This window comes from Lotus japonicus, chromosome 3, assembly GCF_012489685.1.
Source record: "Lotus japonicus ecotype B-129 chromosome 3, LjGifu_v1.2".
Lineage (NCBI taxonomy): Eukaryota > Viridiplantae > Streptophyta > Magnoliopsida > Fabales > Fabaceae > Lotus > Lotus japonicus.
The window spans coordinates 65,539,197-65,679,471 of NC_080043.1; the positions used below are offsets into that span (position 1 = coordinate 65,539,197).

General features: G+C 38.0%; 5 protein-coding genes, 4 long non-coding RNA genes and 1 pseudogene across 26 annotated transcripts; 8 read left to right on the top strand and 2 right to left on the bottom strand.

Annotated features, from left to right (window-relative positions):
* Positions 1 to 19,855: 19,855 nt before the first annotated feature.
* On the top strand, positions 19,856 to 22,362 carry LOC130744532 (uncharacterized). The gene is made up of 4 exons (XM_057596707.1): positions 19,856 to 20,011; positions 20,105 to 20,585; positions 21,104 to 21,218; positions 21,489 to 22,362. Exons 1-4 carry the CDS (start codon positions 19,856 to 19,858, stop codon positions 22,360 to 22,362), a joined length of 1,626 nt encoding a protein of 541 aa, XP_057452690.1.
* Positions 22,363 to 39,604: 17,242 nt separating this feature from the next.
* Positions 39,605 to 49,871, top strand: LOC130744533 (protein ZINC INDUCED FACILITATOR-LIKE 1-like; annotated as a pseudogene).
* Positions 49,872 to 52,757: 2,886 nt separating this feature from the next.
* LOC130745311 (uncharacterized) lies at positions 52,758 to 60,542 on the top strand. The gene is made up of 4 exons (XM_057597495.1): positions 52,758 to 53,120; positions 57,686 to 57,807; positions 57,935 to 58,006; positions 58,121 to 60,542. Exons 1-4 carry the CDS (start codon positions 53,100 to 53,102, stop codon positions 58,134 to 58,136), a joined length of 231 nt encoding a protein of 76 aa, XP_057453478.1. The 5' UTR covers positions 52,758 to 53,099; the 3' UTR covers positions 58,137 to 60,542.
* On the top strand, positions 53,722 to 57,557 carry LOC130745312 (uncharacterized). Its single transcript, XR_009021669.1, has 2 exons — positions 53,722 to 55,272; positions 56,717 to 57,557. It is a non-coding gene; the product is annotated as an uncharacterized LOC130745312 (long non-coding RNA).
* Positions 60,543 to 71,403: 10,861 nt separating the features above from the next.
* On the top strand, positions 71,404 to 81,011 carry LOC130745313 (protein ZINC INDUCED FACILITATOR-LIKE 1-like). Of its 3 annotated transcripts, XM_057597496.1 has the most exons (19): positions 71,404 to 71,482; positions 71,580 to 71,778; positions 72,252 to 72,292; positions 72,783 to 72,843; positions 72,940 to 73,042; positions 73,134 to 73,236; positions 73,403 to 73,456; positions 73,540 to 73,602; positions 73,920 to 73,969; positions 74,102 to 74,177; positions 74,377 to 74,565; positions 76,094 to 76,171; positions 78,288 to 78,375; positions 79,133 to 79,218; positions 79,312 to 79,419; positions 79,570 to 79,614; positions 79,702 to 79,790; positions 80,387 to 80,430; positions 80,508 to 81,011. In XM_057597496.1, the coding sequence occupies exons 2-19, from the start codon at positions 71,628 to 71,630 to the stop codon at positions 80,618 to 80,620; spliced, it is 1,542 nt and encodes a 513-aa protein (XP_057453479.1). In that variant the 5' UTR covers positions 71,404 to 71,482; positions 71,580 to 71,627; the 3' UTR covers positions 80,621 to 81,011. The 3 variants fall into 3 exon arrangements, with proteins under 3 accessions (XP_057453479.1, XP_057453480.1, XP_057453481.1); XM_057597498.1 differs by lacking the exons at positions 71,404 to 71,482; positions 71,580 to 71,778 and adding an exon at positions 71,801 to 72,159 and having other exon boundaries at positions 80,508 to 81,010; XM_057597497.1 differs by lacking the exon at positions 76,094 to 76,171 and having other exon boundaries at positions 71,469 to 71,778; positions 80,508 to 81,008.
* Positions 81,012 to 91,937: 10,926 nt separating this feature from the next.
* Positions 91,938 to 93,904, bottom strand: LOC130745314 (uncharacterized). 4 transcript variants are annotated; one of them, XR_009021672.1, is made up of 4 exons: positions 93,492 to 93,904; positions 93,145 to 93,260; positions 92,616 to 92,843; positions 91,938 to 92,293 (listed from the first exon to the last, which is right to left on the bottom strand). It is a non-coding gene; the product is annotated as an uncharacterized LOC130745314 (long non-coding RNA). The 4 variants fall into 4 exon arrangements; XR_009021671.1 differs by having other exon boundaries at positions 91,938 to 92,184; positions 93,492 to 93,902; XR_009021673.1 differs by having other exon boundaries at positions 91,938 to 92,835.
* A 7,253-nt stretch (positions 93,905 to 101,157) lies between these two features.
* On the top strand, positions 101,158 to 106,417 carry LOC130745315 (protein ZINC INDUCED FACILITATOR-LIKE 1-like). 2 transcript variants are annotated; one of them, XM_057597499.1, is made up of 18 exons: positions 101,158 to 101,276; positions 101,400 to 101,599; positions 102,057 to 102,097; positions 102,392 to 102,452; positions 102,546 to 102,648; positions 102,743 to 102,845; positions 102,988 to 103,041; positions 103,127 to 103,189; positions 103,530 to 103,579; positions 103,722 to 103,797; positions 104,000 to 104,188; positions 104,326 to 104,413; positions 104,532 to 104,617; positions 104,711 to 104,818; positions 105,071 to 105,115; positions 105,219 to 105,307; positions 105,740 to 105,783; positions 105,861 to 106,417. In XM_057597499.1, exons 2-18 carry the CDS (start codon positions 101,452 to 101,454, stop codon positions 105,971 to 105,973), a joined length of 1,461 nt encoding a protein of 486 aa, XP_057453482.1. In that variant the 5' UTR covers positions 101,158 to 101,276; positions 101,400 to 101,451; the 3' UTR covers positions 105,974 to 106,417. The 2 variants fall into 2 exon arrangements, with proteins under 2 accessions (XP_057453482.1, XP_057453483.1); XM_057597500.1 differs by having other exon boundaries at positions 101,166 to 101,276; positions 101,406 to 101,599.
* A 2,655-nt stretch (positions 106,418 to 109,072) lies between these two features.
* LOC130745316 (uncharacterized) lies at positions 109,073 to 112,665 on the top strand. 4 transcript variants are annotated; one of them, XR_009021675.1, is made up of 7 exons: positions 109,073 to 109,644; positions 109,813 to 109,874; positions 110,565 to 110,646; positions 111,118 to 111,228; positions 111,510 to 111,588; positions 111,682 to 111,778; positions 112,527 to 112,665. It is a non-coding gene; the product is annotated as an uncharacterized LOC130745316 (long non-coding RNA). The 4 variants fall into 4 exon arrangements; XR_009021677.1 differs by having other exon boundaries at positions 109,073 to 109,488; XR_009021676.1 differs by having other exon boundaries at positions 109,073 to 109,466.
* A 4,288-nt stretch (positions 112,666 to 116,953) lies between these two features.
* On the top strand, positions 116,954 to 121,545 carry LOC130745318 (uncharacterized). 9 transcript variants are annotated; one of them, XR_009021686.1, is made up of 6 exons: positions 116,954 to 117,401; positions 117,948 to 119,527; positions 119,649 to 119,748; positions 119,966 to 120,186; positions 120,925 to 121,045; positions 121,247 to 121,545. It is a non-coding gene; the product is annotated as an uncharacterized LOC130745318 (long non-coding RNA). The 9 variants fall into 9 exon arrangements; XR_009021685.1 differs by having other exon boundaries at positions 117,948 to 118,708; XR_009021680.1 differs by having other exon boundaries at positions 117,948 to 119,748.
* Positions 121,546 to 126,025: 4,480 nt separating this feature from the next.
* On the bottom strand, positions 126,026 to 128,772 carry LOC130745319 (probable helicase MAGATAMA 3). The gene is made up of 5 exons (XM_057597502.1): positions 127,495 to 128,772; positions 127,069 to 127,393; positions 126,717 to 126,975; positions 126,417 to 126,635; positions 126,026 to 126,205 (listed from the first exon to the last, which is right to left on the bottom strand). The coding sequence occupies exons 1-5, from the start codon at positions 127,915 to 127,917 to the stop codon at positions 126,184 to 126,186; spliced, it is 1,248 nt and encodes a 415-aa protein (XP_057453485.1). The 5' UTR covers positions 127,918 to 128,772; the 3' UTR covers positions 126,026 to 126,183.
* Between the last annotated feature and the right edge of the window lie 11,503 nt (positions 128,773 to 140,275).

The following is a 140,275-nucleotide window of genomic DNA, read 5'->3' on the forward strand; positions in this document are numbered from 1 at the left end:
CTCCATCCAACAAGTCAGAAGCCACTAGGCAATTCTTTCAAATTGCTAGAGAAATGCTCTCTGAAATCCCTGAGCATTTCATCAATGTTCCTAGTCTTCGCCGCTACCCTGGACCTAGGCCAGAACCTCTGGTTCCTCCTGATTTCCCCATCCAGGAAATTCCTATTGCCTCCATGCCTCCTCCTCCTCCTCCTCATCCTCCTTCTCCTCTTCAAGAGAATGCTGAGTCAGTATCCAACCATTCACCAGATAACACACAGAATCCTGAGACTGAAACTCTTCAACCAAACCCTGAGACCAATAACTCTGTACATCAGACTTTGCAGATTGGTTCTCCCTCTGAAGTTGCCAGCAGCATCCACTCCTCATCCCCTGAACCAAACCTCTCCCTTATTCCCTACACTTACTCTGGACCAACCACCCTTCTTGACTGCATCAATGCATTTAATCATGAAGCATCATTAAGGATCAGCAATGTGCATGGTCGCACTGACCTAAGTGCTAGTCCAGACCTGGTTTTTGAAGAATGGGAACGTCTGTGTTCTTGGATGGTTGACCAAGTTCCTCTGATGATAGGGTTTCTCAACTCTGAGAAGGCAAAATGTGTTGAAGCTGCTACTCAACGTCTCAGACGAAGAGAACTTCTGGCTGAACAACAGATAAGGGAACAACTCTACTCTGCTATTGAAGAAGCACGAAAGAAGAAGAAGCTGCAAGGATTGAAGAAGCGCATCGTGAAGCTGCAGGGTTGCAAACTCTGGACCAAGCTGCTCAGCTTCAAGCTGAAGCTGAGGCTCTCAGAAATCAAGCCTTTAGCATTATTCCAGTTGCTTCTGCATCAGGTCAAGCTTCTCACTCTGATCAAGCTACAACATCTGTTCCACCTCAGTCAGATCCTAGGATTGATCTCATTGAACAACGCCTTGACTCCCATGATGCCATTCTTCAAGAGCTAAAGCAGATGTGCACAGAGCTTCTACGGAGAACACTCAATCCTTAGATTTTAGGAACTCTCTCTTCTTATATGTTTTTATTTTAATTTTCTTTCTTTTTAAACTATGTTTTCTTCTCTCTGCTTTTTATGTTATGCTTTTCCATTACATTTCCCATTATGTGCTGCATATTAGTTGTTCATCATAAAATGTTTTAAAATTAACCAACAAACAACCGCTTTTTATTCATGGCAATATCATACATTTTCATTGTTACAATTAGAAAGGAGGATTTCTCCTCAAGTTCCTACATTCTCTATGCATCGCTGCTTTCTCTAGCTCCAGACGATGCTGCTCATATTCCAGACGATTCAAGGTCAGACGAAGCTCCTGCTTCTCCGGACCCTCTGCCATGGACACCAGTGCGTCCCCCACTTCATGTATCCTCACCTTGTTATTCAGCTCCCGCTGGAAGAGGCCCTGTAGCTTCTCTACAAAGGCAAGGAAGCCTCTGAGGATTGTGTTCATTTCTGGACTCAGATCCATTCCCAATAGCCGGTTGGTCAAATCATATACGGTTGGCTCTTCCGGATGGCGCACGTTAAAGAACAAACTCTCATCACATGCCTTCCTCCTCAGCTCTTCGATGCAATCTATGAAGGAAGCCATTGCTCGTTGTGTTCTTCTGTATCTGGGATGTGAAGACTATTATGCTTTAACCGCTATTTATAAGCTCAATTCAGTCTCCAGACGTTAATGCTGAAGCAGTTTCTCGAGGATAAGTTATTGGTAACTGAAGCTTACCTTTACTCCCTTGGCCGGTAGTCAACGCTCTGCATATGCATTAACTCATTTCATTAATTCGCTATTTTTTTTTATTTCCTTCTCCATCTTTTTGAAACTTAGACCTTCTCTAAGGGGGAGTACCTTGTACTTCAAGCTAAGTTTTTCAAATCCCAAGCTTTTTGCTTATGACAAAAAGGGGGAGTATAACCCAGTTTTTGGTGTGTAAGCTGTGTTAGTGTGATTTCTTTTTCTTTTGGAGAATGTAAGAGTTCCACCTTTATGACCATAGATGTGTCACTGGGCAAATACAAGGAATACATTTTCACTTCTTCTGAAGTGATATTGGTTGACTCTAATACCTTACTCTGCTCATGACTCTGAATACTTATGCGCTCTGATTATTTCAATTCATCTATGTCATGCGTTTTCACTCTGAATCTAGAATCTAGATATCACTAATATTTTCATTAAGTCTGAGATTCAGGGGGAGCTAAGCTCAGAATCAAGCTGTGACTTGGATTCAGAATAAGCAAAATAAACCATTCACATCAGGATAAGTCTATTTCTATTCTCTAAACTCTGAGTGAATTCAGTTTATTGTTTAAGAATTGTTCATCAAAATACTTGGTTTTGTCATCATCAAAAAGGGGGAGATTGTAAGATCAAGTTTTGATCAGGTAGTACAACTCTATGTTTTGATGATTACAAGTTAACGTTTTAGTATGAACAATTATGGTACTCTAACGTGTTTTCTGAGTGTGTTCATGACAGGCTCTGACCTTGATATAATCTCACACAAATCAGAAGCACTTTGCTTAAAGAGTAACCCTAGCAACACTTTCGCAATCTCTATGTTCAAATTGAACAGTAGAAAAGCTTCAGAAGATCTGAAGATAGTCAAGCTCTGATGTGGACTCAGCTCACTTGAAGTTCTGAAGATCTAGACGTTCTGATAACCCAGACACTCTGAAGGATCAGAAGCTCTGATGGTTTAGAAGACTCTGAAGATCCAGAAGCTGAAAAGTGAAGTCTCTGAAGTCCAGAAGCAAACTGGCTCTGAAGACCAAGTACTTCTCCTCTGAGTTCAGAATCAGAAGCTACAACAGTCAGAGGATCCATGCTTCCCTCTGACTCTGATCAACAAGCTTCACAAGTTCCAACACGAAGCATTCCTCTGATCAGAAGTCAACAAGGTTAAAGGTCACGTCACTATCCAAAGTACAAAAGCAGTGTACTATCCTGACGACCTAACCTAACATTCTCAGCCACAGCAGAAGCTGGAAATCCCATATCTGCCCTCCAACGGTAGCATTCCCATGCAATGTTCAAACCCTAATCCTTGGAGTATATATAGAGGCTGAAGACTGAAAGATGCCGTTGAAGAAACTTATACGCGCAAGCAATATTCAAATCTTCTTAGAAATCTTTCTTCATCGAATTCATTGTGTTTACTACAAGCTTTTCAGAAGCAATCTCATTGTAAACAATACTTTTTAAACAGTTGTTTATTTTTACCTTTAGGAGATCAAGGTTGATCGGATCTTAGAGAAGACTAAGAGAGTGAATGTTGGTGTGAGCTAAGTCAGTGTATTGTTAGTCACTTGTAGGTCTCAAGTGCAGCTGTAACAAATCTCTGATTAGTGAATTGCCTTCATTCAAAGAAGGAAGAAATCACCTTCACAGGTGGACTGGATTAGCTTGAGTGACTCATCAAGTGAACCAGGATAAAATCCTTGTGTGCTTTTCTCATCTCTTATCCTAAGCACTTTACTTGTGTTTCGAAAGATTTGCTAAAATCTTAAGTAGTAAGTTTTATTCTGAAAACGCTATCCAAACCCCCTTTTCTATCGTTTTTCATACCTTCAAATTCGACACCAGAATGCTGGGGGGCAGCAAAATGTTGCTGCAGTTGTCGAACAATTGTTAAACCAACATGGTTTCAATGTGGGTTTTGCAAACAAACCCCATTTTGTTTCAGCCTTCACTGAAGAGGTTCTCGAAGCAGAGCTTCCTCGAGGCTGGAAAGTCCCTAAATTCACCAAGTTCTCTGGAGATTTTGGAGAATCCACTGTTGAACATATAGCCAGGTACCAAATCGAGGTTGGGGATTTAGCCATCAACGAGAATTTGAAAATGAAGTATTTCCCCAGTTCTCTAACTAAGAACGCATTCACATGGTTCTGGACCCTTGCTCCAAGGTCAGTCCACACTTGGGCTCAATTGGAAAGGATTTTCCAGGAGCAATTCTTTAGGGGAGAGTGCAAGGTGAACCTGAAGGATCTGGCTAGCGTCAAGAGGAAGACTGCTGAGTCTATTGACGACTATCTGAATAGGTTCAGAATGCTGAAATCTCGATGTTTCGCTCACGTCCCAGAACATGAGTTGGTCATCTTGGCCGCAGGTGGTCTGGAATATTCGATCAGGAAGAAACTCGACATGCAGTATATTCGAGATACGTTACAGCTGGCAGATAGGGTGAGACACGTCGAATTACTGAAAGCGGAGAAGACTGACAAGAAGGCCAGGACTGCCCACAAATGGCCTAAGAAAGAAAAAGTAGCGTATATAGATACTGAAACAGTTTATCACAACCCGTGTGTGTTGTAAGATCAAGATTTAATCAGTGGTTGCATCTCTATATTTTGATGATTACAATTAAGGTTTGTGATGATGAACAATTGTGGTACCCTAACGTTTGTCTTTTTTAGTTGTGACAAACAGGTTCTGAATCTGATCCAAGCTTATTTATTCAGAAGAAGAAGAACCAAGGGATACTAAAAAGAGAGCTCTGAAGTGTACCATGTTCGTTCAGAACAGTGGCAAATCCTTCAGAAGTTCTGAAGATACAAGCTCTCAAGAGGTTCTGAAGAACCAGAGTCAGAAGTTCTGAAGACCAGATGTTCCAGTGGAACGGTCCAGAAGTAGAAGACTCAAGTTCTGAAGACCTGCAAGAAGTTGGTTCTGAAGACCCAAGCTATTCTATCTCTGACATTCAGAAGTTCTGAGGAACTTGTTCAGAAGCAGAAGTTGCAAGGTCAGAAGAATCCAAGCTTTAATCTGACGAGGATCAGAAGCTTCACCAACGTTCATCTAAAGCCTTCAGATCTCAAGTCAACTGGTGAAAGGACAGGTCGCTATCATAGTACAACATCGTACAAGTCTCAGTCTGTCCGCCACCTACCTCGTGCAGCCTAGCAGTCTGATTTTATAAGATTGCCACTCCAACGGACAAAACCCTAGCAACGGCTACATCACAAGTCTTGGAGTATATAAAGGCTGAAGAAAGAAGAAAGATGCTAAGAAACTTTGCTGAAATCATTCAACATTTATGAACCAATCTCTTAGCGTTATTTCTTCACTGTTCTTAAAGATCTGAGTTTACCATTAGCTTTTTAGAAGCACTTATTGTAAACCCGAAACCTTTTACATTACATTGTAAAGTTCCTTAAGAGACCAAGGTTGGTCGAATCTTGAGAGGACTGAATCAAGGTTGATTCAGTGTTTAGCTAGTCTTAAGAGGATCGGTAGATCAGCTTCTTAAGAGGATACTAGTGAGAAAATCAGTGTATTGTTAGTCACTTAGCAGGTAGCAAAGTGCAGTTGTAACACTCATTGATTTTAGTGAATTGCCTTCATCAGAAGAAGGAAGAAATCACCTTCACAGGTGGACTGGATTAGCTTGAGCTATTATCTCAAGTGAACCAGGATAAAATACTTGCGTGCTTTACTTCTTATCCTTCAGCACCTAGTTCTTATCTTTGAGTTTTCGAAAAGATCTAAAAGTATACCCTTTATTCAAAAACTCTATTCAACCCCCCCCCCCCCCTTCTAGTGTTTTTCACACCTTCATGTGCATCATGAGGTCTCCCCTGATGTCGACATCAATGAATATCAATTTGGCTGAACTTCAGCCAGGAGACCCTTATGTTTGCAAACCATTGAAACCTTATGAAAATAAGGTGGGAGAGGAATCCTCTAAGGATAGCCTTCCTACTGTTAAAACTTATACGTTTGATGTGACCAAATTTGATGCAATTTATGATATACTTGTATCTGATGGTTTAATTGTGGTCCCTAAAGACCAAAAATTGCCTTCTCCTGAACAGAAAAAGGGAAAAAATATTGTAAATATCATAACTTTTTTGGTCATTGGACCTCACAGTGTGTTCGTTTCAGGGACCTTGTTCAAGGAGCGCTCGATTCAGGAAGACTCAAGTATGGCGAGAAGGCCAAAGGTCAAATGAAAATCGACTCAGACCTGCCACAGAAAGCTGAGGCCAATTACATGGAACCACTCCAAATCTGCATGGTAGACATTGTTGAAGAACTCGACTTGGGTTTGACTCTTGGGGAACCGGAAGCCAAGGATATGGCAGTCGAGGAACCAACTGAAAAAGATGTAAGCCTAGAGGAAGTCTACCCTCAAGCCGGAGAAACTCTCGTCGAATTCCTGTCTCGAAGCAAAGATGGGTAGAAAGAAGTCATGTTGTGCCTTAGATGCAGCGCCATGTTCGATAAGTCAGCAGCGCCGTGTTCGATAAGTCAGCAGCGAAGGCTTATCAGGACTCTAAAATGAAGAAGCACTATCGACAGAAAGTGCCCGTGGCCAGGAGGCTCAAATATCCTCACGAAGAGCTGGCTGAAACTACCCAGGAACACCATGGCCAAAGAGGCCAAGATCCAAAGGGGAAAGGAAAATCCTACCTCCCTCATGCTGATGTGCCCAAGAACCAGTGGTTTAGGCAAGCACCTCCTAAGCCAAAGCCACGATAGAAGTGGTAGAGGATCGACCTAGGTCAAGGGTCTTCCTATGTAAACAATTCTCAGGTGTCGAGGAACTATTCTTATGGCTCGAGGAACTACTATGGGCCAGAACAGATGACGAGGACCCAATTTCGACGCTTCCTTAAAAAGAGGAAAGCTGAGAGAGAAAAAGGTGGCAAGTTTCAATCATTGTGGGTTATAAAGCCGGCGGATGCTCCAAAAGACAAGCCAAGTGTGGCGACGATTATCAATCAGCTGGATCATGCCATCAAACAGGGAATGACCTTGCCAAGTCCCGCCAAGGAGAAAGCAAAATTGGCAACTGAGGATGAAGATGTGGATATGTTAGAGGACTTCGACGATAGTGATGGAGAAGACCTCAACATATTATGTGTAGTATCAATTCTGCCTGCTGATTTCGATAAGATCTTAGAGGGAACTGAGGGCGACGAGGACTTTTATGTCGAGGAAGAAGCTTATGACAATCCCTTGTGTTACTATGTGATGCAGAAAGGGGCAGTCGAGGATGACAGAGCGATTTTCCAAAGACCCTCGGATCACATGAAGAGCCACTTGAAGCTCCTATTTGTGTGGGCCAAAGTAGAAGATAAATGAGTCAACAAGGTTCTAGTCGACGGTGGAGCCGCCATCAACCTAATGCCCAAGTTTATGTTGAAAAAATTGGGCAAAACAGAGGCGGATTTGGTTCCTCATGATATGGCCCTTTCAGATTATAAAGGTAAGACAAGCACGTCTATGGGTGCAATCATGTTGAATATAACTGTAGGTACGGTAAGCAGGTCCACCCTTTTTATTGTTGTGCCTTCAAAGGCCAACTATAACTTGTTGCAGGGTAGAGAATGGATCCATGGAGTAGGGGCAGTGCCTTATACCTTACATCAAAGGATCTCCATTTGGAAAGCGGATAGGGTAGTCGAGAATGTACAGGTAGATCAGAGCTATTACCTTGCAGAAGCAGGCTACGTCGATAAGAAGAACTTCGAGAAGAATTTGGCTACAATTGCTCCTCTGGATACAGTGGCCAACCAGTACTTCAATCCTTACCCATAGTAGTCTGTAACCTTGGACCCCATTCGAGGTTTGCACCTCAATGAGTTATGCACGGCAGACGCCGTGAATGGATGGAAGAGTGAAGAAGATGAAGATGCCACTAAAGATGTGGCAGAACCACATAATAATGATGATTAATTCGAGCCTAGCTCGAATTTCGGCTTACGCAGCCGAAAACAAGGTGAAAAGGACCCTAGAGGCCGACAGAATGGCTGAAAGACGCAGTCATCAAAGGAGAAATTGATGCTTCAGGTTTTCCTGTCGAAATGTTGACTCAAGATGTGATGGATGAATTGTTCTTAGAAAACAAGCCAGACGATGAAGGCATATAAGATCTGGCAATCTAAGGCTAGATTGCATCTACGATGATGGCCCCCTAGGATTCGAGAAACCTTTAGTAGATGTCTTCAGGAAGATGAAAGCTCAGGATCCTTTGGAAGAAATAAACCTGGGTGATGGGTCAAAGAAAAGGCCAACCAATATAAGTGCTCTGATTGACCCAGAGCTTAGAGAACAGATGGTGGATTTACCAAAAGAGTTCAAAGATTGTTTTGCTTGGGACTATGATGAAACGCACGGACTCAGTCGAGAATTGGTGGAGTTGCAACTACCAATCAAAGAAGACAGTTGTAAGATCAAGTTTTGATCTAGTAGTACAACTCTATGTTTTGATGATTACAAGTTAACCTTTTGATATGAACAATTGTGGTACTCTAACGTGTTTTTCTGAATGTGCTATTTACAGGCTCTGACCTTTATTCAATCTCACACAAATCAGAAGCACTGTGTTTAAGGAGTGCCCCAAGCATCGCTTTCGCATTCACCATGTTCAGTATGAACAGTGGAAAAGCTTCAGAAGTTCTGAAGCTATACAAACTCTGATGTGGACTCAGTCACTAGAAGTTCTGAAGATCCAGAAGTTCTGACAACCAAGCAACACTGAAGGTTCAGATGTTCTGATGGTGTAGAAGACTCTGAAGATCCAGAAGCTGAATAGTGGAAACTCTGATGTCCAGAAGCAAGAAACTCTGAAGACCATGTACTTCCCTCTGAGTTCATAATCAGAAGATACAATGGTCAGAGGTTCTGTGCATTCCCTCTGACTCTGATCAACCGGCTTCACAAGTTCCAACATGAAGCATTCCCCTGATCAGAAGTCTCCTAGGTTTAAAGGTCAAGTCACTATCCAAGTACAAAAGCAACTGTACCTTCCTGACGACCTACCTAACAGTCTCAGACACAGCAGAAGCTGGAATTTCCAGAACTGCCCTCCAACGGTAGCATTTCCATGCAGCGTTCAAACCCTAATCCTTGGAGTATAAATAGTGACTGAAGATTGAAAGAAGCGGTTAGAAGCATTCACATACGCGCAAGAAATATTCAAATCCTTCTAAGCTTTCTTTAATCCTGAATTTCATTGTGTTTACTATAAGCTTTTTAGAAGCACCCTCTTTGTAAACAAGAACTTCATATACAGTTGTATAGTTTTCCTTTAGGAGATCAAGGTTGATCGGATCCTAGAGAAGACTAAGAGAGTGAATCTTAGTGTGAGCTAAGTCAGTGTATTGTTAGTCACTTGTAGGTTTCAAGTGCAGTTGTAACACATACCTGATTAGTGGATTGCCTTCATTCTAAGAAGGAAGAAATCACCTTAACGGGTGGACTGGAGTAGCTTGAGTGATTTATCAAGTGAACCAGGACAAAATCCTTGTGTGCTTTTCTATCTCTCATCTTTAGCACTTAGTTCTCGAAAAGATTTGATAAAATCTTTAAGGTGGAAGCTTTATCTTGAAAACGTTATTCAAACCCCCCCTTTCTATCGTTTTTCATACCTTCAATTGGTATCAGAGCGCAAGTTCTGATTACCACACCTAACAGTGCTCAGTGATCCGGGCCGGTGTGAAAAACAATGGCTACCACCACCAGTGAAACTCAAAGAGATGGTTACAATGCAAAGCCTCCTATGTTCGACGGTCAAAGGTTCGAATATTGGAAAGATAGACTAGAAAGTTTCTTTCTGGGTTTCGATGCAGATCTCTGGGATATTATTGTGGATGGCTACGAGCGTCCAGTTGATGCAGATGGCAAGAAGATCCCAAGGTCAGAGATGACTGCAGATCAAAAGAAGCTGTACTCACAACATCACAAAGCAAGGGCAATTCTTCTAAGTGCTATTTCTTATGAAGAGTACCAGAAGATTACAGATCGTGAGTTTGCAAAAGGCATTTTTGAATCTCTGAAGATGTCTCATGAAGGAAACAAGAAAGTCAAAGAATCAAAGGCATTGTCTTTGATCCAAAAATATGAATCCTTCATCATGGAGCCAAATGAGTCCATTGAAGAAATGTTCTCCAGATTTCAGTTGCTTGTGGCTGGCATAAGACCTCTCAACAAGAGCTATACAACAAAAGATCATGTCATAAGGGTTCTCAGGAGTCTTCCTGAAAGCTGGATGCCTTTAGTGACTTCAATAGAGCTCACGAGAGATGTTGAGAATATGAGTTTAGAAGAACTCATCAGCATTTTGAAATGCCATGAGCTGAAGCGCTCTGAGATGCAAGATCTGAGGAAAAAGTCTATAGCCTTGAAATCCAAATCTGAAAAGGCTAAGGCTAAGAAGTCAAAAGCTCTTCAAGCTGAAGAAGAAGAATCTGAAGAAGCATCAGAAGATTCTGATGAAGATGAGCTGACTCTGATCTCCAAGAGACTCAACCGAATCTGGAAGCACAGGCAGAGCAAGTACAAAGGCTCTGGAAAGGCAAAAGGAAAGTCTGAATCCTCAGGCCAGAAGAAGTCATCAATTAAGGAAGTCACCTGCTTTGAGTGCAAAGAATCAGGGCACTACAAAAGTGACTGTCCAAAGTTGAAGAAGGACAAGAAGCCAAAGAAGCACTTCAAGACGAAGAAGAGTCTGATGGTAACATTTGATGAATCAGAGTCAGAGGATGTTGACTCTGATGGTGAAGTCTAAGGACTCATGGCCATTGTCAAAGACAAAGGAGCAGAGTCAAAGGAAGCTGTTGACTCTGACTCAGAATCAGAAGGAGATCCTAACTCAGACGATGAAAATGAGATATCCTTGATAGCTCCACTGAAACACCAATCATGGTATCTGGACAGTGGATGCTCGCGTCACATGACGGGAGAAAGGTGTATGTTCCAAGAGCTAAAACTTAAGCCTGGAGGAGAAGTTGGCTTTGGAGGAAATGAAAAGGGTAAAATTGTTGGTACTGGTACTATTTGTGTAGATAGTAGTCCATGCATTGATAATGTTTTATTGGTAGACGGCTTAACACATAACTTATTGTCTATAAGTCAATTAGCTGACAAGGGTTATGATGTTATCTTTAATCAAAAGTCCTGCCGGGCTGTAAGTCAGATCGATGGCTCTGTTCTGTTTAACAGCAAGAGGAAGAACAACATTTACAAGATCAGATTATCTGAGTTGGAGGCTCAGAATGTGAAGTGCCTTCTATCTGTTAATGAAGAGCAGTGGGTATGGCATAGACGGTTAGGGCATGCCAGTATGAGAAAGATTTCTCAGCTGAGCAAGCTAAATCTTGTCAGGGGCTTACCCAATTTGAAGTTTGCTTCAGACGCTCTTTGTGAAGCATGTCAGAAAGGCAAATTCACTAAAGTCCCTTTCAAGGCAAAGAATGTTGTCTCAACCTCAAGGCCGTTGGAACTTCTGCATATCGACCTTTTTGGACCAGTGAAAACTGAGTCTATAGGTGGCAAGAGATATGGGATGGTCATCGTTGACGACTATAGCCGCTGGACATGGGTAAAGTTTCTAACCCGCAAGGATGAGTCTCATGCTGTGTTCTCTACCTTCATAGCCCAAGTGCAAAACGAGAAGGCTTGTAGGATTGTGCGTGTCAGAAGTGACCATGGTGGAGAATTTGAGAATGACAAGTTTGAGAGTCTGTTTGATTCCTATGGAATTGCACATGATTTCTCTTGTCCCAGAACTCCTCAACAAAATGGTGTTGTTGAGAGGAAGAACAGAACTCTTCAGGAGATGGCTAGAACCATGCTCCAAGAAACTGGCATGGCTAAGCACTTTTGGGCAGAGGCAGTAAATACAGCATGTTATATTCAGAACAGAATCTCTGTGAGACCAATTCTGAATAAGACTCCCTATGAATTGTGGAAGAACATAAAACCCAACATTTCTTACTTTCATCCTTTTGGTTGTGTTTGTTATGTTCTCAATACTAAGGATAGATTGCATAAATTTGATGCTAAGTCTTCTAAGTGTCTATTACTTGGTTATTCTGAAAGATCTAAAGGTTTTAGATTTTATAATACTGATGCTAAGACTATTGAAGAGTCTATTCATGTTAGATTTGACGATAAGCTTGACTCTGACCAGTCAAAGCTAGTTGAGAAGTTTGCAGATATGAGCATAAATGTTTCTGATAAAGGCAAAGCTCCAGAGGAAGCTGAGCCAGAGGAAGATGAACCAGAAGAAGAAGCTGGTCCCTCTGATTCACAAACTCTGAAGAAGAGCAGAATCACTGCAGCTCACCCTAAGGAATTGATTCTGGGCAACAAAGACGAACCAGTCAGAACCAGATCAGCCTTCAGACCCTCTGAAGAGACCTTGCTTAGTCTGAAAGGATTGGTGTCCTTAATTGAACCCAAGTCCATAGATGAAGCTCTTCAGGACAAGGACTGGATTCTGGCCATGGAAGAAGAATTGAATCAATTCTCCAAGAACGATGTTTGGAGCTTAGTGAAGAAGCCTGAGAGTGTCCATGTAATTGGAACAAAATGGGTGTTCAGAAACAAGTTGAATGAGAAAGGAGAGGTAGTCAGAAACAAGGCAAGGCTAGTTGCTCAAGGCTACAGCCAGCAGGAAGGAATAGACTACACAGAAACTTTTGCTCCAGTAGCTAGACTAGAAGCAATCAGATTGTTATTCTCTTTCTCAATGAATCACAACATAGTTCTTCATCAGATGGATGTAAAGAGTGCCTTCCTAAACGGTTATATATCAGAGGAAGTCTATGTTCATCAACCCCCAGGTTTTGAAGATGAGAAGAATCCAGACCATGTGTTCAAACTGAAGAAATCACTCTATGGTCTGAAGCAAGCTCCCAGAGCATGGTATGAGAGACTCAGCTCATTCCTTCTGGAGAATGAGTTTGTAAGGGGTAAAGTAGATACAACTCTCTTCTGCAAAACTTATAAAGATGATATCTTAATTGTGCAAATCTATGTTGATGATATTATATTTGGTTCTGCTAATCAATCTCTATGCAAAGAATTTTCTGAGATGATGCAGGCTGAATTTGAGATGAGTATGATGGGAGAACTCAAGTACTTTCTGGGTATACAAGTTGATCAAACACCAGAAGGAACATATATCCATCAGAGCAAGTACACTAAAGAACTTCTGAAGAAGTTCAATATGCTGGAATCTACAGTGGCCAAGACTCCAATGCATCCTACATGCATTCTGGAGAAAGAAGATGAAAGTGGTAAAGTTTGTCAGAAGCTCGATCGCGGTATGATAGGTTCACTTCTATACTTAACTGCATCTAGGCCAGATATATTATTTAGTGTTCACTTATGTGCTCGTTTCCAATCAGATCCAAGGGAAACCCACTTAACTGCTGTTAAGAGGATCCTAAGGTATCTGAAAGGTACCACTAACCTTGGCTTGATGTATAAGAAAACATCAGAGTATAAGCTTTCAGGTTATTGTGATGCTGATTATGCTGGAGATAGAACAGAGAGAAAAAGCACTTCTGGAAATTGTCAATTTCTGGGAAGCAACTTAGTCTCATGGGCAAGCAAGAGGCAATCAACCATTGCACTATCAACTGCAGAAGCAGAATATATCTCAGCAGCAATATGCAGCACTCAGATGCTCTGGATGAAACATCAGTTGGAGGACTATCAGATCCTTGAGAGCAATATCCCAATCTATTGTGATAACACTGCTGCAATTTCATTGAGTAAGAATCCTATCTTACATTCAAGGGCAAAGCACATTGAGGTAAAGTATCATTTTATTAGAGATTATGTACAGAAGGGCATACTTCTTCTGAAGTTTGTTGATACTGACCATCAATGGGCAGATATCTACACAAAGCCCTTAGCAGAGGATAGATTTAATTTTATTCTGAAAAATCTGAATATGGACTTTTGTCCAGAGTGAAGATGGATCAGAACCTCTGACTATGATACTTCTTGATCAGAAGATGTCTAGTCCAGAAGGTAACTCAATCAGAGTTTATGTATCCATTGGTGCTGACTCTGAAGCTGAGACAGTAAACGTGTGTCAGTTTCTCTGATGCATAGTTCCTTGTGCCCGTGTGACAGTCTGTCATAATTTGTGTAGATGTGCTTCTCTCCTGCGTGTGATACGTGTATTTACTGTTACTATGATGTCTTTAATTTTTAACCGTTGATTTTAACCTGCTTTTTGATCAACAACGGTTACTTTTCAAAACCCACTATGCACACACGTTCTCCTACACTTAAGGTTTTACATTCTCTCTCCTCAGTTTTTCAAAACCTCTCACCCACGATCTCTCTCTCTCTCTCTCTATATTCATCATCTTCATCTTCTACCCAAAACCTTCAACCGCTCAAAATGGTGAGACAAACCAGAAACGAAGCCGCTGAAGCCACAAGTTTTCCTCACATGGTAGTAGGTCAAGCTACAGGCCAATTGGGTCCTGAAGCTCCTGATCAAGGTCAACCTCAAGAGCAGATGATTCCTATCGCAGAACGGGGCTGTGCCGTTCACTTTGTGTACGCTCCTGAAGAACTTCAAGTACTGGCAGAATGGAGGTTCGACCTCGACAATCTTGCTACTAATGGGTATGATCTTCGTCCTGAAGTCCGTGTTCAAGGCTGGGAGAATTACTTCAACAGGCTTCGAGGACCGGTGTATGACAAATTGGTCAAGGAATTCTGGAAGCACGCCGACTGTGATGATACTCAGGTGGTTTCCTACATTGCTGGAAGAAGGATAATAATTACTGAGAAGTCATTCGTGAATCTGCTGGGTGTAGAAACTGCAAATGGGTATCGATTTCAACTGACCGAATCGAAGCTGAAACCCAACACCAAGAATACAATCAACAAGGCTCTGTACACCACATACAAACCGGGCAAAACTGATTACAAGGTGGTGGATCTTCATCCCAAGCTCAGAATCTGGCACAAGATTCTGCTGCACTGTATCAACCAGAGGCCAAAGGGAAGTTCCCCAGATTACATCAACTTCTGCCAGAAGGCAATGTTATTCTTCATCCAAGACAAGAAGAAGATCTGCCTCCCCTACTTCCTGTTCTCTTACTTGAAGGAGTGTATCAAGAAGTCCAGAACTACTGCCTCCATCAAGTCCGCCATCAAGTATATTCCCTTTGGGAGAATGCTATCAGATCTCTTCATTGAGAGCAACCTTGTGCAAGATATGGTCAATGCCGGATGCATAGAGGATCTGACCACAATCGTCAGTGATGTCTTCACTGCTAACTCTCTGAAGAAGATGGGTTTGGTCCAGACAAAGATTGCCCCAGCTCATGAAGACACATCTTCTGAAATCAGACGAAGAAGGGTGCCTCTGAATGACTATCCTTTGTGGACCCAGGCAGACAATCCAGAAGCTATTAGGTGCTATGTTGAAGACCTAAGGGCACAAGGCTTTGAGATTGATGTAGATGAATTCTTCAGAAGACTGCCGCCAGCTCAAGAGTTTCCCTCTCCTACCAAGAAGAAAGTTCAGAGGAAGATGATCTTAGAAGCATCCTCTGAGGAATCTGATGGCTCTCAGAAGAAGGAGAAGAAGGCTGACCAGCCAAAGAGGAAACATGATGAAACCATCAAGCCTGTTGCCGGTGGTGATGGTAATGTTGGTCCTTCTCCTCCCAAGAAGAAGAAGAAACAAGTAAGACTTGTGGTGAAGCCTACAAGTGTGGAACCTGCTGCTCAAGTGATCAGAAGGATTGAGACTCCTGTCAGAGTGACTCGGTCTTCAGCACGATCATCAAGTAAGTCTGCTATTGCTTCTGATGATGATTTAGATACATTTGATGCACTCCCTATCTCTGCCATGCTCAAACGATCTTCAAATCCACTTACTCCCATTCCTGAGTCCCAACCAGCGGCACAAACCACCTCTCCACCACATTCCCCAAGGTCTTCATTTTTTTCAACCGTCCCCACATGAGGCACCTCTCTGGAATTTGCTCCAGAACCAACCATCTAGGCCAGATGAACCAACCTCACCCATCACCATCCAGTATAACCCATTAACTTGTGAACCCATCATTCCTGAACAACCAGAGCCCAACCAAACAGAACCCGAACCCAGAACTTCTGATCACTCTGTCCCCAGAGCATCAGAACGTCTGGCTGCCAGAACCACTGATACAGATTCTTCCACAGCCTTTACTCCTGTATCATTCCCAATCAATGTTGCTGATTCCTCACCTTCCAACAACTCTGAATCCGTTCGTAAATTTATGGAAGTTAGGAAAGAAAAGGTGTCTACCTTAGAAGAATATTACCTCACTTGTCCAAGCCCTAGGAGATATCCTGGCCCTAGACCAGAACGTCTAGTTGACCCAGATGAACCTATCTTGGCCAATCCCTTACATGAGGCAGATCCTTTGGCTCAACAGGCTCAACCTGACCATGTGCAACAAGAGCCAGTTCAACCAGAACCAGAACAATCTGTGTCTAACCACTCCTCGGTTAGGTCACCACATCCTCTGGTTGAAACCTCTGAACCTCACCTTGGAACCTCTGAACCAAATGCTCAAATGTTTAACATTGGTTCTCCTCAAGGTGTCTTTGAGGCAAATAGCAGCAATCACCCAACCTCTCCAGACCAATACCTCTCCATAGTTCCCTACACTCACCTCAGACCCACCTCTCTCTCCGAGTGCATCAATGTGTTTAATCAAGAAGCTTCTTTGATGCTACGCAACGTGCAAGGTCATACTGATCTGAGTGAGAGTCCTGACTCTGTTGCTGAGGAATGGGATAATCTGAGTACTTGGTTAGTTGCTCAGGTCCCTGCTATGATGAGTCTTCTCATTGCTGAAAGGGATTAGAGGATCCAGGCTGCAAAGCAAAGGTTTACAAGAAGAGTGGCTCTTCATGAACAAGAACAAAGACATAAGCTTCTTGCAGCTATTGAAGAGGCCAGAAGAAAGAAAGAACAAGCAGAAGAAGCTGCACGTCTAGCGGCAGCTCAAGCTGAACAAGCCAGATTAGAAGCAGAGCGACTTGAAGCTGAGGCTGAAGCCCTTAGATGCCAAGCACTTGCACCAGTAGTGTTTACTCCTGCTGCTTCTGCTTCCATTCCAACTCATCAAGCTGCTCAGAATGTTCCTTCCAGTTCAACTCAGTCAAGCTCGTCCAGACTCGACATTGTGGAACAACGTCTTGATACTCATGAGTCTATGCTGATAGACATAAAGCAAATGATGATGGAACTTCTGCGTCGCTCTGATAAACCCTAGTCTTAGGATCTCTTCGTTTTTCTCTTAACTTAGCTTTATTTTAAACTTTTTTTTAAGTTCCTTTAGTTATTTTGCCTTGTTCGTTATTGTTCCATGCATATATATTATATATATATTTGTCACTCTGTGTTTGCAAATTTTTTTATTCATAATCATTATGTGGTTACATCATACATTCCTTTTCTTACTTCCTAACGTCTAGAATGGAGGATCCTTCCTCATTCTTCTGCACTCTTGCCGCTGCTTTGACCTCTCCTTCTCCAGACGATCCAGTGAATACTGGATGTTGTTGAGATTGACGATCTGCTCATTCCTCTCCAGAATCTCTTATGTTGTCTTGAGCTTCCTCTCTATGCCTTCCTTTTCTTCCAGCAGCTTCAATTCAAGCTGGCTGAGTTCGTGAACTTCCTCCACGAAGGCAAGGAATTCTTCTAAGTCACTCTTCAACTCTGGACGCAGGTCCTCTTCTAGTAGTGTCCTTGTCAGCTCTGATATGGTTCTTGTACCCTCTGGATGCCTTATATTACGGAACAAGTCCTCCTCAAAGGCCTTCCTTCTGAGCTCTTCTAGTGCAACCATGTATGAAGCCATTTCTGTTTATGAATTTGATCAAGTTGTGAAGCTTTCCCCATTCTCCATCGCTTTATATAGGCTTCACTTTCTCTCTGAAAGTTAATGCCCCTACAGTTTCTCGAGGTTAAGTTCTTGGTAACTGATCTTGTCTTTACTCCCTTGGCCGGTGGTAACTGTTCTTCTTGTGCATTAACTCTTCTATTTATTTCGCCTAACTCTGATTCATGCATCGTTTTAATTTTCTTCAAACTTAGACCTTCTCTAAGGGGGAGTACCTTGTACTTCAAGCTAAGTTTTTCACACCCCCAGCTTTTTGCTTATGACAAAAAGGGGGAGTACAACCCAGTTTTTGATATGTACAATGTGTTAGTGTGATTTATTTTTCTTTTGGAGAATTTAAGAGTTCCACCTTTATGACCATAGATATGTCATTGGGCAAATACAAGGAATACATTTCACTTCTTCTGAAGTGATTCTAGTTTGACTCTGATACCCAAGACTCTGATACCTTGTCCGTTGACTCTGATTACTTATGCGCTCTGATTATTCCATTTCATCTATGCCATAAGTTTCTAACTCTGAACTCTTATATTATTTAGCTCAGAATCTACACTTTTCTAACGTTTTCATCAAGTATTAGATTCAGGGGGAGCTAAGCTCAGAATCAAGTAGTGACTTGAATTCAGAATGGGCAAGATAAACTATTCACATCAGGATAAGTCTCCTTCTATATCCCTAAACTCTGAGTGAATTCAGTTTATTGTTTAAGAATTGTTCATCAAAAATCTTAGTTTTGTCATCATCAAAAAGGGGGAGATTGTAAGATCAAGTTTTGATCTAGTAGTACAACTCTATGTTTTGATGATTACAAGTTAACCTTTTGATATGAACAATTGTGGTACTCTAACGTGTTTTTCTGAATGTGCTATTTACAGGCTCTGACCTTTATTCAATCTCACACAAATCAGAAGCACTGTGTTTAAGGAGTGCCCCAAGCATCGCTTTCGCATTCACCATGTTCAGTATGAACAGTGGAAAAGCTTCAGAAGTTCTGAAGCTATACAAACTCTGATGTGGACTCAGTCACTAGAAGTTCTGAAGATCCAGAAGTTCTGACAACCAAGCAACACTGAAGGTTCAGATGTTCTGATGGTGTATAAGACTCTGAAGATCCAGAAGCTTAATAGTGGAAACTCTGATGTCCAGAAGCAAGAAACTCTGAAGACCATGTACTTCCCTCTGAGTTCAGAATCAGAAGATACAATGGTCAGAGGTTCTGTGCATTCCCTCTGACTCTGATCAACCGGCTTCACAAGTTCCAACATGAAGCATTCCCCTGATCAGAAGTCTCCTAGGTTTAAAGGTCAAGTCACTATCCAAGTACAAAAGCAATTGTACCTTCCTGACGACCTACCTAACAGTCTCAGACACAGCAGAAGCTGGAATTTCCAGAACTGCCCTCCAACGGTAGCATTTCCATGCAGCGTTCAAACCCTAATCCTTGGAGTATAAATAGTGACTGAAGATTGAAAGAAGCGGTTAGAAGCATTCACATACGCGCAAGAAATATTCAAATCCTTCTAAGCTTTCTTTAATCCTGAATTTCATTGTGTTTACTATAAGCTTTTTAGAAGCACCCTCTTTGTAAACAAGAACTTCATATACAGTTGTATAGTTTTCCTTTAGAAGATCAAGGTTGATCGGATCCTAGAGAAGACTAAGAGAGTGAATCTTAGTGTGAGCTAAGTCAGTGTATTGTTAGTCACTTGTAGGTTTCAAGTGCAGTTGTAACACATACCTGATTAGTGGATTGCCTTCATTCTAAGAAGGAAGAAATCACCTTAACGGGTGGACTGGAGTAGCTTGAGTGATTTATCAAGTGAACCAGGATAAAATCCTTGTGTGCTTTTCTATCTCTCATCTTTAGCACTTAGTTCTCGAAAAGATTTGAGATTTGATAAAATCTTTAAGGTGGAAGCTTTATCTTGAAAACGTTATTCAAACCCCCCCTTTCTACCGTTTTTCATACCTTCAACAGTTGCCTAGGAGGTTTCACCCAGCTGTCCTAGTGAAAATAAAAGAAGAAATCGAAAGACTCTTGAGATGTAAGTTCATCAGGACAACCAGATATGTCGACTGGCTTGCCAATGTAGTTCAGTAATTAAGAAGAATGGCAAGATGAGAGTTTGCATTGACTTTTGAGATCTGAATGCCTCCACACCCAAGGATGAGTATCACATGCCAATTGTAGAAATGATGGTCGATTCAGCAGCGGGTCATGAGTACTTGAGTCTGTTAGATGGCTATTCTGGTTACAACCAAATTTTCATTGCCAAAGAAGACGTGTCGAAGACGGCTTTTCGATGTCCTGGTGCCCTGGGGACATATGAGTGGGTAGTCATGCCATTCGGATTAAAAAACGCTGGCGCGACCTACCAAAGGGTAATGAATACCATTTTCCATGATTTCAATGAAACTTTTATGCAGGTTTATATCGACGACATAGTGGTAAAGTCTCCATCAAGGGATGACCACCTGCTGCACCTAAGGAAATCATTCGAAAGAATGAGGAAACATGGTTTGAAAGTGAACCCTCTCAAATGTGCTTTTGGTGTGATTACAGGAGATTTTTTGGGCTTTGTGGTGCACAAAAAGGGCATCGAGATCAATAAGAACAAAGCCAAGGCGATCCTCGACACAAGTCCCCCAAACAGCAAGAAGAAGTTACAGTCGTTGTTGGGGAAGATCAACTTTCTTAGAAGATTCATCGCCAACCTCAGCGAGAAGACCAAGCCTTTTTCACCGCTTCTTCGACTTAAGAAGGAAGAAACGTTCCGGTGGGAAGCAGAGCACCATAAAGCTTTCGACGAGCTCAAGGAATACTTGTCAAGTCCGCCAGTAATGATTCCACCCATAAGAGGAAAGCCAATGAGGTTGTATATTTCAGCGACAGATGAGACCATTGGAAGTATGTTAGCTCAAGAGGATGAGAATGACATCGAAAGAGCCATATTTTATTTATGTCGTATTTTGAATGATGCAGAAACTCGATATACTTTGGTCGAGAAACTGTGCTTATGTCTATATTTCTCTTGTACTAAGCTGAAATATTATATAAAGCCAATTGATGTAATGGTTTTTTCTCATTTTGACATAATAAAGCACATGTTATCCAAACCTATTTTGCATAGTCGAATTGGTAAATGGGCTTTGCCCTAACCGAATATTCACTTACATATGTCCCGTTGAAAGCGATCAAGGGGCAAGCAGTAGCAGACTTCCTGGCAGACCACACGCTGTCTAAAGAAGTTATAACCTACGTAGGAATTCAGCCTTGGAAGCTATTTTTCGACGGCTCAAGCCATAGAAAGGGATCAGGGATTGGAATGCTTATCGTGTCTCCACAAGGCATCCCTACTAAGTTCATGTTTCGAATTCGAGAAAATTTCTCTAATAATGAATCTGAATATGAGGCCTTAATCTCAGGCCTCGAAATCTTATTGGCTTTAGGAGCTAAGAACGTCATTATAAAAGGCGATTCTGAGCTGGTGATAAAACAACTCACCAAGGAGTACAAATGCGTTAGTGAAGACTTGGCGAGGTATTACGTAAAAGACACATGCTTATTAGCCAATTTCGACCAAGCAGAAATCGGCCACGTATCTAGGATAGACAATCAAGAGGTCAATGAGTTGGCGCAAATCGCTTCCGGGTACATGGTAGATAAAGATAGGTTGAAGGCATTGATTAAAGTCAAGGGAAAATTAAATCCACTGGATCTCGACATCCTGGTTATTAACAATCTGACACCCAATGATTGGAGAAAGCCAATTGTCGATTATTTGCAAAATCCTGTGGGAACTACTGACAGGAAGGTCAAGTACAGGGCTTTAAGTTATACAATCATGGGCAACGAATTGTTCAAGAAAAATGTCGATGAGACTTTGCTAAAGTGTTTAAGTGAGGATGATGCCTTCGTGGCAATCTTGGTTGTGCATGATGGCCTATGTTGCGCTCATCAAGCCAGAGCCAAAATGAAGTGGATCCTATTTCGACAAGGCATGTACTGGCCTACTATCACAAAAGATTGCATCAAATATGCAAAAGGATGCCAGGATTGTCAGAAGCACGCAGGGATCCAGCATGTACCAGCCAGCGAGTTGCATTCCATCATCAAGCCATGGCCATTTAGAGGTTGGGCTTTAGATTTAATTGGTGAAATCAACCCATCTTCATCAAGGAAACACAAATACATAATCGTGGCTATAGACTATTTTACTAAGTGGGTAGAGGCCATTCCATTACAAAATGTTACTCAAGAGACAGTGATCGATTTTATACAAAATCACAATGTATACCGTTTTGGCTTGCCTGAATCACTCACAACAGATCCAAGCACAATGTTTGTAGGTCGAAAAGTAGCAGCGTTCACAGAGTCTTGGGGCATAAAACTCCTAACCTCGACTCCTTACTATGCCCAAGCCAATGGCCAAGTAGAAGCTGCCAACAAAACGTTAATCAGCTTGATCAAAAAGCATGTGGGTCGAAAACCCAAAAGCTGGCATGAGACTCTAGGTCAGATTCTATGGGCTTATCAAAATTTACCCAGGGAGGCCACGGGGGCAACACCTTTTCGACTAGCATATGGTCAAGAGGCAGTGTTGCCAGCGGAAGTCTATTTGCAATCTTGTAGAATCCAAAGGCAAGAGGAAATCCCTAGTGAAGATTGTAAGATCAAGTTTTGATCTAGTAGTACAACTCTATGTTTTGATGATTACAAGTTAACCTTTTGATATGAACAATTGTGGTACTCTAACGTGTTTTTCTGAGTGTGCTATTTGCAGGTTCTGACCTCAACTCAATCTCACACAAATCAGAAGCACTGTGTATAAAGAGTGACCCAAGCAACGCTTTCGCATTCACCATGTTCAGTATGAACAGTGGAAAAGCTTCAGAAGTTCTGAAGCTATACAAACTCTGATGTGGACTCAGTCGCTAGAAGCTCTGAAGATCCAGAAGTTCTGATAACCAAGAAACACTGAAGGTTCAGATGTTCTGATGGTGTAGAAGACTCTGAAGATCCAGAAGCTGAATAGTGGAAACTCTGAAGTCCAGAAGCAAGAAACTCTGAAGGCCATGTTCTTCCCTCTGAGTTCAGAATCAGAAGATACAATGGTCAGAGGATCTGTGCTTTCCCTCTGACTCTGATCAACCGGCTTCACAAGTTCCAATACGAAGCATTCCTCTGATCAGAAGTCTCCTAGGTTTAAAGGTCGCGTCGCTATCCAAGTACAAAAGCAACTGTACCTTCCTGACGACCTACCTAACGTTCTCAACCACAGCAGAAGCTGGATTTTCCAGAACTGCCCTCCAACGGTAGCATTTCCCATGCATCGCTCAACCCTAATCCTTGGAGTATATAAAGAGGCTGAAGACTGAAAGAAACGGTTAGAAGAAAGAAGCATTCACATACGCAAGACATATTCGAAAATATTCTAAGTTTTCTTTCATCTGAAATTCATTGAGTTTACTATTAGCTTTTTAGAAGCAAATCTCTTGTAAACGATTCTTTGATAAACAGTTTGTTTAGTTCCTTTAGGAGATCAAGGTTGATCGGATCCTAGAGAAGACTAAGAGAGTGAATCTTAGTGTGAGCTAAGTCAGTGTAATTGTTAGTCACTTGTAGGTTTCAAGTGCAGTTGTAACTCTTACCTGATTAGTGGATTGCCTTCATTCTAAGAAGGAAGAAATCACCTTAACGGGTGGACTGGAGTAGCTTGAGTGATTTATCAAGTGAACCAGGATAAAATCCTTGTGTGCTTTTCTATCTCTTATCTTTTGCACTTAAGTTCTCGAAAGATTTGTCAAAATCTTTAAGGTGGAAGTTCTATACTGAAAACGTTATTCAAACCCCCCCTTTCTACCGTTTTTCATACCTTCAATTGGTATCAGAGCGCAAGTTCTGATTACCACACCTAACAGTGTTCAGTGATCCGGGCCGGTGTGAAAAACAATGGCTGCCACCACCAGTGAAACTCAAAGAGATGGTTACAATGCAAAGCCTCCTATGTTCGACGGTCAAAGGTTCGAATATTGGAAAGATAGACTGGAAAGTTTCTTTCTGGGTTTCGATGCAGATCTCTGGGATATTATTGTGGATGGCTACGAGCGTCCAGTTGATGCAGATGGCAAGAAGATCCCAAGGTCAGAGATGACTGCAGATCAAAAGAAGCTGTACTCACAACATCACAAAGCAAGAGCAATTCTTCTAAGTGCTATTTCCTATGAAGAGTACCAGAAGATTACAGATCGTGAGTTTGCAAAAGGCATTTTCGAATCTCTGAAGATGTCTCATGAAGGAAACAAGAAAGTCAAAGAATCAAAGGCATTGTCTTTGATCCAAAAGTATGAATCCTTCATCATGGAGCCAAATGAGTCCATTGAAGAAATGTTCTCCAGATTTCAGTTGCTTGTAGCTGGCATACGACCTCTCAACAAGAGCTACACAACAAAAGATCATGTCATAAGGGTCATTAGGTGTCTTCCTGAAAGTTGGATGCCTTTGGTGACTTCAATAGAGCTCACGAGAGACGTTGAGAATATGAGTTTAGAAGAACTCATCAGCATTTTGAAATGCCATGAGCTGAAGCGCTCAGAGATGCAAGATCTGAGGAAAAAGTCCATAGCCTTGAAATCCAAATCTGAAAAGGCTAAGGTTGAGAAGTCAAAGGCTCTTCAAGCTGAAGAAGAGGAATCTGAAGAAGCATCAGAAGATTCTGATGAAGATGAGCTGACTCTGATCTCCAAGAGACTCAACCGCATCTGGAAGCACAGGCAGAGCAAGTTCAAAGGCTCTGGAAAGGCAAAAGGAAAGTATGAGTCCTCAGGCCAGAAGAAGTCTTCAATCAAGGAAGTCACATGTTTTGAGTGCAAAGAATCTGGGCACTACAAAAGTGATTGTCCAAAGTTGAAGAAAGACAAGAAGCCAAAGAAGCACTTCAAGACGAAGAAGAGTCTGATGGTGAAGTCCAAGGACTCATGGCAATTGTCAAAGACAAGGAAGCAGAGTCAAAGGAAGCTGTTGACTCTGACTCAGAATCAGAAGGAGATCCTAACTCAGACGATGAAAACGAGGTATTCGCTTCTTTCTCTACCTCTGAACTGAAACATGCATTGTCTGATATTATGGATAAGTATAACTCCTTATTGTCTAAGCATAAGAAGCTGAAAAAGAACTTATCTGCTGTTTCCAAGACTCCTTCTGAACATGAGAAAATTATTTCTGATCTGAAAAATGATAATCATGCTTTGATCAATTCTAACTCTGTGCTTAAGAACCAGATTGCTAAGTTAGAAGAAATTGTTGCCTGTGATGCCTCTGATTGTAGAAATGAATCTAAGTATGAAAAGTCTTTTCAAAGATTCCTAGCTAAAAGCGTGGATAGAAGCTTAATGGCCTCAATGATCTATGGCGTAAGCAGAAATGGAATGCATGGCATTGGCTATTCTAAACCAATTAGAAATGAGCCCTCTGTGTCTAAAGCTAAATCCTTGTATGAATGCTTTGTTCCCTCTGGTACCATATTGCCTGATCCTTTACCTGCTAAAGTTGCTAAACACCCTCTTAAAAAGGGATCTTTCTCTATGACTAAATATCATGCAAATATTCCTTTAAAATATCATGTTGAGACACCCAAGGTGATCAGAACCTCTGGGGTAACTAACAAGAGAGGACCCAGAAAGTGGGTACCTAAGGACAAGATTATCTATGTTGCAGATATCCTTGATAGCTCCACTGAAACACCAATCATGGTATCTGGACAGTGGATGCTCGCGTCACATGACGGGAGAAAGGCGTATGTTCCGAGAGCTGAAACTTAAGCCTGGAGGCGAAGTTGGCTTTGGAGGAAATGAAAAGGGTAAAATTGTTGGTACTGGTACTATTTGTGTAGATAGTAGTCCATGCATTGATAATGTGTTATTGGTAGACGGCTTAACACATAACTTATTGTCTATAAGTCAATTAGCTGACAAGGGTTATAATGTTATATTCAATCAAAAGTCCTGCCGGGCTGTAAGTCAGATCGATGGCTCTGTTCTGTTTAACAGCAAGAGGAAGAACAACATTTATAAGATCAGATTATCTGAGTTAGAGGCTCAGAATGTGAAGTGCCTTCTGTCTGTTAATGAAGAGCAGTGGGTATGGCATAGACGGTTAGGGCATGCCAGTATGAGAAAGATTTCTCAGCTGAGCAAGCTAAACCTTGTCAGGGGCTTACCCAATCTGAAGTTCGCTTCAGACGCTCTTTGTGAAGCATGTCAGAAAGGCAAATTCACAAAAGTCCCTTTCAAGGCAAAGAATGTTGTCTCAACCTCAAGGCCGTTGGAACTTCTGCATATCGACCTTTTTGGACCAGTGAAAACTGAGTCTATAGGTGGCAAGAGATATGGGATGGTTATCGTTGATGACTATAGCCGTTGGACATGGGTAAAGTTTCTAACCCGCAAGGATGAGTCTCATGCTGTGTTCTCTACCTTTATTGCTCAAGTGCAAAACGAGAAGGCTTGTAGGATTGTGCGTGTCAGAAGTGACCATGGTGGAGAGTTTGAGAATGATAAGTTTGAGAGTCTGTTTGATTCCTGTGGAATTGCTCATGATTTCTCTTGTCCCAGAACTCCTCAACAAAATGGTGTTGTTGAGAGGAAGAACAGAACTCTTCAGGAGATGGCTAGAACCATGCTCCAAGAAACTGGCATGGCTAAGCACTTTTGGGCAGAGGCAGTAAATACAGCATGTTACATTCAGAACAGAATCTCTGTGAGACCAATTCTGAATAAGACTCCTTATGAATTGTGGAAGAACATAAAACCCAACATTTCTTATTTTCATCCTTTTGGCTGTGTTTGTTATGTTCTCAATACGAAGGATAGATTGCATAAATTTGATGCTAAGTCTTCTAAGTGTCTATTACTCGGTTACTCTGAGAGATCTAAAGGTTTTAGATTTTATAATACTGATGCTAAGACTATTGAAGAATCTATTCATGTTAGATTTGACGATAAGCTTGACTCTAACCAGTCAAAGCTAGTTGAAAAGTTTGCAGATTTAAGCATTAATGTTTCTGACAAAGGCAAAGCTCCAGAGGAAGATGAGCCAGAGGAAGATGAACCAGAGGAAGAAGCTGGTCCCTCTAACTCACAAACTCTGAAGAAGAGGAGAATCACTGCAGCTCACCCTAAGGAATTGATTTTGGGCAACAAAGACGAACCAGTCAGAACCAGATCTGCCTTCAGACCTTCTGAAGAGACCTTGCTCAGTCTGAAAGGATTGGTGTCCTTAATTGAACCCAAGTCCATAGATGAAGCTCTTCAGGACAAGGATTGGATTCTGGCCATGGAAGAAGAACTGAATCAATTTTCCAAGAACGATGTTTGGAGCTTAGTGAAGAAGCCTGAGAATGTCCATGTTATTGGAACGAAATGGGTATTCAGAAACAAGCTGAATGAGAAAGGAGATGTAGTCAGAAATAAGGCAAGGCTAGTTGCTCAAGGCTACAGCCAGCAGGAAGGAATAGACTACACTGAAACATTTGCTCCAGTAGCAAGACTGGAGGCAATCAGACTGTTGATCTCTTTCTCAGTAAATCACAACATAGTCCTACATCAGATGGACGTAAAGAGTGCCTTCCTAAATGGTTATATCTCAGAGGAAGTCTATGTTCATCAACCCCCAGGTTTTGAAGATGAGAAGAAACCAGACCATGTGTTCAAATTGAAGAAATCACTCTACGGTCTGAAGCAAGCTCCCAGAGCATGGTATGAGAGACTTAGCTCATTCCTTCTGGAGAATGAGTTTGTAAGGGGTAAAGTAGATACAACTCTTTTTTGCAAGACTTATAAAGATGATATCTTAATTGTGCAAATCTATGTTGATGATATTATATTTGGTTCTGCTAATCAATCTCTATGCAAAGAATTTTCTGAGATGATGCAGGCTGAATTTGAGATGAGTATGATGGGAGAATTAAAGTACTTTCTGGGAATACAAGTTGATCAAACACCAGAAGGAACATATATCCATCAGAGCAAGTACACTAAAGAACTTCTGAAGAAGTTCAATATGCTGGAATCTACAGTGGCCAAGACTCCAATGCATCCTACATGCATTCTGGAGAAAGAAGATAAAAGTGGTAAAGTATGTCAGAAGCTCTATCGTGGCATGATAGGTTCACTTCTATACTTAACTGCATCTAGGCCAGACATATTATTTAGTGTTCACTTATGTGCTCGTTTCCAATCAGATCCAAGGGAAACTCACTTAACTGCTGTTAAGAGGATCCTAAGGTATCTGAAAGGCACCACTAACCTTGGCTTGATGTATAAGAAAACATCAGAGTATAAGCTTTCAGGTTATTGTGATGCTGATTATGCTGGAGATAGAACAGAGAGAAAAAGTACTTCTGGAAATTGTCAATTTCTGGGAAGCAATCTAGTCTCATGGGCAAGCAAGAGGCAATCAACCATTGCACTATCAACTGCAGAAGCAGAATATATCTCAGCAGCAATATGCAGCACTCAGATGCTCTGGATGAAACATCAGCTGGAGGATTATCAGATCCTTGAGAGCAATATCCCAATCTATTGTGATAACACTGCTGCAATCTCATTGAGTAAGAATCCTATCTTGAATTCAAGGGCAAAGCACATTGAGGTAAAGTATCACTTTATTAGAGATTATGTACAGAAGGGCGTACTTCTTCTGAAGTTTGTTGATACTGACCATCAATGGGCAGATATCTTTACAAAGCCCTTAGCAGAGGATAGATTTAATTTTATTCTGAAAAATCTAAACATGGACTTTTGTCCAGAGTGAAGATGGATCAGAACCTCTGACTATGATACTTCTTGATCAGAAGATGTCTAGTCCAGAAGGTAACTCAATCAGAGTGTGTGTGCCCACTGGTACTGACTCTGAAGCTGAGACAACAACGCGTGTGTCAGTTTTTCTGATGCATAGTTCCTTGTGCCCGTGTGACAGTCTGTTATGATTGCGTGTAGATGTGCTTCTCTCCTGTGTGTGATTGTGTATTTTACTGTTACTATCTATCTTTAATTTTCAACCGTTGATCTTAAAGTGCTTTTTGAATCAACAACGGTTATTTGATAAAACCCACTATACACACACGTTCTCTTTCACTTCCGGTTTTTGCTCTCGCTCTCTCTGCTTTTCAAAACCGCTCTTCTCGATTTCTCTCTCGATCTCTCTTCATCTTCCAACCTTCATCTTCTACCTCAAACCTTCAACCTCTTCAAAAATGGTGAGACAAACCAGAAGATCTACTGCAGATGCACCTTAGTTCCCTCACATGGTAGTTGGTCTGGCAACGGGTCAAAGGGGCCCTGAGAATCCAACTCAAGATCAAGTTCAAACTCAAGAACAGAGTGTTCCTATTGCAGAACGGGGCTGTGCCGTTCACTGTGTATATCCTCCTGAGGAACTCCAAGTCCTGGCAGAATGGAGATTCAACCTCGACAACTTGGCTACAAATGGGTATGATCTTCGTCCTGAAGTCCAAGCTCAAGGTTGGGGAAATTACTTCAACAGACTTCGAGGACCGATATATGATAAATTGGTCAAGGAATTCTGGAAGCACGCCGACTGCGATGATACTCAGGTGGTATCTCATATTCTTGGCAGAAAGATCATCATCACGGAGAAGTCCTTCGTGAACTTGCTGGGTGCAGATACTGCTTATGGGTATCGTTTCCAACTGACGGAATCGAAGCTGAAACCCAGCACCAAGGACAAAATCAACCAGGCCCTGTACACCACCTTCAAACCGGGCAAGACGAGTTACAAGGTGATGGATCTTCATCCCAAACTCAGGATCTGGCACAAGATCCTGCTCCACTGCATAAACCAGAGACCGAAGGGCAGTTCTCCAGACTACATCAACTTCAACCAGAAGGTGATGTTGTTCTTCATCCAAGATCAGAAGAAGATCTGCCTTCCCTACTTCCTGTTCTCCTACTTGAAGGAATGCATCCGGAAGTCTCGCACCACCGCCTCCATCAAGTCTGCAATCAAATATATCCCTTTTGGGAGGCTGCTCTCAGACTTCCTCATTGAAAGCAACCTGGTGCAAGATCTGGTTAATGCTGGATGTGTAGAGGATCTGAGCACAATTGTCAGTGATGTCTTCACTGCAAACTCTCTGAAGAAGATGGGTTTGGTCCAGAAGAAGATTGCTCCTGCTCATGAAGACACATCTTCTGAGATCAGAGGTAGAAGGATGCCTCTGAATGACTACCCTCTGTGGACTCAGGCAGACAATCCTGACGCCATCAGATGCTATGTTGAAGACCTCAGGGCTCAAGGATTCGAAATTGACCTTGATGATTTCGTCAGCAGACTACCGCCAGCTCCAGAGTTTCCTTCTCCTCCCAAGAAGAAAGCTCAGAGGAAGATGCTACTGGACGAATCTTCTGAGGAATCCGATGTCCCTCTGGTCAAGAAGACAAAGAGAAAGCCTGATGATGGTGATGATAGTGACAATGAGGATGGTCCTCCAAAGAAGAAGACGAAGAAGGTCAGAATCGTGGTGAAACCTACTCGGGTGGAACCAGCTGCTGAAGTGGTCAGAAGGACTGAACCTCCTGCCAGAGTGACTCGATCATCAGCACATTCAAGTAAGCATGCACTTGCTTCTGATGATGATTTGAATTTATTTGATGCACTCCCTATTTCTGTCTTGCTCCAACACTCCTCAAATCCCCTCACTCCTATTCCTGAATCCCAACCAGCCGCACAAACCACCACTCCACCACATTCCCCAAGATCTTCCTTCTTTCAACCTTCCCCTACTGAAGCACCTCTCTGGAATTTGCTTCAGAATCAACCCTCTAGGTCAGAAGAACCAACCTCTCTCCTCACCATTCCGTACGACCCATTATCTTCTGAACCAATCATCCATGAACAACCAGAGCCAAACCAAACAGAACCACAACCCAGAACGTCTGATCACTCTGTTCCCAGAGCATCAGAACGTCCTGCTGCCAGAACCACGGATACAGACTCTTCCACAGCCTTTACACCTGTATCCTTCCCAACCAATGTTGCTGATTCTTCTCCCTCCAATAACTCTGAATCCATTAGAAAATTCATGGAGGTTAGAAAAGAAAAGGTGTCTACCTTAGAGGAATATTACCTAACTTGTCCAAGCCCTAGGAGATATCCTGGCCCTAGACCTGAACGTCTAGTAGACCCAGATGAACCTATCTTGGCTAATCCTTTACAAGAGGCAGACCCTTTGGCTCAACAAGCTCACCCTGTCCCTGACCAACAAGAGCCTATTCAACCAGAACCTGAACCCGAACATTCAGTGTCTAACCAATCCTCAGTTAGATCACCCCATCCTCTGGTTGAAACTTCAGACCCTCACCTTGGAACCTCTGAACCCAATGCTCAACTGATTAACATTGGTTCTCCACAAGGTGCCTCTGAAGCTCATAGCAGCAATCACCCAGCCTCTCCTGAAACCAACCTCTCCATAATTCCCTATACTCACCTCCAACCCACATCTCTCTCTGAGTGCATCAATATTTTCTATCATGAAGCCTCTTTGAGGCTCCGCAATGTGCACGGTCAGACTGACCTCAGTGAGAATGCTGAATGTGTGGCTGATGAGTGGAACAATCTGGGCACTTGGCTAGTGGCTCAAGTTCCAATTATGATGCAGCTCCTGCATGCAGAGGGAAGTCAGAGCATTGAGGCTGCAAAGCAAAGGTTTGCTCGAAGGGTGGCTCTTCATGAACAAGAACAGAGAAATAAGCTTCTTGAAGCCATTGAAGAAGCCAAGAGAAAGAAGGCTCAAGCAGAAGAAGCTGCACGTCTAGCAGCAGCTCAAGCTGAACAAGCCAGACTTGAGGCAGAGCGACTTGAAGCTGAGGCTGAAGCTCTTAGATGCCAAGCACTTGCACCAGTTGTGTTTACTCCTGCTGCTTCTGCTTCCATTCCAGATCCTCAAGCTGCTCAGAATGTTCCTTCCAGTTCTACTCAGACAAGCTCATCCAGACTCGACATCATGGAACAGCGTCTTGACATTCATGAATCCATGCTGATTGAGATGAAGCAAATGATGATGGAACTTCTGCGACGATCTGACAAACCTTAGTTCTAGGATCTCTTCTTTTTCTTTCTTTTTATCTAACGTTGTTTTATTTAAACTCTGTTTCTTTTTATTTACTTATTCTATTTTATTCGTTTGTGATTCTATATGCATATCTATATATATATTTGTGTCACATATGTTTGCAAAAATCTTTTTTATTCATCAAATTTTCTATGTTTACATCATATTTATTTACATCATAAAATCTAGAATGGAGGATCCCTCCTCATTCTTCTGCACTCCTGGCGCTGCTCTGACCTATCTTTCTCCAGACGCTCCAGTACATGCTGGATGTTGCTGAGCCTGTCCTTTAGCTCATCCCTCTCCAGAATCTCTTCTACAGTATTGAGCTCCTCTTCCAAACTTTCTTTTTCTTCCAGCAGCTTGAGTTCAAGCCGGCTGAGTTCTTGCACCTCCTCCACGAAGGCAAGAAATTCCTTCAGGTCTCTCTCCAACTCTGGACGCAGGTCTTCTTCCAGCAGTGTCCGTGTCAGCTCCGCGATGGTAGTTGCACCCTCTGGATGCCTGATGTTCAGGAACAAGTCCTCTTCAAAGGCCTTCTTCCTCAGCTCTTCTAGTGCTATGATGTATGATGCCATTTTTTTTCTTTACTGAAAATTGTTCGAGGTGTGAAGCTTACCTCTCTCTCCAATGCTTTATATAGGCTTCACTTTATCTCTGAAAGTTAATGCTCCTACAGTTTCTGGAGGTTAAGTTCTTGGTAACTGACCCTTCTCTTTACTCACTTGACCGGTGGTAAACGTTCTTCTCTTGCATTAACTCCTCTATTTATTTCGCCTAACTCTGATTCTGGCATCGTTTTCATTTTTCTTTAAACTTAGACCTTCTCTAAGGGGGAGTACCTTGTACTTCAAGCTAAGTTTTTCACACCCCAAGCTTTTTGCTTATGACAAAAAGGGGGAGTAAACCCAGTTTTTGATGTGTAAGATGTGTTAGTGTGATTTATTTTTCTTTTGGAGATGTTAAGAGTTCCACCTTCATGACCATAGATGTGTCACTGGGCAAATACAAGGAATACATTTCACTTCTTCTGAAGTGATTATAAGTTGACTCTGATACCCAAGACTCTGATACCTTGTCCATGACTCTGATTACTTATGCGCTCTGTTTACTCGATTTTCATCTATGTCATAAGTTTTTCACTCTGAACTCTTATATTATTTAGCTCACAATCTAGACTTTACTAACGTTTTCATCAAGTATTAGATTCAGGGGGAGCTAAGTTCAGAATCAAGCAGTGACTTGAATTCAGAATGAGCAAGATAAACTATTCACATCAGGATAAGTCTTATTCTATATCTCTAAACTCTGAGTGAATTCAGTTTAATGTTTAAGAATTGTTCATCAAAAATTTTAGTTTTGTCATCATCAAAAAGGGGGAGATTGTAAGATCAAGTTTTGATCTAGTAGTACAACTCTATGTTTTGATGATTACAAGTTAACCTTTTGATATGAACAATTGTGGTACTCTAACGTGTTTTTCTGAGTGTGCTATTTGCAGGTTCTGACCTCAACTCAATCTCACACAAATCAGAAGCACTGTGTATAAAGAGTGACCCAAGCAACGCTTTCGCATTCACCATGTTCAGTATGAACAGTGGAAAAGCTTCAGAAGTTCTGAAGCTATACAAACTCTGATGTGGACTCAGTCGCTAGAAGCTCTGAAGATCCAGAAGTTCTGATAACCAAGAAACACTGAAGGTTCAGATGTTCTGATGGTGTAGAAGACTCTGAAGATCCAGAAGCTGAATAGTGGAAACTCTGAAGTCCAGAAGCAAGAAACTCTGAAGGCCATGTTCTTCCCTCTGAGTTCAGAATCAGAAGATACAATGGTCAGAGGATCTGTGCTTTCCCTCTGACTCTGATCAACCGGCTTCACAAGTTCCAATACGAAGCATTCCTCTGATCAGAAGTCTCCTAGGTTTAAAGGTCGCGTCGCTATCCAAGTACAAAAGCAACTGTACCTTCCTGACGACCTACCTAACGTTCTCAGCCACAGCAGAAGCTGGATTTTCCAGAACTGCCCTCCAACGGTAGCATTTCCCATGCATCGCTCAACCCTAATCCTTGGAGTATATAAAGAGGCTGAAGACTGAAAGAAACGGTTAGAAGAAAGAAGCATTCACATACGCAAGACATATTCGAAAATCTTCTAAGTTTTCTTTCATCTGAAATTCATTGAGTTTACTATTAGCTTTTTAGAAGCAAATCTCTTGTAAACGATTCTTTGATAAACAGTTTGTTTAGTTCCTTTAGGAGATCAAGGTTGATCGGATCCTAGAGAAGACTAAGAGAGTGAATCTTAGTGTGAGCTAAGTCAGTGTAATTGTTAGTCACTTGTAGGTTTCAAGTGCAGTTGTAACGCTTACCTGATTAGTGGATTGCCTTCATTCTAAGAAGGAAGAAATCACCTTAACGGGTGGACTGGAGTAGCTTGAGTGATTTATCAAGTGAACCAGGATAAAATCCTTGTGTGCTTTTCTATCTCTTATCTTTTGCACTTAAGTTCTCGAAAGATTTGTCAAAATCTTTAAGGTGGAAGTTCTATACTGAAAACGTTATTCAAACCCCCCCTTTCTACCGTTTTTCATACCTTCAAAGATTATTGGAATATGATGCTCGATGAGTTGGTAAATCTCGACGAAGAAAGACTATTGGCTTTAGACGTTTTAACCAGACAAAAGGATCGCGTCGCAAGAGCGTATGACAAAAAGGTTAGAGTTCGATCTTTTATGGTTGGTGATTACGTGTGGAAAGTTATCTTGCCAGTAGATAAAAAAGATAGAAATTATGGCAAGTGGGCCCCCAGTTGGGATCGTTTAAAGTCGAGAAAGCGCTTTCTAACAATTCTTATTCGATTAAAGAATTAAGTGGTCAATGTCGACGCGTGACAGTAAATGGTAAGTACTTGAAAACGTATAGGCCAATGTTGCACGAGATTAAGATCGAATAAACAAAAAATGAAACGAAGAACGAGTATTGCCAAATCGAAATGTTTTATTAATTACATAAGATATTACAAGCATGGAAAAAGGAAAATCTAAAAAGGAGGGTTTGCCCTATAGGCATCATATCTAACCCTCAGAGGCTCTATGCGCCCCACTACCTCTTCCATCTGACCTTCAAGACGAGATTTCTCCTGTCAAGAATTCAACTCATCAAGAGCAGCGGCACAGATCTTCCCAGTCAAGTCCTTGGTCTCTTCAGGGTCTGCTTGGCCTAAGGCAGCTTGGAGTTGGTAAAACTCCTCCATCTTCTCACTAATTTGGTGTTCTTCAAAGAACACCATCACAGAAAGTTGGTTGTATTCTTCGTACAGGGGTATAGCCTCGTTTAGCAGCCCCAAGAAGTCCAGAAGTGGAATTCTCACGCGAGCAATAATCCCCCTCTGCAGTAATTGGTGGATGAGCATTATTAACTCTTCAACTTTCGAGTGAGATTAGTACATGGCTTGAAAAATGTCCTTTTCAAAAGCCAAGGACCGGATTTGGTTAAGGAGAGCACGACTGGCCATGGCTACAAGAATAGAGTTTGCAGAGGAAGAAACAGGCTTTGGAGGAGTTACTGATTAAAGAAGAGTAAAAAACGGAATCATTTATAACAATTGTAACAAAGTGCAGAATAAATGCATGGTGAGCAGTTATCAGATTTTGCCCTATGGCCAAGAGCCACGTAAGACACCACTGCAAGGATAGGAAGTTGTTCCATCGTTAACAAGAACGTGGCAACAGAATATCATAAATTATCCTATTTCTAAGGAGTCGGCAACGACTTAGGAGACGAACGGTTAGAGTGCTTTGGACGGTGCCAATTCAAACATTGGTGAGATTAAGAGGTAGTGTAAAAAAGCACAACATAAATTATTTGGCAATACAGGATGATTCGAAAATAAAAACATGTATGGAATCACTTGGCAACGCATGTCGAATTCCACAAAATTCCAAATGTAAGGCCATTGTCGAAACAAGCATTCAAAGTCAGCATTACAGAAATTGGCGACAAAGGCCATTCAAAGTCAAAGTTATTACAAACTAGGAAAATAAAAAGAAAGAAGGATGAAAATCCTAAATCTTCGACTTGAAGGCATCAAGTTGGCCACTGGCAGCAGCAATTCTAACCTCCAAACTCTGTTTGGCAAGAGTGTCGACTTCAACTTCCTTAGAAAGCTTGGATGTCGACAACATCACCTTTTTACAATCATCAGCAAGAGCAGTCAAGCGGGTATTCACAGAAGGGCCTTCTTCAACTAAGGTTGCTTGCTCCTTCTCTAACTTAGCCATCTCCCTTCGAAGCTCATCAAGTCGAGTATCAATGCGCAACAAATCAGCTGTTATCAAGGTCTTCCTTGCAGTCAGCTTCAAAATTTCATCTTTCATAGCCAAGATCCGACTCATGCCAGAAGCAACATGTGCCTCCTTAGTCTTGATAATTTGACCCACGCTCTTAGCCTGATCAAAGGCAGCCAGGAGGTCAACCAAGAAAGCTTGAAACTCGACAAGGGCAACAGCCTGAGTTTGATCAAGACGCTGGCCAATGAGGAAAGTGAGCTGCTCCTTGACATCATGGCTAGCCTGAGGATCGGCCTGAATTCGACCCAGGAAACCTTCAGCAAAGATTAGATTTTTAAGCTTGGCCAGGCTCTCTTCAATCTGATCAGCGCTAGCCATCCCAGTGGACGAAGCAGTTTTAGCAATTTCGACTTGGCGTGGCGGAGAATCAAGGTCTAAAGTACCATCGAGAAAACCTTGGATAGCAGTAACAAGGTCTTGAGCAAAAAGAGCATCGAGCTTTTCACTAGAAGCATGAGATAAAGCTGTTGTCCTTGAGGAAGCCGAGCCTCCTTTGGCCTGTGGAGAAAGCATAGCAACTCCAGAATCTTGTTGAGCCTTGGGAGAAGGGCAGGCGTGCGTCGAAGTTTGGGCCTCAGCACCAGCAGCAACAGGAGACTTGGGAGGGGGCATTACACCAACCACTCAATCAGGCTGAGTGACTGGGGGCACTTCATCTCCATCACGCTGAACTTCGACATGAGGCACACTTTGTTCGCGAACAGGTGAGGCAGTGCCTGGAGCATCCTGTAGAGGAAAATTAAAAAAGTTATCTCGACATTCTTTGGTATAATAAGGTTCACAACCAGGATGTTGCCAAGCGATTGGCTTTGAATTGAAATAAAACGTCAACTTGTCCCACACAGGGTCTAGTTCGCTAGAGTCTAAACTCGAACTCGAGGATTCCAAACTGCTCAAGGGACTCGACATAACAACTGGTGGAGGTTTAGGAGGTAACAAATTGGCTCGGGGCACAGCCATTTTAGACATGCCAACCCTCTGAAGAAGGAAAGTGAAAGTCCTTGAGGAGGCATAGATAAAAAAAAACATTAAAATAGACTATGAACAACGAATGGTTACCTTGCTAGCAGACCTCTTGAGAGGACTGGAATCAGCTGAACTCTTGGAGGGCTGGGAAGATCGACTACCAGACTTGCGACCAGATTTTGTTATGGATGTCTTCTTCAAAGTTTTCTCGACCGGCGTCTTCTCGCCATGTTTGCGTTTGGACTGGATAGAATCAGAAACAGGAAGGTCTTCATGAGGCGGGGGACTGGAAGCAGAATGTTCTTGAATCTCGACCTAGGTGAAGAGAAAAGTTTAAGTAAAAATTCAGTAATCAAGACATGCACAAAGGTCATCGATATGAGAAATTCAAACCTTGTCAACGGCCAGGCCATCACCCCCTTCAACCGCCTCAGGATGGCTAGCAGATTTAGCTGGAGAAGGTTTGCTCACAGCTGAGCCACCGGCCCCCTTGGCCCTTTTCTGACTCGCAGAAGTAGCGGAAGTGGCTTCCCTCTTTCGACTCTAAAACAAGGTAAAAGATTAGTACAGCAAACGTGCCCAGAAAGGAAAGAAGATTTCAGCTAAAAAGGTACCTTGGTCACAGCAAGCTTTTCAGCCAGACCAACCCCAACATCATCATCGTCATCATCAATCTCGATGGCAGCTTGCGGAACTTGAGGCACTTGGGGAGAAACCTGGGGAGGTGGTCGAGGAATGGCCTCAGCTGTAACATTAGGAAGAAAAGTTAAAAGACAAATGGCATAATAAAGGCCAAGTCGAAATGTTTACCTTGACCAATACGCGTGTTTAGCGATATGTGGTTGAAGATTTCGACCGGCACGTGTAAAGGAAAATTCCACATGTAGAATTTGGTCCAAGTCACTCGCTTCCGGGGAGGCATTGCCTCATTATATATGTTCTTGATACTGATGTGATCAACCCACTTAGGGAGAACCAGTGGGAAGGCCAGAGCATACTTATAGGTAGGAAAATATGGGAATTTAAAGCCAGTTTTTCGAATAACCACGGAAAGACCATCTTCCTCAGGAGGAATGATCAGTCGAGATTTTTTGGCTTTAGATTCCCACTTCTGCCTGAGAACCTGGGCTGCTTTAGCAACAGTTTCTCGAAGGCGAGGACCTGGAAAATATACTACACCGAAGAATTTATGAAAAGCGTTGATTTCGGCCAGGTGCATACCTCTGGTTTTCTTGGGAGCCGGGTCCTGCACAGGAAAAGCATTTGTCATGCATTGAAGGCTATCCACAAGCGGCACTGAAATTTCAGTCCAATATGCAGACCACCATGTTTTGAATGATTTGGTGACAAAGTACTTCCTAAAATCCGCTTCAAAGTGAGAAGCGTCGTAAGGCGGAGTCAACGTCTCAAGTCGATGGGCATCAATCCTCGTATTGGAAACTACAGGAGGAGTCTTCTTAGCTGGGAGAAAAGATTCGAAAACAGCATTTAACCAGAGTTGGAGCAACCATAAAGGGCCAGCTGCGTTCAAATAGGCAACTTTAGGATTTCGAATGTCTGCCACAGCTTCATTGATCATTTGGTAGAGGTTGCCAAGAACAAGCCTGGCCATAGCGATCTTTCGACCCTCATGAAGCAGGTTGGCCAAGGGAAGGAGTTTGATAGGAATTCTCAAAGACTTGGTGCAGAAGACATAAGCAGAAAGCCAATACAGAAGAAAAGCAACATGTTCAGTGTCAGACACCTCACCTTCTTCGACATAATGGTCTTTGATAAATCGACTAGAAGACATATTCTCCGTCGAGATCGCAATTGGCGCAGTTGGGACAGCAGTAGAGTGATAATCATCTTCCATGGGCCAGAGGCCAGCAATTGCAGCTACGTTGAGAAGGGTTGGGGTGATCATACCAAAGGGAAGATGGAAGCAATTGGTAGATCTCTCCCAGAAATAGAACAAACTCAAAAGCATAGCTGGGTTGTACGAAATAGGCGATCTCGACATTTGGATTAAGTCAAAAATCCCAATGTCTTTCCAATGTTGAGCTTTGCCAGCCTCTACCCTATCAAGCCATTTAAGATAAGCTCCCTCGTTGGCAGTTGGATTAAGAGGGGCAGATCGAAAAGCTCTCTTAGGGTCACTCAGAAAGGGCATGCGATAGGAGGATCGAAATGCTAAGATAAGTTCTTCTCCTCGAATACTAGGGTGAAACGTTTCATACTTATCAGGAAGACTATTGGGTCTATCTTCCTTTACCTTTTTCAAAGGTCCTAAAATGGCGCGTAAAGTACCATTAACAAAGAAAGGAATTAGTACTTGAGATTTCCAGATAGCTCTCTTCTCTGCTTCATTTGGTGGGTCTGGAATGGGTACACGCTTGGCCTCACTCATCTTGAGTTCAGTCGCCATCGGAACAACGTTGCTGGGGTCAGATGCCATGGGAAATGGTTGAAGAGTTCACCGAAAGGGAAAAGCAGTGAAAATGGCAGGAAATTTAAAGTAAGTTTGAGAATCAGGGAAGCGTAAAGCTTGCAAGAAGCATTAATGGCGTATTTATAGACGCAAGGAAAGAACGGATTTGAAGCTGCATTAAGCCATACCGTATAAAATTTGAAGTCCCAACGGTTATTTTATTATTAAAACTGCTGCCCCCTAGTTTGTAGGCAGAAAGGGTAATCATAACTCTAGTGAAAAAGGTTGAAATTGTCAGCTAAGAAGTCAGACGCTATGACTTTTGATTGGACCTGAAGATGAGCGGCTAGGATTGCAAGATGTTTGGTTTTCCGGGATTTTAAATTCAGCCAAAGTTTTAGACTCAAAAAATGCTTGGCTTCTCCAGAGTTTGGTAGTCGAAGACCAACATTTTTGGGGGACATCTGTTGGCCCAAAATTTAGCCCAAGAATCGTCGACACAAACGAGTCGAGATTTAGGTCAGGAAGGGCCAAAAAAGAAACACAAGTTAAATTGACAACGAAAATCGACAAAGCTGATGCTTGAGGCAGTTACGGAAAAGGAGGGCCATCAACATGTGCGTAATACCCATGTTGCAACAGAAACAGTTGAATACGTGTGCCCCTACCCACGATGGACACCCACAGTGCGAGCAAGCGGTTAAAGTGCATCCCTCTCCCCACTACGCATGGAACTTCCGGAATAAGCAAGAGATCGTGGAGAAAATCAAGCCCACTAACTCATCCATTAGAGAAGAAACCGCCAAAGACATGTGAGACAACGGAGCCCTATAAATAGCAGAAGCTCATTCAAAGAAAGGGTTCCCAACTCAACTCCAAAAACTCACTAAAAAGCTCACATGTCCGCATCAAAGAGACTCAACGAGCCTAACGTGATCATGAAGGAGTATGATGCAGAACCAGCCATTTATTCCTGCGTTTAATGCTTTCGACTCGTTATTTTGTTCATTTGAATTTCTGTCGATTTTTCTTTACTTGATGTAATTTCCAGTTTTTCGACTGTCTTTGTGTGTATTTCCCTTTGTTTAATGAAATTCAGTTTCCAGCAATCTTGAATATTTGTTTTTAAGTTACAAGTTCAACCTTTGACATTTGTTTGTCGAAAACCACGTTTCACACAGCACTTTGGCAAGACGTTTTCCCAAAAGAACTCTTATTCTTAAAACTCTTAAACTTTTTCCAGTCGAATTTGGAGAATGTTTGTTTACCAAATATCACCGTAAACACCAGTGCAGCAACCTTGTAATCCGTTATCCCCTTTTACAGTTGTGATATCTTTTGATCATCTTGATTTCTCTTGTAGAGTTGGAGTCGAATACAGGAAGCCATACGAACCATCTAACACACTATCGTATGATGTTGTTCCAATGCCTTAATGCCCCCGCACAGGTCACAAGCAAGCGCAACCTTACTCGGCGATATGTTAAGTTTTCTAACACATTATAAACACTTAATTGTATCACAGACTCTCTGATGTGGGAGAAATCCACCTACCTAGATAGTAGCTGAGGCTCTCGCTTTTCGGTGGTCAGTGGCTTTGGCGATCGAGCTTGGCTTCCGGCGGGTTTGTGTTTTAAGATGGATTGTCTCAAGCTTTTCCAGATGTGGAAAAATCCTACAGAATGATTGTTTCTTGTTTAATTGTTCTTTTAATTATTTTTCTGTGGTTTTTATTAGCTGTGCTGGCAATGTTGTTGCAGACTACTTGGCTAGGAATGCCTCCTCTTTTGCAGGTTGTGTGTGGATATAGTAGGTTCCTCCTGAAACATTTATAACTGCGGATATTTTGATTTATATACCTCTGGTTAATATATTGCATGTTTGGTTAAAAAAAATACAATCAAGAAATTTGTATCTCGCGGTGTTCATATTTAATTTCGTCTGTCTCTTTTTCAATTGTTAATACAATTTTTAATTCCCGGCCTCGTGTTTTATTCATACACGTGATAGTGGATTAGCAATTTAGCATGCATTAATTTCATGGAAGAAGTGCTTGAAAAGAAAAACTCAATTTTCACTGAAACCTGAGTTTGAAGGGAAGCCATTTGTCTCTCAATTTGATGGTGATAGATTCAATTTAGCTTTAATTGCCTCCACCAGGGATCAAACATGGAGGAAAAATTAAATTTCACTATAAGGTACAATTAAGGAAAACATTTGTTTCGTGGCTGCTGCAACAAATCGGGGAAGAAGGTTTTTGTTCTCTTGAAGAGATCATGATCTACATATACCTATTGAATATTTGTGAAGCTTTCATTCAGTTTTTTTTATTCTAGTCCAATACAGTGAAGGGTATTTTATCTTAATCTTTTATGCTAAGTTTAAAAGCAAAAGGAGTTTGAATGTGTGAAGCCTTTTCGTGTTGCTTATTCTAGACAAATGTAACGATATTAATGAGTACTTTTACTTGACTTTTTATGGTTTATTTTGAGTTTGGAAGTAAAAGTAGTTTTATATATGTTAAGCGTATCTATAGGGACTATATGTCATTTAATTTCTTGATAAATGTTTATTATATATATTTTAAAAGTAATAATGAACATATATATACTACTCCCTCTGTTCCTATTTATAAGAATTAAATAAATGGTGTAGCTTGGTTCTTTTTATAAGAACCAATTTAAATTTCAATGTGCATTAATTAATTTTTGGCAACAATACCCTCATTTAATAGAGGTTTCTCTTTCTTTCCAATATGCAATTCATTAATGATAAATATAAATTAAAAAAAATAAGTTGGGGTAGTTTTGGAAAGTTGAGATAAATATGAACAAATTTAATACTACCAACCACTTTCTTAAGGGACGTGAAATGTTAGTTTGGTTCTTATAAATTGGAACGGAGGGAGTATTTAGATTTTAAGATGACATTTAATTTAGGTTTTGCAATTACAATAAAAAGGTGATGGTTCGAGCAAGCATGATGGTCAGTGTAGCAACCTAGTAATCCGTTATCTCTCCTTTACAGTTGTGATGTCGTTTGATCATCTTGACTTCTCATGTAGAGTTAGAGTCAGATACAGGAAGCCACACCGACCAACTAACACACCACCGTGTGATGCTGTTCCATCATCTTAATGCCCCCGCACGGGTCACAAGCAAGCGCAACTTTGCTCGGCGAATTAATAAGTCTTCTAACACTTTATAAACATTTAATAGTTTGACTTACTCTCCAATGTGGGATCTACTCTTTACAAATTAATACCAATTAATGCCTTGCGCAATCCACCCGACTTGCGTTTTCCATTTAGATATATGCTTGGCTGATTTGGTTCTTCGATAGATACAAATAGATGGAACAAGAATATAGAATTACGATAGTACCTTTATCGTCACGCAACTTGTTCATAAATGGTGAAGGTTTAAGGAAAATTGATGTTCTCTTCAAGGAGAGGACTGATGCTGGATGCATGAAACTAATGCACTGATGCACATTAGCACGGTGCTGCCGTAGATAGTGATGGCCACGGTTGGTACTTATTTGAAGTCTTCTAATTTCAAAAAAATTTCAAAACCACGCTACCGTACGACCACGTTTAACACCACATTTTGTGGAATTTTTTACTTTCCAATCAGCCACAAATTTGTATTGGGTCCAATCACGAAATTTGTATCTTGCGGTGTTCATGTTCAATTTCGTCTCTCTTTTTCAATTTGTAATTCCCTCGTGTTTTATTCGTACACGTGATGATGGATTAGCATATGCATTAATTTCATTGAAGTGCACCAAAAGAAAAACTCAATTTTCACTTTAACACTTATTTACATATGTACTATGTGAGAACAGACCCTTTGTGTAGTTCATTTTCATTTCAGTCTCTTACACAAGTGTATGTTTCAACTCTTGGTTTTCTCGTTCTAATGGCAAAAGCACTGCATTTGACATCTTTTTCTGATAATTTTTTTCATTTTTTATGCTGCATATAAAGTACACTAGTGAACCAAGAGTGGAATATAATTCTCCTAGAAACATGGAGAATGAGATTGTGGAAGAGCTGAACCAGGGTGTATCAATTATAAATCTTCTTATTATATATTTATATGGATGGTGGTGTTATGTGCAAGTAATCATTGCACTCTAATTTCACTTCTGAACAAATTGAATGTTACAGTTTTCTATCCTTTGGGACTTTTGAGTACTTGTTGGGAGTGCCAAGTCTGCAATGCTACCTTTGTAAGTTCTAACCACTATTGCCATGTTTAGTTTCCTTAATTTGTGGTGTCTAGGGCCTCTGTTTGAAAAAGTCATGTGAGGATCATTCAACATGTTTTGCCTATGTCCTATGTGCTTCTGCATCAGACAATAATCGTTGCTTACAGTGCACCTTCCATATGATGCATACTCTGGTTTGTGATAGTGTAACATCTTGAAAGTTGCCCGAACAAGTGTGGAGGAAAATTTAGTTGTTTATTTTGACTTTTTGAGCATTTCAAGTTCAATTACAACTTTTATTTTATTGTATATTTGTAATTAAAGATGAATTAACAGTGATTGGCAAGTGCTTCCTACTGGAATATAAAGTTCTCTACCGTATAAGGACCATTACTCTTGGAGCATTAATAAGAAGATTTTTTCTTCAATATATGAAGTACCCTTCAGTGTTTTCCTCATTTTACCAAGTCATGTTCCCTCTCAACCGTAGTGTAACTGAATATTGCAAACTGTTGGATGGATGTACCAATTTCAATTTCTAATTGCACATTTCTTTCTCCCTTCTGATTTTTCATTTCTTATGAAATAGTACTCAATAAATCAATAACTATACACTGATTCATGTCGAACACGTCCTTAAAATGCAACATTTATTTTCAGGTAAGGGATTTCAATGTTGCAAAAACGGAGACTGATATTAGTTCATATGCTGGTTATGTGGGTATGATTGCTTTTTGCATTTCCATTATTTGAAGTCAGTTCTTTATTACTAATGCCTGTGTGATCGAAAACATGTTGTAGGATCTTCATTCATGCTCGGCAGAGCTTTGACTTCTGTAAGCTGGGGAATGGTTTCTGATCGCTATGGTCGAAAACCTGTTAGAATTTTCGGGGTTATTGCAGTGTGAGTATAGTATCTTTCAATGAATTGGATGCTTTTTATAAGTTATATGTTATGTGGTTTCCCTTAATTATCAATGTTTACTTGATTTCATCAGTGTCATTTTCAACACACTATTTGGCCTTAGTACGAATTTTTGGATGGCTATTGTTACTAGATTTCTTTTGGGAAGTTTGAATGGTTTAATTTGACCAGTGAAGGTACCATTTTTCTAAAACCTATTAATGTTCAATTCAGGTTTCATCCACCAGCAACAGGACACTAATTTTGAATTTATGGTAAGGGATACATGACTTTTTCAATGAATTATACTCATTTAAACTTTAACTTTTATTTATCTATTTGATGAACTCCTTTATTTAACAGGCCCATGCTACTGAACTTTTTCGAGAAGTCCACTTATAGATATGCACTGATAGATGAATAAAAAGAAGCAGGAGAATCCAAACTGCATGTATTAAATGGTTTGCATATACCATTTTAAACCCCATTAGGTAGAAATGATACCTCTTGATAAGCCATGTCATGAAGTAAGAAAATACAATAAACAATGATAGATGACATTAAGCTCAAGGTGAGATGTTTTCCTTTGCATCAAGCTCTAGGGCTCTCTATAGTAAGCCTCATCAACTCTCTACATTTTAACATTTTACAATGGATTTTACAGCGAACAATTCACACCAAACTCATGCAAAATAAGAATTGTGGACTGAGAATTAAAGTTCATGGTTAATTCCTTTTTTATAGGCCTGTGTTTTATGAATTTAAGAATTAGCAGCTCTTTGGGAAACCACTTCTCATCACTAATTCATGCTCCTGAGCTGAGTAAATTTTTATATTTCGTATATCATTTTGTTGGATTATGACTTGGCATCCCTATGGATATACTTCATAGAGTAAATGACTCGACTTTGTACTACTGGCCATCCCATTAGTGGTTTCAACATGACCAGCCTCGTTAAAGTTCCCAACGTTGTTCATGCGGGCATATGTTTCTTTCATTTGTATTTTGTTTATCTATTAGGTTTTAACCCAAGTTCATGGAGAGGAGCAAGTGTTGAGTTCTTGTAGGTCGGTTGCTTCTCCCTCAAAGATGTTATTGTCGGTTCTGGTTCTGTTTTATGGGTGTTGGTGCTGTTAATTGCTGGGAACTGAGAAGGATTGTTGGATGTTGGTTTGCTTGCTTGCTTATCCTGGGCCCTTTGGTAGGACCATGATGGCATTGGAAGGGTCTGCTACTTGGGGTCTTATTACAATGCAATACTTGTGGTCTTTTTGGCAGGTTGGATTGGTGGAATCTATATTTGTCACTGCTATGAATGCAATCTTTCTTGCTGTGGGATGAACAGAGAAGCTTTCTCTACATGTGGCTGGAGCTAGATCGGTTTGGCCCCTGGACTTGACATATTCTTTATGTGTCATGTAGGCTTTCATTAATATCAGCTCTGTTATTGCAACAGAGCTTTCTCTAGATGTGGCTGGAACTAATGATGGCTTGGAGAAGTTTTCCATTTGATAGTCGGGCAAGAGTTATCAATGTTAGAGTTTCACTACATTTTATAATTCATTTTTAATACTGTTTTCTCTTCCTTTGTAATGTGTTGGGGACTTGGGGTAGCCCTTGTGCTCCCCATTAATTATATTCTATTTGCCTTAAAAGAAAAAAAAACATAAGCTCTTCAAATGAAAACATCATGAAGTTTAGATGCACCCTCAAAAAGTGTACTGGATTTAAACATCATGAATAATTATTCTAAATTTATTCGATTGGTTTTATGTTTCTAGCAAAATTATTAATTATTTTGGATTTGCAAAGTATCTAGTGTATATATGTTTAGATTTAGCGTTAATCTTTGTATCCCTATTAGATAATAGATATTTTGTTTATTTACTAATTTCTCACATGGTCAGGTCTTTCAAATATAACGTTTTTTTGCATTTAATTGATTTAAAATTAATAACTAAAATACTCGGATTTTGGGTGAAAATTTAATAATTTTGTATAATAGTAAATACTTGGATGAATTATTTATTGATGGTAAAGATTTGGACCGTGATTTATGGAAAGTAATTTTGAATTTCACTATTAATTATGAGAGAAAATAATATGTAGAAAATCCGAATTAATTATGAGGAAAAAATGAGTTTTAAAATTCCAAAAAAATCACAAAAATAAAATATGACATCATCTACTTACTAAAGAAGCATGAGAGAGAAAAAAATTATAATAAAAAGGTGGGACCGTTCAAGCAACCATGAGGGCTAGTGTAGCAATCTAGTAATCCGTTATCACTCCTTTACAGTTGTGATGTCTTTTGATCATCTTGACTTCTCATGTAGGATTGGAGTCGGATACAAGAGACTACACCAACCGACCATGGTGACACACTATCCACTGTGTGATGCTGTTCGAATACCTTAATGCCCCGCATGGGTCACAAGCAAGCGCAACTTTGCTCGGCAATAGGTTAAGTTTTGTAACACAATATAAACCTTTAATTATTTTAAGTAGTTACCGATGTGGGACCTACCTACCCTTCACAAATAATAATTTATGCTGGCCAGGGTTAGTATATAGTAGCATGTGGAGGTGGCAAAGGTTGAGCAGGTAACGCTAGCTGGAGGGGGTCGCCGTACGCATAAATTTCATACTGTGACTGACTCATCACTAACAGAACATTCACTCCCATGCCGATTCCGACGGCCACCGCGCTCCTCCTCCTGTGTGTCCTGGCAGTCGCAGAGGCGGAGGCTGCGCCGACGAGCTAATGTCGCCGTTCTCACCGTGCCTGCCTTACTTCTCGTCTCCCCCAAACAACCGCACGGAAACTGCTTCCGGCGCGTGCTGCCACGCCTTCTCCTCCGCCACCACCGTGAACTCCCTCTGCTTCTGCCAACTCCTCCGAGACGCTTCCATTCTTGGCTTCCCTCTCAACACGACGAGGCTCCTCTCTCTCTCTCTTCCGTCGCAGAAACTGATGCAGAACCAATTCATGCTGTAATCGCTTTCGGTGGGTGATTTTTCTGTTATTGATTCTAAATTCAAAATCAATTTTGAGAGAAGCACTTTTCAATTACATATGCAGAGAATAATCACAATCACGATTTCAAACGATGAATTTCATAATCAAGATTCTAGAACCCTTTGTGTAAGTAATATTATTGTCATTACCATGCAATGCAGGTGGCCATGGTGGAGGTGGTGGTTCGCATATGTGGATACAAGAGTTTGCTACTGCCAGTAATGCTTGCCATCTTTGTCACAATCTCAAGTCTCAGCACTGCTTAGTTTTAGCTAGTGATCTGAATCAACATGTTCCCACTTTCCACTCATTGCTATTTGCTAAAATGTTGCTCATACTGATTTTCATTACCATCATGGTTTTTCTATCACATAGTTAATAGTTAATACCGTATATAGATAGTTATAGCCAAGAATTGTAGGAAATGTTACTGGTACTTTTAGTTATGGTCAGGCATACATGACTTTTTCAATGAATTATACTCATTTAAACTTTAACTTTTATTTATCTATTTGATGAACTCCTTTATTTAACAGGCCTATGCTACTGAACTTTTCTGAGAAGAGCATCAAGCTCTAGGGCTCTCTATAGTAAGCCTCATCAACTCTTGTTTTTCTATTTTTATTTCTCAAGCGTTTTCCGTCATGATAATTCAGTGTGTCGTCTACTTTTAGGTCAGCACAGCTTGGGGTATGGGTCTGATTTTTGGGCCAGCATTCGGAGGCTATTTGGCTCAGGTACTATTTGCCTTCAGAAGAATAAGGCCTGAATTTAGTACCAGCACTTAAGATGCTTGTTTTAAAAGACTTTTGGGTATAGTGAGAAGTCTGATGCCTGCAATTTTGTACTCAATTAAGAATTAGAAAGGTTGAATTTCTGAAATCAGTTTTTCATGTTCAAAATAAATGATCTTGTGTATAGTTTTTACATTTTGCATCTTCAAATTTTCCACTTTTTGTGTTTGTATCTTTGTCTGTGTATAGGTAATCGCACACATTCACGTGCAGATTTGTCTTTTGCTCCTCTAGTACTAAAGGAAATTTCTTATTGCAGCCAGTAGAGAAATTCCCACAGATATTTCCAAAGGACTCCTTTTGGGATAAGTAAGTGGACTCCTTCTGTATAATTTTAGAAAACCTATGGATTTCATTTTTCCTCCCATCTTTGTCTTTTTATCAGTCTTTCATTTAATGATATGTGAATTCTCAATTGTCAAAACACAAATCATTTTGCAGGTTTCCATACTTCTTGCCCTGCTCTATAATATTAGGACTGGCATTTGCAGTACTTATCTGGATTCCGGTATGCATCTTAGGCTCTTAATATATCTTCTTTATGTTTTGCGGATTTTACTTTGAAAACTTTTATGATGTAGAACTGTAGATCCATTTTTGTATGATTTTTTCTGCTTTGCCCTTGCTTTTGTCTTCATTATAAATAGACCCTTTGTTGTGTTGTTTCTCACCAGTTCTTAGCCGATTTAGTTTTCCTGTTTATTTTTTATTTGCTCTGCATTGTCCTGTCTTTCTAAGTCAAGTTGGGTGATATTTCTGGTTTTATGTGTTGTGAAGTTTGATTAGTTCTCTATAAATAGCGATTTTTTTATGGTTGGGTGTTCTGAAGTTTGAAAAGTTCTTTCAACTTGGTCTGGTGGTTCTATTGTTTTGAGTTTGTTGTTTGAGTTATTGCAATGACTGAATTGTTTGGACCTGAAAATCCTATTAGGAGCTTGTGCTCTGGGAGAGATACATGGAAGGTTAGTGAGTGTGATTCGGATGTGGCATGTGTCCAGTAGGTGAACCATCCAAGCCATTTGCAATTCAGCTGGTTCTCATTGATGCTGGGGTTTTTTTTGTCACTTGAATGACTACCTATTTTTGCAAGCTTTTGAAGTTATTGTTTACTCCCAAATTTATTATTGTTTGCAGGGTCAGAAGATTGAAGAAAGCATTAGGAAAACAATGGTTCACCACCTGCTTTCTTCTTTTTTCTCCATATTCTTAAAGAGAGCTTGCTCGGAGTTGGGAAGTGGTGGCCATGGCTTTCAGGCAGGAGGAGGCACATTCTTCGCCACTGTGAGGAAAGTGAGTTTTGTTCTATATTTGTGCAGCACTGCACATTAGAAACAAGAAGCTGTGTACTATTTCGCGCTACATTTGTGCTACTTGCAACAATTGCATTTGCAGCACTTTTCTGATAAGGTAACTTTCACCGTCTGCTCTTCATTTTTATTTAAAAAAAATCCATTCAATGATTGAATAGACAGTATGGCCACCCCAGATTTTGTGCACCTAACCACAAATTTTAAGTTTCTGCATCTTGCTGTTTTAACCTTGACTTATTTTTTCTACATAAGTTAATTTATTATTATGAAATGCATGAGATATAGTCATGTTTAGATGTTTATCCATCACTTCTGTATTTTAGTTATTGGTTGTCTTCATTGACCATGTTTCATTTTATGTCAAACTTAGTCAGGTTCTAACTAAATTTTATGTTTACTCTAGAGTGCTCATGTTTTGAAGCTTAATGCATGTTCGTTCTTTGTTTATGTAGAAGAAAACGCTTTATATAGACTCCCAAGGTGAGATGTTTTCCTTTGAATCAATTGTAGACTTGGGTATAGATTGTGATTATCTCATACAATCATTCTGATTGTTTTTGTTAACTTGTAGCTATGTGATTTTGGATTAGCTACATGAGCGTCTGCACCTTTAGTTCTTTTCCTTTGCACAACTGTTAAAGGGACTTTTGGGTATGAACTCGAGCCCTTCATGTTGATTCTGCAAAAAATTGGTTTGTTTCGCTTATTTCTTTTCATATTGTAGTTACTGAAATAAAATCTTTTTATAACTTTGCTTTCCTAATAGATATGTTGCTCTTGAATATTTCCAACATGGGTAAGTGTCATAAGACTGGTGTGCCAGCTAGTAGATGCTCTTGATCCAATTGTATGTTCTCTTTTTAACTGTCAACTCCACATCAATTTTTGTGTAGTTTTTGATAATAGAGCAATCTTATTATGCTGTACAATCATTGTACTTGATATTAATTTCATAGTTTGGTATACAGATTAACATTTTACAATGGATTTTACAGCGAACAATTCACACCAAACTCATGCAAAATAAGAATTGTGGACTGAGAATTAAAGTTCATGGTTAATTCCTTTTTTATAGGCCTGTGTTTTATGAATTTAAGAATTAGCAGCTCTTTGGAAAACCACTTCTCATCACTAATTCATGCTCCTGAGCTGAGTAAATTTTTATATTTCGTATATCATTTTGTTGGATTATGACTTGGCATCCCTATGGATATACTTCATAGAGTAAATGACTCGACTTTGTACTACTGGCCATCCCATTAGTGGTTTCAACATGACCAGCCTCGTTAAAGTTCCCAACGTTGTTCATGCGGGCATATGTTTCTTTCATTTGTATTTTGTTTATCTATTAGGTTTTAACCCAAGTTCATGGAGAGGAGCAAGTGTTGAGTTCTTGTAGGTCGGTTGCTTCTCCCTCAAAGATGTTATTGTCGGTTCTGGTTCTGTTTTATGGGTGTTGGTGCTGTTAATTGCTGGGAACTGAGAAGGATTGTTGGATGTTGGTTTGCTTGCTTGCTTATCCTGGGCCCTTTGGTAGGACCATGATGGCATTGGAAGGGTCTGCTACTTGGGGTCTTATTACAATGCAATACTTGTGGTCTTTTTGGCAGGTTGGATTGGTGGAATCTATATTTGTCACTGCTATGAATGCAATCTTTCTTGCTGTGGGATGAACAGAGAAGCTTTCTCTACATGTGGCTGGAGCTAGATCGGTTTGGCCCCTGGACTTGACATATTCTTTATGTGTCATGTAGGCTTTCATTAATATCAGCTCTGTTATTGCAACAGAGCTTTCTCTAGATGTGGCTGGAACTAATGATGGCTTGGAGAAGTTTTCCATTTGATAGTCGGGCAAGAGTTATCAATGTTAGAGTTTCACTACATTTTATAATTCATTTTTAATACTGTTTTCTCTTCCTTTGTAATGTGTTGGGGACTTGGGGCAGCCCTTGTGCTCCCCATTAATTATATTCTATTTGCCTTAAAAGAAAAAAAAACATAAGCTCTCCAAATGAAAACATCATAAAGTTTAGATGCACCCTCAAAAAGTGTACTGGATTTAAACATCATGAATAATTATTCTAAATTTATTCGATTGGTTTTATGTTTCTATCAAAATTATTAATTATTTTGGATTTGCAAAGTAACTAGTGTATATATGTTTAGATTTAGCGTTAATCTTTGTATCCCTATTAGATAATAGATATTTTGTTTATTTACTAATTTCTCAAATGGTCAGGTCTTTCAAATATAACGTTTTTTTGCATTTAATTGATTTAAAATTAATAACTAAAATACTCGGATTTTGGGTGAAAATTTAATAATTTTGTATAATAGTAAATACTTGGATGAATTATTTATTGATGGTAAAGATTTGGACCGTGATTTATGGAAAGTAATTTTGAATTTCACTATTAATTATAAGAGAAAATAATATGTAGAAAATCTGAATTAATTATGATGAAAAAATGAGTTTTAAAATTTCAAAAAATTCACAAAAATAAAATATCACATCATCTACTTACTAAAGAAGCATGAGAGAGAAAAAAATGATAATAAAAAGGTGGGACCGTTCAAGCAACCATGAGGGCTAGTGTAGCAACCTAGTAATCCGTTATCACTCCTTTACAGTTGTGATGTCTTTTGATCATCTTGACTTCTCATGTAGGATTGGAGTCGAATACAGGAGACTACACCGACCGACCATGGTGACACACTATCCACTGTGTGATGCTGTTCGAATACCTTATTGCCCCCGCACGGGTCACTAGCAAGCGCAACTTTGCTCGGCAATAGGTTAAGTTTTGTAACACAATATAAACCTTTAATTATTTAAGTAGTTACCGATGTGGGACCTACCTACCCTTCACAAATAATAATTTATGCCTTGGGAAGGGTAGTTAACTTATATGGCTTTTTCAATCGTTTTTCTTTCAGGAAATTAATGCTAGCTTCTAATGCATTGTTTCTAATAATAATTTATGCTAGCTTCTAATGCATTAAGATGCTGGCCAGGGTTGGTATATAGTAGCATGTGGAGGTGACAAAGGTTGAGCTTGTGTAGGAGGTCGCCGTACGCTGCGGGGTAACGCCGGTGACAAATAGTGGTGGCCGGCCGCAGACGGTGGTTCTAGTGAAAGCACGGCGGGGCAATACGACGACGTCGAAGACCAGTGGGGGGAGCCAAGCAACACATGCACAGCACAACTAGGCTCTTCATCATCAGTTCCAACACCTTAATGCTCCCACTTGGGTCACAAGCTGCCGGTGTTGGAGGAGTCCGCATATCAAATCCATAAGATTAGGATCACTCCCTCCTCTAAGAATGTCCAGAATCTCAAAAAGGGTATCTCACTAATTTCATCAATTACTTTGAAATGTTTTGCTGCCTCTTCACTCAAAAATCTTATTTTTGGAGTACATTTTTGTTTCATGAGTTTGGGGTTTTCATTTTTGCTGTTCTTTTGTGTGGATAGTTTGCAGTGACTTGATTATTGTCCTTTTTGTTATGTACTTCTTGTGCTTTCTAGATTTTTATTCCTGAATATGTTTTCATTATTTTTATCATGCTACATGGTGTTTTTATACAATTAACAGTTATATAGTGATTGCACATTGTGGTTTGTTGCTCTAAGTTGTATAAATCTCAAAGTATGTGTTTGGATAACAATTGAGTTAACGCGCAAGCATTTTCATCCCAATTCATAAGAAGAGTTCAGCTTACGTCCATTAGCACTGTTGCTTACGAGTATCCAAACCTAACCTAAGTTGTATAATAGCTTGATTGAAAGAACAATATTATTATAGTCTTGGTCTTGGATACTTCAATTGTTGTGACCTGTTTCAATCATTTGGTGTATTTGTGGATAATGTTTTGTTTTCAATGGATGATATTCTGCCCTGTGTTCATGACTAAGCTTTTTGTTTAAGGTACTGTAAGGCCCAAGTTTTAACGCTTTGGATAAGTGAATAAAATAAAAGAGTTTATTCGATTAAGATAAATTTGTGAAGGAAAAAGGTTCAGGAAAAGTCCAAGAATTTATCGAAAAACCGATAAGAGTTATAGCACGACTAACATACGCATAATCCTTGGTCAAAGGTATTAGTGAATAGTTAATTTACGCTTTAGGACACGATGGAAACTAATTCCAAAAATCCTCAGAGAAATGTTAGAACTTCTCTTTTCCGTCCTTAAACAATCATTTCGATGCGAAATCCTGGAAAGTACGAACGTCAAATTCCAATTCTCGGAAGTTTGCCGAAACGGAATCCCTGATAGTTCGAGAAACCTAAGATCGACAGACGATGAAGGTTTTTTCTATTCGGAGCTGCAAAAGAAGATTCCACCCGCGTTCTCCTATTTCTCTCGTCAATTCTAATCTTTCTTCAGAAGGAAGTTTTCTCATCCGACGATCACTGCAAAAAGTAGTTTTTCGGGATAAACCGACTTACACCGACTTATGCCGATCTTGGATCTTCTGGTTTAATTCCAAGAATCCTATTTTGAGTTCTGGAATTCTGTCGCCAGAACCTATCTTAGAATGCGCAGAGGAACGCGCAGGAAAAATCGGAATCGAAAAAAAATCATTTTTCCGTTTTTTCCAAAACCTATAAATAGCTAGAAAATTAGATTTTTTTGAGAAAAAACACCCATTTCCCCTCCCCAAACCCGCGAGCATCAAGAGAGAGAGAGAGATCCGGATCTTCGTCGTTTCTTGCCCGTTTGCTTCACCGATCGTCACTAATCGAAGACCTCGAGGTAGGTAATCTATACTCTCCTTCGAATCGTCGTTTCTGTCCACTTCTCCTGCGACTTTCTGAGTTCAAAATTTTGAGGTTTTTGAAAAACTGTTCAAATCAGCTGATTTCAGCGTCTAAACTTCTTCCCTGCATGCTCCTGAGCGTGTTCTGCGGATTAGATTTTGTCAAATGTCGACGAAATGCCGCCGGGATCAATTTCTACCCTAAATACCCATTTTTCGGCAAAGTCGCAACCTTTAAGCTCTAATCTATCGACTTGGCTTAGTGCTAGTAGGATTTGTCGTCATAAACGTCGTTGTGGACGTCCCCATCCAATTTGTTTTTCAAAAATCCAATTTTGAAATTCTGAGCTAAAAATAATGACCAAACTACCCCTATATCAGTTTTCGATCCGAAAATTTTTCCGAGCCTAGAACCGTCTTAGTTACGGCTTATGTTAACCTAGGAACCAAGTTTGATCGAAGAAAAATCGACCCTCCCAATTAGAGGAAGTGGCCGAGAGCTATATCAAGGGGGGAGGAGAATCCGATTTTTCGAAAACTTGTCTTAACGCGTTAGATTGTCGTACCACGGAGGTAGTAGTGTACTGTGTAACCCTAGGACTCTTTGATTGCTGAGTTTCTGACTCTTGGTGTTGATTTCTGTGATTTTTGCTTAAGGTTCGTTTGAGGAGATTCCCAGAAATCAAGGAGAAGAGCTTGAAGAACATTTTGAGGAGGAAGCTGGAAGACCCACCGGTGAGGGCTACTCTCTGAATTACTAGATAATGCTTTAGGTGTCGATGAAATTCGACTTGATTTATGTGTTATGCACCTAATTGCTAAATGTCTGAAATGATTTCTGAGGCTTCGGCCGAACTTGTTGAGTACTTGATGCCATGATATTGTGTGCTAAATGATTCACATGCTATGTGCTACATGGTTAACTTAGGATGTGTTGGAATATGCTGTTTATGCCTATTGGTTGAGCTGTTTCATTGATGCTATTCCACTCGTGCCTATGTTTCTGGAAAGTGAGGATTACGGGCAAGTCATGCCGAATTTTTATGAGATTTTGAGAGAGTTTTAAAGGACGAACGGAGTTCGGCCCTTGTTATGTTTTAATGGATCGAGACCTTCTCAGGGAATTATTTGAGATTATGGGATCTCTGAAAACTCTTAGGAAGTATTATAAGATTAAAATGTAAACTATTTCATCACGGAAAACTCATAAGACATTAATCAACTTCTAAATACTTTGAACAATAATAATAATCTTAGATAAGAGCTTAGAGCCGAATATTAGTTTGGGAGATATGAGAAGTGTCGTCGAGTCCAAGTTTTGAGGAACTAACAAGTTTTCGAGTATGTTGATACTCTTTTCGCTCGATGAGCAGTTTAATGTTTGGCTATCTAAAGTTTAGCCGGAGACTATAAGTTTCCAAGTACTTCGGTACCTTTTCGCTCGATGAGCAGTTTATTGATTGGCTATCTAAAGTTTAGCCGGGAACCATGAGTTCCAAAGTACATTCTTCTTCTTTGATTAATTCATTTTGTCGCAGAATCGACGTTTGCCTTAGGGTAGGCTTTTTAGAGACAATAAGTTATTTAGAACACGTGGCGACGTGTCGGGTGAGGTCGGAGACGTTGTTTGGCTAATCACTTGCATTCATGCACTCATTTTGAGGTTAATACACGGCGTGATACCGGACCTCGGTGGATTCCAAAATGGTCATAAGACCCGGATTTCCATATTTAGGACACTACGGTGGTCCTCCGTAGCAGACGGAATGGCAGACCTACGGGTTCACTGCTGATCTGACTACTTTTGTGTGGTGTAAGAGACGCCCGAGCGGAATGGTCCCACTTTGGCCGGTGTTAGGGCTGACTCGATGGTGTCCATCCTTCTTCCGGAATGCATTTTGTTACCCAGCATTGCATTTCATGCAACATACATGCTGACTTAGTTGCTGAGTGTGATTGGTAACTGTTTATCCTATTTTTGAGGCATGCTACTTGTTATTATGGTTCTTTATATTCATTGTGATACATGCAACCCTAGGAATCTATCCCAAAACTTATAAGCCTGAGCGGCAAGTATTCATTATCCTATAATTATATCTGGTTTTATTAATTATATAATTCTTTGGAGTTGACCCTCGCGTCTGCTGTGTGTGTTTGGGCGGACTACGCCATTTGTCAGATGAGTATGGGGGATTGGTTTACCATGGTCAGCCCCTCGGGGGGGACCAGGTACGAGATGCTTGATCAAGACGACCCAGGTGCATGGGTGGTCGATCCCGAGGGCCACCGTGCGACCTACACCGGTCGGGTCATGGAGGACCGTGTCGACCGATTCGGACGCTTGACGGAAGGGGTGATGAGGAGGCACATAGTGAGCTTCAATCCTGCCTCCAGGAGTACACTGTGGACCCGGCTTGGGAGGACCTCCACCGCCACCATCCCCTTCGGATGATGAGGACCCCTCTGAGGAGCTGCCAGTAGGTGGGGCTTCGACGGAGTCTAGTCCGTCTACTGCTGCTGCTGTCGTCGCGGATCTCGTTCCGGGCCCCGAGCCCGAGAGGCCAGTGCAGGAGCGCATTAGGGTGGACAGAGAGGGCAGTGTTGAGTATGTCGACTTAGTCGTCCTGGATGCAGATTCGGATGACGACCGCGCTAGCATGTAGGATCGAGTGCTAGTGTGGGCTCCTCGGGTAGGGATTAGTGTAGGAGTAGTGTCGATGCTCTGACCGTCATGCTTCAGTTTTGGGGACAGGGTAGTTTCCTACCGGTAGCTTTTTGTGTGGTTTCCTATGGGGATCACAGAGAGCTGGTTGGATTTTTAGGGGGTCTTTTCTTAGGCCGCTGGGCCAACTTGTTCTCAGATTTTGAGGTTTAGTGTTGCGGACACAGTATTTTTACCTTGGACTGTACATATTGCCTTCGGGCGTTACTCTTTTTCTGTCACCCGTCACTGGAGGTTACTCGTGACGTGGTTGTGTTTAGCGAGGCATGTATATATAGTTGTATAGTAGTTCCTTTTATCTTTTGTTGGGGAGTTTATTGCTTTCTGTCTTTAGCTATATTGTCGAAAAAAAATAATTCACGTTTTTCCGCTCAAGTATTTTCTTTTGGTTACTAAAGTGACGCCACCGAAATCGGGGTGTTACAGGTACAAACACTTGGGTCAGATTTGAGCTGCGTGTGCACAAGAGAGTCATTGACCTCTACAGTTCACCTGATGTGGTCAAGCAGATTACCTCAATCACAATTGAACCCGATGTGGAGGTTGAGGTGACCATTATATTGCAGATGCTTGATTTTAGCTCAGAATTTAGTTTTTCAATGCATTCTTCTTTAATTCGTATTTAGCCTCGTGGCTAGGAATGTGTCAAATAATATCTGTAATTTGTATTTACAGGTTAATTGACCATCAAGAAATTCTCTTGGCTGGACTTTGGGGGGTCATTACAGTTTTGCAAATTGCTACAATGTATCTTTTCTTTTAGCTACAAGTTTCTTTATAATTATATGTAAATACATTTCACATTTATTTCCCTAAATGTGAAATGTTTGTATTCTTACTCATACCCATGAAATAATGCAGGTGGCAGAACTTATAGAAACTGATCTTATTTTAACTAGTAGCACTCCCACAGAAGACAAGCTTCAAGATGGAGTACGGGCTTGCATAGATATTCTACAAAGAGCTGGCATCAAGATGGATATCCTTTAATATAACAGAAGTGCAGACTGCTCAATAGCATAAATAGGTAGTTGACTTGCGTGATAGGATTCTATAACATTAGAAGCCATCGTTCCCTCTCGATTGATGAATAATGGTCCTAGCTACTATTTCTATCTAAGATGGTGTGTTTACATTTTGCATGTGAGATTACTTTCATTTGGCATGATTTAGTGAATACACTAATGGTTTTGAGAGAAGACAATTTTTTATCTCTAGGGTGGCATGGCCAATAAACTATACAACACTATTGTCCGTGTAACTATCAGAATTTATGAAGGTACTATTCTGTTCATCTTTCTGTATTTCCTAATGCTAGTTCTGACTCATATCCTGTTTTGCTATAGGAATTCCCATTGGTGATGTTTTCCCTGGTTCCACAATTTCTGACCATGTTTTTCGGTTTGACAACATATCACTGGTCAACTTTTGCTTTCATCTTTGCGATACTGCATATAATATCTGCAACTTAAAAGAACTGTCAATCTATATCATATTAATCTTTTTCTCCCACACTTACTTTATATGTCTCTTGAGTATGTGAAACTTTCTATGCTCAAGCTTTATTAGATGTCATTGTGCTTTCTTTCTTTTTTGTGTGAATTACATTGGTCACTGGTCAGATATGCCGACCACAGTCCTTGTGTCTCTGGTGCTCACAATGCTATAGTGACAGCAAGGGTTGGGAAGGACCTTGAATTTGCATTGCTTAACAAATTCTTATTGACCTTGCTCTCTGATTTTGACAGTATTGGTGATGTCTAGCCCAACTTCCCTGCTTACACGTTTTTCTTTGACATGTTTAACAATTTTCCTGGCATAGTGGCTTGGACTTCTGCTATTTTCTTATCATATTTCCTTGTTCTGTTTTTACTTTTTTTTGAGATCTTCTCTTACTTTTTGTGTTGTCACTCACAATGCTTTTATGATTTCAGGTGACAACCATTTGTATGCTAAGCTAGTAGTCATCACAAGTACTTTGTTTTCCAAATTATCCTAAAATCATCTCTAAATTTACTTTACACTGTTTAATCTATCAACATTTGTGAGAAATCTAAGGTAGCACTTGGCATGCAAAACATAATAGACCAGAGCCATTTGTATGCTAAGCTAGTCACAACTCACAAGTACTTGGTTTTTCTAATGACCCCGAAGTTATCTCAAGTTAACTTCACACAGTTTAATCTATCAACATTTGTGAGAACTCATAGTTAGCATTTGGCATGCAAACACAATAGAATAGAACAACTTGTTTTCCTAATGTATTGTTTGATTTTTTTAGTAGCTCTTGTACCTGTGATACAGTTTCACTCTTGGTAGCTCTTTGAACATTCTGTGATGTCATCTTTTTAATTAGTTATATACGTTTCTAAGATAATTTTAAAAAATGATTAGTATTTATGTTAGATATTGCCCCAGTTCCCTACAAGAAAAGTTCTTTAATAATTTTTTTTCTTATTATTTGCTACACTGAATTCTAATTGCACATGCTTGTTGTGATATGTAGGTTATGATATGTCTCAGCTTTTCAAAGGAAGGACATGTTTCATTCCCACAGTATACAGCTTCATAGATTCATATATATAGACAGCTAAATCCATCTTCTATAATAGATGTTGTAATCCTTATATTTCTATTAGTCACTACACCAATTTATATCATAACATGTTTGAGGATAATTTGTGCATTGTTTGGATGAAAGTCATAGAAGAATACAGGCATTCCTCCAAACAACACAATGGTCATTTCAGACATGTTTCCTCATGTGAACCTGAACCAGCAACAGCAAAATCAGCAACTTCACTTAGAAAGGAATTTCTTTGGTCCATGGGTGGCTGTAGCAGAAATCAATCTTCTGAATCAACCAAATTCCCTGCATCATCCTCTGAAACCAGAATTTGAAGGGAAGCCATTTGTCTCTCAATTTGATGGTGATAGATTCAATCAAGCATTAATTGCCTACTTCAGGGATCCTACAATTAAGGAAAACATCTGTTTTAATTTCGTGGCTGCTGCAACAAATTGGTGAAGAAGGTTTTTTTTTTCGCTAGTAAGAGATCATGATCTACAGATACCTGAACATTTGTGAAGCTTTCATTTTGTGTTTTTTATTCTAGTCCAATACAGTGAAGGGTATTTTTCCTTAATATTTGATGCTAAGTTTAAAAGCAAAAAGAGTTTGAATGTGTACTGAAGCCTTTTAGTGTTTACTTATTCTAGACAATGATGATGATATTGATGAGTACTTGTACTTGGCTTTTTTATGGTTTATTTTGAGTTTGAAAGTAAAAGAAGTATAGACTATATGTTCATTTCTTCATAAATGTTTATTATAGTATAAGCAATAATGAACATATACCATTTGGGACTAAAGATTCGAGGAACCGAACTCACCATTGGGAGCCTTTGATTTTATTTTATTTTTTTGGTAAATGGAGCATTTTATTTACCTAGCATCGTCCACTTCCGCTCTCTTTCACCCCCTTTTGAAGATCTCTCTGCTCCCCATCCTCCCTACCCCGTCTCTGGATTGATTTGGTCGGCTTCCCCCAATCACTTCTCATGTAGAGTTGGAGTCGCATACAAGAGGCCACACTAATGAACACATTATCTGTCCTTGAAGGTTAGCTCAAGTGGTAAGAGCTAGGGGACATAAGGGTTTGGGAGGGTGAAGGATGAAGGGTCCAAGGTTCGAACCCTGAAAAAGACTAAATTACTAACATTACTAACAACTAACATGTGTCTATAAAAAAAAAAATCTAACACATTATCCACTTTGTGTTGTTCTAATACCTTAACACCCCCGCACGGGTCACAAGCAAGCGCAACTTTGTTCGGCAATAGGTTAAATTTTCTAACACATTATAAATCTTTAATTGTTTCACAGACTCTCTAATGTGAGACCCATATCACGACGGTGGCAATACGATGATGGTTCGACGACATCGGAGACCGGGTGGAGGAAACTAGTTGTGAATACAAAAAGGGAAAAACTAGAAAAGAAAAAAATAAAGAAATAAAACGTGCTTATTTGGTAACAAATTCACCTACTTAGAAGAACGAGAAGCCTCCATGGGTTCACAATAAGGTGTTGGTTCAATGAAGCGCAGACACAGTGTGAGCGTGTGAGTGCAAGCAGAGCAAGCTGTGTATCCGTACATTGTTCCCTTTTCTCACTGTTGTTGGTGTTTGTATTTAGAGTTAGACAAGCAACACTGCTTTGTTAGGCCAGCCAGAGAAAGTAATATGCATATCATAAGCCAACATTACTATTTGCAATTCATTAATGGGTCAATTATCCAATGCAAACACCAATCACAAGTACTGCTCAAATCTCAATAAATATACACTTGCCATTCATATCTCTGTATTTTTTGCTTTGCTAATATGCTTTAGAACAAGTGAATTTCAGGATAGATAATAGATATACGTACTAGCTTGATTTGAATATTTTTGATGTAGGAGGTTTTTAGGATATTTTTAGTATTTTAGTAATTTTATTTATGTGTGGTTAGGATCTTTTTATTCTGTGAATAGGGTCTTTTAATTTGTATATTTTATTAACTTTTGATTAGGATCTCTTTATTTTCATATTAGGATCTTTTTCTTTTCAAAATATTATCTTTTAATTTTAGAATATAATATTTTTAGTTTCATTAGGGTTTTCCTATTTCTCTATTTAAGCACTTGTAAGGCCCTATTCAGTTTTTTATTGATAATAAAATTCAAGAGGTTTATCTTCTTCTCTGGTGGATTCCAGTGTATTTTCTAGGGTTAAACGTGAATTAAAAGATCAGAGAAGAAGATACACTGGAATCCACCAGAGGAGAAGAGAAAACTCTTGAATTTTATTATCAATCAAAAACTGAATAGATTATTGCCTTACAAGTGCTTAAATAGAGAAATAGGAAAACCCTGATGAAACTAAAAATATTCTATTCTAAAATAAAAAAGATCCTATTTTGAAAAGAAAAAGATCCTAATATGAAAATAAAGAGATCCTAATCAAAAGTTAATAAAATATACAAATTAAAAGACCCTATTCACAGAATAAAAAGATCCTAACCACACATAAATAAAATTACTAAAATACTAAAAATATCCTAAAAAACTCCTACATCAACGACTTCCGCTGCATCAATTTCCTTTCCACATTTCGATCCGACTTTGAATACCATCATGCATATATATGTTTGGTCATGTTGGAGATTTATCATACAAGAATTTACCATGATATTGTAAGCTCTACAGAAGAACACTACTGAAAAAAAAACGGATCAGTGACGGGATAACACCGTCACATATTATTAAAATTACCGTCACAAAGTCTATCAATGACGGAACTTGTGACAGACTATTTATAACTATATATAACAGAAAGTATGGTTGCTAAAATTTTGTGACGAATATTGTAGTTCGTCACAATTATTGAGGAATGGATAAAGTTCTGTTACTAAACTTCATCGAAACTAAGGGCTCGTTTGATGCGACGTATAGTATAAGGCCTGATAGTATAAGACCTGATAATATTAGGCCTGATAGTATAAGCCTTGATAACTTTCTTATACTATCCAGCGTTTGGCCATACTCTGTATAATTTACCATATCGTTTAAATTAATGCAATTTTATGTTTAGTGAAGTATTGAATAATGATATATAATAAAAATCAAATATGGAGGTGATTATAACGGTGGTGGCGGTGGTGATGGAAGTCGTGGAAGGTTGGTGGTGGTGGTGGCAATGGTGGTAGGTTGGTGTTGGTGGCGGTGGTGGTGACAGTGGAGATAGGTTGGTGGTGGTGGTGGCAGCGATGGTGGTTGTGGTGGTGGCGATGATAGGGTGGTGGTGGTGGTGGTAAGGCGGTGGCGGTGGCGTCTGCGGTAGGGTGGCGGCTACGGTGGATGGTGGAGGCAATGGTGGTGGTGGTAGCGATAGGGTGGTGGTTGTGGTGGCGATAGGGTGGTGGTTGTGGTGTCGGTGGTGGTACGGCGTGGTGGCGGCAGTAGTGGTGGTGATCAGGTGGTGGCGGTGGTGGCAGCGATGGTGGTTGTGGTGTTGGCGATGATAGGTGGTGGTAAGGCTGTGGCGGTGGCGGCTGCAGTATGGTGGCGGCGACGGTGGAGGGTGGAGGCAATGGTGGTGGTTGTGGCGATAGGGTGGTGGTTGTGGTGTCAGTGGTGGCGGTGGTGGCAATAGAGTGGTGGCGGCGATTATGGTGGTTGTGGTGTCGGTGGTGGTGGTGGCGGCGACACCAGTGGTGACGGTAGGGCGGTGGTGATCGGATGGTGGTGGCAACACCGGTGGTGGTAGTGGTGCCAATGGTGGTGTAAGTTGGCAGCAATGGAGGGTGGTGGTGATGGTGACTTATACGTCACAACCTTATCATGCCTTATCCTTCACTCACATGATGGATTAAATAATACGTCATTTTAACGTATAAGGAGACTTTGATGGATAAGCTTATAGAATACAATGTCATCACCAAACAATGGATAAACTCATAATGTATTGTATAAGCTTATACTATCATGCCTAATACGGCGTGCCAAACGAGCCCTAAAGGTATTGAGCTACCGAATTCCGTCACTAATTACCCAACAAAAAAATTGGAGAATAGTTGCCAAGACATTGCTAGCGCGCAAATGTGTTTAGCTGCCAAATATTTTTGGCAGCTAAGCAAGAGCAAATATAAAAAATTCCTAGCTGCATTTTGTAAGTATATTTTATAGTTTTATTTAGTCTAAGTATATTTTAGAGCAGAATCTATATAATTCAAAAGCAAACCAAGTAAAAACTTCAATGTTCCAAAGCCTTCTGAGGGAATAGGGGTGTTCGCGATCTGAATTAGTTTGGTTTTAAAGGGAAAATTCATTCGATCCAATCACTTCAGTTTTGTCATTTCATCATCCAATCAGTTATTTCTTTAAATCCGACCCAATTTTATGTGTTTAGATTGAATTGAATTTCCGTTTTTCAAAGACGATGTAAATATCAAAAATCAAAATCAATGAAGAAATAGAAATTGATTTGAATCCCCTAACATCACATTACATGCCTAAACGATGAGAGTTTGGAATAAAAAAGTAAAGACAATCACCACAAGTCTCAGATAAATTACCACATTCACCATTCTTGATTCAATATCTCTAAATGCGAAGGAAATTTTTCAAATATATGTTCAATTTGATGCATATAATTCAAATCATTATTTGAAACTCTATCTTTTTTTGATACATCGGAAAGATAAACTACAGTCCTCTAGGATTGATCCCTGAACCTCTCCCTCCCAACCTGCAAGTCTACCACTTGAGTTATCATTCGTGGACAATTGAAACTCTATTTAACCAAATACTAGTATATGACCCGTGCCTTGCACGGGAGAATGTAATTTTGAATGCAAGTTTAAAATTTGATCAAATATTGCTTAATTTTATTGGTTAGTCCTAGTGACATGGTTTGGTTTTGTTGTTTTTTTCACATTTATTTTTGTTTCGTTTTGATTGAAGTTTATGAGCAAATAAATAGACCATTGTTAGCGTAGTTGTTGCTGCAAAGCACGGTGTTTAAGGGGCAAATATATGATATCAATATGTGAAAATAGAACAAAATGAAAATTGAACTGACAAAACTTTCGAATAATGGTAAATGTTCGACTATGGTGTAAATTTCTTGTAGCAGAAAAAAAAAAGTGAGGTTACACTTAAAAAGTGAAAAAACTTCTTATTGTTAAATGACATCATTTGGGCATTCGACTTTAGAGCTCCCAACGGAAAGTTATAAAGATAAATGTTTATAATGTCATGTAATATTTGTGGATAAATTCAAAAGTATAGTAATAAACAACCATGATTTATCAATTAGAGTATGAAATTTTACCTTTGATTTGATCTTGGAAACTATGTCTGGGGCTGTGCAAATTTTGAGGACGTTAAATGCTGATTTAAAACTCCTTCCGAAGTTGTCCTTTCCTTCAACCTTGAACATAATTTGCTTGTGCACCAAATTTCCAATTTCTTTGGGGGGTGTTTCATGCAGCTGTTCTATATTAATTTAAAATAAAATGAAAAAAATTAATATCTTATAAATTGATTGTGAAATTTAAAAGTAGTGATATTTACATGTACATGTTCACCTTTTCCAATTTTTCTAGTATTTCTTTGCATTTTTTGTTAAGAAAAGCACAATCATCGCGATCGAAAATTGTCAAAGTTGCAGATCCAGTATTATCAACAACATTAATTAACAGCTTGTACCTAATGTAAACATTTTTTGTTTAGAAAGTTAAAATTATATTATCAAAAAGCTTGAAGGCTCTCAAGTAGAGTTACAACGACCAAGCCAGCATTGACGACAACAAAAAGAGCACCCTAATGACACCGCGAGAGAAAGATACAGAAAAACCCCACACAAGCCAACAACAGACCAAGGCAGCAACAAAAACCCACCAGAAAAGCATAAATCATACATACCAAAATCCCATAAAATCAAACTGCCCAAAAACCCTCAAAAAGCTAGCCAGAACCAGACGACCCCGCTAAGGATCCCCGTAAAGCCTTGGATGGTTAGCGAGGAGATGATCAGCAAGGCCTTGGATGGCTTCCTCCTCGGACCCAATGGGGACAACTCCTAGCTATTTGACGATAAGAAAGTCCCTTCGAGCTCGCGTCAAGGCACGATCGGAACCCCGCGCTTCAGGGAGGATTAGAGAAGAACCTTTTTCAGGAGAAACCTCAAACCTCGAAATCTCCTTGTCAATCACCAATCCAAAAGCATGTTGCTTCCCTGGCGCAAAGACCTTCCTAAGTCGGCCCCTTCTTCGCCGCTCCGTCACCGTAACCTCCACATGAACCAGCAAGCCCTCGCCGACACCGCTACAACCATGCGAATTAGAAGACGCCCTCAACCAATCAGTGTTGTCAGCACCAGTAACGTCCAGCCCTGCTTCTGGAAACAGAGCCTCAGGGGGGCACCTCCCCTCAGCTCCGACTGGATAAGCCTTGCCAGCCACACAATCAGAGATGATGATTTCAGGGAAAAGTAAAGTTGGTGGGCAGCATAGGCAATGAGAGACCCGTGGGACTCCAAGGACCAGTGATTCTTCGACATCCGAAGTAACAGAGCAAGTCTGTTCTTTGGAGCGGAAAGAATCAGACAAAGCTGACTTGAGGTTGTCCGTTTCAGTAGCCTTTTCTAACCTTCCTGATCGCGGGAATCTTGCAAGGGCCACCGTCAAGAACGAGCCCCCTAGAAGCACCCCGTTGAACAGATTAATTGCAATCGATGCCAGCTCCAAAGAGACTTGTCTTTAATCCTATCGATTATTCCTTGATTAAGAGGCTTGTCCTTATTCACATTAATTATCCCTTGATTAAAGTGGTTGGGCCTTAATCATAATATTTACCCCTGGATTAAAGTGGTTGGACCTTAATCCTATTAATTACTCCTTGATTAAAGTGGACCTTAATCATATTATTTACTACTTGATTAAGTGGTAGGACCTTAATGTAAGACCAATATTTGGTCATGTGGTATAACTCTATGTTTTGATGATAACAAGTTTATATTTGTGTATGAACTATTAGGGTACTCTAACGTTTGTCTTTTAAGTGTTTGACAAACAGGTTTTGACTCTGACCCAAAGATATATCCATCAGAAGTTAAAGACCAAAGAGTAACCAATGAAACGCTTCTGCAATCACTACGTTCTTCTGAACGGTAGTAAACGCTTCAGATGTTCTAAAGATTAAAGCTCTGATGTGGGCTCTGAAGATTCAAGTGCTGAAGTTCAGAAGACCAGAAGTTCTAAGTGAAAGGTCCAGAAGCTGAGACTTGAAGATTCTGAAGTCCAAGAGTAAGCTGGCTCTCAAGACCAAAGCGCTTCTAATTTTGAAGACCAGATGTTCAGAGTGAACGGTCCAAAAGCAGAAGTTCTAAAGGTCAGAGGATCCATGCTTCCTTCTGGCTCTGATCAATTACTTCACAAGTTCCAACATGAAGCGTCGCCAAGATCAGAAGTCAACTAGGCTAAGGCAATGTCATTGTTAATAGTACAAAAACATTGTACTATTCTGACCGCCTTACCTACGAGGTTCAGCCATAGCAGGTTCTGGAATTTCCAGAATTGCCCTCCAACGGATAGATTCTTTCAATGTATACAACATCTCACCTTGGAGTATAAATAGGCTGAAGAGAGAAGAAATTGGCTAAGAAACTATTGAGCAATACAAGTGAAAACCTTCAAGCAAAATACCTTAGCAATATTTCTTCATAGTTCTTATTGTGTTTACTCCTGCTTGTTTAGAAGCAACTCATTGTAAACCTAAACCTTCTACAATTTGTTTGTTGTTCCTTGAGAGACCAGTAAGGTCAGATTTCTTGAGAAGACTAAGACTTGTTTGTCTTAGTGTTGCTAGTTCTTAGATTTGTTAGTCACTGAGCAAGGTGTGCTAGTGCAGTTGTAACAATCTTTGAATAGTGGATTACCTTCATTCTACGAAGGAAGAAATCACCTTAACGGGTGGACTGGATTAGCTTGAGGGATTTATCAAGTGAACCAGGATAAAACACTTGTGTGCCTTTCTCATCTCTTTATCTCTTGCACTTTATGTTCTTGAAACCGAGAAGGTTTGCTAAAATCTTAAGGGAAAGTTTTTAAACATAAAACCCTATTCAACCCCCCCCCCCTTCTAGTGTTTTTCATACCTTCACTTAATCATACTATTTGCTATTGGATTAAAAAGGATGGACCTTAATCCTATCATTTTCTATTGGATTAAAGAGGAAGGACCTTAATCCTATTATTTGTTATTGAATTAAAGAGGATGAACCTTAATCCTATTAGTTGTTATTGGATTAAAGAGGATGGATCTTAATCCTATTAGTTGATTTTTGGGTTAAAGAGGATGGACTTAATCCTATTATGTGTTATTTGATTTAGAGGATGGACCTTAGTCTTACTATCTATTATTGGCTTAAGAGGTTAGACCTTAACTCCTATTACCTGGATCGATTAAGGAGCTAGTCCTTGATCATGTTATTTGTTTGTTGATTAGAGAGTATAGACCTCATCGTGTTAGATGGTTGGCCATTGGGTCGTGCGTTTACATAAGTGTGACGTGGTGCTGCTCTGGCAAGGAAATGAAGATACACATATGCGCAGACGGCGAGTGATGGACTGATGATTTGACGTTCAAAGGATAAAGATCAACTTATGTTGTGTTTAATTATTATTCACATGCTACTTAACTATGCTAAATCTTGCTAGGAATTATATTACATTACTCTAGGAAGTTGACCCTTTCTTACCTTGTTTGTTTTTTTTGTACTTGGGCGGTCGGCAAACTGCCAGGCTATAACAGGTGCTGCTGTGAGTAGATGTTGTGCTGCCGGACGAAGGTGACAGTGTTGTTGGACAAGAAGACTACCTTGGTGGAGCGATCAAGACTACAAGAGTAGTGTTAGATGCAAGGCTAGAGCCTTGAGTAGTGGAGTTTACCGTTAATGGTTGAAACTCGTAGAGATGATTTTATAACTTACTCTGGTTTTGGGTAGGTTCCGATGCATTGCTTTTCTGCGACTCTCTAGTGCGAGGAATGTAGGGAGTATATTGGACTTAGGGTGTTATCGCATTGAAACTCTGTTCTTCGAATTAAACATTACTTTATGGTATATTATAGGCTTAATACATCAGAATGCCCCTGTAATTGTAAAGGGAATCAAATCCATGGCCTAGAAATTTTTTGCATCAAATTGGGTCCCTAGAAAAAAAAATTTAATTCAATTAAGGTCAAAGTGTGCCATCCTTCAATTTTATCCCAGTCATTAATTCCACGTGGCGTTTATTATTATTTTTTAATTAAAATAATAATAAAAAATTATTTTTAATTCCAACTCAATTAAATAATCAGAAAAAAATTTAAAAACCTTAATAAATAACCTAATCTAATCATCCTTAACTAAACAAACTAATAATTTAACTAATAAACTAATCTAATAATCTAACCTAATCTAATTATAACCAATCCCTAATTAAAATCTTTCATCCCCAAATTGAACTTTCATCTTCTTCCAACCCCTCACTGCACCACCAGTCCACCACCATATCTCTCCCCCATAATTCATTCCCTCCGCCACAATCATCACCTCCACCACCAAATCATTTTCACCCAGCCATCTCAACCCCCACCACCAGAAACCCAGAAGATAAGAAGAATGAAACCCACCAACAGAAGATAAGAAGAATGAAACCCAGAAGATAAGAATCAATACTATAAGATCCGTCAATTTTGAATACCAAACCCACCAACCCACTGTCATCATCAAAGTTTTGAGCTTTTACGTTCAAGATCCTGGTATTTGATATTCAAAACACCAAAGCCCCATGTTTACACGTTTAGAACATTGAAAGGCAAAAGTTCAGAACATAAAAACCCAAACTTTTTTTATCAAAACGCCACAATCCTCTCTGTCTGCAGTTATGGATCTTCAACGGCGCAAGGCCGGACCTTGTTCTTCCACGGTGGCTTAGCCGCGACTCACCTTCCACGGCGGATCTGTGCGTGGTGGCGTTTTGCGAGATCTGCAGAGGGGAAGACAGATCTAGATCTAAAATCCAGATCCAGTTGCATGGGGGAAGAGGGTGGTGTGGGAGGAGAAGAGAGGAAGAGGGGAAGAGAGGTGGCTGGGAGAAGAGATAGAATAGAGGAAGAAGATGAACATAACACAGAATGAAGAAAATGAACGGATTTTTTTGGGTTTTTCACTTTTTTGTTTTTCAAAAGAAAAAAAAATAATTTGTTTTTTTTTAACAAAGAAAAAACTGGGAATTACTAACTAGCATAAAATTAAGGATTAATATTGATTTTCAATTAATTATAACATGTGGCATTATTTAGATTTAAAAAAAATGCCACGTGGAATTGCTGACTAGGATAAAATTGAAGTCTGGCAGCATTTGTCCTTAATTGAATTAAAAAAAAATTCTTAGGGACCCAATTTGATGCGAAAATTTTACAGGCCCTGGAACTGATTCCCTTTACAATTCCAGGGGCCTTCTGATGTATTAAGTCTATATTATATGTCTTGAACATTCATCGTCACTTACGGGTGCTTGCCTTGTCAAGGCCGGATGTATGGGTTGGGCTGGAGTATGCATATCATGTTTTGGAAAGAAAACGAAAAAAAAATATACCCTTATTTGTAAATCTTTTTTGAAAATCATTTCATTTTATTTAATAGGTTACTATTTGTGATTCCCCGAAAGTCGAGATGTTACAAAAATCCAATTTAATATAATAAAAAAATTCGGTTTTCTCAATTTTGGATCCATTCAGTTTTAGTTTTTTTATATCACTTTTCCAATTATTATTAGATTGGATCAGTTATAAACACCCCTACTAGAAACACCACAATAAATGAAATTAGAAAATGAGTAATTGACAAAAGGTGAAATGCAAAATTCAAAGTGAGTAATTGACAAAAGGTGGCATCTCATGCACACTTCAAACACTACTAACATCTTAAGGATTGTTAGTAGGGATCTCTTGTTAGTATTAGCAAGAATAGAACTCACTTTAATAAATATTACTACTTTTTGGGACTTTTTTAGATAAGCCAATATTACTACTACTTACTATTATTGTTATTCTTAACTGAGAACTAAGGGTCCTACAATCACGAATTTTGTATCTTGCAGTATTCATGTTCAAACTTGTCACTCTTTCGTTTTTCTATTTTATTTTATTTTAAGTCTTCTAATTTCAAAAAAAGTTAAAAAACTACAGTACTACCATGTTTAACACCTCATGTCCCCGAATGATAGCTCAAGTAGTAAGAGCTAGAAGACATATGAGTTGGGTGGAAAAATACCAAGATCGATTCCTAGAGGGTGCAATTTATCCTTTTAATGTACCCAAAAGAAAAGGTTTAACACCTCATTTTGTGGAAATTTTTACTTTCCAATCAGCCACAAATTTGTATTGGGTCCTACAATCACAAAATTTGTATCTTGCCGTGTTCATGTTCAATTTCGTCTCTCTCTTTTTCAATTTGTAATTCCCTCGTGTTTTATTCGTACACGTGATGATGGATTAGCATATGCATTAATTTCATGGAAGTGCACCAAAAGAAAAACTCAACTTGCACTTTAACACTTATTTACATATATAATGTGTGAGAACAGACCCTTTGTGTAGTTCATTTTCATTTCAATCTCATATATAAGTGTATGTTTCAACTTTTGGTTTTCTCTTTCTTATGGAAAAAGACACTTTCTTTTGGTTTTCGAATAATTCTTTTTCATTTTTTATGCTGCATATAAAGTACACTAGTGAACACTAGTGAACCAAGAAGTGGAATTCTCCTACAAACATGGAGAATGAGATTATAGAAGAGCCATTGTTGGAGAAGAAGTACTATTATAAGGACTGCCCAGGTTGTAAGGTGGACCAAGCAAAAGAGCTGAACCAGGGTGTATCAATTATAAATCTTCTAATTATATGGATGGTGGTATTATGTGCAAGTAAGCATTGAACTCTAATTTCACTTCTGGACGAATTGATTGTTGTAGTTCTGTCCTTTGGGACCTTTGGGTACCTTGTTGTGAGTGTCAAGTTTGCTAATGCACATTTCTAAATGTTAGAATATAATATAAAACCATTCACGTGGCTCTTACCCAATAGCTTAAGCTTTTGGTATAATTGGTTATTTGACACTAAGTTCAAACCACTATTACTGCCTTTCTGTTTGATAAAAGTCATGTGCGGATGGATCATTCATCTGTTTTGCCATGTTCTATGTGCTTCTGCATCAGAGATTAAGTTTCTTAGACTGGCTTTGCTATAATAACCAAACTTCAGCTAGGAATAGGCATAATAGTGGGTGTTTGATTCTATCATTCTATGTAATAACTAGTTATATGAATTCTCAAATCTTTCTCTGCCAGTTGAATCTACTTTATCCTTCTCTTATGTTTCTTTATTTTGTCCTATGCAGCACTTCCTGCACAATCTCTCTTTCCTTTCATTTATTTCATGGTGAGTTTAAATAACTACTATGGCTTACAGTATCCCTTCCATATACTCTGGTTTGTGATAGTGTAATATCTTGGAAGTTACTTGAACATGTGTGGAGGAAAACTTAGTTATTTATTTTGAGCATTTCAAGTTCAATTACAATTTTTATTTTATTTTATATTTGTAATTAAAGATGAATTGAAAGTGATGATTGGAAATTGCTTCCTACTGAAACATTAAGTTCTCTACATTAATAAGAAGATTTTCTTCAATATACCAAGTCCCTTCAGTGTTTTCCTCATTTTACCAAGTCATGTTCCCTCTCAACCGTACGTTTGCAGTGTAACTGATAATTGCAAACTGTTGGCTGGATGTATCAATCTAATTTCTAATTACATATTTCTTTCCCCCTTCTGCATATTCAGTTGTTATGAAATAGTACTCAATAAATCAATAACTATACACTGATTCATGTCATATACATCCTCAATAATGCAACATTTTTTTTCAGGTAAGGGATTTCAATGTTGCAAAAACGGAGACTGATATTAGTTCTTATGCCGGTTATGTGGGTATGATTGCTTTTTGCATTTCAATTCTTTGAAGTCTCCCATCCTTGTTATGAGTTCTTTATTACTGATGCCTGTATGACTGAAAACATATTGTAGGATCTACATTCATGCTCGGAAGAGCTTTGACTTCTGTAAGCTGGGGAATGGTTTCTGATCGCTATGGTCGAAAACCTGTTATAATTTTAGGGGTTATTGCAGTGTGAGTATAGTATCTGTCAATGAACTGGATGCTTTCTTTAAGTTATATGTTATGTGGTTTCCCTTAATTATCAATGTTTACTTGATTTCAGTGTCATTTTCAACACACTATTTGGCCTTAGTACAAATTTTTGGATGGCTATTGTCACTAGATTTCTTTTGGGAAGTTTGAACGGTCTAATAGGACCAGTGAAGGTACCATTTTTCTAAAACCTATTAATGTGCAATTCAGGTTTCATCCACCAGCAACAGGACACAATTTTTGAATTTATGATCTGGGATACATGACTCTTTCAATGACTCATACTCATTTAAATTTCAACTTTTATATATCTATTTGATTAACTTCTTTGTTTAACAGGCCTATGCTACTGAAATTTTTCGAGAAGAGCATCAAGCTCTAGGGCTCTCTACAGTAAGCCTGATCAACTCTTGTTGTTTACTATCACTTCTCAAGCGTTTTCCATCATGATAATTCAGTGTGTCATCTACTTTTAGGTCAGTACAGCTTGGGGTATGGGTCTGATTATTGGCCCAGCATTGGGAGGCTATTTAGCTCAGGTACTATTTGCCTTCAGAAGTATAAAGCCTGAATTTTGTACATGCACTTAAGATGACTAGTTTTGAAAGATTTTTCGTATATTGACAAGTCTGATGCCTGCAATTTTGTACTTAATTAAGAATTAGAAAGGTGGAATTTCTGAAACCAGTTTTTTCATGTTCAAAGTAAATGATCTTGTGTATAGTTTTTACATTTTGCATCTTCAAACATTCCTCATCGTGTGTTTGTATCTCTGTCTGTGTATAGGTAATGGCACACATTCACCTGCAGATTTGTCATTTTCTTCTCTAGTACTAAAGGAAATTTCTTTTTGCAGCCAGTAGAGAAATTCCCACAGATATTTCCAAAGGATTCCTTTTGGGATAAGTAAGTGGACTCCTTCTGTTTAATTTCGTAAAACCTATGGATTCCATTTTTTCTCCCATCTTTGTCTTTTTATCAGTCTTTCATTTAATGATATGTGAATTTTCAATTGTCGAAACACCAATCATTTTGCAGGTTTCCATACTTCTTGCCCTGCTTTATCATATCAGGACTAGCATTTGCAGTACTTATTGCCTGTATCTGGATTCCGGTATGCATCTTAGGTTCTTAAAATATGTGTTAATTAGCTATATATGTTCATATCTATGTTTTGCGGATTTTACTTTGAAAACTTTTATGATGTAGATCCATTTTTGTGTGATTTTTTCTGCTTTGCGTTGCTTTTATCTTCATTGTTTGTGTGGTCTTATCTAACTTCTTCATCAATATATTGATTAAAATACCTGCAGGAAACACTTCACTATCACAAAGGTAGCAACGAGTCCACAGATGATGCTGACACTTTAGAAAATGGAAGCAGCAGGGTTGAAGAAGTAAAGATAATCCACAAGAATGAAAACCTCTTCAAGAATTGGCCCTTAATGTCATCTATCATTGTTTATTGTATTTTCTCACTTCATGACATGGCTTATCAAGAGGTATCATTTCTACCTATTTGAGGTTAAAATAGTATATGCAAACTGTAAGGCCCAAGTTTTAACGCTTTGGATAAGTGAATAAAATAAAAGAGTTTATTTGATTAAGATAAATTTGTGAAGGAAAAAGGTTCAGGAAAAGTCCAAGAATTTATCGAAAAACCGATAAGAGTTATAGCACGACTAACATACGCTTAATCCTAGGTCAAAGGTATTAGTGAATAGTTAATTTACGCTTTAGGACACGATGGAAACTAATTCCAAAAATCCTCAGAGAAATGTTAGAACTTCTCTTTTCCGTCCTTAAACAATCATTTCGATGCGAAATCCTGGAAAGTACGAACGTCAAATTCCAATTCTCGGAAGTTTGCCGAAACGGAATCCCTGATAGTTCGAGAAAACCTAAGATCGACAGACGATGAAGACTTTTTCTATTCGGAGCTGCAAAAGAAGATTCCACCCGCGTTCTTCTATTTCTCTCGTCATTCCTAATCTTTCTTCAGAAGGAAGTTTTCTCATCCGACGATCACTGCAAAAAGTAGTTTTTCGGGATAATCCGACTTACACCGACTTATGCCGACTTTGGATCTTTTGGTTTAATTCCAAGAATCCTGTTTTGAGTTCTGGAATTCTGTCGCCAGAACCTATCTTAGAATGCGCAGAGGAACGCGCAGGAAAAATCGGAATCGCAAAAAAATCATTTTTCCGTTTTTTCCAAAACCTATAAATAGCTTGAAAATTAGATTTTTTGCAAAAATACTCATTTCCCTCCCCCAAAACCGTGAGCAGCTAGAGAGAAAGAGAGGATCCGGATTTTCGCGAATCTTTGCCCGTTTTCTTCACCGATCGTTGCTAATCGAAGACCTTGAGGTAGGTAAACTATATCTCACTTCTGATCGTCAGATCTGTCGACTTTTTCTATGTTTTTCTGAGCTCAAAGTTTGGAGCTTTTTGTAAAACTGTTCAAATACGCTGATTTCAGTGTCTAAACTTCTTCCCTGCATGCTCCTGAGCGTGTTCTGCGGATTAGATTTTGTCAAATGTCGACGAAATGCCGCCGGGATCAATTTCTACCTTAAATACCCATTTTTCGGTAAAGTCGCAACCTTTAAGCTCTAATCTATCGACTTGGCTTAGTGCTAGTAGGATTTGTCGTCATAAACGTCGTTGTGGACGTCTCCATCCAATCTGTTTTTCAAAAATCCAATTTTGAAATTTTGAGCTAAAAATAATGACCAAACTACCCCTATATCAGTTTTCGATCCGAAAATTTTTCCGAGCTTAGAACCGTCTTAGTTACGGCTTATGTTAACCTAGGAACCAAGTTTGATCGAAGAAAAATCGACCCTCCCAATTAAGGAAAGTGGCCGAGAGCTATACCAAGGGGGGAGGAAATCCGACTTTTTCGAAAACTTGTCTTAACGCGTTAGATTGTCGTACCACGGAGGTAGTAGTGTACTGTGTAACCCTAGGACTCTTTGATTGCTGAGTTCCTGACTCAATGTGTTGATTTCTGTGATTTTGGCTTAAGGTTCTTTTGAGGAGTTTCCTGGAGATCAAGGCGAGGAACGTGAAGGAGGTTGTGAGGAAAACGCTGGAGGAGTTACAGGTGAGGGCTACTCTCTGAATTACTAGATAATGCTTTAGGTGTCGACAAGTTCGACTTGATTTATGTGTTATGCACTTAATTGCTAAATGTCTGAATTGTTCTCTGAGGCTTCGGCCGACCTTGTTGAGTAATTGATGCCATGATATTGTGTGCTAAATGATTCACATGCTATGTGCTACATGGTTAACTTAGGATGTGTTGGAATATGCTGTTTATGCTTTTGACTGAGCTGTTTTATTTATGCTATTCCACTTGTACCTGAGATTCTGAGGAGTGAGGATTACGGGCAAGTCATGCCGAATTTTTATGAGATTTTGAGAGAGTTTGAAAGGACGAACGAAGTTCGGACCTTGTTATATTTTAATGGATCGAGACCTTCTCAGAAATTAATTGGGATTATGGGATCCCTGAAACTCATAGGAAGTATCATAAGACTAAACGAAATCTATTTTCTCAAAGGAAATTCATAAGACATTAATCAATCTCTAAACCCCTTGAACAATGATAACAACATTTAGATAAGAGCTTAGAGCCTGAATATTAGTCTTGAAGATATGAGAAGTGTCGTCGAGTCCAAGTCTTGAGGAAACTTACAAGTTTCCGAGTATGCTTATACTCTTTCGCTCGATGAGCAGTTTAATGTTTGGCTATCTAAAGTTTAGCCGGAAACTTTAAGTTTCCAAGTTCTTCGGTACCTTTTCGCTCGATGAGCAGTTTATTGATTGGCTATCTAAAGTTTAGCCGGGAACCATGAGTTCCCAAGTACATTCTCCTTCTTTTGATTAATTCATTTTGTCGCAGAATCGACGTTTGCCTTAGGGTAGGCTTTTTAGAGACAATAAGTTAGCTAGAACACGTGACGACGTGTCGAGTGAGGTCGGAGACGTTGTTTGGCTAATCACTTGCATTCATGCACTCATTTTGAGGTTAATACACGGCGGATTACCGGACCTCGGTGGATTCCAAAATGGTCATAAGACCCGGATTTCCATATTTAGGACACTACGGTGGTCCTTAGTAGCAGACGGAATGGCAGACCTACGGGTTCACTGCTGATCTGACTACTTTTGTGTGGTGTAAGAGGCGCCCGAGCGGAATGGTCCCACTTTGGCCGGTGTTAGGGCTGACTCGATGGTGTCCATCCTTCTTCCGGAATGCATTTTGTTACCCAGCATTGCATTTCATGCAACATACATGCTGACTTAGTTGCTGAGTGTGATTGGTACCTGTTTATCCTACTTGAGGCATGCTAATTGTTATTATGATCTTTATATTCATTGTGATATATGCAACCCTAGGATGTTATCCCTAAACGTATAAGCCTGAGAGGCTAAATAATTATTACCCTATATATCTGGTTTTATTATTTATATAATTCTTTGGAGTTGACCCTCGCGTCTTCTGTGTGTGTTTGGGCGGACTACGCCATTGTCAGTTGAGTATGGCGGACCGGTTCACGATGGTTCACCCTTCAGGGGAAACTAGGTTGAAGAAGCTTGATCAGGAGGACTACGGTTCAGGGGTGGTCGACCCCGCTGGCCACCGAGCAACTTACTCGAGATGGGATTAGTGTAGGAGTAGTGTCGATGCTCTGACCGTCATGCTTCAGTTTTGGGGACAGGGTAGTTCCTACCGGTAGCTTTTTGTGTGGTTTCCTATGGAGATCACAGAGAGCTGGTTGGATTTAGGGGGTCTTTTCTTAGGCCGCTGGGCCAACTTGTTCTCAGATTTTGAGGTTTAGTGTTGCGGACACAGTATTTTTACCTTGGTTTGTACTTTTGCCTACGGGCGTTACTCTCTTTTACTTTCCGTCACTGGAGGTTTACTCGTGACGTGGTTTACAACTTACAGTGGGGGCTGTAATCATATTGTATATTAGTTCTGTTATCTTCGTTTTAGAGTTTCATCTCTTTCTGTCTTTACTTACATTATCGAAAAAAAATAATTCACGTTTTTCCGCTTAAGTTATTTCTTTGGTTACTAAAGTGACGCCACCGAAATCGGGGTGTTACACAAACCATTTAATGCATTCCATTCGGATTCCCCTGCTTCTTTTCATTCATCTATCACTGCATATATATAAGTGAAAAGAATCCAACCATCTTTTTCTCTTTAGGTTTTCTCTTTGTGGGTTGTCAGCCCTCGAAGGCTCGGGGGTTTGAACTTTACAACTAATGATGTTGGTAATGTTCTTGCAATAACAGGTGCATCTCTTAAACCTATAAAACAGTTTATCAATGTTGGGCCATATGGTAACTGCCTTCAAGGGTTATCGTCTTTTTAATGATCTTGTTGAGTGAATTTCATTGACTTGGGGTTTCCAAATTTTTGTCAAATATTCTTCAGACACATCTAGATCATGACCACAATATAGTTTTGATATTGAGGATGAGTTCATTGATCTTATGATCTAGGATCATATTCTGAAATGTGGCTTTGTAACTCTACTTAAGTATATTTTGATGTCAAATGCCTTTTGTCTCCTATATCATACCTTACCTGTGCTTAATATGGATTTCTCAGTTACTTTTTATGGAAAAGTTTACTTTGATCTCATAAGTTTAAAATTGCAAGTTGTTGAGCTGAACTATATATGATTTTATATCAATCCAGGCTTCTATATTTTCTTGCCTGCCAAACTTTCTATTTTAAAACTCTCCAGGGTGCTATAATTTTGTAGCTAGGTTCTTTTTTCTTTTTTCTTAATAAAATGAAACAGGAAAAACAAGCAAGTATACCCCATAATTCAGAAGTTTGATCTGTTTGGAACAGTATTAGTCCAATACTAAACCACTTGAACCATATTAAATTTATTCATTTAGTTCATACTTCTATCAAAATTATTAATTATTTTGGATTTCCATATTAACTAGTGTATATATGTGTACATTTAGTGTTAATCTTTGTATCCCTTTTAGATAATAGATATTTTGTTTATTGACTAATATCTCAAATGGTCAGGTCTTTCACTTATCATCTACCAACTTACCCTATACCCGCATGTGGAAAGAACTTGTGGACCTATTGGCATTGCCCCCATTACAGGGGTTAGTTTTCACCTAATTGTGGCAACTATTGTAATTTAGCAAGACATTATTTGTTATTTGAAATATGTGATGCTACTGTGGTTTCATATGCAGATGCTTTCCATACCAATTTTGCAAAGTTACCCCTTTATAGCAATGTTATCAGGCATAACACTATTCATAGTGATAAGTGCTGCTTCTATTCTGAAGAACATTCTGGCTGTAAGTGCTCCTCTTTGTCAATAAATTGTATTAGACTCTGATTATACCATGTTGTTTTGAATGACTTCTCTTTATTCAGAATTGATTTTGGCTTTAGAAGGTTCTCTGTATTACAAATGTGACTGATTGGATTATTTTTGCTGGACATAGGTTACTATCACTACTGGTTTATTTCTTTTGCAAAACAGAGCAGTGGTAAATTTTAGATAATTTTATTGTCCCTTATTTCCTTAAGAAGTTTGAATTTAGTTTTTGACAGAACTGTGGCATATATGAAAACAGGAGCAGCACCAAAGGGGGGCAGCTAATGGCATTTCAATGACAGCTATGTCTCTATTCAAAGCTATTGGCCCTGCTGCAGGTGGTGCATTGTGAGTGTTACTTTGATCCCTTCCGCTTTTATTTGACTTACTTGACATAATTCAAAATTGTGAATGTAGATCTATCCAAAGGATTATATTTCAAATGATGCTTTCTATAAAATTAGCATATTAATGTACAGGTTTTATATGTTCTATCATATAGATTGATCTGATTTATCTTTTTTTTCTTTTGAAAAGGATTTGATTTATCTTTGGTTGAAACTTAATGTTGAGTTCCTTAAATGTTGTATCTTAGAATTCAGGGTAGCCTTAAGTCTACCTCCAAAGCTAATTCAAAGGTGATGATTGGTTGCTCAAGTTTTATAAGGACTTATTTAACTATATCTCTGATCAATATGGATCTTAGCATACGCTCTTTCTATGCCTGACTGTTCATTGATTGGAAGACATAGTTATCCTTTTCCTGTCAATGTATACCTTGGTCCTTCTCTAAGAGTTAATAGAAATTACTTACTCCACTTTGATCCATATGCGGTTGACAAATTTTTCAATAGTAGAAGTTTTGATCCACATGTTATTTGATTACAAGTAGTATCTGAAAACGATCTTCAATTTTCTGCTTATGATCTTGATGATCTATGCAGATTAACTTGGTCTCAAAAGCGGATGCATGCTTCTTTCCTGCCAGGTATGTTGCTCACCTAATTTGTTTGAGCTGATTCATATATAATTGCCTGCAGCTTACGGTTTAACACTTAACTGCAGGCACCCATATGGTCTTCTTTATAATGAATTTAGTTGAAGGACTTGGAATATTGATGATGTTTAAACCATTCCTTAGTCAAGAGAAGAAAAGACACTCAGATCAGTTACATTGACATCAATCAACTTTGCCTGGGGCATGGCAACATCTCTATGAAGTTGTCCATTATTAAGGACAATGAGGGTAACAAGGTGCTTAACTTTGTCACCATTATTGATTGCACCAATTAGTATGACATGCCATTTTTATGTGGAAGCCGCAATATTGGTTTTTCTGGAAGATGCAAAGATTGCAACTCCGCTGAAGTTGGATGAGTTGTAAAAGTTTGAGCGTTGATTAGGAAAAAGCTATTTTCAATCAAAAGCCCGCTTGTTTCATTAATGAATTTGGGTGTTCAAGGGCTTTTGTATGTCTTTCACAGTTTGTTTAGTGGATATGATAATGACATAACAAGAATAAGATTATTTAATCACATCCTACTGTGCTTTTGTTGCACTAACCGCATATGACAACACAATCATGTCTCTTATTTTATTTTGTCCATATGGGTAAAAATTATCTTGAGGGGAGAGGTTGTGATAGCACCCTGCATGATATGTCACTTATATAAATTTTTTTTTAATTTTAGGAAAATAAATAATCTTAATAATAGTTTTTATATTTAATTAATTTTTATTATTTCTCACTTGCCACTGTCTGGTCAGTTATATAATTTTAATTACATAGACAAATTACTAAAAATAATTAATTTTAGTAAATTTAAAACATAGACTCATTTATAAAAATTAATTATAATCGAACAATTACTTATTCAAAATATTAATGTCGAAATATAAAATTTTATAAAATATTATGTACTTTTAATTTGAAAAAAAAAATCATCAACTTCTCATTGTTTATATTATTTACTATCATTACACAGTCAACCTTAAGCACAAGATATGTAAAATTCTATCATGCTCTCATTGGCAATTGGTTGGACCGTGGATGGCAATAAAAGGCCATGGAAGCTGCTCCAAATTTTTAATAGATTATTTATGACATTTGGTTTCTTATGGGGGTCTTCAGCATATATTGCGTGAATGAAATGTTGTGGCAGATTTTCGGGCTAACCAAGGATGTGCTAGGGAAGATGTATTGTGGGTTTTATCTGACCCTTTGTTATAACTTACATGAGAGAGATGTTCTCATGATTTATTTTTGTTTCAATAAAGTTTTGCTTCAATATATATATATATATATATATATATATATATATATATATACACTTTCATTATCCAACTATATTGTTTTGTCATGTTTTATCCTATCCTAACCACAAAATAGGTGGGAATCGTGATAGGATAAGTCATGATAAGATTAGAGAATTGGATAAGGGTAAGATATGATCATAAGAGCATAATTAAACTCTTATCATATCTTGTGTTAAGGTCTACATGATATGAAAAAGATAAAGATAAAGATATGATATAAACATTAAGAGTGCATGATATTTTATTAAAATTAATTTTTCTAAATTAAGAATTATAAAAATTAATTAGTACATTATTTTTTATTTTTATAAATGAGTCTATATATTTTAAAATTAACTAAAATTAATTTTTTTATTAATTAGTCTATTTAAATTTAAAATATATAAGTAACCAATTGATTTTAATTTAATAGTAGCAAGTGGTAAGTAATAAACTAATTAAAATTCAATTTTTTATTAATTTTAAAATATATGTTTCCAAACTGGAGAAGAGTGCTCTCTTGTGTGAGGGTGCAACACAAAAATTGAATTGTATTCACAGTTTGGAAACATGTAAAATTGTCATTGCTGGAAGACTTAATCAGTGTAGCTTTGTTCATGGGAGACTTAATCTCACCAAATCAGTGTAGGTTTGTTCCTGGTAGACATAACTCTGATAATATTGTTATTGCTCAGGAGGTTTTTCACTCTATGCGGACTCTGCGAAGAGAGAGGGGATGGATGGGGTCATGCATGAAGGTGGATTTGGACAAGGTCTATGATAGGTTGAAATGGTCTTTCCTCCATGAGACCCTCCGGTTCATAGGCTTGGGAGATCACATGTACTCTCTTATTATGCATTGTGTCACCTCTTGTTCTTTTCAGGTTTGTTTCAATGGAGACAGAACGCAGTCTTTTCACCCTCAAAGTGGGCTTCGTCAGGGGGATCCACTTTACCCATATCTCTTTGTTTTGTGTATGGAGAGGTTAGCACACAGGATCAATGATTCTTTTGTTTATGGAGACTGGAAGCCGGTCAAGCTTTCCAGGAATGGCCCACCAATCGTTCATCTATTTTTTGCTGATGATCTTTTGTTGTTTGGGGAAGCATCCTTAGGGCAAATGGAAACGGTTAGTGCTTTCTTGGAGGACTTATGTCACGCCTCTAGAATGAAGGTTAGTATTGCCAAATCTCGTATGATGGTGTTGGCTAATGTGGGTCATAATGTAGCCTCTCAGTTGTGCCAAGTGGCAGGTGTGGCTCTGACACGTGATCTTGGTAGGTACTTGGGCGTTCTGTTAGTGCATCAGAGGGTTAATGCGAGTACTTATCAGTTCATCTTGGACAAGACTCAAAAGCGGCTCTCATCTTGGCGGTCTCATGTCCTTAATATTGTCGAAAGAGTGACGCTTACTAAGTTAGTGATTGCAGCGCTCCCGAGTTATTATATGCAAGCCAATCTTCTCCCGAAAGAGGTGTGCAATAAATTGGAGAGGCCTCCAGAGGGAGTTTATTTGGGGTTCTTCTAAGGGTGCCAGAACAACTCATCCTGTGGCCTAGGTGAAGTTGTGTGGGTCTAAAAATAAAGCTGGATTAGGTCTTCGTCGTTTGCATGATTTTAATCGTTCTTTGGTGATGAAGTTGGGGTGGGGGTTAGTCACTAATCCTAATGCCTTGTGGGCTCGCGAGGTTAGGGATAAATATGGGTGTGGTAATGGCCCTCTTCCAAATGTGCAGACACGGCACTCCGAGTCGCATGTGTGGAGAGCGATAAGAAACACTTGGGATGACCTTCACAATAATCTGAAATGGCGTGTGAGTGATGGTATGACTGCTAGTTTTTGGTGTGATAGATGGGTGCACTCTGGTGTGATCCTGAAGGATGTTGCTTTTGCTGAAATTGGGGTGGTGGATTGTGTTAGAACTATCGTTGAGTTCTTTGATCCAAGAACATTGCAGTGGAGAGTCGACTTGTTTCAACATCTTCTACCTGCGTCTATGGTGGCTGAAATTCTTGGAATGGATCCTCCTGCTTCCAATATAGGGCCTGATCGTGTCATTTAGGGGGCTCTCTAGCAATGGTCTTTTTTCTTATAAATCTGCGTATAAGGTGAGTCAACGTGAGCTTCCTCCGATTCCTATACTTCCATGGTAGCATTTATGGCGGTGGGATGGTCCTTTTAAGATTTCAAACTTTCTGTGGCGGGTTATGCATAATGGGGTGTAGGTTAATGCTAGGCGATGGAGGTCGGGCATGACTCAAGACCCTCTTTGTCCCCTGTGTCACGCTGAAGATGAAACGATTTTGCATTTTTTCGTGACTGTAGGTGTGTGAGACCTCTCTGGGTGCAGCTAGTGGAGTCTTGTTACCAGGCTCGTTTCTTTTCTGTTGATATCTGTACCTGGTTGTTGCATAATTTGGATGGGAATTCCCTAGTGATGCTTGGTGGGGGTATATCTCTGAGCTTTGGTATCTTGGTTTGGCATATATGGGTGTCACGCGCAAATTTTGTATTCCAGGGAGCATCATTTGAGCTTCAGCAGATTTTGGCATCGACCCTCAAGATGCAGCTGGATCATGCACACTGTAGGGAAACTCTCTCCACCCAAGCCTTGCAAGTCATCCGACAGTATCGTGAAGTTCTAATCGGATGGTCCCCTACTTCCTTAGAATGGGTTAAATGTAATACTGATGGCTCGGTGAAGGGGCCTGACAGATCAGCAGCTTGTGGTGGTGTTTGTAGGGACTCTAATGGTCAGTGTTTGTTTGAGTTTAGTCGCAACTTGGGGACCTCTAATGTGCTTTGGGTAGAATTGTAGGGAATTTTCATGATCATTCCATTGGCGTGGAAGAGAGGTTTGAGAAGAGTGGTTGTTGAGAGTGACTCCATGGTGGTTGTTCAGTTGATTAGTGGCGGTTGTGATGTTTTCCACCCATATGCTTCATTGATGAATCAGATCCGGGATTGGACGACAAAGGTTTGGGATTGTCGGTGTGTTCATATTTGTCGGATAGCGAATCAGGTGGCAGATTGCTTAGCTAGTATGGGGCATGATTTGAGCCTGGGTTTGCATGTTTTAGCTAGTCCTCCTCCTAGCTGTTCTAGTCTTTTATTTTTTGACCGTACAGGAATGTCGTTCCCTAGATCTACTCTAGTGTAGTTTTTTGTTTTGTTTTTTGGGCTTTGTCCCTCCCATTATCTAAAAAAAATTTAAAATTTAAAAATATGTTTAATATTTTTTTAAAATTAGTCTATATTTAAATTAAGAATAATTATATAATTACAAAAAATAACATATGATAATAGAAAATTACTCCATGTTTACTATTACTAAATCAATATTTATAAGTTAGTTCATTTAATACCAATATTTTCACCATTTATAAATTAGTTCATTTTTATCACGACCACTTTTAAGAAAAACAACAGAGTTGAGCTGTGTTAGGGTTTTGCACCATAGGAGGGTTGCGCGCCAGAGAGAGGGTGACACGGCGACCGACGAATGGAGGAACGATTGTGATGTCATCGGCCTTAACCTCGGGTCTCGCGATTTCCTTTTCTTTGGGATCGACTTAAACCTAAGCGTAAAGCGCGCACTATGGGAAGCAGGAATCGAAATTGGTGGCGTGGAGGTGGCCGACGGTGGGTGGTCTGCCATCGCAGGTCCCGATATTTTGACGAGTAGCAGTTTCCAGTTCAATACGACATGGGAAGAACAAACCCAAGAATATGGAGGGTTGCGGGATGGCATCTTCTAACTTTTAAGAGAGGAAAACGTAAAAGGGCGCTTTACTGGACGGGCGCGATGATGACCCTCGGTACCGGTGGACCAGTGGTCACAGCCGTGATAACTTACGTCGCCGGCAATACCAACCACAACATCGTTTAAAGGATCACGATGACAGCCAGCCGCATGAAGGAGAAACATTGTCATATATTGTCTCTTTATCATATCCATCGAACGGACCATAAAACAAGAGCACAAGAGAAAAAGAGAATACAAACATAAATTTAAAGTGTTTCACGATATGATGTTGGTACTAAATGTCCTGTAATAAGAAACTTGCGATCTTTATATATAACCTTGGACCCCCACCATTCATCATGCTAAGTAATGTATGCCTTCTCCAATATCCAATATGCTTTCTTTAATTGATATCTTTATTCCTTCATCAACATTTGTAATGCGAGACTTATATTGATCCCAACACTCAACACACCACCACAAACCGAATGATTAAGGGACGGATCATCATCACAATTCAGTTTAATCCAAGGACAGATAGGAGGAACCGACCCCAGCCGAACAAACTTGCTGGCATGGTGGACAGAAGCTGAAGAGGCTCCCACTTGATCCAAAGAAAAATTCAGATCCTTAATTAGACTATAGAGTAATGATATATACACACCTCATTATTTATACACTTCATTTCCACCTATTTTTATTTCTATCTCTCTCATCTTATCATCTATCACATCTTATACTTTCTCTCTCTTACTTTTTCTTTTCTTCCTATCTCTCTCCTCCTCCACCTCTTTCCACCTCAATTTAGAGGTGTAGACAAATAATTATTGTTAGACTATATATGGACTCTACTGTAGAAAACAGCAACAGCATGGGAGTGGCCCTATTAATATTGAGTATACTAGAATAAGCATGCCTTAATATTTAATGTTTATATCAATTCAGTAGTTGGTACACAATTTGAGTTTGTTGTCCCCTTTGATTGTCTATGACTTTGAGCTGCCATTTGAACCTTCAAACTCAGGTTCCTTTGAACAAACGGATCATGCTTCTTTTTTTATTCTTTGTCGTCGTGCATGAGACTATGAGAGAATGGGGCACTCCATTGACTCCTTCCCGGCCCCGAAACACTTTAAAAACGATTCTGAAAGCAAAAGTAGTAGTGACAAAATTAATATCAAAGTGAGAGATATTAACGGGGTTTGTATAAGGTGGACCAAATAGTCCACAAAATAATATAATGTGGGATTTAGTAATTTTAATATCAATGGTCCACATAATAATATCGACATATTTCTAACACACCATTTAATTTCAAAAAAAAAAAATCACACGCCATTTTACAGAAGAACTAGCGGGATTACCCGTGCCCTGCACGGGTGACTTTTGTTATTTACAATTTAAATTTCATGTAATATTATGTTTTGTATCTTTTTAGTAAATATATTTTAACAATTGTTTCAACTATATGTTCTTAATAGTGATAATTATGTATTAATCTACCACAACTTTTTACTTATAAATTTTTAATTATTTAAATATGAAAAAAATTAAATATTTTAAATTATAAGATTTAAATTCACTCAAATTTTTATATATGCATTAAATCAGTATTTTAATTTTTTTATACATGTTTAATTATTAATATTTGATTGATTATTTTTCATATCAATGTTTCTATTTATAATAGCAATAACACTAATAATAATATATATATTTTGATTCAAAATGTTTGGTGAATGTGCATTTCCTTAAGGGATTTCGCTTAGGCTTCTGGTCCGGGTTCGATCCCCTCTAAGGGAAAATATAATACATTTGTGGTCAGGGACATTACTACCGTATCCCGAGCCAGATTAGTCACGTGGGGCTCTTTTCCCCTGTGGTGACTAGTGGCCAAAGGACAAAAAAAAAAACATGTAACAACAAAATGAAACCCCACTTCTAATAAAACTCAAATCAAATCATAGGAGAAAATCGCCAGATTAAATAAACCAAAATAATAGATAATTTACGAAAATTATTTAGATCCAGAGGCTTCTCTTATTTTTGAATAAACTCTCATGTGACTATTACTTTTAAGTTTGAACTCGTTCCTCTTTTTTGTCCTTGGCTCTTCGATCATACCTTTGGTAACCACCGCCTACCAAGGACGATGAAGGAAAAATTCATTTTATCAATCCAAGCAGATAAATTGAAGGATGTTCGTCTTTCCCCTTCATGATTTAATAAAGGGGTGAAACAATATATGATGGTGAATAAAAAATGGATGAATAAGTAAATAATAGGATCATGAAATAGGGGTGTTCATAACCGAACCAAACCAATTAAAACCGCTCAAATCGATTCAAAAAAACCAAAAACTGAAAAACCGAAAATAGCAAAAACCAATATTTACGCTAATGGATCGGATTGGTTTTCAGTTCCCATGTTCTAAATCGTACCGATCCAAACCAAACCGAAAGTATTTATTTATTTAAATTTTGACATACATAATTACCCATTTAACCATACTTATAATATTTTATTCCATGTATACCCAAACCTTTACAGTAATGTGTTTAACATTTTCCAAGTTAGGAGACATATGTCTTCTTTTTATTCAGCGAAAGTGAAACATATCAGTGCGTACATAATTCATTTCTTACAGTATTGATGTTAGTGTTAAGCATGATATCTTGTCTCTGTAACTTTTACAGTGCTTCTTGTTTTATGATTTTATTTTCTATTTTGTTATGTATTTCAAGATTTTTACTTTCTTTGAAAAACTGAAATCCAATCCAATCCAATCCGATAAAAATTGGATCGGATTTGAAAAAAAAAATTGGGTAATTAAATTATAAAACCGAAACGATTGATAAATTATTTTTCTCTATAGTTGTTTCAAATGAAAGAAAAATTGAAGGTGAAAGTCCCTTATCATGAAATTGAATAAAGAATTGAGAAACAGAAAAATGAAAGGGAGGAAATAGAGGAGTATGAAAAATATGGAAGAAAGTTGAAAATACTTACCATGGAGTAGACGAACGGAGAAAAAAACAGGATGGGTTTTTTTCATAAGAAATTTCAAAGATGGGAGGAAGAACCGAAGAAGTATAAGATGAATAGGAAATGGAGGAAAATGAAAGTCCTTGCCTTGTTTTCGAGGAGGTATGCACAAAAGGATGCTGAAATATTTTGATTTATTAATGTTTAATTTTTTCCTAAAATAAAATACTCATTATTGGTCAATGAAAAATTAATCAGAAATTAAACATATCAACAAAATTATTTGTATTAAATGTTCTAAGGATTCATTAATTAAATTATATCAATTTAATTTCGAAAATGTGGAATATTTCATTTTTGAAATTTCAATTCTTTAATTAATCTTGTCTAATTTAATTAATTTTTTTCGTTATTTCTTACAAATTATTTCATTGTTCCAATAAATTATCAATTCTTGAGCATCAAGGTTTTTAAAAATTGAATTTCAAAAGACAATTAATTATACTCATTAATTGTAGGAATTAATTAGAGCCATTAATTTCAATTATAAGAAATCAAAATTGTAGTATCTAAAATAGGAATATTTATTCAATTGCAAAATTTTCGAAAAATTAAAAAAAAAATGATGCTAAAATTTTTTAAAAAATATATTTATTTTATTTTCAAAAAATTATTTGCTCATCACACTCATTTTACAACTAATCTAGTAATAATTAGATTTTAAACGATTACTATAGTAAAGGAAATTCGAATTTCAAAAAAATTAATTTATATTTTAAAATCATTTTAACCATAATATTAAAGAAAAACAAATAAATGAATTTTAGAAAAATAAAAATTAAAAGATCCAATATTTATTTCTATTTGAAATAATTACGAATATTTATTATAACTATTTAGAATATTGTTAATTAAAATAAAGGGATTGCAATTATTTTTATGAATCGTATTTTCAAATTTGTAATATTTTTTAAAAATATTTGATTTATCTTAAAAAATAATTTCAGGGAAAATAAAAAATTAATTTTTTTTAATCAGAATTGATTATTTTCAAAAAGTTTAAATCTAATTATGAATTTTTAATAATGGATGAAATGAAATAGGTTTAGAGATGTTCATGTATTGTATCATGTTTTCGAAAATATGGAGGGGCAGAAAATAATATTATTTGGAATTATATCCTTACTTTGATAGTTTTTATAAGTATTACTTATGTTTTATTCTTAATAAAGATTTTACCTATATTAAACTTAGCAATTAATGTGACAAAAAAAGTGGAAATATAATTTTTTGTTTTGGAAGGAAAATGAATTACTTAAGAGGAGACATGTGGCATAGGTCTTCTAGAAGAAAACCTTCTTTTCATATATATACTAGTACTTTGACCCGTGCATCGCACGGGGGATTTTCATTTTACTTTATCGTGTGAATTTTTTCAACATATGCCCTTGTTTTTTTTTAAAGATAATTTATAGATTAAGAACAAATTTATTTTAGATATGAGAAATTATAAATTTGAATGTTGGTTTTTCTATGAAGAATGTGTTTGTTTTATAAAGTAATGTAAATGTTTTAGATATGTAACATTAAATAATTGAATGTATGTTTTTTTATATCGGAAATATAAATTGCACCCTCTAAGGATTGATCAATGAACATCTCTCATTCAACTCATATGTCTCTACCTCATACCACTTGAGCTATCATTCGGGGTATGTTTGGATTGGTGATAGAGAGTGGGATGGGATGGGATGAGATGAAATATTTTAAAGATCCATTGTTTGGGGAGAATTGTTATTCAGACCCCCCGGGACCATTATTTAAATTAGGATGTAAAAGTCAAGTACTAAAACATATTTAACCCTTAATTTAAATATCAAAAAAATTTGTGTTGAAATATTTTATAATTAATATACATTTATGAGTTTTCAATATTATAATTTTCTTAATTATTTTATCAAATTCCCCCGGAAGTTCTATTATACGCATAATTGTAATTTTTTACCAAGTTCATTTTCCATTAAACTCTCTCATGAGTGTTAAGTTCAAAAAAAAAAGTTAATGTAAATTCACTTTTTTATAACTAAATTAATTTATTATTTTTTTAAAAGGAATTAAATTAATGTATATTTATGAGTTCCATCAAATGTTATGATTTTTTTATAGGCTTCAAAGTATCCAATAAAGTGATTTCTAAAATTCAATAAAATACCAAAACCCTAAATACGCAACCGTTATTATTTTTAATAATTTTTGCATTATAATTAAATATCATTTGAAAAAACATATTCCAATTTTAATTTGTAAAAAACTCAGCACACCCACCAACATAAATAGAGTTAGGCCTGTGGCCCATAAAGGTTATAAGACACTGCACCACACATATAACGGTACCTTATAAGAGAGTTAAAAAATGAAGAGTTCTCAAACATTTGAATTATAAAAGATTCATCCCAAAAAACTTTCTTATAATTGAGACTATTTCTTTAGATTTATAATCCTCACAAATAGCCTTGTAACAGAAAAATTTCTTATACCAACGTATAATGAGGAGCCGTGACAAAAAATAGGGAGATAATCTCCAGCTATATCATTGTCAACAAAAAAAATCCAGCTATATCTTACCACATAATAGGGGGCTTGGATGGTAAATTGAATTTCAATGCTAAAACCACCAATAGTTATTTGATTAAAGCATGAAATAGTAAGTTTCCTCCCCTAACTAAAAAAAGCATGAAATAGTAGTATTATTATTGAAATAGGAAATTTTAGCAAGGTTGCTAAACAATTTCGACCAAACTTTTTAAGCCTATCCTCAACCATACACATATGTCAATGGTCCAGTGTTGTTCATCACGGATCGCGGACTATAGCAGTAAGCCAAAAATCCGCTATTTCCAGCCTCTTAAAGCGGTAAAAGTAGGAAATAGCGGAGTAGCGGTAAGCCAAAAAAGCGCTACGCTATAGCGCCTTGGTTAATTCACATCAGCCTCATGGAATTTCAGGCTGGAACCGGTAATCTGTAATAAGGGTGCATTTTTCAGCCTCAACTTTCCAACCTCATGATTAGGTAATCACCACTGCAACACCAGGTCAGCCAGATGCACTTGTATTCTTCTTTTGGACCTCCTGGCAGACTCACAATTAGAAGCCTTCCAAAACAGTTTAATTGATGATAATAAAACGCGTTCAATCGATATGGAGCCTATCTCTAAATCAAGACCCAAAACGACCAACAACACAACCTAATGACACCAACTGGGTAAGAAGGGATAGTTTAACAGCAAACAGTACCCTTGCTAACCAAAATCTTCCACGTTTCAATTTCGATCTAAGCCAACTTAATGCTTCATTTGCTGCTCAAAACCTCAATATTACTGATCTAGTTGCACTCTTGGGTATGAAAATTTTAACATCTTAAAAAAATTAATCTCTAACCACTAATCTTCACAAAGATAACCACTAATCTAAACATGAACATTGATTTTCTATAACTCATCCAAATCCAAGCATCAAGAATGATCACTCACGAGGAAATAAATCATACTTCAAGATTTCAAGAGTAAAAACTTCAGCACCTCTTGATAAAAATGTACTGCAACATGAGTTTTTCTAATGCCCAACCTTATGTCCTTAAAAGCGAGAGCTGCAGTAGCTTTATTACTTATTAGCACATTCTTTTTCTGCTCCTTGCCTTCTTTCTCTTCGACTGCCGCTGTTGAAAGGAGGTGACAATTTGCAATTAAAGTAAAGTCCAAGCACAAAGAATTTGGATCAGTTCGGCTTCAGTCATTCCACATGAATCAAAACATGTCAAAATGGATCTGAGTAAACAATTTAAGCAAAAGGGATAACAAATCAACGATTAACAACTTAAAGTCGTTGCCCAAACTGAAATGGCTGAATTTGTATCGCTATGCCTAAAATAATAGTCTTTAATTTCTGCAGGTTAATCACTGGCTCAAATAAGAGATTGCACACACTCAATATTTATCTGATAAAAATTCGACTGGTTCAATTATAAAAAATATCGCTTCAAACTTTGCTTATGAGCTTAAAAGTATACAAAAAGCAAGGAATAACTAACCCAATCAATCATTATTAAGAGGAGCAATTAGATTAGCTAGAGAGACAGAAAAGTTGTACCCAGTGCAATGCATAAAGTTGAACCCCGGGGAATGCATAATCTTTCTTCTGGAATACATGAAAAGGCATAGAGGTCCAAACAGATTTGCAGAGCAGATTAAGATCCGAACAGATTTGGTCCGACTCCTCAAAGCTCGGCGATCATGCGGCCGAAGCCACACTCAACACCATCGCAAGCAAGAACATCAGTGACCACCGAGTCACTCTCCACTGAAACTCTCTGCAAAGCTAATCAAAGAAAAATGCATCATAAAAAACATCATATAAAAAAATTAAGATTAGACCTTTCATCAATGTTCGTGGACATTGCTCAAATGTTAATACAGACAGAAGAGATAGTAGTTAATATGTAAGATGCAAGACGGTAAAGGGCAATGAATCACAAATTCTACAAACCTATAGAGCTCCTTTAATATCATCTGGGTTTCATACCGAAACCTCGGGGAAGACAGAAAGCAATTTTCAAAGTAGTATTGAATCTCAATTTTTAGAGTAGCAGTATAGACAGAAAGCAACAATATATGCAAACCTTAGTCAAACCACTTTTTTCTAGCATCACATCTGGAAAATAATCATCATCAACCATTCAATTAACCAAGGCCTTCATGTTATAGTGATTGTTTTGTACAATGTCTCATTCACGACCTGTACAAAATAGGCCAAAATACCATTTCATAATTTACAAATCAAGTCAACCTCCAATCTATCAAAGTAAAAGAGCAGGAAGTGAAACAAATTAAAATATCAAATTACAAAAGGGATTCAGCCCAATTTCTGATGCATCACAAAATAGCAGTAAGCTAGGAAAATCAAGGGCTCTCATCTTCAACACTATCTTAATGAGAATACAGCAAAGAAAAAAGAGAAGACACTCACCTGGAAGAACTCAACACAAACAATGGAAGCAGCCGCACATGATTTCACGGAAACCCTTTTCGTGTTTGCACGTCGTGGAACGTTGAAGACTTCGCCAGCGAGAACTGTTTCGTCGCCGATGGGAGCAACATAATCCGACGCCAATGTTATTGTTAGTAAGAATCATAGGCTGCATCCACCGACCCTTGGATGCAAATCCTTCCAGTGCCAAAAAAAAAGTGTGCTTTAATGAGGAAAGGAAATAAAAGAAATTAATGTGGGGCAGTGAAGAGACAAAGGAAAGTGAAAGATGGAGTGGCCGGTGAGAGATGGCAAAGCAACTGATGAAGGGTCGTGAAGAGACAATGGAAAGCCAAGCGTCGAGGGGAGAGTGAGAGACGGTAAAGCATTGATGTGTGCACTTTCAAGGCCTCCACAAAATTGATCTGACTAATAAGATTGAAGGTAATGAACGGTTCTGATTTCATCCTTTACTCATTGATCTTAAATTTACTAAATTATCCATGGAAAAAATTTACTTCATGTGCAATGAACTATTCAATCACAAAATTGCCCTCAAGGCTGCACAAACTTTGCTTTTATACATAGTATAGATAGATAGATAGATAGATAGATAGATAGATATAGATTGAAAAATTAAAATAACATTTACGTTGAAAATTAAATTAAAAAGGATTTAAATTAATTTTATTTTCTGATTTTTTATTATTTTTGTTCTATTTTCGAATTCAATTTTTTTTATTATATTAGATATATTTTCAAATAAAATTCCTAGTAAAGGTTACATAAAAAATTGAAATTAAAATCAATATTAAATATTGAAAATCTGTACTTTCGAAACAGATGAAAAATTAAAATAATAATTACGTTGAAAATTAAATTAAGAAGTATTTTTTCTGATTTGTGATTATTATTTTTTATTTTCGAATTTAATTTTTCTTATCATATTTGTAATGTTTTCAAATATAATTCCAAGTAAAGGTTATATAAAAAATCGAAATTAAATATTAAATATTAAAAAATTAAAACATTAATTGTTGTGATAATTCAATTAAAATGGATTTAAAATATTTTTGAACTTTTAAATAAAGGTTACATAAAAATTGGAATTACATTAAATGATATTAAATAGGGTGAGTCATGATTGGATGTTGTGACAAAAAAGTAGAATGAATATTTTTTTTCTTGGAGAGAAAATGGATGAATATGGAGGTGCCATGTGTCATAGATCTTCTAGACTAAACCTTATTTTCACATATATATAGATTTTTGGAATATTCCATTTCTTGGAGAAAAAATTCCAGAATATGCTCTAGCTTTTTGGATTAAATAGGATAATAAGGTCCGCTAATGGAAAAAACCTTGGAAATTTGTTTAGTAATGAAATGTTTATTAATGATGTGTGTCTCACATATAAATTATTTGTTTGATTTGTAGAAGTTTTAGCCAAAAAAAAAAGCAAAATTTTTAAAAATCATGATGCTGGAAAAAAAAATATTTATTTGATTTGAAAACATTCATTTTCTCATCTAAGTAAACCAACAACCAATAATATTAATTAGATTTTCAACAATTATTATAATGAAGAAAGTTAAATTTCAAATGTAAAATTAATATAATATTTCCTTCCAATATATTTTTTAAAAAATTTAAATATATTTTTTAAAAACATGTTAAAGACATAAATTATAGGTTAGGAAATAATGATAGTTTAAATTAAAAGTTTCAATATTTATTATCAACATTGCTGTTGGAGTTGAACAAACAAAGGATTCCAATTTTTGTTGTGTATTATATTTTTTAATTTGTAATAAAAAAACTAATGTTAGATTTATTTTTAAAATAATTTCAAGTAATTTTTATATTTAAAATTTAAAAAGTGAGAAAAAGATTTCGAAATAATCTTTTTTTTTTGAAATAGATTTCGTAAAATTGTCACAAACTTTCAAAAATATAATATTTAAAAATATACATTCAAGTGTATCATATAGGATAAGGAATTATTAATAATAAATGAAATTAAATAGGTGAGAGATGAAATATGTTGTAACAAAAAAGTGGGATGCCTTTTTTTTTCTTGGAGGGAAATTGGAAGAATTTGGGGGTGCCATGTGGCATAGGCTTCTAGAAGGAAACATTATTTTCATATATATATATATAGATGAATATGTTTGAATTTAAAAGGGTGGGCTATTTATGCTCGGGGTCCTTAAACTATGGTCGGAAATCGGGATACGTCCCTAAATAAAAAATTTGCTGGTTTTCATCTTTAACTTAATTAACCAGTTGGGTCTCATCCCTTTATCGGTTGGGGTGCTTATATGGTATAGTTAAGTGCTGACATGTCGTTTTTTTTTGTTTTTTATTACATGTGGAATATACAAGAGGGCTAAAACCAAAAAAATTAAAATTTCATCCTAACCAACCTATCATCTTCATATTCATCTTCAACATTTCACTTTTTTTTAAATCCACTAAATATTCATCTTCATCCTAACCTATCATCTCCCTCATCCCAAACCGCTACGACCTCTTTTTGGAACTGACCCAGAACCTGCAAGCCACCCAGAACCTCCAGTTACACCTCCCAGGCTCCCACCCTTCAGAACCTCTGGCCGTCGCGAATCCTGTGTCTAAAACCAAAAACAGTCTGATGGTGTCGTACATATCTGCTTCTGAGAGGAGAAATCCAGATATAGGAGGTTCAAAGATGTTGGTGTTGGGAACCTTCGATCTTGGAGGTTTGATCGAAGCTCTTCCAGATCACAGGAAAAAAAAACCCAAAAGGGGAGAGGAGAGGTGGTTGAGCCAGAGGATGCAGAGGAAGGCGAATCAGTGGAACTTGTAGGGCTTGTGGTTGCGAAGCTTGACGGGAAGAGAGGGAGAGGAGATCGAAGTGAAACAAGAAAAATGAGAGAAGAATGATTTTGTGTTTGGGTTTATTGCTGTAGAACGAGAGGGAGAGGATTTAATTTACGTTTATTGCTGAAGATTGATATTTGGGTTTGGTGATGGATTTAATTTGGCTTTTGTGATGAAAATTGATATTTGAGTTTGTGTTACAGATAGGTTTAATTCTTGGTCGTAGATGAAGAATTATGAAGTTGTGTTACAGAGCATAGATGAAGAATGATAGGGTTTAGGGGATGAAGATGAAGATGGAAAAAAAAGAGGAGTAATTATAAATGTTTAGTGGAAAAAAAAAGTTTAAAAAAATGACATGTCAGCCCTTACCTCCTAGTTGCATGCCATGTCTGCACCCCAACCGGTAAAGGGATGAGACCCAACCGGTTTATTAAGTTAAAGGATGGAAACCAGCAAAAAATTTGTTTAGGGACGTATCCTGATTTCCAACCATAGTCCAGGGACCCCGAGCATAAATAACCCAATTTAAAATATAGTGAATGCAAACTTAAAAGGGTATGAGGATCTTTGTCGAGCATTTGGCGGAATAGTTGGATTTTTTAGCGAGGGGGGTCTTGGAGAGTTGGGAATGGAGCTCGATCAGATTAATGGATGGACCTATAATTTGCTTCTACATATGGGGTTCCGAGGATCTTTACAGAGGAGTTGAGTATAACGCACGTGGGAGACTTGATTGACAAGCAAATGAATGCGTGGAAGAGAGATGTGATTAAAGTTGTCTTTTGCTTAGGGACGACTATATCTATTCTTTTGCAGGGTCGACCCAACACTAAATGAGGTATAAAACAAACTTTAAAGTGACTTTTTTTACTTAGATTTTTTTTATTTAACCTTTTTACGTAAAAATAATTTTTTATTTAAAATTTATTTTCCTTTTCATTGAAACTATTGAGCTTAGTTTTTTGAACTGGTACCTTGATTTTTATTTGAAACTATCTTTACAAAAAGACTATTGGACTTATAACCAAGGTTATTAAAACCGGACCGGTGATCAAACCGGTGAGGGCACTGGTTCAAAGTTCATTGGTTCAATCGCAATTGAACCGAGGTCGAACCGGTTTTACCGCAATAATTTAAATAGTATTATTTTTAAATAAATATATAATGTATAAGGTAGTAGTGAGTTAAAAAACATTATTTTTAAAACTGAATCGATCATTAAATGTCATTTAAAAATATTTAATACCAATACTTGTGTTACTACTTTTATTTTTATACTGAAATTTAGATTTGATAATAACATGTTAATATTGCAGTAACTAAATATTAAGCATAAAATAACAAATAAAAAGATGAATAAAGCAACAAGGATACGCTTGCTAAATTTATTGAATGATGACATTAGCAATATTCACAAATGTATAACGAAACAAAGAAATGGTACATGAAGAGCCAAATTTAAGATGAATTCACGTTCAAGAAAAAATTAAGATGCATTCATAATTCCTGTAACAAATGTCGAGAAAAAAGTAGTGTATACATTTTTTTATTCTTGGTAGCAGATACCTAAAACTGGTGATTGTTTCAAATTAATTAATATTTCACCCTTTTTGAGATTAGTCTGACGTTGGGTGTAGAGAATATTTAAGGTCCTTTAATAGTCAAAAACTGCGCATGGAGAGTTGCAAATTGAAACACTGAAAACGAAAATTTAAATGACAGCTAAACAATCCGGTCTAACCGTTTTACCACTGGTTTACACCGGTTCTGCCGGTTTTAACCGATTTTTGTGCTTTTCATCCGGTTTTTAAGGTGCTCGGTTTTAGGCATGTTTCAGACCGTCCACCTGACCGGTTCCCGGTTTTTCGGTCGAACCGGCCGGTCCGGTTCGGTTTTTAAAACCATGCTTATAACATAAATGTGAGACATTTTTCTTAGTGACTATAATTTTTAGGTCTAAAGCCCTTGCTTGGGCTTAGGCCGCCTTGTTCCTTTGCCAACAATATCAGAGGATCGGATATGCTTTGTTGGCCACAATTTGTTTGCCACTTGAATGGTAGAGAAAACACACACACCCGACTACCAGTGTGCTGAATCAACATTTTATTTTTATCAGGAAAATTGAGAGGACAGTGATCATAAGTTATGTGATTTGACAAAGAATAAAAATTCATAAGGGATGTGACAGGTCAAAACCCAATTATTGCAAAAAGTTATTTTCTTAAAGTCAAAAAAGTTAAGCTATTAATTAAATTAAATCACACAAAAACAATTTTATATTATTAGACGTGATCAAACTCCCTGCTTAATCTTAAGGGATGCGGCGTCGTGTGACTCCTACATTTTGACGTGATCAGTTGCCACGTCACCGTCCCTCACCGTCGACGGCCCTCCGCCGCCATTGCGATCCGCAATTTCCCCTCCCCGCCGCTGCAAAACACAATGTCACAACTCACAAATGTCGTTGAGTCTAAGCTCCTTCAATTGCAGAACCATCCGCTCCTGTTTCTGAATCATGGGTCACCAAATTTGAAACTCTCACACCACACCAAAATCCTATCAGCCCCAGCCCCAGAAATCTGCGTCACGAATTCGAACCTGGGAGCGCACGCAGCCAAGATTCATGTGTGAATCAAATCAATACGGAGACGTGGTTGCAGATGAAGGAGAAGTGCCATCGCTTCCCAATTTGTGAGTATCTCATTTTCATTTCTATTAGGTTTTCATCAACTTTGAAAATTCAAAAAGTTCCGACCCTTATTTGCAAAATTTCGAAAAAATTACAATAGTATATAGTATGTCAAAATACTCAAGTGGTTCACCCTATAACTACTCCCATTAAAATATAATTTTTTTGGATGGCATTAAAATATTAAGGGTTAGGAAAAATATTTTTGCAAATACTTGATATTTATGTGGTGTTAGTTGAACACTGTGTTTGGTTGGGGAAGAAAGGAAAGGAAAGGAAAGTGGAAGGAAAGGAGGAGAAAAGAAAGGAAGAGAAAGCAAAAGTGAGAGAAATTTTTAAGTTGTTTGATTGGATGGAAATGGAAGAAAAGAATAGGAGGAAAGAAAACTGTAATTTTGTAAGATGACTTTTTTGCCCCTGCTTAAAAACTAATAATTCTTATAATTTTAAAACTTCTAGTGCCATATAAAAAAATTCCAGCACAAATTTGCAATGTTATTTTTAATTTTAATAAAAAAACTCAAATAATTTTACACAATGCTTTTCTACTATTAAGATTTTTATTATGAAATTAAAGTGGCTAAAAAAATGAGCAAATAACCTGTTGAAGTACTACACCAAATGTGGCTAAAAAATTGTTCCAAAAGTCTGCATATTATATTTATAAGTTAAATAAGGTCTGATATATTTTGTACATGGCCACATGTATCAAGCTGTAGAAGTAGAACCCATAAAATGGCTCCAACTTGAGGGTAGTTTGGTATTTTTTATGAAAATTGCTCCAACTTTCCACTTTTCTGCCCAAATCGGAAGGAAAGTTTTTTGCTATGGGACCCACAAAAAGTTTTCCTTTCTTTTCTTCCTGCAGTGATACCAAACATTGGAAAACAAAATATTCTTGCTCTTTTCTTTCCTTCACTTTCTTTTCCTCTCAGATTCTTTTGAAACAAACAAAGCCGAAGTAGTAAAAAATGATTGCTTAATTTCTAGAAAGTTCGATTTGGTTCATATTTGCAGTAGAAGTTGTATTTTTAATAAGACTTTTAACTTCAGTCTTTCACACACCCGGGTTAAAATTGTAAGATCAATTTAGTTCATAAAATTAAAAAGAGTACTTGAGATTAAATATTATTTTTATTTCAAACTCTTATGAATGAAAAAACTCAATAGTCAATCATTTTCCGCTACGGAAAATGAAGAAATTTAGAAGTGAATGATTAGGATTTGAATTCTTATGATGAAATTAATTTACTAACAATTAACGACTAACATTTCCCGATTAAAAAAAATCTACCGCTACAAATATCACGACTTAGCAACTCTAATTACCTTCGCCAACACACAAATAAAAATGGTAAATAATAATAATTCTTAACTGATAACTATTGGGTCCTTCACGAATTGGGTATCTTGTGGTATTCATGTTCAAATTCGCCTCTCTCTCTTTTTTAATTTTATAAGTTTTCTAATTCAATTTAACAACCAATCGCTAGGTCAGTGCAGCCCCCCAGTTGAGATCTTAGCAATTTGTCGTTATACCTTTTCAAAAATTTTTCTGAACAAACATCCATTTGTTTTTTATTCAATTATTAACCCTCTCGTGTTTCATTTGTAAACGTGATGTTGGATATGCATGTATGTATTAATTTCATTCTCACCTTATTTTTTTCTTTCATCTTATTTCCATTAATTTTGTATTCTTATTTTTCCTTTCTTTTTTTATCTATTACGTTACTTATTATTTCTCTTTTTCGAACGAAAAAGTTTAAAACCCATTAGTTCATTATTTAAAATATAAAATTTTAAAACGTAAATTATAAAAGTTTGTTATAAAATAAATCATGATAAATTAAGCTTAAAGAGTTGAATTCTTTTCCTATTTCTTTTGTGAATATTAATTGAATTTCATAGCCATCAATTCATCTTTCCTAAGTTGTCTTCATTCTAATTGTGTGACATGTGCCATAGCCCATATGTCACATGACTGCAATAATTTCATGTCATTTGTAATATGAAAGTCTTTTTCATGTTAGAATAATTTAATAAGTGTTGTCCCAAAAAACCTTTATATCTATAGTATAATTTTCTTTTTGAAGTACATCAAAAGAAAAACACAATTTCCCTTTTAACACTTGCCGACTATATAATGTATGAGAACAGAACCTTTATGTGGTTCATTTTCATTTCATTCTATACACAAGTATAGAGCTCCAAGAGTCTCTCCTTTAGCTGTATGTTTGTTTGCACAATTGTGTTTTTTCCTTCTTTTGGCTTCAAAAAGAAAAAGTGGCAAAAGCACCACCTTTTACATCTCTTTCTGATGATTCATTTTCAATTTTATGCTGCATGTGAAGCTATAGATAAGAGGGACACTTGTGAAACTAGAAGTGGAGTTCTCTTACAAACATGGGGGAGGAGAATATGAAAGAACCATTGTTGGAGAAGCAGTACTATAACGGTTGCCCAGGTTGTAAAGTGGATCAAGCAAAAGAGCTAAACAAGGGTGTATCAGTTCTTAATCTTTTTATTATATGGATGGTGGTGTTATGTGCAAGTAAGCACTGAATTCTAATTTCACTTCTGGACAAATTAAATGTTGTAGTTCTGTCCTTTGTGACTTTTGTGTACCTTGTTGCGAGTGCTGCTAATGCTACCTTTCTAAGTTCTAACCACTAGTGGCATGCTTAGTTTCCTTAATTTGTGTAGCCCCACTTTTGATTCATGGCATGTTTCCTCAAGACCTCAACATTTAATGTTTTCAGCTAAAACTGCAATACTAGTGTTTTTGTATCTTGAGTGTCTGAAAATTGTGTGAACAATAGTCTGATATTGGTGCCTTCTATATGGGTGGTGACTGGTGAGGGAAAGTTGAAGATAAATGTTTTATGGGATTTTCAGTCTGATATTTTGAAATAAAAGTCAGTATTTAACTAGTTATGAATTCTCATGTCTTCCTCTGCCAGTTGAAACCATTATCTTTTTCTGATGTTTCTTTATTTTGTCCTTTGCAGCACTACCTGTATCATCTCTCTTTCCATTCCTCTATTTCATGGTGAGTTTAACTATCTACTATGGCCTACAGTATACCTTCCATATGATGCATCCTCTAGTTTGTTATAGTCTTATTTCTTGGAAGTTGCTGATCACATGTGGACGAGAATTATTTATTGAGTATTTCAAGTTCAATTTCATTTTCTATTTTAATTTAGTTTATTTTATATTCATAAGTAAAGATGAATTGTAAGGGATTGGCAATAGCTTATTGTTTTCCCCTCTTCCGCTTTTTCATTTGTTATAAACTGATGCACGTAATATACATCCTCAATAATGCAACATTAATTTTCAGGTAAGGGATTTCAATGTTGCAGAAACAGAGGCTGATATTAGTTCTTATGCTGGTTATGTGGGTAAGATTAGTTTTTACATTTTCATTCTTTGAAGTCTTCTATCCTTGTTATGAGGTCTTTCTTGGTGACACCTGTATGACTGAAATGTTGCAGGATCTACATTCATGCTTGGCAGGGCTTTGACATCTGTAAGCTGGGGAATGGTTTCTGATCGCTATGGTCGAAAACCTGCTATAATTTCAGGGATTATTGCAGTGTAAGTATAGTATCTGTCATTGAATTGGATGCTTTCTTTAAGTATGCTGTGTGGTTTCCGTTTCCCATAACTATCAATGTTTACTTGATTTCAGTGTCATTTTCAACACACTCTTTGGCCTTAGCTCAAATTTTTGGATGGCTATTATCACGAGATTTCTTCTGGGAAGTTGTAATGGTATACTTGGACCAGTGAAGGTATCACTTTTTTTAACACCCAAGAATGTGCAATTCAATGTTTCATCCTCTTGCAACAGGATAATTTTTGAATATATGTTCATGAATACATGACTTTTTCAATTTATACTATATCTATTTGATGAAATCATTTATTTAACAGGCCTATGCTACTGAACTTTTTCGAGAAGAGCATCAAGCTATAGGGCTCTCTACGGTATGCCTCATCAACTCCTTTTATCTACTATCACTTCTCAAAACAGTGTTTCCATCAAAATAATTGAAAGTGTGATCTGCTTTAGGTCAGTGCAGCTTGGGGCATTGGTCTGATTATTGGCCCAGCATTGGGAGGCTATTTGGCTCAGGTACTATTGTTATTCTTTGCGTTTAGAAGTAAAATATAAACCTTCCAAAAAGCCTTGAATTTAGTACATGCACTTAAGATTACTTGTTTTGTAAGATTTCTGGTATATTTAGAAGGCTGATGTCTGAAATATTGAACTTAATTGAGAATTATAAAAGTTGAATTTCCAAAACCCGTTTGTCATATCCAAATATATGCTCTTCTGCATGGTTCTTACATTTTGCATCTTCAAGTTTTTCTTGTGTGTGTTTGTATCATTTTCTGTCTATAGGTAATGGCACACATTCATGTGCACAATTGTCATTTTTTCCTCTAGTACTAAAGGAAATTTCTTATTGCAGCCAGTAGAGAAATACCCTCATATATTTCCAAAGGATTCCTTTTGGGATAAGTAAGTGGACTTATCCTACTCTTTAATTTTATGAAACCTATGGATTCGAATTCGATTTTGGCTTTCATTTTTGTCTATTTGTCAGTTTTTTCTTTATTGATATGTGAATTTTCATTTGTCAAAAACTCAAATCATCATGCAGGTTTCCATACTTCTTGCCCTGCTTTATAATATCAGGACTGGCATTTACAGTACTTATTGCCTGTATCTGGATTCCGGTATGCACATTAGGTTCTAACATATCTGTTAATTAGCTATTTATTTCATATCTTCTTTATGCTTTGTAAATTTTACTTTTAACACTTTATGATGATATTTAATGTAGATCTATTTTTGCGTGATTTTTTCTGCTTAGCCTGGCTTCTGTCTTGATTGTTTGTCTGGTCTTATCGGCTCCTTCATTGTTTAAAATACCTGCAGGAAACACTTCACAATCACAAAGGTAGCAATGAGTCCACAGATGATGCTGAAGCTTTAGAAAATGGAAGCAGCAGGGTTGACAAAGAAAAGACAATCCAAAAGAATGAAAACCTCTTCAAGAATTGGCCCTTAATGTCATCTATCATTGTTTATTGTATTTTCTCCCTTCATGACATGGCTTATCAAGAGGTATCTTTTCTATCTAATGAGGTTAAAAATGGTATATGCAACTCATTTAATTCCAACCGTTTGGATTCTCCTACTTCATTTTATCCATCTATCAATGCATCTATAAGTGAAAAGCTCCATCTTCCTGTTTTCAATAGGTTTTCTCTTTATGGGCTGTTAGTCCTCGAAGGCTGGGAGGTTTGAACTTCACAACTGACGATGTTGGTAATGTTCTTGCGGTAACAGGTGCATCTCTGAAACCTATAGTAATGGTTAATCAATTTTGGGCAAATATGTTTCCTTACTAAATTTCCATCCATGAAGATTACACAAACCCATATCTTTATTACTAAATTTTGGTCAGGTCTTTCACTTATCATCTTCCAACTCACCCTATACCCGTATGTGGAAAGAACTTTTGGACCTATTAGCATCGCCCGCATTACAGGGGTTAGTTTTTACCCAATTGTGGAAATTATTGCATTTCAGCATATCATTGTTTGTTATTTGAAATATGTCCTGTTATTGTGGTTCCATATGCAGATGTTATCCGTACCACTTTTGCAAAGTTATCCCTTTATAGCTATGTTGTCAGGCGTAACACTATACATAGTGATAAGTGCTGCTTCTATTCTGAAGAATATTCTAGCTGTAAGTACTCCTTTTATTAATCATGAGAGTTTACAATAAATCGAACTAGACTCAGTGTGATTCACATTCACTATAGATGTTTGCATCAGCTTCTCATTTCTCAAAGCTTCCCTCATAATTTATTTTGGGTTTAAAATCAATTTCAGAAATACTTTCAAACATGCACTAAAACTCAGAGTCTAGTTAAATTGATTCTTAAAAGGTTCTCTATATTATTAATGTGACTGACTGTATTCTCTTAACCTGACTTAGGTGACCATCACAACTGGTTTATTTCTTGTGCAAAACAGAGCAGTGGTAAATTTTCAGATAATTTTATTATCTCTTTTTTCCTCTAAGAACACTGACATTATTTTTGACAGAACTATGGCATATATGACAATGTTCATTTTGAAAACAGGAGCAACACCAAAGGGGGGCAGCTAATGGCCTTTCTATGACAGCTATGTCTCTATTCAAAGCTATTGGCCCTGCTGCAGGTGGTGCATTGTGAGTGTTCCTTTGATCTCTTCCACTTTTATTTGATTTACTCTCATAGTTCAAAACAGTGAATGTAGATATTCATAAATGATGCTTGCTATAAAACTAGCAGATTAATGTACAGGTTTTATATATACTTTATTATATAAATTTATCTGATTTATCTTTGGCTGAAACCTAATGCCGAGTTCTGTAATGATGTGGTCCTTTTAGAACTGACTGTATGTTGACTGGAAGAAGGTAGCCTTTTTCCTGTCACTATATACCTTGATCCTTGTCTGTTTAGAAAGAGTTCATAGAAATTACTCACTCCACTTTGATCCCTTTGCAGTTGATAAATTCTTCAGTAGTAGAAGTTTTGATCCACATGTTATTTGATTACAAGTAGGATATATTGAAAATGATATTCAATTAATATTCTTTATATCTTGATCAATGCAGATTAACTTGGTCACAAAAGCGCACACATGCTTCTTTCCTACCAGGTATGATGCTCGCCTAACTTGTTTCAGCCGATTCATATATAATTACTTGCAGCTTACAGTTGTACATTAAACTGCAGGCACCCATATGGTCTTCTTTATCATGAATTTAGTTGAGGGACTTGGAATACTGATGATGTTTAAACCATTCCTTAGTGAAAAGAAGAAAAATCACACTGATCAGTTACACTGACATCAATCAACTTGCTTGAGGCATGGCAGCATCCCTATGAAGTTGTCCATTATTGAGGACAATGAGGGTAACTAGGTGGCTAACATGATAGCACCAATTGAATATGTAACATGCCATTTTTATCTACTCACCCCATTCAAACACCCCCCCTCCCCAAAAAAAATAAAAGGAAAAAAAGCAAATGAGTAAGTATTACAAAAAAATAATAATAATGAACAAGACAGAAACTGGAAAAGCATAGGGGAAGGTATAAAGAGAAACCCCACATGTTGTGGTGCTTCTCTTAGTGGCATCATGGTTCTTAAGTTGAAAGTGACATAATTACATTCTCCTTCTGATTTTGTATTTCATGACCGTTTATAAATTACATATAGCTAAGTTTATGGAAGTATATAATTGAGATATTTTAATCATAATTATCTAAAGAGACTTGGTACTGTGAAATCTTATGTATATTTAAAATTTGAGTCTTCACTATGGGGATTATGACACTCAATTGATACATTCTCCATCTCATTTAGCTACACTACATCACTCTTTTCTTTAAAGCCCTTATTGACCTGGCATTTCATTTTTCTTTAGTTATTTCATTTCGTTAATCTTCCTTCCATTCTTCTATCTCTTGGCACCCTTCACCATGAGAATTTTACTTCATTGCCTCCTTCAATTTTTCACTCCTCAAATCCCACAACCTTAGATGTCATTTGTTGTCCAAACCACAACATTGTCATCATCACTATTCACTAGAGCACCATCTAGCTATCCACGTTGTGACTCAATTTGTGGGTGAGCTGTTTCTTCAGTCAAAGTCACCTTTGTCAAAGTCATAATTCTGTCGTATGAGTCACTAACCCAGGTGGGGTTGATGTGCTTCACATGGAGAGTGGTCATGACAAAGAAATGATGGGGACCAAAGAAGCACTTTGAAGGAGAAAAGGGTGGCGATGCAAATCATAGAAGCAAATTTTATGTGTTAACTCTCCCTGCTGCAATTCTACAAACTTAACATTTTGGTTTTTTTTTTTTCTATTTAATCACTTGGTGAGGTATATTTTTGGGCGTCAAACTGTATTTTAATCACTTATTTTTGTAAATTATCTATACCATTTTTGTTAAAGTTTGCATCTTCCCTGCAACGATTTTACACGGGTAATTGCTTTATTTTATTTGTCCCTTGAAAGGTACTTCTTGATGCTTGTGAAGAACCATTCTACGAATTTGTTAAATTAAATTAAGCTGGATTATATAAATTAATCGAATATATTTTAAAATTAAAATATCCACAATAACAATTATATTTGTTATAAATTAATTCGCAAACTACTTTAATACATATTCACATTGTTGTTAATCTCTAGAGATATCTCTTAATCTCTTACGAGATTACGATATCACGTACCAAAAACGAGACTAGCGGGGGTAATAACTGTTTTTTCAAATCTCGGCCGATATCTCGAGATATCTCTTAATCTTGTGTAATATCGCGAGATTACCACGAGATTACGAGATTAGCTTGTTTTGTTAAAAATGTCAAAAAAATGTTATGTTTAAGGCTATTTCAGTCATTTAACCCACCAATTTTAGGGTTTTCACTCATCTCTATCGTTCTTACCACTCAACTATGTCATTCTTTCCACTTCTCTCATCTCTGTGTGCGCAGCCTTCACTCATCCTTTCGCACAACCACCAGCCTTTCTTCCTCCTCCTCCTCCGACGCGACTTCCTCCTCCTTTTGATGAAATCGAATCTGATGATGAATGGATAACTAAATAGGTAGATGTAGAGGAGAATGATATTGATGGTCATGATGATATTGTGGGTATCATTGAGTTAGTTCAAGACAACATTGAGAATTTGGTTCTTGATCCTATAATGTTGGAGGGTCTAAGTTTATCTCATCTGAGGAAGAACTTGACGGTGATGATGGAGATGATGATTCTAGTTGTTCTAAATTCGATGGTGTTGTACGATTTTAAATTTGGATGACTAGTAACTTATTTGTTCTTGTTTTAAGTTTATCCTAACTTGTATTGATGTTTTGTTAACTTGTTATGACTTATGTACCTTAGGTTTGGATATTTGGTAATTTTATGCATGATTTTAATTTTTATTGTTGGATAATTTGGATAATTTTTAGTACTATTAGTATGACTTAATCATTATTATAGTTTTAAAAGTATTATTTTTACACGAAGTAATCTCTTACGAGATTACATTACGAGATTACGTTACGAGATTACCTCCCCTCCACGAGATTGGGTCATATCTAGAGATTGATAACCATGCATATTCATAAATAGCTCATTGCATTTTAAAATGATTAAGAAATTTATGTAATAAATTAAAATTTAGTATACTATTTATTGACTAATTTAAAATAAGAGAGACTATGAGGAACACATGCAATACAGCATATAATCCTGTGGTTTTAGAAAGTAAATATTATCTGAATCAAATAATTCAAACGTAATATAAACTAATTTTTTGAACAATTATATTAATTTTGAATCATATAGGTTTCGAGTATTTATAGTGTTTTAATTTAGGATGGGCAACAAGAAATGCAAATATATATATATATATGTAATGCGAATATATATGTAGTTTTAATATAAAGAATGTTTATAATTTAGAATGTGAGTTAGCCCCTCCAATTAATGGAGAAAAGAACTACTGAAGTAATTGATATATATATTCTTCAAATGATAACCAAAGAAGTTTGCAAAGGAGGCCCATGTGGATCCAAATAAAATTGCACAACAAAAAGCAGTTTTGAAAAAGTTTAGAAATAACGTGTGGTAGTTGACCAAAATAAAATAAAATAACGTGAGGTAGATGATCCGAGTGTTCTTATTTAAATTTTTTTCAAGATGGCCCAAACAACCACATATCCCATTGGGAAAAAACTACGGTGGACCACTTACTTGGGTAGTGTAAGTTACACTACCTTTTAAAATCAATTTCTGGCCACAATTAAATATGGAAAAAATAATTCTAAAGTCTAACTATTTTGGGTGGCTGAAAATTAACATGGTAAGTTACCATTTTATCCTGTCAAATAAATAAAGTTTTATTTATATCCCTCCTCCATAATACCATTATATCCCTACCCCATATTACCATTATATCCCCTTGTGTTTAGCCTCTCTCCTAACATTACCATTATACCCCTCCTCCTTTACCCTCTCTTCCCATCTCCAGTTCGATGCCGCCTCCGTTGGATAGCCTTGCAGGTCCTTCTCCCCTTCATCTTCTTCCTCATGGAACCCTTTGCCTGAACTACTGCCCGAGTTGGAGAACAGTGGGGTTTTCAGATTGGGTTTTCCGGCGTGTAGGACCACCACTGCACGATCGCTGGCGTAGATCTGAGGCGGTTCTGGCGCTGCTCCGACGCGGTCCTGATGTTGCTTCGAGGCTGCTCCGTCACGGCACGAAGAGGCTGAAGCAGCGAGGTGAATGGGACGCCCCCTGAGGCTTAAGGATTACCACCCAGGTTGAGGAGTATCATTTTTATGGTGACAAATTTTTTTAAGGCATTCTATTCATTGCTGATTACATCATTAAACTAATCATTGCTCTTAAATTAGCATTCTTCCCATCAACATTGGTCTAAAATCACGGTGCTGAAGTCGAATGGTTATTTGATTTTTGCTTTGTGCTCAGAGAAAATGGTTTGTATCTTTGTTTTCAATCACGTGTAGTTAGAGCAATACGTGCTCAAAATTATTTATTACTATTTTGTCTTTAAATTAATTTATGCCTATCTAAGGAAAATCATATTTGTATATGAGCCGATGAGTTCAATTGATTGCCAACTTATCTTGCTTTTATTTTTGCAGTTCAGGAGGGTTGCTAATATCTACTTTCTTACAATCTCAGTCTTGTCTACCATACCCATCAGGTAGCTTTTCCAGTTAGTTTGTTGTTATCAGAAAGAACCACTTTATTAAGGCATTTTATTTTACACTTGGGCTTTCTTGATGCCAGTACAGTCTGCATCAAGGGTTTTATCATATATGTGCTTCATTTTTTATTTTTGATTTTTGTTTCTAAATATTTACTTGAGTACTCTGGCTCCTTAATTATTAATTCAGCTAAAGTTATACTAAATGAAATATTCTCTATAAGAAGCCTTGCTTGATGTCATGTAAATATTGAACTTTTAGCAACTATTAAGCTTGAATTTATTTTTATCATACTTTGCACTTTGAGTTTATCATACTGTAGTTTTGAATTGTGGAATTGCGGACATATGCTGTTGGAAATGGCCGCACTTGCAGTCGTGATGCCATTACGGGCACTTGAAAGGCCTCTACGTTGTGGCCGCAATTGCGGTTGCAGACCACAAATTAAAACCTCCCTTGTATGATTTGTTACTTTATCCTGTTTTTCATGGACTTGCTTTATGCATTTCTTCCTTGCTTTAATTATTGTGACGATGACAATCAGTGATATGTAACAGATATGCTGGTCACCATTCATATAAATTTTTTCAACAGTTTTCTTAATAATTTTATACCAAGCATAAGTCTAATTACTGAATCAAGAAGTGAATGTCTGATTAGTATTTACATATTTTCTGATGTTGTAGCCCTGTCTCTCCAATAACTAATGTGCTTCCTCTATCTCTGGTGCTTCTCCTCTCTCTTATTAAGGAAGCTTTTGAGGACTGGGTGAGAACGCTATTTATTATCCTTGCATGTTCCTTTTTTTCCCTAATGTTTCCCATAAATCTTAGGGAGCCTTAGATTCAAGTTTTGTCTTTCCATTGGTTTTTCTTCGGAAATTCCAAACGAGTATCTTATAGGAGAATATTGATAGTTATAAAGTAGAAATAAACATTTTATTATGTTTACTTTAAAGTTTGTAAAAGATTAAACCTTTTCCTTAACAGATGCAGAGGGAGTGGCTTTGCTAGTTTGGTCATCTTTCTATTTTTCTTTCCCTTTTTTCATTTTGTGGTATCCCTTATCCTCCAAATTTTTTCATGTGATTTTATTTTGGTTATTGTTTCATATCTTAAATTTTCTGATGGCATTCTTAATTGGACATTATCAACCCTTTTTTTATTTAATCATGGCTGTAGTATTGTGTGCCTATTCCTCTTATTGATTTACTTACCTATCTGAGAATGTGTAAAACAGAAGCGTTTTCAAAATGACATGGCAATAAACAATGGTACGATAGATGTACTGCGAGATCGAGAATGGGTGTCTATACCCTGGAAAAAGTTGCAAGTTGGTGACCTAGTCAAGGTAATGTGCTATATGTTGAGATTTAATTTTGGCACGTACATTTGAACTGGTTCTTACAAGGGTGTCTGTAATGGTAAATTGGAAATGGATTGTAAGTTTTCAAATCCGTTGTCAGTCTGTTTTTAACTGTAGGTTATAATTGATACTTTGGTTTGCAGATGCATTTAATCTTCTGAGATTTGTTTTCTTGAGCTGCTTGTGATGGTTTAATTGTGGTCTGGTGGGTGTTTCTATTTACAATGCAGACACTTACTGTAGTGCAACTCTGGTCATTGTTGCAGGTTAAGTCAGGATGAATTCTTTCCTGCAGATCTGCTTTTCCTGGCTAGTACAAATGTTGATGGAGTCTGCTACATTGAGGTTTATTCATTAATTTCAATCTGAAAATGAGTGTTCTCTTAACATTCTCAGGGAAGTCTTTGCCATTTATTAATCCTGGGTTTTGGGTGATAGACAACTAATTTGGATGGGGAAACCAATTTGAAGATTAGGAAAGCATTGGAAAAGACTTGGGATTACTTTACTCCAGAGAAGGCATCTGAGTTCAAAGGTTTAGTTTTTTATTGATCGATTCTCAGCTCGTCAATGTTCTTTTTTAAGTGTGCTGTGATTTCACATCGTGCATTTATTTTTTATTCAAGTTTTAGCATTCTTGATTGCTCATCTATTTGAGCAGTTTAGTACAAGGTTCCCTTTAAATCAGTCCCTAGCATGAATCGTTCGTTCATTACTATGGACTACCTATAGATTTGATTGGTTCTGCTTCCCAAGTAATTTGTGTGGGATCTAGTTTGTGTATAGGTGTACCAGTATTGTCAATTTGCTAGATTATTAGCCCTTTATGTTTAAAATATTATCATACTGTCAACTGTAATTATTATGATTGCTGATTATTAGGTGATGATTAGGATGTAGTTAGCTACGGATTTGCTCCTAATAATCTCTTTAATTGATAACCATCACAAATTCTTAAATTCTTATTTCAACATGTTATCATTGTGGTACAACCATGTTCTCTAGAAACTCTCTCTCTTGGTGTCTGTCCTCCCATTGGCCTAGCACCATCTCTGCTGCCAAATCAGAGTCATGTCATTTGATTGCCATTGCTCACATTTGGTTATGGATTGGGATTTGGGAATCTATTTTTCGAAGCATTTTCTATCAATGGTTTAATGTCAAAGAATGTTCTCTTGTGCATGATTTCATCTTGTTTGGCCCAAGTCTTGGACTTTACTGGGACAATGTATGTTTATAAACAATGCAAAGATTTTAAGTTTATTTTTATGGCTTTTCTGCAGAGATTATGATGGCAAAGTAACTCCTGAGAAGGTAGCAGCTGCTGCAATGTACTTAAAGGGTATACAAGAGCTCATCACATTTGAGAAACTACAAGGCCTCCCAAATTGTTGTGGTGTAGTTGATGTTACACACATCAATGTGTTTAGCTTCTACATAACCTCATAAGGAAGTGTGGCTTGACCATGAGAAGAAACATAGCATGGTCAATAGTGGATCCTGGATATGAGGTTCAGAGACCGTCACTGGTTGGCCAGGTCATTTGAAGGATTGGATGGTCTTTGAGGATTCAACTTTCCACAATCAAGATGCATATAAATGGGGAAGAGAATTGCTTACAGATCAGATCATGGGAGCAATAGGCTTAGGAGTAGTACAATATGTATCAATATATTGTATTTGTAGAAACACATTAAGTGTGATATTTATTTGCAGTTTTGTCAACTTTGTAATTTCAGTTAAATTGTGAGCTACTCCAGATTTGAGTAATTGTGTACTATTTTTGTGACAATATCTTATATAATAAAAGTTATGATTCATTTATAGATATTCTACTTTTTTAGTGTATTTGATATTGCACAAATAAGTAATTCATTTATTCTTAGAGTAAGGAAGAATACATGTTTGAGCATCCCGAAATCGCTTTTAGGTATTGTTATTCCTTTTTTATTTAATTTTGGTTGGGTAACTCCAATTTTAATCTAATTACCTTTGACAAAAACAAAATGAAAGGAAGCCATAGAAGCTTCCAGGTGTAGGTTCTCGTCCATAGTATCAATTCTATGCTCAACACCACCAATCCAAAGATGTTGTAAATCTTGTTCCATTCCTGACACAAGTGGCACTATAAGAAGAGTGATTTCTGGAAAGTTTGGGGAGTTTCTGGGCACATTTACATGATCTATAGGTTCCCCTTCAACCTGTTTTTCATCTTCTTCCTCAAAATATTCACGGAAACTTCACTAATTCACCTTAAATCTATCCCTTTCCCCCATGGAAGCCATCACCGTCCTCAAACATCACCAATCTGTCCCTCTATGAATCCTACTTAAAATCTAACCAAACCTCTCCAAAAACTGTAGAATCATGTTTCTGGAAGCCCAAGGAGTAATTCTGGAACTTTTGGCATGATTCTGAGTTGATTTGGACCAAATCTGGGTTCAATTGTCATCGTGTTCTTCATGTTCAAATCTGTCCTTCTTCGAAACTTCCCTAAAACTCGACCAAATCTCACCAAAACCTACAGATTCATGTTTCTGGAAACCCAGGGATGAATTCTGTAAATTTTCACGAAGTTCCGGGGACGTTTCTGGGTTGCTGTTCTTCAGCTCCGGCAAGGGCTTAAAGATTCCGGCGAGCTGGCCGGTAAATCATCACCTTAAAACGTGTTTTTCTCCCTCGTCCGACCTCCGCTTGAGACGATTCCAAAGCCTACGTACTTTTGGAAGCGAGGGGAATCCAATCCTATGCCCAGCTCCGACCACCGACGCACCTCCACCACCTCCGGTCATCTTCTCCGATGAGTCCTTTGCCGGAAAATTCATAGACAGCCCAGAAAATCTCCAGATCTTGAAATCTCCAGACATCTTAATTTTTAAAATGATTCTTAGGATGACTAAGGTGATTTTTAATGCAACTAATTAATTTTAAGATGATTGAAGTTGTTCTAATGAATTGGTCCATATAATGATTAAAGTGATTCTAGGCAAAAGTAATTGCTTCTTGAGATAATCCAACATATTCATATTATAAATATTTGATTTTTAAAATGATACTTAACCTAGGTAAGTGATTCTTAGGATGACTGAGGTGATTTTTCATGCCTCTAATTAATTTAAAGATTATTAAACTTATTCTTCAGGTGTTTAATTGATCCTTATAATGATTAAAGTGATTCTTAGCATAAGTAATTGCATCTTGAGATAATCTAACTTATCCATATTATAAATAATTGATTTTTAAAATGATCTTTAACCTAGGTAAGTGATTCTTATGATGACTAAGGTGATTTTTAATGCATCTAATTAATTTTAAGATGATTGGAGTTGTTTTAATGTGATGAATTGATCCTTATAATGATTAAACTGATTCTTAGCAAAGTAATTGCTTATTGAGATAATCAAACTTATCCACATTATAAATAATTGATTTTTAAAATGATCCTTAACCCAGGTAAGTGATTCGTAGGATGACTGACGTGATTTTTCATGCCTCTAATTAATTTAAAGATGATTAAAGTTGTTCTTAAGGTGTTTAATTGATCCTGATGATGATTAAAGAGCTTCTTAGCATAAGTAATTGCTTCTTGAGATAATCTAACTTATCCATATTATAAATATCTGATTTTAAGATGATCCTTAACCTAGGTAAGTGATTCTTATGATGACTAAGGTGATTTTTAATGCATCTAATTAATTTTAAGATGATTGGAGTTGTTTTAATGTGATGAATTGATCCTTATAATGATTAAAGTAATTCTTAGCACAAGTAATTGCTTATTGAGATAATCAAACTTATCCACATTATAAATAATTGATTTTTAAAACGATCCTTAACCCAGGTAAGTGATTCGTAGGATGACTGACGTGATTTTTCATGCCTCTAATTAATTTAAAGATGATTAAAGTTGTTCTTAAGGTGTTTAATTGATCCTGATGATGATTAAAGAGCTTCTTAGCATAAGTAATTGCTTCTTGAGATAATCTAACTTATCCATATTATAAATATCTGATTTTAAGATGATCCTTAACCTAGGTAAGTGATTCTTAGGATGATTAAGGTGATTTTTTAATGCCACTAATTAATTTTAAGATGATTGAAGTTGTTCTTAAGGTGATGAATTGATCCTTATAACGATTAAAGTGATTCTTGGCACAAGTAATTGATTCTTGAGATAATTTAACTTATCCATATTATAAATGTTTGATTTTTAAGATGATCATTAACCTAGGTAAGTGATTCTTAGGATGACTAAGGTGATTTTTCATGCCTCTAATTAATTTGAAGATGATTAAAGTTGTTCTTAAGGTGATTAATTGATTCTTACGATAATTAAAGTGTTCTTAACATGGTTATTTGTCACGTATTATGATTTAAGATGATCCTTAACATAGCTAGGTGATCGTTAACATGATTAAGATGATTCTTAATGCGAATAATTAACTTTAAAGATGGTTAAAGTTGTTCTTAAGGCGTTTAATTGATCCTTATAATGATTAAAGTGATTATTAGCACAAGTAATTTATTATTGAGATAATTTAACTTATCCACATTATAAATAATTGATTTTTAAGATGATCCTTAACCTAGACAAGTGATTCTTAGGATGACCAAGGTGGTTTTTAATGCCTCTAATTAATTTTAAGATGATTAAAGTTGTTCTTAAGGTGATTAATTGATTCTTATGACGATTAAAGTGTTCTTAACCTAGTTATTTGTCACATAATATGATTTAAGCTAACCATATTATAAATATTTGATTTTTCAGATAATCCTTAACCTAGGTAAGTGATTCTTAGCATGACTAAGGTGATTTCCAATGCCACTAATGAATTTTAAGATGATTAAAGTTGTTCTTAAGGTGATTAACTGATTCTTAAGATGATTAAAGTGTTCTTTACCCAATTATTTGTCACATAATATGATTTAAACTATCCATATTATAAATAATTGATTTTTAAAATGATCCTTAACCTAGGTAAGTGATTCGTAGGATGACTGACGTGATTTTTCATGCCTCTAATTAATTTAAAGATGATTAAAGTTGTTCTTAAGGTGTTTAATTGATCCTGATGATGATTAAAGAGCTTCTTAGCATAAGTAATTGCTTCTTGAGATAATCTAACTTATCCATATTATAAATATCTGATTTTAAGATGATCCTTAATCTAGGTAAGTGATTCTTAGGATGACTAAGGTGATTTTTAATGCCACTAATTAATTTTAAGATGATTGGAGTTGTTCTTAAGGTGATGAATTGATCCTTATAACGATTAAAGTGATTCTTGGCACAAGTAATTAATTGATTCTTGAGATAATTTAACTTATCCATATTATAAATGTTTGATTTTTAAGATGATCATTAACCTAGGTAAGTGATTCTTAGGATGACAAAGGTGATTTTTAATGCAACTTATTAATTTTAAGATGATTGGAGTTGTTTTAATGAATTGGTCCATATAATGATTAAAGTGATTCTAGACACAAGTAATTAATTGATTCTTAAGATAATTTAACTTATCCATATTATAAATAATTGATTCCTGCTATGTTTTCAATTCCCGCTAATTTTTTCCCTCCTCTAATTTAACTTATTCATTTTAATTTAACTTTTCCCTCCTCTAATTTTTTTCAATTCCCGCTATGTTCTATTCACATTTTTATATCAAACCTACATGTTTCAGCTGTTTTTTCTTCCTCTACCTGAAAAAATCCTAGCAGCCATACACTCTCCAATTTTCCAATTCCAGATTCCTCAATCCCTTCTTCTCTAGGGTTTACTTTTTTCTTCTTCCTGCAACCTTCCTCGATGGTTTCCTCGATTCCATCCTCTCTTCCATAGCCGTCGAACTCACCACCTCCATTTCTTCTCCAAACTACCGTCGAACTCACCACTCCTCTCCTCTGTTCAAAATCGCGGGCTTCCCTTTCCATCATCTCCATTCCTTGACACCTCTTGTTTCCTAGCCTGACACCGTTCATCATCTCCATCCCATCGTCCATCTCCAACTCCATAACTACTTTACCTTCCTCAACCAATTCCAGAATGGGACGCCTTTGATGCATACAGTCTTCACCTCTGGAAAATTGGAAAAAGGCCTTGTGCTGTTGAAGTGCCATTCTTCTGAACCTGGATCCTCTCCTTTCTCATATATTCGGTGCTCTCTTTTCTTTCCTCATGGGTTCCATTAACTTATTTTGCTTCATTTCATTTTGTGATTACATTGGTTTCTAGATTTGTTTGTTTGCATTTTTTATGTTTGCGGTTCATGTACCTTTTCTGATTTGTTAACATGTGCTGTCATATTCTCATTAGTCCATTGATATTTGTTTAATTACTAGTCCAAGGTTATGTAGAGGAAAATTGAGAACTTTTGCTATTATTCCCTTGATGGAAAAATAAATGGATGCTTCTGTCATGTTAAGGTCTGTTGCTTTGGGAGAGGGTTCTTTTTTTGTTTTGATATGAATGAAATGTTACTTTCCTTCCACTCTGAACTTGCATTCTGGTTGTTTCTTCTTATGAATGAGCTTTTTTTTTATGCTGAAAAGTGATAATAAGTTGGATGGTTGGTTGTGGATAATAAGTTATATCCTGGACACTTGGCAGTTCAAACTGAATTCAGTTCTTTTTCAGCTCTGAATTTGTACTATCTGGTTAAAATATATCAAACTACATTTCTGAGTATTTTTCTGCTAATCAGGCCGCAGAAGAGGTTGCTCTACAAAGGCCAAGTATCATGACACTGAAGGAGCTGAAATGAAACCAAGAAGAAGGAGAAGTGATGTTGCACAATCCGGAAGGGTTGAGATTGAGAACCTTGGTCATATTGAGATTCTTATTTGTGCTCAAATTTGTTATATACTACTTGTTACAATTCTTTTCTCCTTGATGAATTGGAAAACCCCCTTTTAGTTAACATGGTTATTTTACTAATTTGATTGGTTAGTCCTTCTTTTCCCCTTCCTGTTTTCTGTTTTCATTTTTTCTTTCTCTTATGGGTCAACCAGTTACAAAAGGACCCTCTGTTAGTCATTATACCAAGCTGTTATTTTCCTTATAGGTTTATAGGCTTATAGTGCTATAGCGTGGCAAATGCATAGTTGGTGCTAACTTCTGTTTTAATATTTTTTGCCGTCACTCCAATCTCATTTCTGTCGATGAATCTATTATAATGTCAAATTGGTCGTGTTTTATACTTAACAGCTTGTCTGATATTTCAGTTGATATATGCTCATTTCAAATGCATCATCTTTGTACAGCTAGTTTAGATCTGGTTCACTTGCCAATATACTTCTGATTCTAATGAGGTGGTCATCATGGCAGGTTTCTTGTAGCTTTCTCTGGGAAGTATCTGAAGTATGATTACTGTGTTCCTTCTCCACATAACTGGTCTGAAGACAATATTTCGTGTGTTTATGACCTCAAACAGAAGAATGTCTCTTTAGGCCTGCATTTATTGAGGTAGTCATTGACCTCTTGCTCTGTTTCCTTAACTGCTCCTTGACATGGATGCTTTATTTGCTAATGCTATGTTTCTTAACTTGTACATTAGGAACACTTTATGTTGGCCATAGCCCATAACTACTGTTGGGCCTGTTGAATGTGTATGTTTGCTTTTAGATTTGTTAACTTCTGAGACACTTATCACAATTGAATTTTGCCTGCATGGAGTGAGATTCTAGAATATCGTCTAAACAAATTAGGAAACATAAGAAACTTTAATCTTCACAGTTCAGTACTTTGAGCATAAGCCCTTTGTATAATTTGGGTGCCATTTTTGGTCGGTAATTCCTTTTTGTATTTTTTACTGGTATAATTTTCTTATAAATGAGTTTTAGGCATCATAAGATCACCATAGTGAAGCTTGCCACACTGTAGCAATAGCATATCCATAGAAAGTCACTTCCCTTTATTGAATTCTGCACTTTATCTTTTTTCTTTATACTTAACTGCTTCTAATATGAAGTACATGTAATTTAAGTTAGGATGCTCTCTGCCTAACAGTTGCTGAATTTATAGTTTTGTAACATTTATTATTAATGTATTGCTGAATTTATATATTCTAGTCTCCAACCAAACATATTTTATCTCTGGACAGTGACATTTTATGTAAATTTGGTGGATGTTTTAGCTGTGATCCTTCAATTTACATGGGTTACAGCTTATTGGTTTAGCACTTCCCCTGGCTGTTAAAACTCCAAGTATATTTTGATGAGGTTTTTAAAAGAGAATGAATATGACCTAACAATAGCACTTCCGATGAGGCCACCCTAGTGGAAGGTGTATCCTTTTGGTCTTTTCAATTTCATGTCAATCTTGATATCCATTTTTTCTCCTTCATTGTTCAATAAATTCAGGCTCCATTTCGATTTGATCAGTGGAATATTATTTACTTCTACAGGATTGATTTTATGATGTGTGTGAGAGTAATGGCAGGTGATTATATCCTTTCTTAACTTGGCCTCGCCGCGATGGTCCGTGATCGCGATTTGATAACACCGGTGATTATATCCTTTCTTAACTTGGATTTGAAGGGGGATATTGCCCTGTTTAACCTACACTTCCATTAATGCCTAGAAAGTTCTACTAGAAAGTCAATCTTAATGATTTCATATATGTTAAATATAGGGAGTTTGTTCTTGGGTTAATACTTATATCTCCTTTATGCAAATCTCATTCATGGAGTGAATGTTTTTTCAACAAGGTATGCTTTTGTAGGTGTATTTCTAGATTAGGATGGTTTTGGGGAGAAACAAAGGGACAAAAACCCATTATGCAGACAAGAAATGACAAGAAATGTCCCAACGATTGAAGCAGTGGCAATGTTTTTGCACATCCTTGCTCACAACCTAAAGTACAGAGTAGTGCACTTTACCTGTTATAGATCCAAAGAAACAATAAGTAGGCAATTCAACAATGTCCTACGAGCTGTAATGAAAGTGAGTGAGTCATTTTCTTATTGATTTTAGTCCACTGGTTGCTTGTTTTGTCTTACTACCTTCAGTCCATAATTTTAGTTGTTTAAGGTTATGCATGTAGTTTAAGAAGTCTTTAGTTGATATCCTAATTTACAACAAAACTCTTTACATTTATTCTTCCTCAACTTCCCACCACCAATACCAACCCACAATAAATGAAAGAAATGAAAACAACAAAAATAGAATGGAGGAAGTACTAGTAGTTATCTTGGGCTATAGACCACCATTACAATCATGGATAATATAAAAAGGATTTTTATGACTTCTGCCCAGTTGTATTGCTTGTGATGAGTGAATGTTGTATATGACAAAATGTTTAAATAGTTTTCTTTGGAAGTTCAAAGCTCTGTCAACCTTGTAGAATATTTGTAGTGAAAACTTTTCCACACCCCTCCTGAATGCTGCCCTGTCATAATTCACAAATAAGTGATTACTTAGTGTAATAAAAGTCACGTCATGACAGAAAATAATAAGTTTTAAAATTTATATTTTAGTGATTAATAAGAAGAGAGCAGCACAACCCTCTAAATTTGAGAGCGGGCATGAAAGAGCTACCCTATTTGTAGTTAGTTGTATTCATCATGAATTAAGATGTTACTTGTCTTTTTCATGAATGCATGAGTGCCATTTCTTGTTTATTAATCCAAAATTCTTGAACTAATCTTATGTGTGATTTTTATTTTTCATTTTCACATGCAGTGCAACTATGTTTGGAGTTTCAACAGAATCAATGCAGTTATCATATGACACAAGAGGGAACAGTGTGCCGACAATTTTGTTACAAATGCAAAGGCACTTGTAGGCCCAAGGAGGGTTGCAGGTTGATCACCTAGATCTTTCTCAGCTCATCTTCTCCTTGTCTCAATTTCTCATATTGTTGAATATAACAACTGAACACAATTACAAAAAAAAAAAAAAACAAGACAGTCCTTTATACTTCACCACTCTACAATCTGTCATTGCTTCATTTTACAAATGTCAAAATGTAATCTTGGTTAAACAATTGAATTTATGTATGCAGGCAGAGGGGATTTTCAGAATTAATACAGACAATACTCACACTGAAGCTTCCCTTCTTGACTGGGCTATTAATCTGATGGTTGATGTTGTCCAAGAGGAACATCTGAGTAAGATGAATGCACACAATATTGCCATGGTTCCAGTAAACTCAGTTTCTCCAGGAATAGAAGGGAGGAAAATGCATACATATACTGTATTAGTCCTTTTCATTTTTGTTATAAGATTGCAGATCATAGTTAAAATATTGCTAATGTAATTTTTTATCTTATGCTCAAAGACGGAAGTGAAAATTTTTAATTTTGTTGGTTTTGAGTTTGTATGGTTATGCCTATAGGTGTGACTTTTTAATGGATTCCAAACATTGGTTTTTTTTTTAAATAAATGGGTTTTCACATCGGTTGCAATTCAAAGCCGATGTGAAATATGTAGTTTTCACATCAGTTGCGTTTCAAACCGATGTGAAATATATACTTTTCACATCGGTTATACCATATGTCCGATGTAAAAAAGTAATTTTCACATCGGTTACAATTTGCTCCAGAGATACTTTAGAAATGTATTATAGTGCAAGGTTCTTAACCCTCGTGTATTTAATATGTTGAGTTTTTCTTGGTAACCAAATAATATGTTGGTTTAACCATCAAGCTGTATTGAATTAACCATTGAAAATCAGAAAAAAAAAAACTTTGCTCAATATTCACCAATTTCTTTGGATTTCTCATTTGATACACGATTAATCACTTTTATCTTTACATTTTTCACCAATTTCACAAAATCTTAAGTTGATTAAATTTTTTCATTTTTTATAAGAAAGATGAATAAAGTTGTTCTTAAAGTGATTAAAGAAATAAAGTTAGCTTGTGACATTTTTCTTTGTATTTTTAATTGATAAACAGTTTAATAACTTAACTTTTGATCTGGCAACCAAGAAATACATTTGATTCACCACAAACATATACTGCATCAACCAATCAAAAGCAGTAAAAATAAATAATTATTTTAATCATTTTCCATCAAGTGATGATTAATATCCTATTAAAAGCATTAATAGTGCAATAAAAAAACTTGAGATTTCTTTTACTTGCATTTCTCTTTGATTCACAACTAATCAATTTACTTTTATTGTTGAAACCAAATAATGCATTTGATTAACCAGAGTCACATATTGCATTAACTATATAAAAACAACAAAACAAATGATTTTTTTACTTAATCTTTACTAGTCAAAATTTTGATAAAAGAATTCATCTCCTTGTAATAAAGATTGTGACATTTTCTTTGCATTTTGCTTTGATTCACAATTAATCATTATATTTCTATCGTGGTCACCAATTATAACATTTGATTCACCACAAGTGAATACTGCATCAACCAATTAAAAGTAGTTAAAATAAATTATTATTTTTTCCAATCTCCATCAAATGATGATTAGTATCCTATTAAAAGCATTGATAGTACAATAAACAAGACTTCTTTTACTTGCATTTAATAACTTTACTTCTGTTGTAACCAAATATTACATTTTATTAACCACAAGCGCATATTGCATTAACCACTGAAAAACAGTTCAAATAAATATTTTTTACTTAATCTTTACTATTAAAATTTTGATAAAACAATCATCATGTTCGTAATAAAGCTTGACATTTTTCTTTGCATTTTGCTTTGATTAACAATTAATCATTTTATTTCTGTTTTGGTAACCAAATAATACACCTGCTTTACCACAATCGTGTACTCTATTAACCAATGAAAAGTAGTGAAAATAAATTGTTATATTTTTCAATCTCCACCAAGTGATGATTGATATCCTTTTAAAAGCATTGATAGTACAATAAAGAAAGACTTATAATTTCTTTTACTTGAATTTCCCTTTGATTCACAAGTGATACATCTTATTCACGACATGCACAAAAGTGATCGACGAATGAAAAGCATTAAGAATAAATTATTATTATTATCATTATTTTTCTCAATCTACACCAAGATATGATTAATTCCATGTTCAAAGCAATAATAGTCCAATAAAAATAGACTTAAGATTTCTTTTCCCTCCATTCCCCTTTAATTCACAACAAATCTCTTCAATTCTGTTGCGGTAACCACATACCCAGCCCCAGTAACCGGTACCCAACAAAGGTTTCCCCAAGGGAAAAAGCAGCCATAATAGATAATTGTTTTACTGAATCTTGACTATTTAAAATTTGGATAAGATAATTCTCCATCTTTTTGATAAAGCTTGTAACCTTCTACTTCTTCGCCTTAGTTTCCTTTAATTAAAAAAGAATCAGTGTACACAAGATACATATGATTCACGACAAGCGCAAAAGTGAAAGACGAATGAAAAGCAGTAAGAATAAATTATTATTATTATCATTATTTTTCTTAATCTACACCAAGTTATGATTAATTCCATGTTCAAAGTAATAATAGTCCAATAAAAATAGACTTAAGATTTCTTTTCCCTCCATTCCCCTTTAATTCACAACAAATCTCTTCAATTCTGTTGCGGTAACCACATACCCTGCCCCAGTAACCGGTACCCAACAAAGGTTTCCCCAAGGGAAAAAACAGCCATAATAGATAATTGTTTTACTGAATCTTGACTATTTAAAATTTGGATAAGATAATTCTCCATCTTTTTGATAAAGCTTGTAACCTTCTACTTCTTCGCCTTAGTTTCCTTTAATTCAAAAAGAATCAGTGTACACAAGATACATATGATTCACGACAAGCGCAAAAGTGATAGACGAATGAAAAGCAGTAAGAATAAATTATTATTATTATTATCATTATTTTTCTTAATCTACACCAAGTTATGATTAATTCCATGTTCAAAGTAATAATAGTCCAATAAAAATAGACTTAAGATTTCTTTTCCCTCCATTCCCCTTTAATTCACAACAAATCTCTTCAATTCTGTTGCGGTAACCACATACCCTGCCCCAGTAACCGGTACCCAACAAAGGTTTCCCCAAGGGAAAAAGCAGCCATAATAGATAATTGTTTTACTGAATCTTGACTATTTAAAATTTGGATAAAATAATTCTCCATCTTTTTAATAAAGCTTGTAACCTTCTACTTCTTCGCCTTAGTTTCCTTTAATTCAAAAAGAATCAGTGTACACAAGATACATATGATTCACGACAAGCGCAAAAGTGATAGACGAATGAAAAGCAGTAAGAATAAATTATTATTATTATTTTTCTCAATCTACACCAAGTTATGATTAATTCCATGTTCAAAGCAATAATAGTCCAATAAAAATAGACTTAAGATTTCTTTTCCCTCCATTCCCCTTTAACTCACAACAAATCTCTTCAATTCTGTTGCGGTAACCACATACCCTGCCCCAGTAACCGGTACCCAACAAAGGTTTCCCCAAGGGAAAAAACAGCCATAATAGATAATTATTTTACTGAATCTTGACTATTTAAAATTTGGATAAGACAATTCTCCATCTTTTTAATAAAGCTTGTAACCTTCTACTTCTTCGCCTTAGTTTCCTTTAATTCAAAAAGAATCAGTGTACACAAGATACATATGATTCACGACAAGCGCAAAAGTGATAGACGAATGAAAAGCTGTAGGAATAAATTATTATTATTATTATCATTATTTTTCTCAATCTACACCAAGTTATGATTAATTTCATGTTCAAAGTAATAATAGTCCAATAAAAATATACTTAAGATTTCCTTTCCCTTCATTCCCCTTTAATTCACAACAAATCTCTTCAATTCTGTTGCGGTAACCACATACCCTGCCCCAGTAACCGGTAACCAACAAAGGTTTCCCCAAGGGAAAAAGCAGCCATAATAGATAATTGTTTTACTGAATCTTGACTATTTAAAATTTGGATAAGATAATTCTCCATCTTTTTAATAAAACTTGTTACCTTCTACTTTTTCGCCTTAGTTTCCTTTAATTTAAAAAGAATCAATGTACACAAGATACATATGATTCACGACAAGCGCAAAAGTGATAGACGAATGAAAAGCAGTATGAATAAATTATTATTATTATCATTATTTTTCTCAATCTACACCAAGTTATGATTAATTCCAGAATCTCACCATCAACATCTCTTTGATATCATCCCAAAAACTATAAATAGATTTTCAATATAGCTCTCATTGCTAGTATTAGGCCCAGTTTGGTAGAGCTTATTTAAGCTTATCTGATAGCATAAACTCTTATGTCATTGTTTGGGAGAGCTTATGCAAACAGCTTATGGCCTACCATAAGCTGTTTTGAGCTTATTTTCATAAGCTATTCAGGATAGCTTAGGATAGCTTATGAAAAAGAGCTTAAGCTTATATATAGCTTATATTCAATTTATTTCAATAAATATTTTAAAATAACTTATGAGTAAGCGCTTATGTCATAAGCGTTTATGACCATAAGCGCTTAATTAAGGTGTGTTTCCAAATGGGGTCTTGGCATTTTTCTTATTTTCAATATTTCTTTTTTGTATCTTGTTTTGGGCTTCTACATGGGCCTCATGAGTTTTAGGTTTGGGCCTGGGCCATTGATGTTGTTTTGAGATTGTATTCCGACCGACACGATACGAGATGGAGAAATTGGGCTTACCGTCTGGACCCAATTAGATTAGCGGTTTTTATCGTGTGGTATTCCACTTTGACAAAAAAAAAAGCCTAACCCACTTGACCATTTTAGGCGTCATTTTAGATGCTTTAAGTTTTTGCGAGTTTGGAGAAACACTCTCTCTCTCTAATAAAGAGATATAGAGTGTTCAATTTTTTTTAAAACAAAAACCTTGAAAGGGGAATTAAGTTTACTACATTGCAAAATGCTATCACAACTTTCAGTTCATTGCGCAAAGATTGAAAATCTAAAAATGCTCCTCAGGATTCCATGTCCATAGTGGTCTTAACACCTCTTCACTTTAAGTTCACCAGAGAGAGACTCACATTATCACCTCCTTGCTTTCCGAGGCCTGTAAAAAACAAACACCACATATTAGTGCATGTTTGAAGATCCGGTAGGTTACAATTATAAAGTTCATTTATACAGCAAACTAACAAACAGAAATGCTATCATCACCTTTTTAAGTACACTCTTCAAAACATATATATATATATATGTGTGTGTGTGTGTGTGTGTGTGTGTGTGTGTGTGCATTGTTATGGTATTATGGTTCGACATACCTGGAAGACCTCTCCCCTAGATTCAGTTTCTTAAACATCGACTCAGATTCTTCAAGTAGTTGAAGCTCAAAAACAACATCCTCAATAACCCGAGCCAGTTTATTGTCCTTATCGGCTGTATGGAAACAATCTCTTTTCTTAGCATCAAGAACTACCTGCTTCCACACTGTGTCACTGCTAACCAGTGTTGCCGCGTTTCCTAATATCCAAAGGCTATATCTGCACAAGCATAAACCCATTTTTCAATCAACTTGGAAGCTGCAGCATAACAAAACCACATAAACATCAAATATCACATACCTAGCCCTAGTCATAGCAACATTTGCTCTTTGTCTATTGGAAAGAAACCCCACTTTTCCACTAGGATTAGATCTCACAGTAGAAATTATTATAACATCATGTTCCCCTCCTTTAAATCCATCAACCGAACGAACACTGACAGAGAAGTCAGGATCAGAAACTGAAATGTGGTGCTTAATTTTCTGTTGGATTTCATAAACTTGAGAATTATAGGGAGATATAATTCCAATGCTAATTTTCTTCCTAGTCCTCATAAACTCTGGCAAAACAAAATAGAACAGTGTTACTCATATCCATGCATTATTGAAGCTGAAGATTTCTTATAAAGTTACAACACATATATAAAACTAACCTTTTTTATGGCTTCCAATTATCTCAGAAATAACTGCAGCTTCAACCTGGTTCTTCAAACTGTGCTCACGACCAAACTGTTCTTTCCCCTTTGCTATATGGATAAAAGAATAAGAACCAAACATTTCACCTTCAAGGAAACTTCTATTATAGCTTTCTCCCTTGACAGTGGGGGCATCAGTAAGTTTTTCATCATAAAACTCTTTGCATGGGAATAAGCTAATGGATGGATGCACCCGATACTGAACATTAAGCATATGCTTCTTGTAACCTAAGAGCACCAACCTTTCAAACAAACTTCTTCCAAATTCAGCATTATCTGCAGTCTAAAAATTTAATGATTTTAAGCATGTTAGATAGCAATCTTTCATGATGGCAGGGAATCTATAATTAAAATTACAAAAAAAGCAATGCTTAAGTTAAGTACCCTGCTTTTAACCAATGCTGGAAGCTGTTTCTCATCACCTATTAGGATGCAATGGTGGAGACCTGGAAGCTGCAATGGAATGGTCGATTCACATTCCTTTAATTGAGCTGCTTCATCAACTACTAGAAATTGCACTGATCTCATCCGTTCTGTGTATAGTTTAACAGAGCTTGATGCAGTGCATAAAATTATGCATGCAATGGACAAGCAAAAAATTTCTACATCGCCTCTCCAAGAATACTCAGGAAGGGAAATTGACTCAGAAAGTGAATTTAGTAGGCTAAGGCACTCATTTCTTTTGAAGCTTGACCATCCCAGGGAAACCAGAATGCTTTCTTCATCACTATCATCGTCATTTTGATTGAATTGAACTTGACTCAAGGAAATTTCAAGAGACCTTAACAAATCCAGAACTCTAAACATTACCTTCACCGTTTCAAGTGCAATGATATATGTTGGTAAGGGGATATACACAAGCCTACTATGAAAGAGACATCCAGAAACCAATTAAATCACAAAATGGAAGTTCCTGGTATTATGTAATAATCAAAAGAATCAAGCAGGTATATTCAAAATAAGTTAATGGAACACATGAGGAAAGAAAAGAGAGCACCAAATATATGAGAAAGGAGAAAATCCAGGTTCAGAAGAATGGCACTTCAGCAACACAAGCCTTTTTTCCAATTTTCCAGAGTTGAAGACTCCAAACTGCCTCAGAGGGCGTCCCATTCACCTCGCTGCTTCAGCCTCTTCGTGCCGTGACGGAGCAGCCTCGAAGCAACATCAGGACCGCGTCGGAGCAGCGCCAGAACCGCCTCAGATCTACGCCAGCGATCGTGCAGTGGTGGTCCTACACGCCGGAAGTTCGAGAGAGAGGACAATGGAACTATTAGCAACAGGATTAAAAATGAGGAGGACGTGGTGGTGCGGTGGAGTTCGAAGGAACGGTTCTGGAATTGGTTGAGGAAAGTGATGTGGTTATGGAGTTGGGAAGAGGATGGTGATGCGATTTTGAACAGAGGAGAGGAGTGGTGAGTTCGATGGTAGTTTGGAGAAGAAATGGAGGTGGTGAGTTCGACGGCTATGGAAGAGAGGATGGAGATGGCTAGGGTTTGATGCAAATCGAAAAAGGAGTAACTAACCAGGTTTAGAGCCAACGACGGGTGGAGGCCGTAGGGACGACAGAAGACGGCGGAGAGGAATCGGAGTTGCAGAGTTTCAGAAGGAGGACATAGGAGTTGCTCAGATGAAGAAAAATGAGTTGCAGAAGGGATGAGGTGGGGAATGAGGTGGAGGAGGGGGATAATGGAGGAGGGGTATAAGGGTAATAATCCAAAAGATAAAAAATACAAAGGGATATAATGGTAATATGAGAAAGGGATATAATGGTAATATGGGAAGGGACATAATGGTAACTTATCCTAGAATATTTACAACCACTCATTTATTTTTGAGTTTTTAATTATTTTTCCTAATTTTCTGTGGCCTAAAAAGCTGGTGCAAGTTGGTGCAAGTTGCACCACCTAGGTAGGTGGTTCACCTAGCCTTCACCATCCCATAGTAATCTTGGTTGGCTTAGAAAGTGAGTGTTGTGTTGGTCGGTAAAAAGATTAAGAGACAAAATTGACACTCAGCCAAAGGCTAAAAATTACCGTAAGCTAATTACAAGATAACCTAACAAAGTTTTATACTCTTGTTGCTACGTTTCTCAGAGACTGCAAAGCAATAACATTAATAAGTATCTCACACATAGTTCTTCCAATAGAATTCTCTCCTTTTTTCCTTCACTTACTTAAGTGTTGGTGTGTCATTTACATGTATCTTCACTGCCCTGGATTCACAATGTTCCTCGATGCTCTCTACTCTCTCACCCGGGGGAGAGGAGCCATAAATTTATCTCTAGAAGCCATAAATTCTCTTGAAATGTCTCAAACAGAGCATGTTAAGGATCTCACTCCCACTTATGGTATGCTCAAAGCCCAATGTGGAGTTTTATCCCCCAAATTTAAATCATCTCTTTGTTTGGCCCTTTCTTTGGTCCAACGGTGGTATCAGAGCCGATGGTCGTTTGAGCATGGGACTGGGCCTTTGAAACTCAGGATCACAAGCCCAGAATGACGGCCTCTGATATTCTGTATGAGTACAAGCCCAACTTTCGTTTGAGATGGACTCACACTTGAGGGTGAGAATATTGTGTATCAAGTGTGAGTAAGTCCCACATTGGAAGATAAGGATAAGTTTGAGTGGTTTATAAGTGTGATGACTCATACACCTTAAGGTTTTGGGTAAAAGATGTGGTGTCTGATCCACTTATGGTTTGCTCTTTAAAGCCCAATGTAGAGTTTTATCCCCTAGTTTTAAACCATCTTTTTGTTTGGCCCTTTCTTTGGCCCAAGGAGTATGTTATGTAAACACCTAACTTTATCCGGCTCTTTTTATTTTTTACTAGTTTCAATTTGAATTTTATGTTGTCCTTCATTTAATTGAAAAAAAAGGTAGTTTATTAATTAATCAAGATTAAAAATAATAAAAATATTCTTTAAAAAAAAGTAATTTTTTATTAGCTTAACTTATTAATTTGGAGACAACTTTAGTTTTAGCTCTCATTTATATTATATTTTAGAAAATCACTACAAAATAGTTTAGATATTCTCTCATGAAAGATAGATAAAGCTTTATTTTTTTTATACCACATAATCTTTTGAGCTCATTGTTCTATCCTGAGAACATTGAATGGGGTAGAGTACCCAAAGTGTGAGGAAAATGGTATGAATGTTTTAGAGAGAGAAGCTCTAACTGCTAGAGAGAGAGAGAATAACTGAATTTCAATATGAATATTTCTCAAATGAGTTAAGAGTCCCTTACAATTGGTATTCCCCTCCTATTTATAGAGCCAGAGTTGGGCTTTCACGCCTTTAACCTATCTAAATGGGCCAGTTAGGCCTCGGGGAGAGAGGCCCAAAGTCCTGATGCGTCCTGCGCCTAAGGCTGGGTCTCCTGGGCGAGGGACCCTAGGGTCTCGCCCAGTCCACAAGACACCGAGCTCGAAGCATGAGAGTTAAGTGTGTCTTTAAACAGAAAAACCAAGGCGCGGGCCATAAAAACCTAATCGATGCTAAGACCTAAAATTTTAACAAAATGAAGAACAGTAGCCAACATGGCTTAGAGAATAAAGCATTTAAAATCCATATATTCTCTAGACTTTGTGCTGCGTCACCCCCTTCTCGGGCGAACGGAGTCCACAAGCAGTCTTGAGGCAATAGCTTCTTCGGCGCGCTCGCCCCATCATCAGCTACGCACGCGCTCCGGTTCGCAACACTTTGACATGTGTCGAGCCTTCGCCACGCGTCACGCCCTGAAGTGATGTTAGGGTCAGCGAATCCACTGAATCCCAACTGCTATCTTTGAAACATCCCTTCGAATCGTGATAAAGCCTGACAATTTGAATTCAAACCAATCAGCCTTAACCGTTGTAACTTTCCATTTAATGCTCTACCTTCATTTCTCGGAAACCGCTCCACGCTCCCTTGAGTAATCATTCTACCTTGTCATGATGAGGCACAACTCCCCAACCGTTTCTGATATCAACTTTTGAATTCCTCTTTCTTCTCTCATTCACTGCTTCTGGAATTCTAACAATTCGCTGATAACTTTGCGTCCTTTACCCTCTCGCTCTTAACCTTCTTTGTTAGCGAAAAATGACTTCCCAACGCCGCACCAAAGGGTCTTCTCGATCCCGCAACACCGCCCAAGCATCTGCACCTCCGGTTAACCCTCCCCCCCGCCGGGGGGCTTCCCCTCAATGAGAACGAGAAAAATGCCTTTTGGCACCAAGTCTTCTCCACCCTCTCCCCGTCTACAGTTCGGGAACCCACTCAGGGGGTCATCTGCCAGCCTTCTGAGTTGTCCACCGATAAGTCCATCGCCGAGTTGATTCGCCAAGCCAAAGGGTTTTGCTACGAGAAGTCCCTTGAAGATGTCCTCATCACCGGCCGGGGTTTAGACATCCGTCGTCCTTGGAAGTGTCGCGCGATCGAGCAGGGCGCAGAACAGCCCCACTTCTTTTATGTTTATGAGTACTTCTTCCTTGATTTGGGAATCAAACTACCATTCTCCCCCTTCCTCTGTCAGGTTATGAGGGAGATCAACGTAGCCCCTTGCCAACTCCATCAGAACGCCTGGGCTTTCATTCGATGCTTCGAGATTCTCTGTAACGTCGTCGGTCTCGAAGCAAAAACCTCCAATTTCTTCTATTTTTATGGCGTGGAGCCGAAATCCTTGAAGACCGAGGACCCTGGGTGGATCTCCCTGAAATCCCGTACGGGTCGGCAACGCCTTCTTCCTTACAAAAGAAACGTCAAGAAGGGGCCTGGGCGCCGATATTTTCGCATAATCGTGCATCCTACCTATCCCGAGGCTTTCACTCGCCGGGACGGGACCACTCTGTTTCCTTTTTATTGGACTGAGAGCCCCTGCGACGTCCCTCTGCCGTAAGATGCATCACTAAGCGACGAAGACAAAGCCATCCTTGGCTTCTTCGCCGATTTTCCTATCTTCGAATCATCACAGTTGCTTGAGGCTGCACGTGAGAACTCCCTCCGCCAATTCCTAGAAGAAATGAACTTTACCGAGGCCGCGTTGCAACGTGCTCTGGCTTCTAACTCACTCGAGTTCCCTCCTGTTTTCAACACCAAGGTAATCAAGAGGAAGTGTGCTGTCGTCGACTCTGATGGCGAGGCTGCCGTCCCTCCGTCAAAGAGGGTAAAAGGGTCCTCTTCGACTAACTCCGCCCCAGATGTCGCTGGATCTGGAGAAGCCGGACTGAGCTCCGCCCCGCCGCCTGTAATTGACGCTCCGGCTCCTGGGTCCAACAATGATGCCACTCAGCCTTCCCCCTCAAAAAAGTCCCAGAAGTCCAAAAGGGTTGATCCTGGCCCGGATGGAAAATCTGGGGCCGAGGCTTCCTCACCTCAAAAGTTGAAGAAGAAAAAGAAGAAAACCAAAGGGTCCAAAGCTGGTGAAGCCTCTGCCCCTCGCCAAGATCTGAGGGTGAGAAAGAGACAGTTTCTGCGGGCAATGCGGAGCCCTCGCCCTATCCTGAGGGAATTTCCACCGATCAACAAACACCTGAAGGCATTCCCCTAGTGATCCTTTCTTCTGACCGCTCAAGTCCTCAGGTCGAGGTGAACCCACCTGAGGTCCCCCTTGTTCATCCAGTGAGTCCTCCCGGTGGAAGTTCAACTCCCAACGCCTCACCTATTCCTCGCCACTCTTCCCCTGATGCTGGTCATCCCATTGCTGATGGTCAGATGGGTTGTGCTTCAAACCAGAAACCCTCTCCTATCGACTTTATGCTGACCGATTCCTTTTTCGGAAGTATGAGGGGGTTTGAGAATCCTGATCTCGACGGTGTTGCGCAGGAAGCCATCCTCAACCTTTTGCGCGCGGGGTGTCTCCTTGCCAAGCTATCCCAAGATTCCGCCTCTTCTGCGAAGGTGGAAGAGCTTCGCCAGGAAGCCGAGGGCTACCGCGTGGCTACACAAAAAGCGTACGGCGAACGTGACAAATTGCTGACCTAAGTGGTGACTCAGACGACGAGGCTAAACAACTTGGGTGTTGATATGAGCCAGCGCGAGGAAGATCTCTCTGCGTGCAAAGGAAGAATGGAAGAACTGGAGATGGAGCGGGTCGAGCTGCAACAGGAAGTGGAGGCGAAGACGGAGGCGATCAACCCGTACAGGGTTGCCTGCATTGTCAAGGACAGAGAAATCGCGTCCCTTCGCAGTAAGTTAGGGGCGAAGAACGAGTCTCTTGCCGACGTGAGGTCCCAACTTGCGTCAAAGGCCCAAGCCCTTGCGGATATGGATTCCATAATCAAGACCTCTCAGGCAAGGTTGGTGGCTGGAGTTGCAGCCGAGGTTGTGGAAGAACGTGGCCGTGGTTTCTTCCTCGCCAAGGCTCAGGTTCAACATCTCTACAAGGGAATTAACCTTGACGGGATGGGAGCTTTCAAGAAGGTTACTTCTCAGGGGCTTGTTGGTCTTGACGATCCCCCAGGCTTCACTGCTGAGCGTTTTGCTGCTGCTGAAATTGAAAGAGAGAAAATGTCAATGTAATATAATTATCTTGTACTGATTTTCCTTTCCCGTTTTGTAACTGAATATTGTTCCCATTTTGTTTAGTTTATTTTATGCATGGTTTCGTTGTGAATTTTCGCCATGTGGTCGCCTCGTTGCCTTTTAGGCCTCGTTTGAATTTTTCTCCGTCATTTAGGCTTTGTTTCTCCTTTAGCGCTCGTGTAGCAATTTTGAAGGTGTGCCAAAGAAACTAGGACTTTTGCTCAGTCTTGGACTGAGGCTTTTCTTCACACCAATATTTCCCGTAAGAGCAGGTGTGGCCTTGGAGGTTTTATCCCGTCAAGGACTTACATCGCTGGGGGCCCAATGGCCATATGGGTTTACCCAGACTTATGCCTAGTTTGTGTTCTCGCCCATATTTCGGGAGGCCTCGTATTCCTAGATTTCGGGGAGACTAAGGGGATAAGGGACCTACCCCATTTTGGGGATAAGTCGCTTTCCCGCACACATCGCCAACGAGAGGTCAGCGCTTCGCACCGGACTTTTTCGGAGCAATCCCCAAACATCAAGGTCGTGTTGGGATTGCCACCTTCGGGGAATTTTCCCACTGAACGAACGTGACATGTTAGTTGAGTTGCTATTTGGATAGCACCGGTTCGCGCCGGACTTTCCCGGAGCAATCCCCAGACATCAAGGTCGTGTTGGGATTGCCTACTTCGGGAAATTTTTCCCACCGGGCGACCACACCTTTTGAATTAGGAGTATTGCTGGTGAATATCCTTTTTGTATTTCATTTGTAAAAGATTTTTTGTACATTGAGGGATGCCTCATTAAAAAACTCATGAGATGGAGAAAAAGAGTGCATCTTTATTTTTGTCTTATTCCTCCCAATGTTGTTCCTTAGTTGTATCCTCGCCCCGGTTGCCAGGTTGCGTTCTCACCTCGGTTGCCAAACTCCCAAATCAAAGTATTAAGCCCATCACCTCGCCTTTAGTGCCTGACGTACTCGCCACCCACTCCCTGTTGTCGCGGAGTTGCCTTTCTTGCCAGCTTGCTTCTAAATCACTTTCTCGTTCATTCCACTTGGCTTTTTTGTTCCCGAAGGTCATTGTTCTGGCTGATTTCCCTTGCTTTGCCTTAGCCTTTCCCTTGTTCTTGCTACGGTACGTCGGACCTCTCTTCCCCGCCTTTTGCTTTCCCTGGGTCCGCCCGAGCACTTCCTTTCCCTTTTGCTCGTAACCTTGGCGCTGAAAAACCTAACCTCTGAGTCCATTTCCTGGCTTATCGCCGCTTTCCCTTCCTGCTTGTTCGGTCCCTTGCTCGAAAGAGCTGGTGTCCTGAACCGCGGAAGTTCCCATAGTGTCGCATCTTTCGGACTCCAGCTGAAGAGGTCGAAATTATCCTCTACTAACTTCTCCAATCGACGCTCCTGACCTGGCGTGAGCCTAGGCTCGATTGGCAGCACCCCCTACTAAACTTATACCTTTCCAAGTCATCAATAATCCCAGCCCAACGTTCCTCTGCCCGGATATCTGTGAATTGTTCATTTCGCCCTGCCTTACCTACTTGCTTAACCCGGCTCTGACTATCCCGTTGCCTCTTTACCTTCCTATCGAGAGTCTGTTCTGTCTCCTGCTTCCGCGTGCTCAACCTGTCTTGTTTGCCTTCTAGAATATCAACCTCGTGGCACCGGTGTCCCTCGCTAGCTCCTTTCTTTCCGTACATGCTGAGGCAGTTGTTGTAGCACTCTCTTGCCCTTCTCTGATCCACTACAATCTTTCCCACTCTTCCGCACATCAAGGGGTATTTCACCGCCAAGTGTGATGTTGAAATTACTGCGCAAAGGCGATTGAGCGTGTTTCTTCCAATGATAACGTTATATGAAGCCACAACCTGCAACACCAAGTATCTCCCACGAAGAAGTTTGGCATTCTCGTCGACACCAAAGATTGTGTCCAAATCGATATATCATCGCACCCATACTTGCTCGTCCGAGAAACTTACCAATGTCCCTGTGTAAGGCATCAGATCTTTATCCGTCAATCCTAGCTGGTCAAACGCGTCCCCATAGATGATATCAGCGGAGCTCCCCTGATCCAGAAGAACTCATCGCACATTGAAGTTGTTTATCCTTACCATGACAACCACGGGATCATCCTTGTGCGTCTTTATGCCTTCAAAATCCGCCGACGATATCACGATATTCGGATATTGAAAATCGAAAGGGGTCTCGTACTGCTGTACCGACGTTACTGCCCTGACATGCCTTCTCCTCGCCGAAGCCGTTTCTCCACCCCCATTCTTCTCAACTTGCTATTTAGCTTCCCAGGTTGCAGTCCGTTCTTGAAGGCACGGGCACAGACATTCGACTCCGACTCCTCTATCTTTACCGACGCGGCGCTGAAACGTTTCACATACTGCTTCAGCGTCTCGCCCTCAGATTGGCGCACATTGTACAAGTCTTCAATCGTCACTTGTTTGGTCTTACTTGCCGAGAACTGGACTAAGAACTTGGATGAGAAGTCACGGAAATTCGTGATTGATCCTCGAGGCAGTGTTGTGAACCATGCCATGGCGGTGCCTTTGAACGTAGCTGGAAACATCCTGCACTTTACGGCGTCCGAAGCGACACTGATCACCATCTTCGTGTTAAAGTATAGCAGGTGTTCCTTGGGATCAGCCTTCCCGTTGTACGTCTCAAGGACAATATTCTTCATATCATCTGGAATCGCAACTTCCCTTACAGCCGCCGAGAACGGCTCGAACTCATCCACGGCCTCGGCCTCGCGCTCCCCCTTGTCATGCTGTTCGACGCGATAGTACTCCAGTTGCTCTTGCAAATAATCGTTTCGCTGAGGGATGTCATCAACACTACGAATCAAGCGTCTCCAATCTTGACTGGAAATCGGTGCCTGAGGTGCATGCGTCTCCTCTCCCGAGTCCAGAGGCGAATGCTCCGGTGTCCTCTGCTGCTCCGGTGAAGAAGGTGGAGAAGGCAACGGAGGCGTCGGAGAAGGAGGAGGCGGAGGCAGTGGCGGGGGAGGAGGAGTTAATTGATCTGTCTCTTCACGGTGAACCGGCTCGCGTCGCGGTCTGCCTCTCACGCGACGCGGCGGCGAAACACGCCGCCGCTCTCGATGCTCATCACGTCGTCTACGACGCGTTTCCATCTGCTTCGGTAGTGAGTCAAAGAATTCAAACAAACAATCTTGAAAACTGAAGAAAATCGCACAGAAAATTGAGCTTCACGCAACTGAATCACGATCCACGTAGTCCGGGAATGGAAATCTACCGATCCCCACAGACAGCGCCAAATGTTCTATCCTGAGAACATTGAATGGGGTAGAGTACCCAAAATGTGAGGAAAATGGTATGAATATTTTAGAGAGAGAAGCTCTAACTGCTAGAGAGAGAGAGAATAACTGAATTTCAATCTGAATATTTCTCAAATGAGCTAAGAGTCCCTTACAATTGGTATTCTCCTCCTATTTATAGGGCCAGAGTTGGGCTTTCGCGCCTTTAACCTATCTAAATGGGCCAGTTGGGCCTCGGGGAGAGAGGCCCAAAGTCCTGATGCGTCCTGCGCCTAAGGCTGGGTCTCCTGGGCGAGGGACCCTATGGTCTCGCCCAGTCCACTCATCTACTCTCTCACTTATCTCTTTACAATCACAAGATGAATAAAATGTTTTTTTTTTCACCAATCGAGCATTGAGTTTCGAACGATTCTGTAACGTTCTGATTTTTTAGGACCACTTTATTGACTTTCACACAAGCTAAGTATGCTGACTAAACTTTTGAAGTCAAGAATATGCAAATATTTTTTTTCCAAAACATGCTCTAGGAAATGCATAGTAATTACCCAATAATAGATAATCCTATATCCATAAATATACGTACAAAAGTCTTCAAAAAGAATTATCAAAAGACTTCTTATGCCCGACAGGCTCCTTGTGATCTCCACACTGGGTAGACCACTAAACAACAATACATCGGAACCTACCATTCCTCTAAACTCAAAAGAATACAAACTCATATGATCATCCTACAAGCTTCAACCAACAACGGTAAGCTTTCTACAAAAAATGCTCTAACCTTACAAAAGACTCTGTTTCCCCTCCAAGGACTCTCTTCATCGATCGATCAATCGATCTCCAATAAAAACTGCAATGGGACACTAGAATCCACAACTCTGGAACCCATAGGAATTTGCAGACATGTAGTCAATCCCACGAACGACTCACGGTACACCTGACCGAACTGATACAAAGGCATGACACTTCATGACATCATCATGGATCCTCCTCATCGGTCCTATCAGAATGACCACTATGATTTCCCCAAAAGCATGATATTTGATCACGTAACTTTCATTAAGAGTCTTTACTCAAAAGATCAAAACTGCTTAACTAGTAGGTTCAAGGGCGAAATTTTGCAAGAACAAAAGCCATAAGCTTGAAGTTTAAGAAGCTAAAAAAGCACTTCCACGAAGCTCTTCAGGTCTGAACTTAAATATTATCAACTTAACTTCACAAACTCATCAAGTTTTGGAACCAAATCAAGAACAAAAATGATGGAAGATTCAACTAGCACTATAATGAAGACTATCAACTAAAAGCATGGATTCATTGTCCTAAGCCTCGTCAAAAATACTCCATGAGCCTATCAACTCAAAGCTCATGAAGGTTATTACCTTGTGGGGAAGATGAATCATATCAAGGAAGAGTTTGATGGAAGTTGAAGATGATTAGTGCTGGTGGGTTCTATGGTGTTTTGTGTGTTTCCAAACTTTTTCTCCAACTTCTTCACTTTTCGCTCTAAACCTTCTCCTAGAAATCAGCTGAAAAGAAAGGAAATTGAGCTGGTTGAGCTCTTTCAAGTGGCCGTCCAAGAGAATACCCATTGAAGAGGGTTTTCCTACACTTTTTACATGTCATGCTTGCTTACTTTCCATGTCATGCTTGGTACTTTACATGTCATGCTTCCTTAAGTCATGGTGTTCAGCATGACAAGGCCCATGACAATATCCTCCTTGTTGCAACTTGCGTCAGTAGCTGCCTCGTGCTTAGCCCGTTTCTTCACTGCGAAGTTTCTACACAACTCGGTAATGTGCCGAAAACTTTCTCAAGCTCCAAAACAAAAAGATCATTTTTATAGTCACTCTTCACCAAATAAAATGTATATCTTCATGAGGACATAGTAGAAGCCAAATTCTCACTCAAACCCTAATTAAGGTATTGTACAGTTCCTACGACAAAACGCCATTATCAAACTTCTCAAAAAATGAATGATTCTCACGATAGTCGTTCCAAAAGCATACCAAGGCAAGGATAACCACATCTAACATGATTCATGAACATATATTCTTATATAAAACACACAAGGTACAAAGAACACATCAATTTAAGCTTAATAGCGCTTATCGCGCTTAAATCTATAAATAACTAGTTAATTAAACGTGTAAACTCTATGGGTCTTACAGATTCACACTTAACTTTCTCTCATATCTTATTCTCATTCATTTCTCTTCCTATTTTTTTGTGAATAATTATATTTTCATACCTCATTTTTTAGATGTGGAGATGTGGAGGAAGAGATAGATAGGAAGAAAGGAGAGAAAAAGTAAAGATGTGATATGTGATTTGATTAATAGAGAAAAGAGAAATAGATAGAAATGAAGGTGCAAAAGGAGTGGAGAGGTGTGTATATATCATAACTCTTTTTTGTCTATCACATAATCTGTCATAAGTGGAAGTGGAAATAAAGTGTGAAATAAACTTTTTCCCTTTTTCCCCATTTCTTTTTTTTTTTCAAGTTTTGTGATTTTTACTCCAAAAATAATTTGTAAACACATCAATAGTGTTGGACAACCTAATACCCCTAGTTTGTGGGAGTCAAAAAACCGCCATAAAATCACCACAAATTGTAATTTGTGACAGTTTTTTACCCCAATAAACTATGAATATTTGAGTGTCTAACACTATTAATGTAATGTGTTCACCGATCATTATTCTTTTCACTCAAAGACACACACTCACATTACTACCCCACACACTATGCACAAAATAAAGAAATCAACTATTACTAACACACATAAGACAAAGGGGACATTTATTGAAAAGAAAAACAGCAGCCATAACAAATACACGTCCATTTCCAGGTTTGGACAAGAGACAAAATGAGAGGGACACAAGAAAAATTCCTTCGGGCCCAAGTTTCTCCAATTTCTCTCATTTGCAGCAGCTACCATAAGAACCAGCTCGATGATCGATACTCCTCCTTGTTTCACCACCGGCTTCTTCCTTCACCCTCATCATCCCATTGGACCAGACGACCAGTTCAGTTCTAGTCAATGCTAATAAGGTATTGCAATTAGGGTACATCAGACACCATTGTCACCTGCATTTTGTGGCAGCTTTGGCCTGTCACAACTTGCACAAAAAACATCACAAACTGCAGAGGTGTCGATTGTGTATGCGCAAAGTGGTGTTCACATGTCATTTTTGTTTAATATATTCTTTGGACAAAAATCTTTTGTTTATCATTTCCTGATTACTAATTAGAGAAAAGTTTGATGCACCGATAATGTAAAGTTTTTTTATATTGTCAACTAATCAATTTTCGTGATTGTGGGAAAGATAGATTTTTTATTTAACTAAATTGACTGACATGATAAATCTTTAAAATCCTATTAATTGACGATGTCA

What these genes read in the sequence shown, in the direction of transcription:
- LOC130744532 (XM_057596707.1), top strand. Translation starts at nt 19,856, where the DNA reads ATGCCAATTGTAGAAATGATGGTCGATTCAGCAGCGGGTCATGAGTAC. An exon ending in CCCTGGGGACATATGAGTGG is followed by an intron (nt 20,012 to 20,104) that starts GTAGTCATGCCA and finishes ACTTTTATGCAG; the next exon opens with GTTTATATCGACGACATAGT. An exon ending in GACAGATGAGACCATTGGAA is followed by an intron (nt 20,586 to 21,103) that starts GTATGTTAGCTC and finishes CCTTAATCTCAG; the next exon opens with GCCTCGAAATCTTATTGGCT.
- LOC130745315 (XM_057597499.1), top strand. Translation starts at nt 101,452, where the DNA reads ATGGGGGAGGAGAATATGAAAGAACCATTGTTGGAGAAGCAGTACTAT. An exon ending in ATTTCAGGGATTATTGCAGT is followed by an intron (nt 102,649 to 102,742) that starts GTAAGTATAGTA and finishes ACTTGATTTCAG; the next exon opens with TGTCATTTTCAACACACTCT. An exon ending in TAATGTTCTTGCGGTAACAG is followed by an intron (nt 104,414 to 104,531) that starts GTGCATCTCTGA and finishes AATTTTGGTCAG; the next exon opens with GTCTTTCACTTATCATCTTC.
- LOC130745313 (XM_057597496.1), top strand. Translation starts at nt 71,628, where the DNA reads ATGGAGAATGAGATTATAGAAGAGCCATTGTTGGAGAAGAAGTACTAT. An exon ending in ATTTTAGGGGTTATTGCAGT is followed by an intron (nt 73,043 to 73,133) that starts GTGAGTATAGTA and finishes ACTTGATTTCAG; the next exon opens with TGTCATTTTCAACACACTAT. An exon ending in TTGCCTGTATCTGGATTCCG is followed by an intron (nt 74,178 to 74,376) that starts GTATGCATCTTA and finishes AAATACCTGCAG; the next exon opens with GAAACACTTCACTATCACAA.
- LOC130745311 (XM_057597495.1), top strand. Translation starts at nt 53,100, where the DNA reads ATGTCCAGAATCTCAAAAAGG. An exon ending in TGTCCAGAATCTCAAAAAGG is followed by an intron (nt 53,121 to 57,685) that starts GTATCTCACTAA and finishes GGGGTGTTACAG; the next exon opens with GTACAAACACTTGGGTCAGA. An exon ending in AACCCGATGTGGAGGTTGAG is followed by an intron (nt 57,808 to 57,934) that starts GTGACCATTATA and finishes TTGTATTTACAG; the next exon opens with GTTAATTGACCATCAAGAAA.
- LOC130745319 (XM_057597502.1), bottom strand. Translation starts at nt 127,917, where the DNA reads ATGTTTAGAGTTCTGGATTTGTTAAGGTCTCTTGAAATTTCCTTGAGT. An exon ending in AATTGGAAGCCATAAAAAAG is followed by an intron (nt 126,976 to 127,068) that starts GTTAGTTTTATA and finishes TTGTTTTGCCAG; the next exon opens with AGTTTATGAGGACTAGGAAG. An exon ending in GTTGCTATGACTAGGGCTAG is followed by an intron (nt 126,636 to 126,716) that starts GTATGTGATATT and finishes ATGCTTGTGCAG; the next exon opens with ATATAGCCTTTGGATATTAG.